Below are 144179 nucleotides of genomic sequence, written 5' to 3'. Positions count from 1 at the left end.
TATTCCAGATATGGCACAGAGGGACACCTGAGGACATACTTGTCTGCACATTTTGCTGTCACACTGACAGAGACAAGAACCATCTTAAAAGCAATTACTGGAAGCTCAGTTTTATTCATTTTATGGCTTTGAGGGTGAGTTGCAAACCAGAATAAGTTTTGTCAACCCAATGTGTTTTGTTTGCTCACTTTGTGAGTCTCTCATGAGAGGATTAAAAACCAAACAAACATATGTAAAACAGCTATGTTTGCATTTAAAGAAACATTAATTGATTGAACTAATGAGTAACCTCAAAAATAGTTTAGGAAGTTCATAGCATCCTTCAAACATTTGTGGATTATAAGAATTCAACTAATTTAATTGTGTATGTAGTCTTTTATCACAATAGCATCTGGAAATGAGGGGAAGGCACGCTGCAGTTGTACATCTAAGTGTAATGGGCAGAAATAAAATGTGACATGTGAGTTAAATACTTGAGAAAGTTTTCTTGATGGTAAATCTGCCTTCAGCTTCAAGCTTCCAGAGGACACAGTTCAGTTAGGCTTCGGCTCTTTCAAGAGGAAATTGAGGAAACCTGAGAGCTGTGTCTCCGGCTTCCTCCAGCACTCCACCTCCAGCAAATCAACTGGTACATCCAATAGATATACGAGCAGATGTTAGTATTTACAGTGTATTCTTTTCAGAGAAACATGACCAATAGGTTAGAGAAGGTATAGGAGCCCCAAGAAACACAGCACCTATATACCATCCCATGGCTGTGTTCAACTGGGGAAAATGAAAAGATGAAAGATAGGAAGAACACATTATGGACATGCATGGTACATCTTTAAAGGAATTTGACATACAGTATATTCCGTAGAACAAGACAAGAATTTCTCACCATATTCTTTATCAAGTGTGATTCCTAGGTTGTCAGAAATCACTGCTTAGACAGATTTTACTAGCAACTTGTTCCATTAAACTCTTTCAATAGTATATATTGTTGCAGTCTGAAAACGGTCATTTTGAAAGAAGAAATGCAACTTTCAGGACTACTTTGTTTTTAATTAATCTACTTTTCTGAACACCTTAGCCAAAAAAGTTACTAGAAAACTGTCTTCTCTGTATTTACCTTTAATTTCATGCCTAGAATTGATTTATATTCCTGATACATTTGACCCGCTTATTTCTGGCTTTCTTCTGTGGAAATTAAAATCAACGCAAAAGGATCCATTAAGCACTCTGTAACTACAATATTCCATAGCAAAGAATCTATTTGCTTTCAGTTTTTTGCCTTGCCTGTAGGTTAAGCCACATCAGCTCAGAGCTGTGTGCTAACAATAGAAATCAGGGAACATTCTGCAATGCGCCAATATGCCTGGAAACCAATGAGCTATACAGCAGGCAAGTCCAAAACATGTATCTCACTAATCAATACCAGGTTTCTGGACAGTACCCTTGCTTGCTGAATAAGTCCCACTGCTATTTAGACAATAAAGCTGGTAATCAGAACCAGATGATAGACACAGAACATTTATGATTTGGTTCATTTTTCTGAAACTCTGGAGCAGACACTGGCTTAAAGGAAAAAAAGAAAAGAAAGGAAGTCTAATCGAATTTAGATTGCCATGATGGTAGTTCAGCAAACTAAATGAAAAATTCCCCCTAAATCAAGCCTTCACAGCGGATACATGAAGCTGTATGTGCAGGGAATGCGCAGCAATAGGCCAAGGGGCAGTTCTAAGTAATTAAATCTAGTCAGGGAAACTGTTCAATTCACCAGACATTTAAAGTTGTTCAATACTAGATGCAGTTCTAGTGTTTGATTTTTACCAATCCAAATAAGATCGAAGTTTCTCAGTCTTTCTCTGTTCAGAATTTAATATCATTAAAGTTACAAAGCGACCCAGTCCTTCCACATGAGTTAGAGCACATGAAGTTAGACTATTGTATTGGGACAATTAAGATGTATTAGAAATTAGTTACATAAAATTTAGCAAAAATTAAAGACTTCTAGAGCCCTTCAGAGAGTGGGAAATGAGGATAGAAGAGGAGGCAGAAATTTCATGTCAGGGAGGTAGGCACCACATATTCTTAATTAGCTTCTGTCAGTCTTGCCTGAATGCTCAGCAAGATCATGGAGCAGATCCACCTGGAAACTAAGCTAAGGCACATGGAAAACAAGGAGGTGACTAATGACAACCAATATGGCTTCATTAAGGGCAAATCGTGCCTGACATTTGGTAGCTTTCTATGATGGGATTACAGCATTAATGGATATGGGAAGAGCAAGTAACACCATCTACTGGGTCTTCTGCAAGGCATTTGACACTGTCCCACATGACATCCTTGTCTCTAAACTTGAGACGCATGGATTTGACGGATGGACAACTCAACGGATAAGGAATGGCCTGGATGGTCACACTCAAAGCGTTGCTTTCAACTGGTTTACATTCAAGTGGAGACCAGTGACAAGTGGTGTTTCTCATGGGTCAGTATTGGGACTGGCACTGTAGATTTAGATTAGATATTAGGAAGAAGTTCTTTACCATGGGGGTGATAAGGCCCTGGCACAGAGTGCCCAGAGAAGCTGTGGCTGCCCCATCCCTGGCAGTGTTCAAGGCCAGGCTGGACATGGCCTGGGAGCAACCTGCTCTAGTGGAAGGTGTCCCTCCCTGTGGGAGGGGGTTGGACCTGGATAAGCTTAAAGGTCCCTTTCAACTCAAACCATTCTGTGATTCTGGTTTTCCAGCACCACGTAAGTTCAAGACGTTCCAAAAGGTTAAGCATGTCTTACAAGTCCATTAAGGTTAATGACATTCTCTATCTCCCCAAAGACCCAAGTTCCTAGATCTACCAAAACAAAAAAAGCAAGCTTACTTGAACAGCAACTCAGGTATTTGTACATACACACATGTTTAAGAGCACAAAGAAACCCCACTGAAGCCTACCTATGAAGTCAATCAGATCAAAAAGTTGGACAGAAAGCAAAAGTCTCAACTGAACAACCACATACATGATCTCTCTCAGTTCCTGCTTGTAATATGTAATAAAGATTCTAGGTAATCAGGCATGTAATTATATTTGTACTTTGTGTCTTTGTTTTCCTAAGGTTGCGTGGCCTAAAAGAATTTACAACTTTGAAATAGCAGTGCATATCTATAGATGCTTTTTCACATTTTCCATTACAAGTGTACCTCTCTATCTCTATGCATATGGAATGAATCCCAGTGTGGTGACATCTCAGAGTCATGAAAAATATAGATTACTTCATGTCCTTAAGCTGCATTGTCTCCAAGTAACACGCATTATCTAACACACTCAGCATAAGCATTTAGCTACTGTAGTAGTTCCTAAACAGAAGCTAAGACCTGTAAATGCAGTGGGGAAACCCAAACCATTTAATTCTAATAGAAGGCTCTTGCTCCGTGGCACTGAAATTGTGTATTTTGATATTAACTTTCTGCATTCTTAGGGAAACTAGAAAAAGATGTCACTAGACTATATTTCAGTAGTCAAGAGACTTCTGAAATCTGTACTTGTGAATGATGAGGAGGAAAACCCCCAACCGAACAACCAAACACACACCAAAAAATCCCCCAACAAAAACCCTATCTGAAAAGCCTCTGGGTCAGGGACTTACTAAAGGCTCATTTCTTGGGATCATTTGGGAAACTATTGGCATTACTGCAGATTTGAGGCTTTTCTGCTAGAGAAGTTAAGGATCCTGCTGAGGAACTTGTTTCATGTGTCATACTGTTGAAAACCTTTTAAAAGTACAGCCTTTTAAGAAAACTGGGGAAAAATTTATAAGGTATTTATGTAAAGGATTAGGGAAATGTGTAATGAAAAAGGCATCTTGTACTGGGTAACAAAGGCCTCCTAGTGCATATCCAATTGGAGGTAACTGTGCTGAAAAGAGCAGCAATGCCTCCAAGTACACTGGTAATATTTCAGTATCTGTAATATAGTGGCAACCTATGCCAGTGTCTCATCACCCTCACAGGGAAGAATTTCTTCCTAATGTCTAACCTAAATCTACCCTTTTTCAGTTTAAAGCCATTCCCCGTTGTCCTGTCACTACATGCCCTGGTAAAAATTCCCTCTCCAGATTTCTTGTAGGCCCCCTTTAGGTATTTGAAGACTGTTTTAAGACCTCCCCTGAGCCTTCTCTTCTCTAGGCTGAACAACCCCAGTATTCTCAGCCTGTGTTCATAGGAGAGGTTTTGAGGCCACAGACCCCCAAGACTAAAGCGAAAAGCATGAATCACAACCATTTAGGCTACCAAGAATGCTGATCTCACATGGGAACAATATTACTGCTGTGGACAGTATACCAAAGCAGTTTAGAGTCTACTTTAATATTCTGTAGTTTTTAATTTCTCACACATGGTTTTTAAATTTGTATTTTGCCATATTTAATATTTTTTCTTTTAGTAAACCAAAGCTGAGAACCATGCCTAGCTTCTCCTTAATCCCAATCTTTTTTTCTCCAGATCAAAATCATATGATGTAAGGGTCATTTTTATTCCTTAAGCATTACTTCAAACATGTCTGGTCATTGAACCAGTCAGAAGTCACAGCACTTCTCTCCAGCTACAAGCACCTAAACCGATGAGAAACCTGACACAGCAAATATGCTGCGGCTTGGATCATTTACAAAAGAGGATCTTTTGTGCTTAGCAATCTTCACAGTGGTGCAGAGAAAGGACAGTTTGACTAACCGCAGAAAACAAAACAACTATTGAGCAATGCGCTGTCTTCATTTTACTGCTCTCATGTCCGGTTTTTAGCGTGTTTTTCCAGGTTTTCCTTTGAGTTTTCCTACACCATTTGCTTTTTTTAATTATTCTGCTGAAAAAAACAAACCGCCCACTAGATTGGTTTTGTAGTTTCATTGGAATATATTCCCACAAAGACCTCCAGGGCCACAGAAAGGACCAAAAGAAGAAACAGAAACAATCCTTAATCATTTACTTCCCACAAAGCACACCTTGTGCTGTGTGGCCTCTTTCTGCTGAAGTGTCTTTCAGACTGTCTCAAAGTGCACTTTTTTTCCTAGAAGAAAAAACCTGTCTAATAGGTAAGATGGAGAAAGCATGAAGTTTGGCCCTCACCGAGTGCTTTTATCTCCAGTTTGTGATCTATGGCCAACTATAGAACTGAAAGAAAAATATACTGGTTTTCCTGTTAAAAAAAGTGCCTATACCAAGGATTTTATATCATGTTTGAATTCCAAAAAGGAAAGATATTCAGAAATTAGCAACATACACATCTCTTTTCGTACCAACAAACTGCAACTTGGTTAGATTAATCACAAAAGTGGCTTTAGAGCCTTCCGGGCTACTATGAAACAGAAAAAGTGTTTCCTTCCTCTAGTTCCTGAGAGCTGACTTCCTTCATGAGACTATATGTATTTCATATGGCCAAGCATGGAAGCAGCTTTCCTGCCCTCAGCTGCACCACATCACCATCCTGACAGAAAATACACTGTGGAGCAATAGAATAACAGAAGCAAAGCAGAGCATGCAAATTGACCCTGTCCACTGCTGAAGGACGAAAAGGGCACAATGACTTCCATTAGGCTCTGTGTTACTCAAAACAGTTTTAATTTTCAAGTTTTTCTGACCCCTATGATGCAAATCAGCCTTTAGACAGGTACAGCCACTAAGGAGTTGGACACGTGGGAGAATCGGACTATGCCTCGGGGTTAATGGAGTTCATGTTATTCCCCTTGGTTTTGACTCCAGCAAGTCTGGCAGTCTGAACAAATAGGCAGCCTGAAGGCAGGCAGGAGATGTCTAAGGGCAACTGTAGAGGTAAGAAGAAAGCACAATGTCTAAATTGGACTCTTTAGACACTTCACTTTTATTTCTTTTCCTAAGACTCCTCTCTTGGGCTGGCCTGGAAGAGAAAAAAACAAACTCTGTCTGAAGAATTTAGGGTCTGTAAGCAGGAAAAGAAAACATGGAGGTTTAGATTAAAAATTATAAAACAGCTCTGCATAACAAGTAGTTGGACACTAAGAAGAGACATTTAGTTGTTACTCCTGACCAGGACTCTACCTGAGAGAGAGGTTTGGGACTGAGGAGTGAGATTTCCCTGTTCCAAGAGGAGTGTTTGCCCATCTAAGTCACACAGTCAGGAAGACAAAGTTATTTATCTGCAGTAACACACGTCTCTGCTGTTACCAGTGTAACGGCTCATGTTCCCAGTGTAATGTACAGACATAATGGCTCGAATGGATAGTTTAGTATGAATGCATTACCAAACTGAAGCCATTTGAACCTTTTCAGGAAACACAAACAACAGTCAGTCCACACAAGTTTTGTCCTCAGTGTGAATTTCAAAAGTAAAACATTCAGAACTGGCTTTCTGCAAGTAACCTGCAGACCAGCAGAAGAAGAACCCCGCAGTACAGGCTGGTCACATAACCACAGTGGCAAATGCTGTACAGTTACACCAAGTGATCACAGACAAGGCTTTGAGTTATTCTTCAATTCAGTCAGCACAAAGGTATTAACATTACTGTCTGGATTTTTTATCAGTGAACGCTGAACTTTGATTTTGAGGATGAAATAAATTCTCTGCTACTTGGATAAAGCAAAAAAAATGGGGTTATCATGGAACTGTGTTCCATGGTTGTCAATATCGATAGATACTTACAGTACAATACGCAGAACATGTAGATTTTTATAGTAAGAGTAATCCCATTCCTGTTTTAAATTGATTTTTCCCCAAGTACTTTAGTTGTATCAAGTGATGTTAAGCAACCTGTTTAGGCAGCAGTTTGATCCATTAATCATAAGACAAGAGGCCTGTTTTGGGATTTTTTTAAACTCTTACCCATAGGAACAATACAAGCAGCAAAAAGGTTATGATGCCAAGAGGGAAATTATACTATACAGGACTAGACCATCCAGATACTTAAACCTGAAACACTTTGAGATGTATCATCTGTAATCACACTACAATCACACAGCAGCTAAGGTGTGGAGATGACTACTTTTACAATTATTTCCAAAAAGCAGAAAGAATTAGCAAGAATTAGCAGTGGTCCTTATTAAAAAAAAAGCAAACCATATTTTCTTTCAGGCAAGCAACTGAATTATTAGTGTTTGTAACGTATAACAAGATCAATAGAAAACATGCTAGGAGTGACAAACACATCACCACCCGTGTGTTACAGAGACCCACATTAATTTTACCCCTTTGAAACCTGGTTTGAATTAAGAACTACATAAAACTTTGATGTAAAGCAAATAATTGTTCTGCTCAAAACACAAGCTGGTTTTGTGCTTTGAAGATGTGTGGCAGTAAAGAGAGGGAAGTCACAAATTATTTCCATGGGAAACACACGACTCCACAGTGCTCCTATCATTGCTCAGACATCTACTCCTGAGTCTCCTGCTTACATTGTGGAAGGATGTGAAACCTCAGAAGTATTATTTCTTGTATATTTTCATATGGCATGAGCACAATGAATGTGACTGCTCCCAGGAGCAAATCACAGAGCATGCTTGTTACTAGAATCAGAATGCACTAAACTCAGGGTTTGATCTATTTAAATAGACTATTTACAGCTAAGATTTCCTTTATGAAGGAACTTCCTCTTCTGAAATTTCCAATTATTTTTTTTTTGGCACATTTACAATTTGACAGTACATGTATGCTTACATGAGGATGCGCCATTATGCATGGTGCACATATTATGAGTTTGGTACTAAACAGCAAAAGCTGATATAGCATAACTCGTTTTCCTTTCAACGTGTATTTCTCCACCAGGGAGAACCACCAAAACTTAGCAGAGAAATCCACCTTCCCTGTTTGTTGAGGCCTGAGTATTTTCAGGACTTTAAAAGAAATTAATTGCATTTCTGATGCCATAGTTAATAAATGGAATGAAAAATAACGTTCATCAACAGGCAGAAACACCCAACTGGCTAACTTTAGCAGATGACATGTAAGAAACTGTATTCTTATAGCTTTATAGGCAGACAGATTATATGATTTTACATACCCTACTAGATTTTATCCTGCTCTAAACAAGTTTCCAATATGTACCTCTCAAAGTGTCCAAATATTGTCACAATTTCTTCCTGCCCAGTGCCTCTTAGCAATGCGCAGCCATTCTGCACTTGCTACCTGTCATCCCTGTGTTTCTGGCAAGTGTCTCTACAATGTGACAAATGACTTTTGGCCCATGATACCAATTCTACAAAACCACTTTTAAGTTACACTGTCATTTGAGAATCCCTTCTTATCCTATCTCCTGAAGTGACTTGAAACTAATATTATAAATGTATTTATAACTCATAAAATATTTATCTTCAGTTGTAAGCCTGTCTTTTTTATTATTATTGTTATTCTTTTTATTTCTAGCTTGTGTTAGAAAAAAATAAGTAACTTCTCTGAAAAAGTGCAAACAGGGTTTAGGGGTTCATGGGTTCATTGGAGAGCATATGCAAGGTAAAAGAGGACGTTAGCTCTTTTCAAGGCAAAAATAAATATCATGTGAGAAATGTGCCAACTCTTCACACATAACCAATAGACAGCAATTTGACTTCCTAATTGCATTTCTGTTTTTCCAAGGGCAGAGGAAAGAGAAGAGATTCAAGGAAATGAAACTCCCCAATTACAAGTATCAGCATAATTACATTTGCTATATCTGTGCTGAGAAACATGAAATTTTCCTTATAAGTAAAGAAATAACTGCAAATATTCTAACAAGTGATCCTAAGGCAAAGGGTACCACATGAATTTTCTGATTCACATAGACATAATGTTTTGGAGTTCACAGATCCTTGTATTAAAAGCCATAGTAAGCCCTCTTGATGTTGAATAGGCACTGGAGCAGGCTTTTCAAGAGTTAGCGCATCCTTGTTATTCACAGCCTCTGAACAAGCAGAAGAATCTGCTCTCCAGCACAACCTTTCTTCCATTTCAATGGCTGCATGGAAGACATATTTCATGGCTGAAGTGAAGTTCATTGTATTAAATTAACCATAAACTTGGTACACTGCAGATGATGTTTTATACATCACTGACCTCATAACCACATCTTTTTGATTTGCATAGAAATGTTTTACTGTATCCTGCATCTCTCTTAATACTTCCTTAAAAGGAAGTATTTCCACTATTTTATTCATAAATTTGTATTTGAACCCTAACAACGTATAATGATGCCTACTAATGCTCCATCAAAAGTAGCTTAAAAATTTCCAGTAATAGATGCACTATGACAGGACTGTAGCATAAGAACTGAGCCCTGCCTCATACTGTGCTTAGCGATGCAGCACTCCAGGGAGGATGAAGGGGAAAATGGTGAAGGTGCAGGCAGGAGCTCTGAGCCATTTCTTAATGAATCCTTTTAAAGTGCTACCACTTATTTGGAAGCTTAGGAGAAGAGCAAGTTAAGGCTAGGATACCAAGCTAAAGATGATCACCAGGTGTGAATGTTGAAGGAATGTTTAGAGTTGGCTAACTGCTAGTTCATAAAGAACTTTTGTGTCCTCTCTGTTAGAGAGCAGGACAGCTGAAATTTCTGCCTTGTTGGGAGTTGTTAAGCAGAAGTCCTCCAGAATCTAACAATTCTTCATTGCTTTTCTGCAATGGGCGACTAATAACAATCTGTTCTCAAAACACGAGAGCTTCTTTTAGATTGCTGGTTACTGCTGATAATTTTTCTTGTGTCCTCAGCCAGTCAACAGAACCCAGGCTGTTTTGGAAAACCTCTATTTTTCAGTTGCAGCCTCTCCACATTAACTGTGTAGTTTTCCTGGCTTCTGGTTAACTCAGGAAACAGAACCAATAATGAGCACTATTACAGGCAAAAGGAAAAATAATTGAGTCGAAGCATCATTAGGTTCCTAAAGCTTAAATCATTCTCATGATTGTTCCCCATCATTCCTTTTCTGTGAAGTCTAACTTCAATTTGCAAAAACTTTAAAAATCCCAACGACCCAATGATTATTACTTTGCCTCAAAGCAATAAATTGTTTCCTATTCAAGGAGATACAAAACAGCTGTTGCAGAACACAGTAATGTGACTTGATAGTTGGAATTCAGGTTTGTGTTTTAATGCAATTCAAGATATGTATTAGTAGTAATAAACCTCTCTTATAGCAGGCAACACACATTTCCTCACCCTGTGAGTAGGACTTCTACTTGTGTCAATAAAGAATCAAAGTCTGTGGAAGGAAAAGTGGGCTGTTACTCTGTGATCAGATGCAATTGTTATTCTAATAATGCTTTAGTAGTAAGACAGGCAATGCTTTTAATTTATTCTCATTCCTCAAGGCAATAGTACATGAAGGGAATTTGTGTGAAGTGCTTGTTGCAATAGTTTAAAATTAAAGTTTACATGATAAATGTTTAGGCCTCAAACCAATAGCCTTATCAGATTTGTGGCATTTAATCTTTATGCTTATAATTCCTCTCATTCTAATAATAAACATTTTCAGAATCTGAAATGAAATATGAGTGGTAAAAGCAGTATTGTTTTATCTTTTAAATGGTGGAAGGTCCTGTACAGACTTCCCTCTGTTTCCATTAAACAATGTTATGCAGGTAAAGGGATTTCAGAGCCTACTTTGAAAGGGTGTTTTCAGTTTTCCAAAATGACTGGCATGTACAGTTTGAATAGCATGATGGTTTACATAGAAGAATAAAGTTAAAGCAGGTAAAAGTCACATCTCCATCCAGAAGCACAATGTGAGCTGCTAAGGGACTTTCTTACATGGAGATAAAAAACCACAAACCAAAAAAACACTGGAAGAGAAGGCTGTTACCACCTAGGAATTTCACAAGAACCTTTGCTACAAGGATCTAAACTAAATGCAAGATACTGTAAAATTGTTACCTTTACCAGTGCTCTGGATTGCCACAGATTTATGTTTAATAGAAGGACCTGTTTGAAGTGTTTGGAACTTTCAAGACTTTCAAGACTTTTTAGCCATTTCTCTAGGAATTAACACAGCAGTTTCAAGAGCCAATTTAAGTTTTCACAAAGAAGATACAGGTATAACGTTAAATGTTCTCTGTCAGCTTCCCAGGGACTGAAATAGGGAGACATTCAAAACAGCCGTGGCAAGGCTCCAGCAGTGGTAGGAGGAAAGCTTTGTCGCGCCTGCCAAGAATCCCAGCGATGGAGAGCAGAGAGCTGAACTTTGCCTCACATAGTGGCTGACAAGCCCTGAGGCCTGTACAGCTTTCATTTGGGGTTACTTGCTTACAAAAATGTAAACACTGTGGGAATCCAGGGAGGAAAATAGCTTTAATTGTAAATTACTAATTCATACTGCATTAAGCCAGTAGTCACAGGTCAGCTACTAGACTTCTTTTAACATACCTTCTCATAAACTCTTTCCTCCCAGTCATATTGACTGACAGGGTGGCTTTACTCATCTCTTGACCTAAAGAGCCCTTCTTTGCCAGAAATAGCCGAGAGAAAACCTCACGTGACATACCTCACATTTGCATTTCACTGTCAAAGTGCTTAATCTTGCCCATGAACAGCTGAGTGAACACAGGAGCCACGAAACTTTCAACAGGCATTTTCTCAAGTTGCCTTCGCCAAAGGACAAGTGATTTATTCTTGGAGGGTTTCATTTCTTAAATCTTTGGTTGCTGTGCTGTGATGTGGCATAACATTCATTCTCACCATTTCATTCTCATACATCTTGTACCCCCCCCCCCCCAAGAAATACAAATCAGCAGTCTGGGACTACAGTGTTAACGAAGTTTTGTTTGAATTTGATTTAAATCACAGAACAGCTACAACCAAAATAAGCAGGTTTTCCTTATCACTTGAGTAAAATGTCAAATAAATTGTTTGGGGGGTTGACATTAGAAGCATTTCAACATTCTACTTTGCAGAGTTACTTTTGTGTAGAGAATGATGCTTTTTAAGTCTTCTTTGGATAAGGCTTAATATTCTGGCTTTCTCAAAATATTTTTTGGAGTGTGGGTTCTTTTGTTGTTAATTTTTTTGTTGGTTTTGCCAAGAACAGTCAAGCGTTTGAGGCTTAGTGAGACCCTTTCCCTCCCTCCTCCCACTTCAGTCACTGAACCAACATCTAGTTTTATAGCCTAGGTGGAAGCCTTACTTTAGCTCTAGATCATGGACTGAATCTGCAAAGGCATTAAGGTGCCTAACTCCCATGTGAAGAGCAGGAATCACTAACCTCCACTGAGAGCTGTGATTATTCTTCATTTTCTCAGTGAGCACTGTGCTATCACACCAGATTCTTTCCACCTCTCATTCTCTGCCCCTCCCTGCAAAGGAAATACCATGAAATCTTTCTCTGGAGGAACATGTTTGATTTCAAGGATACTGGAAGTTGCCCTTTACAATCCCACTAATCTTAATGCCCCACAGAAGACAAATAGTCTGGGCAGTCCCTGGCATGGTCACTTCGGCGGGGAGCTGGCAGGTAATTTGTTGGGCTCAGGCCATCTCACAACGCTGTAGGTTGTAGAGGCTCCCAGGGTCAGCACCCTGCACACAGGCTTTTCCTCTCCGTGCAAGGAATGGGGTGGATGTGCCAAGGGGCATCAGATGTGCTGCATCCTATTTTCTGGCAGAAAATTGAAGGGGAGCTCTGAAAGCTCGAAGTTTATGAGACAAGCGGGCTATTGTAGCAAGGAGGCCAAAGTGCTTTCCCATAGGAAAGCTCCATGTCAGGATTCTTCCCTGGGAAACTGAAAGAGAAGGTGCTCCTGCACATGCTATTAACCAGCTACACAGTGAGATGGCAGGGCAGTGGGGAGAGGAGATCTGTGCAAAGCATTCCTGTGTGAATAAAGAAAGGGGACTTACAAACTGCTGAAGTGTCCATCACATGAGTTTTGTTTCCTTTTCAGCTCCACTAAGATTTTTATGGCAAAGGCATTGTTTGCTGGTAATGATGCTGTATTTCTACCATACAGCATGAGCCCTCAACACGTGACGGTAGTGCACACTGCACTGCAGATTAAAGAGCAACTCACTCACACATCCCACATTTTAAGGCAGTTGAATTCTATCTTTCTCATTACGTTCTGATTTCCTGTCAGTTCAGATTTCCAGCCTTACAGCTGACCTCTCTGATCATTGCATTTTTCTTTCATCAATGTTAAAGGAGTAAAAGCAACAAGAACCCCAATCCAGGAAATACGTAAACGTTGCTTCCTTTCTATTTGTATCCTTAAGAATATTACTAATCCTCCTACCTGCATACAATGTGATATAAGAGTAGTATAGTACAATACAAAAGAGTTGACCTAGCCATGGTTATATTTCATTGCAGGTCTCTTTAGGTCAAACTTAATTTTCTCACAAGAATTAAAGTATCTTAAAGAGTGCCATAAATAGTTTTATTCAATGGGAATACCTTTAATGTTCACTGTATCCATTTGACTGGGCCCTCTCACTATACTGTGTAACTCAGGGTGCTCCCATACTTATTAATGAGTGATACATTAAGAGATTTACCATATAATCACAGATAAAGTAGGATAGGAAAACTAACCAGGAAACACGTGATAGTGAGTCTTAAAATACTCTGGGTTTGAACTACTTGCTGCCTAGGAAACTGCTGAATCATGCCCTTAACCTCATACCAAAAATAGTGTTTCATTTGGCAAAGCACATACAAGGTACTAATGTTCCCTATTGTTGAAAGCCTGCTGAAACTGCTGCTGATCACAAAGGATGAACAAGCATTCTCCTAACCTCTATGCCTTCTTGATAGGAAGAGAATAGCAAGTATGTTTTCTCCTACAGTAGTTCCCCCTTTCTCAACATTAGCTTTTAACAGAACAAGAAAGTGCCCCAAACATTTTCAAAGCATTCTACAAGCTTTCTAAGCTTGAGACACCTTAGAAGAAACTTTAGTTGCCTTTTTACACACACACATCAATGATGAGTAGTACCTATCTCATCTCTCAGTTGTAGTCCTCTCTGGTGAGACTGTGATAAGTTGCATGGCCTGTAAGGTTTTTTTTAGAGCCAAGAGGAGAAAAGAGCCTTTCTTGATCATTTAAATAAGGTTGACTTAATAAGAGGAGAGTGGTTCTCTCTGAGGCTTTAGAAAAGGTGACTGCTTAATGCCTGTAACAAGCAGGAAGACATTTTAAGAAGCTGAGTTCAAAAGCTCTAGCTGGAGTTAATTACATTCTCTAATAGGCTTTGTAATGACTATGTTTCCTGGCCTTTGGCATCCCATAGGTAGAAGAAGAGACAAGAGCTGCTCTCTTGTTACCTTCTCCCTTATTCCTTCTGCCCTGGTGTGACAGAGCCCTAGACTGAAGTCCTGGGTTTATCAGCAGAAAGGGTGCCATGCAGGCTGCTGGTATGAACTTGGCAAAGCCTCAGGTGGCCAAGCACTTGGCACAGCTCAAGTTTCATTCTCTTTCTGGCCTGTTCTTGTTAAAAGCCTGCTGAAAGAGCTGCTGATCACAAAGGATGAACAAGCATTCTAACCTCTCTGCCTGCTTGAGAGACAGAGAGCAACAATTATGGTTTCTCCTACAGTAGTTCTCCCTTACACAACATTAGCTTGCCAGTGTGCTGGGCCTCTTGCATTGGCTCAGACATACCATGGCTGCTGCTGGACTCACCCAGTGAGTGTCAGCTCTGCTGGAGGGATGTCATGCCAAGAAGCCCCTTCGTCAGAGCTGCCAAGGAAAAGGCACTGAGGAATTGTTAAGAGAAGACTAAGAAGGGAAGAAAGATCTTGGCAGTTTTCTCTGCTCGGACTGAGTGTTACTTCCCACCCCTCTGCTTGACTTGACCTCTCCACAAGTGACTGACAGGGATGGAAGTCATTATAAGTCATTTAAATCTGACCATTTAAAAGAACAAAAAGTATATTACCCTTTAACCATCTGCTCTGTAACCTTTATACAAGAGTTTGGGTGTCACAGAATGAAACATTCTCAAGCACTTTTTATTACAGGAGTGGTAAAAAAAAGCCTGCGGTGACGCAGCCACTTGAAGTTGCAGCTCTTGCATTTTGTCTGTAGCTTACATATAATCATGTAATTTTTCTTGCAAATAAAACCTGTCTTTGAAAAGACAAATGATCTCTAGGCAGGAAGCGTGGGCAGCGTGGCTCTCCAGTCTCCATGGAGGGCAGTTTACTCAGAAAGCAGAGGATGATATTTCCAGTTTCCTTTATGGAACTAAGCTGCGGTAGGTTGGACACATGAGGTCTGTTGAAGGGATGTGCTGAGTTAATTTACTGTTTTAGCAAAGCTGCCTGGCACAGGCCATCTGTATCCATACTATATAGGGGTTATAGGTACTTTGTGCTATATATTTCTGCTATACAGAATGAACCCTTAACACATGGTAATTACAGTTACCTTTGTGTTACGTATTTCTCACAAGTTCATGAGTAATTCACTGAACTCTTTAGCACAGCTATAATTAGGTAATTCCTCTTGGTCTCTGCCCAGTAATGTACTCATTTTTTTCCTGAAATCCACAAACACATTTTGCTTCTTGTCCTACTTCTTTAAGATTTCAACTGCAGATGACTGAGACTATCAGAGTCCAGAAATCTGGATGCATTCATCAAGCCCAAGACACAGAGAACCTGTATTAACGAACCTTCAGTCAGTATCCTTAGGATGGCACGAAACTGTTTCACTCCATATGGCTTCAGAGGTAGGGGTAAGCTCTAGATATGGTTTACTGCAGTGTGACAAGTGATGCTTCAGGATAAGAGAGCAGGGAAAGATGGGAAGATCCGCTAAATAAATGAAGCATCTGAAGTTTGCAGGAATTTAAACAATGACTAGGAGAGAGGTTATCACATGGAAACCAATGAATTTCGTTCTGCAGTGTCTGTGTCCTCTGTCACATGCTCCTGGAGGGCTGCCATACCTCCCACTTCATTAACGTTTTATACACTTTCATCATTCCAGTCTGAGCTCTCCAATACGCTCTTCTACAGCCACTGGGCAAATACTCCTTTACAGAAACTGCCTTGTCCCAATCCTCTCTTGCTATCAGCCGTATTTTGCTGCTCTGTAAAACCCACTCAGAACTGCCTTTTCCATTTCTAGCCAATGTTTGTACTTAAGGCCCCCAAGAATTGGTTTACTATTGTTTTGTGAGCATAGCCAAACTCCTTATATAATTTATTTAGCATGATGCAACATAAGAATTGCTGACTTATCCTCAAGCACATCTAATAATGCCTTGTATCACTTCCTCAGGATGGTCTTGTGAAACTGGTCTTTCCCTTTCGTTGAACTGTCTTGTTTGTAGCTGTAAGCAAAGTTAACTGAATACAAATGCACTCTAGATATTGCAGCCAGTACTACTGAGGTGAGCTATTCCTATTTTATTGTTTAAATTTTACTCAGTGACAGTTTTCACAAGCAGCAATATATAATAACTACATTGTTTTTAATGTGTCTAACACCCTTCTATTCTGAAGTGTTAACAAGGAATATTAGAACTGTACTTTTTCATTTGTGATTTTGTCTTTTAATGAAGAGAATTAGAAGACCAAAATGGTAATAGAAAAATCATTCCCTAAATATGTATTTTTATTAATTCATAGAATCATAGAATAGTTAGGGTTGGAAAGGACCTTAAGATCATCCAGTTCCAACCCCCCTGCCATGGGCAGGGACACCCCACACTAAACCATGCCACCCAAGGCTCTGTCCAACCTGGCCTTGAACACTGCCAAAGATGGAGCATTCACAACCTCCCTGGGCAACCCATTCCAGTGCCTCACCACCCTCTCAGTAAAGAATTTCTTCCTTAGATCGAATCTAAACTTCCCCTGTTTAAGTTTGAACCCGTTACCCCTTGTCCTGTCACTACAGTCCCTGATGAAGAGTCCCTCCCCAGCACCCCTATAGCCCCCCTTCAGATACTGGAAGGCTGCTATGAGGTCTCCACGCAGCCTTCTCTTCTCCAGGCTGAACAGCCCCAACTTTCTCAGCCTCTCTTCATACAGGAGGTGCTCCAGTCCCCTGATCATCCTCGTGGCCTCCTCTGGACTTGTTCCAACAGTTCCATGTCCATTTTACGTTGAGGACACCAGAACTGCACACAATGCTCCAAGCAAGGTCTCACAAGAGCAGAGTAGAGGGGCAGGATCACCTCCTTTGACCTGCTGGTCACGCTCCTCTTGATGCAGCCCAGGATACGGTTGGTTTCTGGGCTGCGAGCGCACACTGCAGCCGGCTCATGTTCATTTTCTCATTGACCAACACCCCCAAGTCCTTCTCTGCAGGGCTGCTCTGAATCTCTTCTCTGCCCAACCTGTAGCTGTGCCTGGGATTGCTCTGACCCAGGTGTAGGACCTTGCACTTGGCATGGTTAAACTTCATCAGGTTGGCATCAGCCCACCTCACAAGTGTGTCAAGGTCCCTCTGGATGGCATCCCTTTCCTCTGGCGTATCAACCGAACCACACAGCTTGGTGTCATCGGCAAACTTGCTGAGGGCACACTCTATTCCACTGTCCATGTCACCGACAAAGATGTTGAACAAGACCGGTCCCAACACCGATCCCTGAGGGACACCACTCGTTACCGGTCTCCAGCTGAACATCGAGCCATTGACCACAACTCTTTGCATGCGGCCACCCAGCCAGTTCTTTATCCACCGAGTGGTCCACCCGTCAAATTGATGTCTCTCCAATTTAGAGACAAGGATGTCGTGTGGGACAGTGTTGAACGCTTTGCACAAGTGCAAGTAGATGACGTCAACTGCTCTGCCCCTGTCCATCAGTTCTGCAGCCCCATCATAGAAAGCCACCAAATTGGTCAGGCAGGATTTCCCCTTAGTGAAGCCATGCTGGCTGTCACCAACCACCTCCTTGTTTTTCATGTGCCTTAGCATGCCTTGCAGGAGATTCTGCTCCAAGAGTTTGCCAGGCACAGAGGTGAGACTGACTGGTCTGTAATTCCCTGGGTCATCCATTTTCGCCTTCTTGAAAATGGGGGTTATATTTCCCTTCTTCCAGTCATCGGGAACATCACCTGACTGCCATGATTTTTCAAATATGATGGCCAGTGGCTCAGCAACTTCATTCGCCAGCTCCTTCAGGACCCACGGGTGGATTTCATCAGGTCCCATGGACTTGTGTACGTTCAGGTTCTTAAGATGGTCTCAAACCAGATCCTCTCCTACAGTGGGCCTCGAGTGTTCATTCTCACATTCCCTGTGTCCGCCTTCCAAGACTTGGGTGGTACGGTCAGAGCTTTTGCCAGTGAAGACTGATGCAAAGAAGTCATTCAGAACCTCAGCCTTCTCCAAATCCCTGGTAGCCAGTTCTCCCGATATCTTCCGGAGGGGGCCTACATTTTCCCTAGTCTGTCTTTTATTCACTACGTACCTATAGAATCCCTTCCTGTTATCCTTAACATCCCTAGCCACGTTCATTTCTAACTGGGCCTTCGCTTTCCTAACCTGGTCCCTACCTTCCTGGACAACATCCCTGTATTCTTCCCAGGCTGCCTGTCCCTGCTTCCACCTTCTATAAGCCTCTTTTTCCTTTGAATTTTCCTGAGCAGCTCCTTATCCATCCAAGGAGGTCTCCTGGCCCTCCTGCTGCACTTCCTTCTAGTTGGGATGCAACACTCCTGAGCTTGTAGCAGGTGATCCTTGAATAACAGCCAACAGTCTTGGGCCCCCCTGCCCTCTGGATCTGTATCCCATGGAACCTTACTCAGCAGGTTCCTGAAGAGGCCAAAGTCTGCTCTCTTGAAGTCCAGGGCAGTGAGCTTGCTGCACGCTCTTCTCACTGTCCCGAGGATCTCAAATTCGACCATCTCGTGGTCGCTGCAACCAAGGCTGCCCTGGAGCATCACATTTCCAACCAGCCCTTCCCTGTTGGTGAGCACGAGGTCAAGCATGGCACCTCTCCTTGTCGGCTCCTCTATTACTTGCAGAAGGAAGTTGTCTTCCACACAGTTGAGGAACCTCCTGGATTGCTTGTGCTGGGCCGTACCTTCACTCCAACACAACATTGTCTTGATGTCCTTTCCAAAGGTGAAGGTTCTTGGAATTTACAATAGCAGTGCATGGATGTCTGCATAGGGTGACTTCAAATAACACTGAAGTGTGAACCCAATGCTGCACACATTCAGTAAGCTACAACACTGAAAGTTGTTGCTGCCTTGGTCATCCTGTTCGGGTCCAGGCTACAAGTAAGGCCTGCACCTTGAAGCTTAGTGCATGAAAACCACTAATAACCTGCTAAAGTGACACTGATTGGGTGGCTCCTTTACATGCTCCTTTTCTGATGTCAAATTTGTCAATGAATACAAAATTACCTTCAGCAAATAGGTAATGCACAGGAAATGTACAAACCCAGAAATCAGCACCTATCCTGAAGACACCAGTGCGGCTTCCACGGCTTGGAGCTCTGCGTATGTGGCTAGGATTGAGAACGCCGATGTGTACTTCAATTCCTTTATCACATTTAAGAGGACTTATTATTGCCAGAAAGCACTGAGGTTATTAATATGGTCTTCTGTTTCCATGCTCTGACCTGTGTCCTCTGTGGCCAAGTGGGGAATGCCAACCAGACAGCAGATGCAACATGGGAAAGAAGTACAAAATCAGTCTTAAGCTACAGCTTTCTGCTCAACATTCAGCTATCATCAGCCTTGTTCTCTTCTGTTTGCTCTGTTCTATTTAGATAAGCCAACATTTAGAGTTTAACACAGCTTAGCAGATAAAATGAAACCGTATGTTTCTCTATAGCCCTGAACTTGAACTGGTTCCTATGTTCATAACCCAAGTCAAGTTACCATTTTGTTACTGAAAATCTAGTCTTAGTTAGCAAGGCAGCACTGGATAAGAATTCACTTCTTAGTTAGCAAGGCAGTGCTGCATAAGAATTCATTATCTATCTGTGGAGGGAGGACATTCCTAAGCATTCATCTTAAGAAAAACGTATCTCTGCTATTGTCTAATCAGGCTGTCTTTGCTGTAAATCCAAAGATCAGACATACTCAGGTCTGATTCCCCTATTCAGAAAATCTGTTCCTCCTTGTGTCCAGTCATACAAAATTAAAGAACCAGAGGAAACAACCAGCGGTAGAACAGTTTCTTTTCTCTCTTTTGGCTAAGCATAGGCCAAATGACACAGATTCAGGGGCAGGAATTAAAGGGGGATTAAAGGTATTTTATTTTTTTCTGGAGTTTGTGGATTTTGCACTGAGGTGATATGTGGCAGATTCAGGCACTAAATAGGGCAAGCAAAACAGCAGAAAACAAAAGAACCAAAGCATGACTCTACTTCTTTGACACCTGAAAATCCCGGGAAAGGCTATCCTGGGATACTAAAGGCAGTAAAAAGGATGTAAAGTTAAAGGTCCTTGAACTGTGCATGACAAAAATGGCTGTCGCTTTATAATAAGACATATAATAAGGAAAACACTCTGTCTTGAAAATAATTAAATAAAGGCTTCCTGACACATATAAAGCTTCTTGGTATTTCAGAGGGTGAAGAAACTTCTCAAAGGCATTCAGGGGACTTTCATGTAGAAAACAGTTCTCCTGGGAGAAATATTTAGCTGTTTTTACATGCCTTCCATGGACATATACTACTCCTAGTGATATTTTGTGTGTTTCTCTCCAGGAATTGGTTGTACTCCAACTGCCCCACCGTGTGCAGCGGTTGCGGGACAGTGTGCTCCTGATTCCATCCACTCAATCCACTGGTACCTTGAGATTGTGCTACCGAAATCTGCAGGGGGTTACTGCAAAGCAGCTCTGGCTGTGCTCAGATATCCACCAAGGAAGCGCTGCAGCCCAGATGGGCTGTTCAGTGTTCTTTGGTCCCCAGCTGTGTCAGTTTGCCCTTCCGGGCATGGCTGAACAATGCCAAGGTCAGTACAGGATGACAGTGAACAGTGTATTTATCTCAGCCAAGCAAGTAAATAAAAAAAAAAGCTCATAACATTTCAAGTAATTTTTATCCCTCTGAAACTTATGTCAAAACTGTCCCAAAAGAACGGATCCTTTATCTTGTGTTGTTATCTTTAGCAGATAAATGGACTGCAGCACACTTCACACTGTAAACAGTAACTGGCCTTACTCCAGTAGCAGCTGAACAAACATTTCTAACATGGACAATTCCTCCTCCCTCTTTCTCAGCTGGACAGACCACATATTTTTATAACTCCCTGTCAGTTCTTATGCCTAATGTAGTCGGCCAAGGGAAAGAAGCTCCAAGAAATAAAGAAATTCAAACATTGTGCTTACCTTTTCAGCAGTCTTAGAACCAAAATGTGCCTTTCTAGGAGCAGCCCCAGGAAACACACTGTCCGGGTTAAGGCCTGCAGCTCTTAAATGAGCAGGCTCCAGACAGCTAAAACAGCTCAAAGCAGCAGACTCTGTAGGACATGTATACATACAGTGCAGGTAGGCTCTGCATAGGAGTATTACATATGAGTGTTTTGGAAAGTAGCTTTGGCAAGTCTGCTGAATGAAAACAGGAACTCTTTGTACTGTTGTACCAAAACCCTAATATTCCTCACTGTCATGCTAAATAATTCAGAAGACCGTGTGCAGTTATAGAAGATTCCCTGCTGAAATTATATGAATGTTAATCAAGAAGCATCAGTTTCAGTCCTTTAGGTCAAGATAAAATATCTGAAATGGTTTGAACTGTATTGAAAATGGTAATGTGAAGAATGTGTTTTCTTTACTTTAGGTGTCCTACTCACAAACGTGCTTCATGATGAAAAGGTGCTTCATGAAGCTGTTTACATTTATGGTCTAAGCAAAAGAGGATTTTCACACTGTTTTGCTCTTTCAACCACGTATTTCAGCTCTGCCTTCAGCAGCACCCCTTTGAAGATCTGCTGTATCACTGCTCTACGAAATCTGACTGTGGTAATTGCAGAGTTTTGACAGTACTCAGGAAGAAAAGCTTTCATTCTTACAAAAGATGCCTGAAGTCTTTAATAATCCTGCATAACAGCTTGCAATGGTGAATTCAGAGATTGCTTACAAACTGAAAGCAAACATTAAGACATGAAATTAAAAGATGTATTTATTGATGGACAAACTATCCATTTGACAGATCTCTGGAGGGCAATTAACTGGTTGTAACCTAGTGTGAAAAGTCAGTGTGAAATAGGGTTCTCAGTTCTAGAGGAAATACTGAACTGAAAGAACTGTAGGAACATATTACATAAAACTGGATGAAAAGAGAGCTGGAAAAATGGTAACTGCCCTTCAAGATATTCAGGATGAGAAATTTCACAACTTCCAGAGTTTCAAGCATGCTGTAATCTGAGCAGCCAGCTTGTCCTGCCTAAATGTAGTGCCTTGCACTTCTCTACACTGGATTTCATCTTACATTTTTTTCTGGAACACTTTATCAGTTTGTTAAGAAATTCGTGCTGGCAACAGACATACAGCCATAACACACATCACACTCCAGGCACAACGCGGGTTTACCCATTTTTAATAAGGACACAGGACTCAGGCAATTACACTGCTCTCTGTCACCTCCTTTCTTCCTGACAAACAGCTTTTGAACCACTTGGTTAATTCCATCTAAATATGATGGTATTGGAGCAAGTCCAGAAAAGGGCCATGAAGATGATCAGAGGGCTGGAGCACCTCTGCTATGAAGACAGAGGCTTGTTCAGCCTGGAGAAGGCTCTGGAGAGACCTTAGAGCAGCTTCTGGTGCCTAAACGGGCTACAAGAAATATGGAAAGGGACTTCTTCCAAGAGCATGCAGTGACAGGACAAGGGGGAATGACTTTAAACTGACAGAGGGTAGAATTAGATTAGACATTAGAGGAGAATTCTTCCCTATGTGAGTGCTGAGGCGCTGGCACAGGGTGCCCAGAGAAGCTGTGGCTGCCCCATCCCTGACAGTGTTCAAGGCCAGGCTGGACGGGGCTTGGAGCAACTTGGTCTAGTGAAACATGTCCCTGTCTATGGCAGGGGGTTGGAACCAAATGGGGTTGTTTAGTCTGGAGAAGAAAAGGCTCAGGGGGAACCTTATCACTCTGTACTAATACCTGAAAGGAGGATGGATTAAGGATGTGGCTGGTCTCATTTCTCTAGTAATCAGCGACAGGACAAGAGGAAACAGGGGAGGTTTAGACTGTATATTTGGAAAAGATTCTCCACTGAGAGGGTGGTCAGGCATTGGAACATGCTGCCCAGGGCAGTGGTGGAATCACCTTCCGTGTAAGTGTTCACAAACTGTATAAACAAGGTCCTTAGTGACATGATTTGAAGGTGGTCTTGGCAGTCCTGGGGCTATAGTTGGACTTGATCTTAAAGGTCTTTTTCACCTAGTTGATTCTATGGTTCTGTGATCTTTAAGGTCCCTTCCAACCCCAACCATTCTGTTATATGGTTCTGTGACATGACGAAAGAGAGAGTCTCAAAGATTGCCTTTAACAACTTTATTAGAATCAGTAGCTGAGTAGAAGAGAATTCTGAAGTTGTTTCCGTTCTCTAAGGGAAAAGCCATAAGCATAAGACCCCATATGTGCTGTTTGTCCTGTGAGCTGGCTAATCAGTCCCTGAGCACTCATGGGCCCGTTGCATACACATCTATCTTGAGGATTAGTCAGAGCACATGCTCTACTTTGCTCTGCTGATAAAACAGGGGAGAGGGGAGCACTGTGAGGAGACTTCATGGAGGAGTTAGGATTACACAAGACAGGGGAAGGAGCCACAGTTGTTGCAGCTGTGGGCGTGTAGGGACTGAGGATACAGATAGAGTAACCCGTGTTTCATTAGTTCTGCTGCTCAAGGTAAAACTTACTTTCAGGCTCTGGTATGCTGTCATTGGGATGCAGAAATCTTCTATACTGTCCTTCCCCTGACCGAAGTGGACAATGGGTTACTATGAACAAAGTGGGTGTGTTTTCTGAGCCAATCTGTACAGCTTTAACAAGTGTTTTGCTGACTTGCAGGTTTGCTTTTGGTCTGACTGAGTTATGCTTTGACACCCACTGAAGTTCTAACAGCAGTGTCTACTGTATATTCTTTTTCCCTTATCTGCCAAAGGAGGAGAATCAGATTTTCTAAACATAAGTCAAGTAACTTCCCATGCATTTACATAGGATTAAGAACTCTTAATTCTGCACGTGTGAAAACAGATTGCTCCATCACTCTACGTCTAGAATAAGAGTGGAAAGCACATGTTTGCATGCTTCTCTTGTGACCAAATGCAATAAAGTTTAACTAGAAGGGAATATTGACCCACACAAGGACAGGCTGAAGTATTTGAAAAAGCATTATTGAATAGTGTGCACTTTGTCCATGCACTTTGCAGGCATTTAAGCAAACATCCTTGTTCAGGTTTTTCTGCCCTTCAAAGTTGCAAAATACAGTCTGTTATTTAAACCAGAAGTTACAGACATAGTCTAACTCCAGGAATAAAACTACAATGATTTTTACTCCATGCAGTTAACAGTACTCACAAGCAGGAAAAAGAATGTGTGAGAGGGCAAAACATTAAGGACTATTACTCTAATACTTATTACTAGCTTCTCTAGTACTAAGCACTTGAAAAAGACATGAATGCAGAGTACAGAACAAAATACTCCTTGAGGACTTGAAAACAGGTCAGTCTTGAGGCAGATAAAAAATATTTATCACCCTCACAGTGCTAGATTTAGAAAGGCTAGATCTATTAGTTGTACTCATCTCTAGCAGACACAATCCATATTCTGAATTACTTCAGGTTTGCTTGTAATCTTGTATTGTTTCAGAGTTACAAAGAGCTTATGACTTGTTATTGACACGGAATCATCTGCTAGGTTTTAATACTAAAAAGCATAGAAATTATTATTTTAAATGACTCTGGAATTGCCTCTTCATTTCTATCATAGAATGTTTGATTTCTTTTCTCTGGTGTCCCTGCCCATAGCACGAGGGGTGCAGCTACATGATCTTTAAGGTCCTTTCTAAACCAAACCAGTCTGTGATTTATGAAGCTTTACCTGCAAATTGTGATCCTTTGTAGCCTGTGAGTTTAAATAAATGCTTCGCTAAACTAGTTGTGTAGGAGGCTGTGAAAGAAGCCTCTGTCCAGTGGGAAAGAAGCGTTAACACTGTGACATGAAAAGATGTGATCTTTATCACTGATCACTGAGCAAACACAGCCAACTTAGGCAATGACCTAGCTCTGCTAATGTGGGACATACACACCATGCACTCTGTAGAAGCAAAGGCAACAGTAACTGTAGCATTTTTGAACTACTAGACACGAACTTACTTACCCTTTAGGAATTTCTAAGAGATAGTTTTCTTATTAAAGAAACAGAAGATAGTTTAAATTGAAGGCACCGAGTTCACTATATCTTTTTTCCTTTAACAAGATTCAATTTTCTGTCCCAGTATGATCAGTGCTCAGTTTAAGAAACTCCATTTGAAAATAGAAGCAGTTAAATACTCCAGAACAAAGTAATAAAACATGTAATATGCAATACACATTGCTTTCCATAGGAAGGGTTGGTATCTCAACTACCCAGCGAGTGACCCAGTGCAACAAGCAAGTAATCAGAGCGATAGGTATCTTCAATCATTCTACCTTTGGTTGCTGAGCACTGAATTCCACAGGGTGTTAGAAAACTCAGAACTTTCCATAACGTGAACACCTGAGTACAGGAAAACAGTGAAACCACTGAATAGTAAATTGAAAAGGGCCTTCTTCAGTCAGAAAAAGTGCTCTTTATCCATTAAGTATATTACACAATACTATTGACAAATCTTTTTTGTACCTACAGGGGTGGATCCATGCAACATTTTCAAGTCCGTATTCTAATACTGCTCTTATTTTGTAAGTGACAGTGAAGGAAATTACTGATTCCAAATTTTCAGAACGTTTATCTGTCTTTAACACTAACATTTTGGTAGCTCCTATTAAAGAGGTATACCACTTACCCTAATGCTACTAGGTCTGATACATGCAACAAAGCCCATAGTTTCAACTCACCACATTCCAATTCCCACATGGGAATAAGTAATTATTATTAATAATAATCCTAATTCCCATAGGGGAATATCATGGTAATAATGTAACTGGGCACAACTGATAGAGGTATTTTTCTAGGAAGACCTCTAGTTCAAAAAAGAATCGGTGAAATCCTTGTGAATGAGCACAGCACCCTTCCAAAGATGGATTTATCACACAAGCATATCCTAAATACATATAACAAGAAGCAATGTTGTATAAAATACTCAACTGAAGTACTTTTCAAGACTAAAACCAGATTATTATGCCTGATGGTTTCACTTAAAGGTTGCTGCTACAGAAGGCAGTCATCTCAAATTCAGTATGGCAAAAGATGACTGGGAAGGTAAAATCATTTGTTTTCTGTTGCTCAGCAAGTCAATACACAAAACTGCTGCATCACCAGGGGTGGTCCTGGGTTGTAAGAGCACAACTTCACTTTCAGCTGTTGTGTCTTAAGTTACATCTGTGAGCAGTAAACTAAAAATCAGTTCAATAAAGACAGAGCTATAGGGTCACAGAAAGGCTTTACTATACTTGTTGCTTGATTTCTCCTCAATATTATTTGTGCTTCATGACTGTTTCCATCCCATCACCATGGAAAACCTTCATCTACTGATCCACGCTAAATACTGCAATGCAAGGTACCCACAAACTCAGTAAACAGGACAAATAATTTTTTATGTAAATTTATTCATCAGCTTTAATAATAGTAATACATAAATCAATGCTATGTCCAGCATAAGGTTGTATAATAAAATATGCTATTTTGAAAGATTGATTTCTAGTGCGTACATTTTAAGGGCAGTTTTCATCCAAATTGGACACATTATTTTTTTAAAAAAAATAAATAAATACAAGGCCAAAAATGCTTCCTTAATGAAAGTCCTGCTAAGTAAGACTTCAGGCTCCACATTGCTTCAAAGTACTGATCAGTACAGGTGTCTGTGTACATCAGACTTACACAAATGAGGTGGGCTCAAGCAGCATACATTTTTTGACATCTGACTCAGACCAACAGATTCAAGATTTCAATTTAGACCTTATTATTCCTCTAAAAGTTAGCATTCACCTTTCTTCTTTCTCTTTTAGGATTGTCTTGCCTTCCAGGTGTGTATCTGCTTATATGAATCCTAGCAACATCATGTGTGCAAAACACAAAGGTCCAGTCCCCTCCCAATACTACTTTTCTTGGCTTGAGATCCAGACTGCACTATCTAGTGGAACTGTTTATGAAACAAACTGCTACACAACTCAAATAAGACTACATTGCTCTTGGTGGAAAGAAAAAGACAAACTTTGGAAACAGATGGGAACATAGTGCGCTCCCAGCTCTATTTGTTATGGTTTTGGAGCTCTACAGACTTCAGAAATACAACCTCTCTGGGAGGTCTGGTGCTCAGTCACTGCTACAGCATAAAGCTTTAGGCACACTGGGTTCTGTAGGCTACAAACAGCCCACAAGAAGCTGCATTTTCAGCTTTGTTTACATGATGGCCAGTGAGTCTAACAAGTACAATGGCATTCAGATGCTCAAAGTGCAGTATGGAGGCATTCACTGACATTTGGGCTACCTTTATTTATATTCAGCAATACTAAAATCTGGTCCCAGTTCAGATTAGATACATGTGAGAAAACATATTTGGCAAATCAGAGGTATTTTATTTACTTGTGTACTTATCACATACTGTACAGTCTATTCTTTGGGCATATTTATTCTATAAATCTAGAAAAGTTTGTTTTATTTGTTTTCTGAGTTTTAAATCCTGCTGATGGAGAAATTCCCTTTTCCTTAAGAACTTACACTCAGAACTGAGTCACAAATTTTTAAAACTACTCTAATTTACATATTTTACTTTATTAAAAACCTGAAGCTTGGCCAAAGTATAAACACTTATAAACCTAGTGAAAACATCCCTGAGACACTTTCAGTAACATAGCGGTAACAGCTAGTTTTGGTCCATTATTGTTACATCCAGTTATTGAATACTGAGGGCCACAAGTACATTGGCTGTACATTCACTTCCACTCCTCTTACAAACTACTGTATCCAAGAGAAAAGCCACATTCTATTTAGTTTGATACATAATGTAATCATTAAAAATTTTATGATGAATGGCCTAGATTCAGCCCTGGTGTAATGCCTTTAATCTCAATGGAGCTCACACACTTACATTCCAGGGTTGAAGTCTGGCGACACAGATGACTGTGAAGGACAGTACCTAAAATACAAAATGGCTTAAAAGTTGCAGAGCACACCCTTCACAAGTGGCTGACATATGTTTTTGCATACCAATTATTTTGCAAACAAATGTTTTTACAAAGATTTAAGTTTAGAAGTCATACTCTCATGCCATAGGAAAATTCAGATCACCACCAGGTTCAACTCTACTGCAAGAGCAAAGTGTGCAGTTTCCACAAAAGTGCACATACAGTTACTGACTATGGAAGTACTGTGTTAGTAGACATGCAGGGTAAAAAAAAGAAAATCAATGCAAGAACTTCCTGAAAATCAGAGGGATATATCACTCTTCATTGCTCCGAAGTTGCTTTAGAGGGCCACACGGTCCAACATCTCACCGCCTTAGCGGCATTTGAGAACAAAATGAGTCAAAATTCACATACATGTAAAACAGATACATGCAAGTAATCCACCTTTTGGCTTCTTTTGCCTGGAACACTAATAATATACCAATACATCAGGCTTTAGTAGGGTTTCTGAAAACAACAGCAAAAGTAACTAAAGCTGCTTGCACTCCGAGGCAAAAACTAAGTTAGCCCTAGACTTTACCTTCCTGTACCAGTACTCCTGACCTTAGCACTTTCTTCTACATTAAATCTGAGCAGACCTGTCATTTGCAATTAAAAAAAGCCATGCTTTATAATATTACATCAACAGCTTCTGCTAAGATGAGGCTATGTTTTACTTTATCAAGTGCAACAAAAGTGTAATACAATATCTTGTACCTAGCACTCGTCTAATTTGTAATGAAACATGCAAAAAAACCCTACAAAGGTGTTTCTGTAAAGTTAAACCAAAACAGCACACTAAAAATATATTTTGGGAAAACATCAGAACTTAAGAGTCCACTTCAGGAATCCAAGAATGATGCTTATACCATTGTACATGGTAAGGGGGGAAACAGAGTAAAAACTCCACAAAAATCAAATACTATATACCAAGTTATTCTGAAGCGACTAAATAAACTACCTTGTTTTGCTCAATAGACACAAGAATTGTTCAGAATTCATGAACAAATTGAGCTAGTATAACCACTAAAAGGTATCACTGTAGGGGTCAGCAACAGAAAGTCAACACAACTTTTGAGATCAAACACTAGATGTAGGGATCCTCTGAAACACCAGCTGTCAAGATCCAATTAGGTTGTCCTCTACCAAACATGAAACACTTTCAAAGGGTCACTATAAGATGAATTTTAGCTCTCTTTGAACAGCTTCCTCAAATAGCTAAGTTATGCGTTCGACTCTAGAGAAACACCTTAGGGTCACGAAAAGCAGTATATGTGTTTAACCACTATATTTGTGTAGCAAGTTAGTAAGAGAAGTGGATCCTCTCAGACAGTAGATGTATTACCAGTTGGTGAACTGTCAGACACTTTGGGATCAGGAGTGCGGCATGAAAAAAGTTGTTTTCCCAAGGTTTTCTGTGCAAATCTGAAGTACATTATGTGGCCCATGGCAACAAAAGACACAGAAATAAGCACCAATAAGCCAAAAGCTTCAGGATTTGGGGCCAAGATAACCATGATGAAGTGCAGCAAATCAAGAAGATAATTCATGGAGTTTTGGACACCATTTATGATGCCTCTTTCAGATTCTACCACATTTTCTTGGAGCAACTGTGTGACAGTCAAATCAAAGGACCAAAGGCCTATGGAGAGAAAACACAGTTATCAGTACAACTGGACTTCTTACAGTGAACTTTCATTGCTGGCAAAATTCAATTCATGCTTTCAAACTTTCCACTTTTGCCAAAAAAGCACAGGACAAGGCTAGCTTCCTGTCAGCCTGGAACGGATTTCACACTGACAGTCAAGGGATTTACTTTCCCCTTACTAATATATCCTGAAATAATACATACAGCTTGACACATGAACTTGCCTGTAACATCTTGCTTCAATGTATCTATCAAGTTAACAATGTTTTGTTCATCTACTCCCTATTTAAGCAGCTGGTTTACAGCTATTTACAGTGTATTCATGCTAGCTATAACTGCTAGGTTTTGCGTTAGATGTTTGCAATGGAAAAAAAAAATCTAGCACATTTTAAACTAAGCAGAATACGTAATTTACCCCTAGTCTCTGTTAACACTATCTTCTATACTATTTTAGTCCATTAATGGTTCAGTTTTAAAAGCTTATCTTGCAAGCAAACTTAATACATGTGAATCTATTATTTTATTCCTCAGAATTCTACAGATGAGAACTGCTGTTCATTACATTCATGCGTTGGATTGCCTCTTCTTTCAGGAGATACTAATACAACACTAACCAGCAATGCCTCAAGAAATTAAGCATCACGCAAATAAAAGTTTCTGTTCTAAAACTCCTTCGCTAGTCAAAAGTTTAAAGTTTAGACAATTTATTTAATGAATGGATTAATTTACTGAACTCTTAAGTTTGAAGGTTTTTTTAGCAGATGTGTTTCGTACGGTTTCCAATTAATGGATGGTTTTATATGGTAGTGAAGGAAGATATCTAGAAATGAGCAAAGAAACAAGTTACATTCACCTCCAAATGTTGTAGCTTCTCTGCTATTAGTGATATATGATACGCAAAAAAATCAGTATTGCAGTCTCTGCTGTGGCAATAGTATTGAAAGATCATTTCATTTTTAGGCAAAGTGTAATGTAAAGCCTTAGAAATGTGACACAATGCTTCAACTGTAGCCTACAGGTATAAACTCAAATTTGTACTTAGTTGATAGGCACTGTACTTTTATAATTAAAAGCAGTCCATAGACCACATTTTAATAGAAACATAATACTTACCAACTCTAGCAGCAATGACTCCTGCAAACAGGAGACTAACAGAGAGCAAAGGCACAGGCTCAGGACTCATCTCTGGGTTGCTGTTAGCCGGAGTAGTAGACCCGTTTAACAAGTCGGGCATTTCAGTTGCAAAAAACACTCCAGGCTTATCTTCGGGAGATGCTATAGCAGGTAATGGCTCACTTTCAAACAGCCTAGCACTGATGTCAGCAAATGGGGAGACAGTCAAATCCATAGGACTTCCAGGCATGAACACAGAGACAGCACATAAGACCAGGCAAGCAAATTGAGCACCTCCAGAAATGAGGCCCGTGCGAACCAGGCCACATTTGCGACGAAGCCAAGTGAAAGCTACTGTGCCCATGATTCCAGTGACTGCTGAGGCACCCATCAGGAGACTTAGCACTGAGCCACTCAAACCCTGAGTGTAGGCATAGCCTGTAGTAATACAATCAAAGCCCAGAACGGTCATATATAGAAAGGCAAGACCCATGCCTGCAAGAAACACTGGCTGGTTGTAGTACGCAACCCATCCATCACGGAATGTGATGAAAGGCTCAGCAATCCGGGCACCGCAGCTCATCTCCTTCTCCTGTTCGGGCTCAAAGCCAGTTACATCTTTTTCAACAATTAACTGCACTCCTTCAGCAGGTTTCACGTCACTCTCTGTAAACAGAAATGTAACTGTTAAATACATTCTTGCCTGCAAAGTGCAGAGTGCAAACTAAGACAATTGTTTGTAGTTTGGAAGTTCACTGCTGCAGAAGTGCATCAGTTAAATTTTGCAATCAACCTCTGATTATTTAAATGTTTTAAAGTGTGCTTAAATCCCATCTGTCTAGTAAGATCAAGTAAAGTTTATCCCCATCAACTTAAACTCCTACTTAATTAATTAAACTGTGGTAGGAGAAAGCACGGCTTGCGCCTTCTCAATAGACTTGAGACTGTATGCTCTATCTCCATAAAGAAATTATTTGCTTAATGAATGCTAATGTTAGTTGGCATTTTAGCATAGCTTTCTATTTAAATGCACTGACCACAGAGAGAAGGAAATACTTAAACATCTGTCAATATCTCATGTAATGGTAAAAGACTAAGGCAGAAATCCTTGCTGAAGCCTACCAAAGCCAAAAGCTTTCAAAACTTGTCTTAAAAAAAAAAGTAAATCTCAGATCATGTTTTTCCACAATTCCATTTTCGCTCCAATACAGAAGAATGGCACTTACACTGATGACAAACAATAATCAAAAAACCCCACAGCAGTTTTTAGATTAGCAGAGTAGATAAAAACAATACAAATGTTTGGATGCCTGAGCAGTGATTTTACACTGTCAAGTTTGAAACAAACGCCACATACAGCAAGTGAGACATGAAGCTTTTTGGCAGCTTTTAAAAATGCAAGTCCTCTGCTGAAATCAGAATCCTGCAATGGCAGACTTTCTGTTACATACTGACATTAGCTAAATGCTTCATTTTTCAGGAGCACTCAAGAGCCAGCTCCAAATCTATAGGGCCTTCTATGCTCTTTATCTCGCTTCCCTATCCCAGGCTGAGATCAGCCTAGTCCAATAGCTCACTGGACCAGCTATTACCACAATGGAACTGCTGGTTATACTGGGCAAAGAACAGATTGCTTACTAGCTTTTAAAGAAAAAAAAAAGCCAGCAATTCTTCATAATATTTCTTTCAAAAAAAAAAATAAAACCCACAGCATGCTGTAGCTGGGAGCCCATAGCATGAGCTTTCAGCAGCATTCATGTACTGCTACCTTAAAAATGGGAAAATGCTTGTTTTGTATTCCAGTATCTGATGTTTCCAATTCTTCACAATAAACAGTCTGCTTCTAAAGCGATTTTAATTTCTGACATGAAAACTATTTAAAGAAATGTTAATACCAATTTTAAGATTGCTTATAGCCATAGCTATATAAATTGCAAATCACAGTTGCTCATCTTGGCCAAGGAAGCATAGTGAAAGGCTCAAGTAGATTATTTTTTTTCTCCACCATCTCCTGCAGCATGTGGAACTCACTGAAGCATGCAGGACTAGAAATACTACCTACTCTACAACCTCCTGAAAGCCTGTTACTGCTAAGTAATGAGTTAGCAAGAAAGAGCCCTGCCTACACAGGCTGTTTTGCTTATAGACACTACAGAGCAAAAGGTCCAGTTTATTAGTTATGGTATAGATGGATAAAAGCATTTCTTGCAATCAGCCCTAAGAAATAGGGCAAACTTACTCTAAAAAAATAATTTAAAAAGGACAGAATTCATTCTTTGGCTGCATTTTAAGGGATTCCTCAAATGGTTGTAAATGTTCTGTTACTTAAGAGTCTCTGTATCCACAACCTGAAACCTCCAAGCTACGAGTAAAAAGCTATACAGGCCTCAAAGCAGTGTCTGCAGAAGACAAGAGTCAACACTTTAAGTTTGACTGATTCGGTGAGTATACCGTGAATTTGAACAGTTACTTTTGTGTTTTCAGTACCTTTCTTCACATTCAGCTGTTTCAGTTCTGATTCTTCAACTTTTGCAGATTTGAGAGCCAGAGTAGGGGTTTTCTGATAAACCTTCCAGAGCAGCAGATATTCCACACACATCGACATCAGGTTCCAACCAGAAATGAATCCACAGCCAATCATTGGGGAGCCAAAGGTCATTATCTGACCAACTGCCACTGGGGCCAAGATATTGGTCAACTGATCAATTCTTCTTATTGTGGCATTCATATCTGTCAAAAATCAGTTGATGATATGAAGCAATTGCTGAACACTTACAGTGAAATACTGACAAATGTAATTGAGGATTGCACATGTATACACATCACACTAAGAAGTCTTACTCCAACTGTAAGTGCTTCCAGCAGGAGTTAGACTGCTGACCAGAGATACCTTTAAAGCATCTTAATGCTTAAGTTTACTGTGACCAACCAATATGTTTGTAAGTCAAAACCCTACTCCCACCAGTTCTGCCTGTGTGAGGTCTACCAGGTTTAGCATGCTGGATTCACAGTGGAAGTATGCTAAAGCAGGTAAAACAGTTAGTGATGGGATAAGATCACTCTTACATCCTAGTGACATTATGGACACTTAAGCCCATTTCTGTAACATTCAAACCCTGCAGGTACAACTCCAGACATTAAAAGGTACCTCATATGGCAGAATTCTTTCCTATAAAGATTATTTTAGGAACTACTATCTCCCAATATTTGACCATGTATTTCTTAATCTCCTCCATTTACTTCTAATAAATGGTGACCACAGTTCCCACCACGATAGCAGCAGACCTTTGAAATGGCTTTAAATTTCCTTATCGAGTCACACTGGCTGATGGCGGCTGTAGGCATTTTCAGAACTTAGTGAGCAAAGTCCTCACTCCTTTCTGTTCCACACTTTGATGTTTACAGTCAAAACAAGCAGTCCATTCTTAGCATGAATGCATCTTCCATTTGCTGGTAGGGGATGTCTCACCCTCCCCAGTCTTATCCACTGGAGTGGCATTACACCCTCTGGGCTCCTGTAAGCTTTCAATTAGTGGTGCCATCGTTCTATGCCTAGAAGTTGCCAGATGCTCAATGGTTCTGCATATCAGGGCTTCAGGTTGCTTAAAAGTACATCTCAAACACATTTTAGAATCCTATTATGAAATTGGAGATTTTGAAAGGCAAGTGAAATTGTCTATAAGTATGAAGCTGCTTTTCTGAATCTACAGAGAATTACTCCTTGCTATTCAAAGAAATGTTTAGGTTACTCTATTTAGAATTCAAAGTCAATTCAATGTTAATTATTTGACCAATGGTTAACTAAGACGAGTAAGTTAGATACTTGCATAACATTTGGCTTTAAAAATTCCAAGAACTAAGCTTTTGGGTTCTAAGTTATTTAAGGAAAGCTAATATTTCCACAAAGGAAAGAAACAAAGTATGAGTCAATGGAAAAATCAAATCAAGGACAATGAAGGAGGACAACTTTTTATTTCCCTATTATTTTAGTTACCTTTCCTCAAAGAGCAGCCTTAGTTAACAGTGCCAAAAGGTACAACAGTATTTGCAAACATGTCAATACTGGTGTTTGGTTTTTTACGTTAAGAAATTTCAACAGTCTCCAAATTACATTATGATTAAACACATAACAACCCTATTCAGCCTGGAAAAGATCCTTTAGATTTGTTGAACTAAGGTGCTAGGTTCAAGGGATTTTCTTGTTTTTAAATGAAGTTGCATGAGCATTCAGAGAAACCTCTTGCCTGATTTTTCAGTACAGAGTGTAAGTGGTCATACAATTCTGACATGAAGTAGCACAGAGGCAGGACTGCCTCCCATGCAGGTGTGGTCTGTACCTTATCTCATGTGTAGTAAGTAGTACAGGAACTGAGGAGACAATTTGCTGAGTAAGATCTGACACAAGAAGAAAGGTTAATGAGAACCACTAGAACTTTAAGGCTTTTATGGAGAGATAACTTTTCTACTCATGATTCACACGCATAAAGAAGTTAACCTGCACTGCTGCTCTACAGAAGGCATAACCTAGAAAGGCACTGCAGGGTCAAAAATAAAAAGCTGTGGCCGAATATGTGTATACTGGGAAACAAAAGCAAGACACTTAATGCATCTAATTAAAAACTAGCCTCTCCTGGATGAGATGGGCAAGTAAGATTCCTTCACTGGAGATAAACATCAAGAATAAATCTACAATATAGGATTCAAAACCCTAAAAGGATTCTGGCATGTAAACCGAACTCTGGGCAACTTAGGCAACTTCAAACGAACTTAAGAGTCCAGAAACTGAAATGCTGTCTAGCCCTGGAGGTATCTAAACTCTGCTTAAAGTTTTAAGTCAGGCTTAAAACTTTAGTCACAGAGTTACTTTAGTGAGCTATTAATGACTTGGCAATGTTAGGCTGTTCTGTGCCTTGTCTGCACTTCAGTATCAGTTCCTCTTTCTGAGGAGGCTTAAGTTCCCATATAGGAATGATTCAGAGCCCATATAACCTGTCCAAGTTCACTGCAAAAAAATGCTGCTTCTCATACACTGTTACAATGAAAGCAGCACAGCTAAGATCAATCATACATCCTTGGTTTGAATGGCCTTGGGACCAGCAAAAGTGAGTCAGGTTTAACATGGCCTTGGAGAGGACCCCAAACAGTATCTCGCATTCAAATAGTGTCATAATGCCAAGCTGCAGTAAAATTTGAATGGAAACTCACTCTCTCTCCCAAAAAGAGAAAAGAAAGGGGGGAAAGGAGGAAAAATATTTGCTAGGCAAAAAATAAGATGAAGTCTGTAGTCTAATACCAAAGGTATCAGATGTCAGAGGAACACAGAGCTTTCAGCTCCAACTGAAGAGTGTTCTCAGGTCTGAGTTAAGACATCTAGTGCTACAGAAGTGCAAGATTTTAAATAGATCTGCATGAACAGCATTTCCTCCTGACAGTTTCCCGATCTGCCTCCTTTACAGTTCTGGACTTCATTCTCGTGTACCTCTTTCTTTGATCCCTATGTGAGGAGCCCAGTTACGCAACAGTTTTCTGTTTCATTCCACAGACCTAAAAATAAAGTGTTGCAACACTTGGCTTTAAATGCCTGAAGTTAAATAGCTTTTCTATTAAACACTGGTTATTTGATTTAAGTGTGGTGCATGTTTATTTGTCTGGCAAGAATAAATTTCTCCTGACAAAGCTGCAGCAGGACTAAAAGGAGGACAAAACAAGTTTAGGGATGCCTAACTGAATTATGGTCACAACAGTAATTTCTAATCTCAGCAAGTGTAATCCAAAGCAGGAAAGAGGAAAATAAATGCTGCCCTTTTTATCTGCTGTTTTCTCATAATACATGGAACTCAAAGATGTGCTGACCTCTGTAAAACTCTAATCTAAAGAACAAGCTTGGAAAGTAACACACTGAAGGCATTAAAAAGGCAACGTATTTCACCTGCCAGTTTGCTTCTGTCTTCCCCAGCAATCACAACAATCCAGTCCCTCTGAATTGTGATGGCTGTGGCAGTGCTGGCCAAATTGGCAATATTTGCTATTGTGATAACCAGGATATAGCACATCGTCTAGAGAAACGGGGGGGAAAGAGTTACAATGTGAGAAAATTGATGAAGGGAGATCTCCACTCGTACCCTGTAAAACCAGAAAAGACACTTTTGCATTTGAATTCATACATTTCAGTGTTATTCTTCAGACAAAATAAGACCAAGTCTACTTTACAATTCTTGAAAGGAAACAACCACCTCTGTTTATCCAACTAGCTCAAAGTTCCCTTTTCCAGCTTTAGCTCCCAGGGATGTCTGAACAGACTAGAGGCAAAAAAAATTCATGTCTCCCATGCTCCCCAAAATTTCTTTGTAAGTTAATTCCTTATTAACAAGTTCAAGCACTCACAAGAAGCCATCCATGGTATAAGGTCAAAAGCTGTGTCTTAAACAAGAAGATAATCATCAGGATAATACCACACAGGATGACGGATGCATTCTGTACAACCAGGGATGTCTGGGCCACTGTTTTAAATCAAAACAGAGAGCAATAGTTATGATCATAAGAATGAGCTAACTATAAGCTTAAGGAGGTTATAAGTAAGGAACACGCAAATATTCTTTAAAACTTTTTATTTTCCCATTTCCCCCCTAAAATATAAGTGGTAAAACTACATTTCAGATGTTGAATCTTCCATTGTCTTAGAGAAACAAATACCTGTTGTAACTTCACAGCTCTGAACAATTCTTTGCTCTTAATTTCAGTCCAAGTAGTTCTTTTCTCAATCAAAATCCAAACTGTACCTGTTTAAATGCTGACACTATTTTTAAGCAGGTAAAACCAAGACTTGATGCTCTAAAATTCTTCTTCAGCATACCATGGAATGATATTACAAACTTTTGGAAAACAAAAATGTGTAAGAAGAACTTGATGCCTTGTTATTAATAAATGACTGCAGACTACAGCAACAAGTAATTTGAGTGTATGTTAGTATTAGACGATAAAGGATTTGGTCTGTAGCCCTTCAAGTTTTGTGCTTTTTACCTTTTGCATTTCTATGCATCTCTATATATCATACAGGTTTAGCCTGAGTAGCAGACATAGCATGATGTAAACTGCTTTGCTCCTGTCCTTAACACTACCTCTGTATAATCATTACTACTCTGAAAAACTACCTTTCTGAAAAAAACCCTGTGCAAGCCCCATTCTCGTATTTGACTTGAAGAGTTAACTCTATTAGCCTTATCTTTTGCCATTAATTTGATCCATCCTTAAATAAATAACCTGCTCTGGGCATCTAACCTTTGAGCCTGGAGTTCTTGTCCACCCAGTCTCCAATAATGGCTCCCAGGAGAAGAACTGATCCCGCCACAACCAGTCCATAGACTGCAGTCAGGAGTAAGCTGTTTCCATAGAGTTCAACCAGGAATACAGACACAGCAAAATGCCACATACGATCTCCCTTTAAGAGTAACAGAGAGTACATACACAGCATTACAATTTGTACTTTCCAAGCACATGGGTTGACTACTTCATTAATGCCCTGATGAAAATCTGTATGAAAATAAAGGTTCGTTACACATCCAGTGGTGTGCAGGGGGTTTTGTTTGTTAGGGGAGTTGGGTTTTTGTTGTTGGTTTTTTTTGATGACTGCATCCCACCACCATCGGTTTTATCCCACTATCATCTGCTCTAATCAACTGCAACATAATTGCTTGCAACACCACATTAAAAACCCCAGCTATTTTTCATTATAATATTAAAGGACAAAGCCTGTTAGCAGCCACATGCAACAAATCCCAGAAAGCTTACATAGATTCTTCAGCACAGATCAAGTATTACCAATAGATTTATTGATTACTGTTATTATTTATATAACTTTTCAAGATGAAAGTTTTCTCTTAGATGATCGAAACTTAAATGCTGCTTTAAAACGTAAGAGCAGCACAAGCCAAAGCTTGCTATAATACAATTCAGGATAGCCACGGTAAATCAGGAAAGGTGTTGTACTAAATGTTAGCTAAAGTTTCTAAAGTCAATGACTTAAGCTCTTTTTAATAATGTTAATAGGATATTACTAAGAGAATATCAGAACTCATTTAATCTACTGCAAACTCATGGCTAGTTCAACCTACTTAGCCTATTGCGAGTTAACCTAGTGCTTAGAATGCAAGATTTTCATGTTGTGAGACCACTTACTACAGATAAAAAAGAAGCCCAAAATGCTGAACATATCCAAGCGATTTTCATACTATACACAGTATTTTTAGGTTTGCTACTAAAAGTCCTGTATCTTGCTAATGTAGACACCAAGGTTTTTCTGTTATTACATGATGGGAGTCACATCTCATTTTGCTTTTAAACATATTGCAAGAAATGCCCTACAGAAAATGCTTTATGTATCAATAACAAAAGCAGATTAATAGAAACAACTCATACTATTCTAGGGCACCTATATGTTTACTAAGGGTCCCTAATGTTAGTCTTTTATAAACCAGTCTTTCTTCTGCTGCCTTAAATAAGCAATTGCTATGTGATACAGCAACAGTAAAGATTTCTAAGGACCTCCAGTATTTTACAGGATTGGGGGAGGTGTAACATAAAAGCACTTCTAAAAAGCAAAGTCTGCCAAATCTAACATACCATGTAACACAGCAATCAAGAGATACATAAAAAGCATGCTATTTGGAGGGTCAAAGTAATTGTGAAGTTTGATTAAAGTCTTCAGTGTAGCATAGAAAAAGAGAATTTGGCTTTTAATGTTACTGAAGTTGTCTAAATGAGGTTTCTTCAAACATTGTAATGTGTAAACATTCATATTTGCTTCCTTAACCACTGGCAGAAAAAAACCCTACAACCTAATCATGTGGGGAATAAAAAAATTTACCTGTTCAAGGAAAAACTCTGGGGCTTTTCTGTATTTATTTTTTTTTATTTAAACTGATTAAATAAAAGAAAAAAAAGGAAAATATAAGCATACCCAGAATATTTTGAACAGGCCAATCCACACAGATAACTCTGAAGCTGTACCAAACTGGGAGAATGCGCTTCTTTCAAGAATTCAAAAAGAGGCAAACAAAACCAACGCATAAAGAGCGAGCAGAGATAAATTAGTGTTACAGAAGAATAATATTAGTGAATTGTAGGAGTTTGAAGCAGTATGTAATTTCAAGCTAGGATCTACTGAAATTTAAATAGTAAATACTGCCTTCAGAAATCAGCAAACCGTTGATTATATATCCTTAATCCCACTTTAAGATGTCTCAAATGTGGATATTTCAACACTTCAAAATAAATAACTACAGCTGTTTAGCCTCACCAGCCTTTTAAAGATGGTTCTTGCTCTTCTGTCATTATAATTACCCTTATAATCATCTCGGACTGAATGTAAACACTGTACACTGAGTAGCCAACATGTGAAGCAGCACAGGCTACTACCTACCTACCAACAGGCCTCCCAAGGCCCGAGTAGCACAGATAAGGCTGGGAAGTTGCAGCTGACTTCCTGGAAATCATTAGGCCTGGTACCAACAAGGCAAAACCAGTTTCATTGTTCTTTCTTTACTGACGAGTGATAGACAGCAGTGAACTAAAAAAATATAGGCAACAGCGTAAGGTCTGAGACTGCAGTTCAGCAGTACAGTGCAGCCTATTAAGATCAAGACCAAGGACATATTCAAATGCTTTACTGAACAAGAGCCTAAGACATAGTCTAGACTTTGTCAAAGTCCAAACATATGTGGAGGTGTGACATGTGTAATGATTTACAGCTCTTGGTATTTGGGAATGGCTTAGTAACACAGAAGCCAAATTAGCTCTCAATTCCAGCATAACCACATTTCTAGCAGGTTTTGTGTTGCAGATACAGCCATTTTAGAACAAGATGATCCATTTCTTAGAGTTCTGAAGATTAAGGTGCTTGTTTATTACTCCTGTTAGCAAAACCACTCAGACTACAGGACCACTAGAGCTTAGGAAGTACAAAAAGGTGCAGTCCTGTGCCCAGTTTTGTGAAAGTAAGTTGTATTTCTGTTGCTTCAGCAGGTTTGGTTGATTTGAGTCAAGATATTCAGCACAAAAGAAAGCACACTGAAACAAGGAGTACACTATTAGTACAGCTAAGCAGCTGAACTGACATCTTGCAGCCTAATGTTCATTATGGTGTGTGACATTGTTTTCAAACTCTGCTTTGTCACCTTTACTCATGTGCTCAGAGAGCAGCCCCGCTCCGGAGCTCTGAGGTGCTCATCAGAGAGGAGTAAGCAGGGCTGGCCAAATTGCCAGGTACAGGCACTGTGGGCATGGCTGACAAACTGCTGCAGGGAACAAGCTGGCCTCCAAACAGCAGTGAGACAAACACCACTTCTCAGCTACCATTAATAACAGCTAAAACATTGCACTTGTTTAAACAAGTTTGATGCCACTCTGAGCCTCCTTCCATTAACAGAAACATCAATATGACCTTTCAGGTTAGTGAAAGTGAGGAGCTGCCAGAGTTCGCAGTGCAATGTTGTAACAACTGTACCAGCCATTTGTTCAGTGCTATACAAAGCACACATTAAACCAGTCCAGATCCAGGACTACACATAAAATAGGGAGCATCAGGGAGAAAACTTTCCACTTCTTTTGAATCAAGCCATTGGATGGAGACTTGAGATTGTATTACGAGATACCAATATTCTTCATTGTACTAGATGGAATAGAAGCATGTAATCTATTTTTAGTGAACATTTTCAAGATTTTTAGTATCTTTCAAGTGATTAAAAACTGGTGTAGCAAGTTACTTTAGTAGAGAAGGAAAACATTTCAGAAGGCAAGCATTTTGACAGAAAAAGAGATGACAACTGGCACTCTCAACAGATTTGCTAATGACTAGCTAATGGGTCCATTCAAAACACTGTATTTCCCACGAGTAAGTGCACTTAAGCACACAAGTGCTTCAGATACATGTTGCAATGGACCATCTTTCATTCTGCTATGGACTATGCTTAATCTCTTTCACTTGGAACTTACTTTATAAAGAATCTCACTGGTTCTGTAGTTACATAAACCCATAAAAAGGTACTGAACCAGGCCTTCAGGAAACCTGAATACTGCACTACTGAAAACTGGATCTAGTGCAGCACCATACAATGTAAAGATTACGAAGGTCTTTAACAGCTAGGTGTTGTAACAAGAACTCTGCCTTCGTGGTGGTATCCTACTTCATGAGTATTTTTTTGGAAAGTACCAATAATGTGCATTGGTAGATTAATAAAACCCTACTTCCACCAGGCCAGTGTTTTACTTACCCAAGTGGACAGCGCATGCCCAAGGTAAAGGAGAAACTTTGCCGAGGTAAAATAGGCAACCACAGATCCTAAACGAGAAACAACAAACAAATGCTAAAGGCGACCCGGGCACACGCACCGAACCGCTGGAGGAACCCAACGCCGCTTTCAGCGCCAAGCCGCCCGCGTCGGAGCCCCCCGTGCCGGCCCCACCACCGTCGCCCGACGAGCGGCCCCGGCCGCCGCCTCCCCGGCCGCGCACTGACCGCAGCGCCGCCGCTCGCCCGCCGGCTCCGCTCCCCGCGCCATGCTGGCCCGCTCAGCCGACAGGAGGCGGGGGGACGCGCGGCTTCGCTCCGTGTTGCCTTCCCCGACTTAGCTAGCACTGTAGCTGAAGTCGGAAAGCCTTTGCCTTATGCGGCGCGGGCGGCCGGGGACGCTCCGCCGCGGAGGGGCCGAGCGCCGTGCGACGCTCGGCGCGGTGCGAAAACCCGCAGCCGCCCGATGCGCGGACGCTTTGGCCTCGGGAGAGCGCCGCGCACCGCCCTTTGTAGGCCGTGGAAGGACCGCCCCACACGGACCGCCCCAGGGGCGGCCCCGGCCCGCCGGAGCAGCGCTCGGCAGGGTACGGCCACCGGGCACCACCGGGGATAGCCGGGCCGGATTTGCGTGCCCGGCGGCTTGCTCGGCGATGGACCCCGAGACTAGCTCCGAAAGTGTCACAGTGTGCTTTCTGAAAGCACGGAAGGTCGCCAGTGTTCTTGGCTTGGGTTTGCTCTTTCTTGTTGCCTTTCTCTTTTCTGACGTTTTAAAAGCTGAGAAATTCTTGACTGTTCAAATACACCTAGAAGCTGGGTTGTAAGACAGGCTGCATTTTTATCACAAGGCTGCAGCTGAAATACCTGGAAATGACAGCTCTCCCAATTCATACCTTTCAAAAAGAACCCCCAACAAACTAACAAGCTACCAAAATTTAAGCTGTTTAACTGAAATAACCTGTCCTCAGGAAGATGATGCAGAATTCACTCATTTGATGCTGGCTCAGAGCCTGCTTCAGATGAACTATCCTGGTTCCTACCATAAACACTGGTTTTTGCACCCTATGTGACCTACTTTTAGTCCTGACCACCAGCAAAACCTGCATCTCCACAGAATGTACAAAATCAAAATGTTCAGCAGGCTAGGGTTTTTTCCAGATACTATGAAAACGACTAAGAACTATGTCCTCATGCTTCAGAAAACATGATTGCTCCTGACTGCCAGAGCTAATTTTTTCACTGTGTAAGACTGCAAAGATCCCTCCTATATGTGTAAACTTGCTTTTGGTTTGTTTTGTTTTCTGGTGGATTGTTTTTTTTCCCCCAAGAATATAGGCCATCCCAGAAGCAAATGTCTGATGTAACAGACCAATAAGCTGTTCCGGTTTTGCCACTCCTGTGATCTTGTTCAAAGTATTTCTTGTATTAATTAGATGACTTTCTATGCATGAATCACAGTTTACCCTTTGCGTAAAGAGAACTGGGGAGAAATAATACAGAAATAAAAATCCATATAAACATAGGAAGCCTGAAATTACTATTTGGTTATCCTTAGAAAATGCACAAAATCTTTTCCCAGATTGGCATCAAAAGTAGGGGAAATTTTCTTGATGGCTCATCTTATAAAGCCTCACTGCTTAAACTGTGTTCTTCTTTCCTAACGGACTAAAAGAGAACGATTTTTCCTAAAGCTGAACATTTTTAGTATTATTAGCCCATATTAAATAAATGACCTACAGTTTAGGTTTGGATGGACAAGGAGCTGCTGAGCAAACTCAGAATGAAAAAAGATGCTTCCAAAAGGTGGAAGTGAGGGCAGATGGCCTGGGAGGAATACAAGGACATTGTCTGGGAAGCTAGGGACCAGGTGGGAAAAGCTAAGGCCTAGCTAGAATTGAGTCTGGCCAGAGATGTCAAGGATAACAGGAAGGGCTTATGTTGCCGCCAAAAGAAGCACCAGGGATGTGAGCCCTCTCCAAAAGGAAACAGAAAAACTGGCTACCTCGGATTTGGAGAAGGCTGAGGTTCTCAATGACTTCTTTGCCTCAGTCTTCACTGGCAAAGGCTCTGACCATGCCACTCAAGTCACGAAAGACATATGCAGGGACTGGAAGAATGAAAACCTTTTAAGCCCACTGTAGGAGAGGATCAGGTTCAAGATCATCTTAGGAACCTGAATGTGCACAAGACTATGAAACCCGATGAAATCCATCCGCGGGTCCTGAAGGAGCTGGCGAATGAAGTTGCTGAGCCACTGGCCATCATATTTGAAAAATCGTGGCAGTCAGGTGAAGTCCCCGATGACTGGCAAAAGGGAAATATAACCCCCATTTTCAAGAAGGGAAAAATGCATGACCCGGGGAATTACAGACCAGTCAGTCTCACCTCTGTGCCTGGCAAACTCTTGGAGCAGATTCTCCTGGAAGGCATGCTAAGGCACATGAAAAACAAGGAGGTGGTTGGTGACAGCCAGCATGGCTTCACTAAGGGGAAATCCTGCCTGACCAATTTGGCGGCCTTCTGTGATGGGGCTGCAGAACTGATGGACAGGGGCAGAGCAGTTGACGTCATCTACCTGGACTTGTGCAAAGCGTTCGACACTGTCCCACACGACATCCTTGTCTCTAAATTGGAGAGACATCAATTTGATGGGTGGACCACTCGGTGGATACAGAACTGGCTGGGTGGCCGCACGCAAAGAGTTGTGGTCAATGGCTCGATGTCCGGCTGGAGACCGGTAACGAGTGGTGTCCCTCAGGGATCGGTGTTGGGACCGGTCTTGTTCAACATCTTTGTCGGTGACATGGACAGTGGGATTGAGTGCGCCCTCAGCAAGTTTGCCGATGACACCAAGCGGTGTGGTTCGGTTGATACGCTGGAGGGAAGGGATGCCATCCAGAGGGACCTCGACACGCTTGTGAGGTGGCCAATGCCAACCTCATGAAGTGCATGGTCCTACACCTGGGTCAGGGCAATGCCAGGCACAACTATAGGCTGGGCAGTGAAGTGATTCAGAGCACCCTTGTGGAGAAGGACTTAGGGGTGTTAGTCAATGAGAAACTGAATATGGGCCGGCTTCAGTGCACACTCGCAGCGCAGAAAGCCAACTGTATCCTGGGCTGCATCAAGAGGAGCATGACCAGCAGGTCGAAGGAGGTGATCCTGCCCCTCTACTCTGCTCTCATGAGACCTCACTTGGAGCATTGTGTGCAGTTCTGGTGTCCTCAACATAAAAATGACATGGAACTGTTGGAACAAGTCCAGAGGAGGGCCACGAGGATGATCAGGGGACTGGAGCACCTCCTGTATGGAGACAGGCTGAGAAAGTTGGGGCTGTTCAGCCTGGAGAAGAGAAGGCTGCGTGGAGACCTAATTAATATCTGAAGGGGGCCTACAAGGATGCCGGAGAGCGACTTTTCATCAGGGAATGTAGTGACAGGACAAGGAGAAATTTAGGCTGGATACAAGGAAGAAGTTCTTTATTGTGAGGGTGGTGAAGCACTGGAACAAGTTGCCCAAAGAAGTTGTGAACGTTCCATCCCTGGCAGCGTGCAAGGCCAGGATGCACAAAGCCTTAGGTGACATGGTCCAGTGTGAGGTGTCCCTGCCCGTGGCGGGGGGTGGAACTAGATGATCTTAAGGTCCTTTCCAACCTTAACTATTCTATGATTCTGTATCACAGTCAACTCATGCTTAATTGGTTTAAAATTTATTAACTGTCAGTGCTTTCACCTTCGCTGACAATCTTGCTGTAGTCCACAAATAGATGCACTAAATTAACCCAGGTTTCTTCTGAAATAGGGCCCTCATTGGTGTCTGAGTTACCAGTACCTTAGGCACAAAGGCAACGCACAACCTGGAGGAGCACTGCGGGATACCTGTGGTGGACCCTACAGTCCAACACGTTTGACTTATCTTTTCAAACCCTGTTGCTGCTGGCACTTTGGGCCACTGGCACATTTGTTTACTGGACTAGATGGATCCAGTGCCTGATCTGGTCTGTCAGGTACCATGTGCAATATAGCAGCAGCAGAACTGGATCCTAAAGGGATAGATTCTCCAAACAGTAAGACTAGGTAGGAACACTTGCCAGAAAAGCACTGCTGTTTGGACTGTTTTTGTTACTAGAAAACAATTTGGATGAATTAAGAGTTTAAATAAACATTTCTGGTCGGATGCTCACTGTACTTTATACATGTTCATTGGATTTTATAGGTGAAATTATAGAATAATAGAATAGTTCGGGTTGGAAAGGACCTTAAGATCATCTAGTTCCAACCCCTCTGCCATGGACAGGACACCTCACACTAAACCATGTCACCCAAGGCCTCATCCAACCTGGCCTCGAGCACTGCCAAGGACGGAGCGTTCACAACTTCCTTGGGGAACCCATTCCAGTGCCTCACCACCCTTACAGTAGAGAATGTCCTCCTTATATCCAATCTAAACTTCCCTGTTTAAGTTTTAACCCGTTACCCCTTGTCTTATTATCATCTTCATTATTTTTTCCTACTGGGTAAGGAATCCTTTTTGGTTGGTTGGTTGGTTGGTTGGTTTTTTCCTGATACTTAATGCATGAGAAAAGGCCAAGAAAACATGCCTACCATCCTTTTATGCCTCATCCCTGGCAGTGTTAAAAGCCAGGCTGGATGGAGCCTTGAGCAACCTGGTCTGGTGGAAGGTGTCCCTGCCCATGGCATGGGGGTTGGAGCTAGATGAGCTTTAGGGTCCTTTCCAACCAAAACCATTCTGTGATTCTATAATCCTTTGCAATTTAAAAAGCAATGGCTCCTATACCTCTCTGTGATTTCTCATGCAGAAGTATGTATAGTCTGTTCAGTATGTACCTGGTGAATCCACTGTGCCTATGAAATACTGACTGTACTGGATGTTGGTGAAAGTTTGTATTGTTCCTTGCATACAAGCAACCTAGACTTGATCTGCACACAATGAAGTCAGCCTGTCCACAGTGCACAATGTGTGATGCATAGATTTGCATAGTGCAAATAAACAGTGCAGTTCACACACCAGAGGTCATGCATGTCCCAGACACATCAGAGTCACTGCACATGGGACACAGGGTACCTACCACCAATAGGTCTTGTAGGTATCATCCAGAATTTGTTGAAGCTGAAGGCAGTAACAGCACCTTTTCTAACAATTTGCCTGTCCAGAGGTCCTAGACACATAATACAGCTAAAAGGCCATAGCTGCTTTATGAAGCATGTATCTACTTTCAAAAGCAGTGGATCTGGCAGGTAGGGGAAATCCATAGTTTTTCTCCTGAATTTGCCACCACTTTGCTGCATGATTTTTCCCCAGATGCTTACTGAAAGAAGTCTGTGATCAGGTTTCTTTTCCTGTCAAACAGGGAATAACAGAACATTCCTTACAAGACTGATGTTAATCCTAACACAGTAGCTTGAGCACTTTGATTTTTAAATCTAAGATGCTGCTAGGAAACTCCCAAATGTTTTTATTAATACTCCAGTAAATCCAGATTTTATGAGATTGCTTTGTGAAGCCCTTGTGAATATTTTTAAAGCTGAAGCTCTTGTTTCAGGTTGGCTGCTCACTGGAGTCTTTTCATCACAATATGTACAGATTCCTGATGTACTTAGGGAGGTGTTTAATAGCTGGAAGCTGTATGAGAGGAGTTACCAGTTTTACTTGGTATAGACCTGACCCAGCAGTCTTACGGCAATTATTTACCTAATGAGACAACATGCCAGCTGGGGATTTGAGCCCAGGTCTGACTAATTGTTACTGGCAGAGTGGAAGTGGAGAGAAAAAAGTGGGATTTTGGAGACACAAGGTACTTCTTTTGTCTGAACACAGGTGCAAGAAGATGTCTTTAGACATTCCTTTACAATAAGGGCAATCAGTGTGTGCAGAAGCCTTGGATTATGGTAGCAAGAGTTGAGCAAAGCAGTAAGACAACCTTGCTATGCAGATAATCCTGGCTTTCCACCACTCTTTGGAATATACATGGTTGAGGGCAGTCCTATGGCCTCTTCTATCGCAAGGCAAGACTGGTGATGTTTCCTGCTTTTACCTACATCTCTGCTGTTCCTATAGAAAGGCTTAATAATTTCTTTCATTACTACTTTTCCAGATTATTAGATAGCACAATTTATCTTTGTTTTGTTTTGTTTTGTTTTTTTTTCATGTGAGGAAAACCTTTTCAGACTGTATATTTACTGCTTTTTGTAGCTGTCACAACAGCATTTTCCTCTCAATAATCTTTTAATCCTTTACAGCACATCACTGGAGACGCACACGAATTAACAAAACATGTATTTATGTTACCATCTTCCTAGATTACCAACTTCCTAAAGTTTTTCAGTGGATTAATTCCTTATGCTTTAAGAAAAATGTATGACTGATGTAATTTCTCTAGTTACTGAGTGAAGAGATGTAACTGCTAGATTAATCTTTAGTACTTGTTTCAGATTAATACATAAAAATAATTTCACTCAAAAGCCAGAAACATTCTTCAAACTGTTTCTAATGAGACAGCAGATGAGAACGGAGAAAAGTTACAGTGTATTTAACTTGTCTGGCAACAATACAACTAAAAGATGTAAACACTTTAAAATGTTTTCGTTATTGGTAAGCACGTAACTATGATGCCAAAAATATTCAAAGATACACTTTCAGGAAAGACATGTCTTGAAAAATAAGAGAGGATACATTTTGGCTTTAAACAGCTTCCCACATCAGTGGCAGCCTCTTTATGCACTGTGCTTGTAATAGAGCTCCTGAATCTAGAGCAGGAGCAATTTTACAAAATAATACCCACAAATGTCATCATGGTTTCACCAAAGAGGCATGAATAATAGTGAGAGACCTCATGTACGCTCAGATCTTACCCTTAGCTGAGAGGTTGCATGATGTTTAATTATCATGACCTTACCATCCTTCATTAAGGTGCCCCTCTTGGTGTGCAAAGTGGTTTTTTACTCATTTAGCTTACACAAGGCCCAGCAAAACTTGAAAATATATATACAAGCTGTGTCTTTTGAAGGTGAAGTGCAGAAGCCTTTACTGAAGGCTTTACTGCTGTGATTTAGGCATGGAAAGCTATGGCTCTTTTGCTCATAATCCCACATATTCAACCTCAAACAACTGTTTTTCACTGAGCTTGTAATGCACTTGCAGAAGGAAACACAGGTTTTTCAGGATTCCAGCTTCCTTTCAAAAGAGATACTTTTTACTCCAAAACTGTGAGTTTCACTTACATGTAAAGTAATCTGAATATCTATACTTATTAATCTTTATTAAGTAAATGTCCACTCCCTTCCAATTCCCCTGAGATCCAGAATATGATGCTTCTCTTGGATTTGTTATTCTCAGACTTCGAAGTGGTAGCTGCTGCCTCTCAGGGCTAGGTGACAGACTACCTTCATTTTAACCCAAAACAATCATCATTTCTATGACCAGAGCTAGACTCCTGTGACAGACTCTTGTGGGAAAACCATCCAGAAGCTCTAGCAAATTCAGGATTCAGAAGTTGGTTTGGAGGGGCTAGAATTAATCTAGCTTATAGAAAACTCCAGCTCACAGACTTGAACCATCTCAGTGCTCACATGCTCAAACTAAGATGTTTGTGACTGAAAAGTGATAATCTAACTTGTGATCAAAAGAACTTGCTTAAAATCCTACACTATATGTAATAACTTGTTTCAGTAAGAGGCTTCTTTTGCCCAATCCTTCAGTCATGAGAAAACACTCTACACAAAACACAAAAACGGAGCACAGCTTGTACCAAATGAGAAAAAAGTAATTAAAAGAAAGGAAGACACCACATCTATGAGGAATAAGTGGATGTTTCACATCTAAATGTCAGTAGCAGTATTTTTGCAAGCTCCCAATATCATACTCAACATCCACTGTCAAAGGTGGGAATTAGTGACTCAAATTGGAACACTGTGTCCAGGAAGAGGCTGAAATGAGTCTGGAGGGGAAGATAACAACCTGTCAGTGAGTTAAGCTCATTTTGTTTGTTTTCTTCATTAGAACTTACTGCAGTTTGTCTCCTACAGGGTGTCATTGTTCTGTTAGTAGACAATACAACAACACTTCATAAACACTATTTTATTTCCTGTTTGTGTTTTAGAATGCAGTATGAAAATATTGGGATTTGTTATTTTCCCCACGGCCTTCTAATACCTATAATTTTTGCCTTTATTTATTAATTCAGTGTTCCGGAGTTTTGATACATACAATAAAATCAAATGTGAAAGCAAGTCAGACAGGATTTATATTCCTTATAAAATGAAGCCCTGTTATAAGTAGAGAGCATACTTCTCTTGAACAACTCCCATTGAAGATTATGGTTGACCTCTTTAAGACAGTCAGATTTTTACATCCCTGCTCAGCTTTCTGCAATATTTTATTCTGATTCTATGCCAAGAAAATACTTTAAGACACATTTTTAGCTTCAGGCACATGTTTAGTTTCCATGGATTTCAATAAAATTGAAAAAAAAAGGATCATAAATTTAAGACTTTTAGGAAAAGAAACGAACCAGGAAACTTTCTTGTGACCTGCCATTAGTCAGAGCTGAACAATCTGTAGTATCAGTGATCTCACAGCAGGAGAAAGGAGATCCCTCAGGAGTGCTTCAGTTGCATTATCAACTGGGTGTTCTCCCAGAACAGCCTTTATGAAAACGTTTGTCTTTGGAGACCAATATTACCTTATGTTCAAATTAGCCACAATTTCAAAGTAAATTTCTGGAAGGCAAAGCATGAAGTAGAAGTGCTTAGAATTACATGACAAAGTAACCATATATCAGCAAATAAAATCATTAATTTAACTGTTCTGCAGTTACACAAATAACATCCTCCTCACATCAGTTTTGCAGGTGAGTGAATATGCGTGGAGCCTTTAGCCCATATACGGCACCTTATGTGACCAGGGCTTTGCACTGGGGCATAAGACTGCCAGATAAATCTTTAGCAAAATCCACACAGATCAGTCTAGCATGCATTTATAGGAATGAGAAGAACCTCATACTACCATCTGACTGTACCTGATGCTAGACAGTGATTAACTAAGTTGCCATACCTTACTAAGAATTAATAAGACAGTCTTTTCCCCTTTTGCAACACCATTAATACAATTCTTTGGTGTTCACGCTGTATTGATTATTTATAATAACCCATGTAGTAATTAGCCATCATTCTACAATTACTTAGCCTTCAATTCTCATAAATTCTAGCCTTAGCTTTCAAAGAGTAGTTTACTCATCAGACTCAACCTGATACCTTCTTGTCACTGATGTATGACTTCACTAACACTAGTAAACATCAACTAACTATTGGTTCAGCCAGCTAAAGCTGTTCCCATGGAAAGCTTTGTCCACCTTCAGGCTTTTTTCCTAAAAGGTCTTCAGCATTAATAAACGATTGAAATATCAAAAAGAAAACCTGAAAAAATAAGTTTGCTCTAAAATTTCTTTAAAGTAGCTTTAACAAGACTATTCATATTATTACTTTCATTTTCTCATTTGTCTGAAGTGAAAGTTAACATAATACCAAGGGAAGGACTCCTCTCTGTTCCATTAATGATGCCTGTGTCCCGACTCATACTGCTGAGGTACTGCTGGGTAGACCCCCACCCCAATATCCAATATGGTATGTCCAATCTGCTGGCATCAGTATATTTATGTAGCTGCGCTCAGGGACAAGATACTAACCCCTCTCCCTCAGAGTGTTTTTGAAAGAGATAGTCTTTGGCCACAGTGGTGGTCTTAGTGCTCGCTTTCAGCTTTGTGCACGCACTGCTCAATCAGAGCTGAAAATATGGCTTACAGTATCTGCAGAGCTCTTTTTTTGTTTGTTTGTTTCAATATCTTAAGCACAAATCTACTCCTTAGCTTAAATGAAGCTAACAAGAAAAAACAAATATGACTGATAGCTTGCTGTTATCTTGCTATAATACTTCTCCACCCTATTATTATGGCTAGCACTCCCAAGTGGATGGAATGACCTGTTATTCTATCCCAGGTAATTGGCTAAAGTACAATTTTTCATGGAACATTTATGCCCAATGGCCCAAATTTGATACATTTAATTAAGGGAAATAAAATCTCTATATAAGTGCCCATTGAAAATTTGAAAAACAAGTGTGGTCAACATTTCAATAGAAGGTTCACCAGAAGCAAATGCAAGGTCTTATACATAGGATGGAATAACTCCATTCAACAGTACAGGCCAGGGAACAACTGTATAAGAAGCAGCTTTGAAGAAATGGATGGGGGAGGCCTGGTGGACAAGTGGAACATGAATTGGCTGAACATGAAGCAGAGTGTCTTTTCAGCAAAGAAAGAAGACCAACTGTGTTTTGAGCTGGTTTAACAACAGCGTAGTCAGCAGGAGCAGGGAATTCATCCTTTCCCCTGTTTGGCACTTGTCAGGCTGCATCTGGAGCACTGCAATCAGGTTTTGGTTCCTCTGGACAAGAAAGACATCGACATATTGGAGTGAGTTCAGCAAGAACTGGAGCACGCCACATAAGAGCAGAGGCTGAGGGAGTAGAGTCTGTCACAGTAGAGAAGACTGAAGGCACATCTATTGTCAGAAGATACAGAGAAGATGGAGCGGGACTCTTCTCCAAGGTGCACAGTAATAGTACAAAAGGCAACAGATACAAGTTGGAACATGAGGAATTTCAATAGCTACAATAGTAATTTTTTACCACAGAAGTGGTCAGATACTGGAATGGAGTCCCCAGAAAGGCTAGGGAATTCCCATCCTGGGGGCGTCCAGAACACAAGCGGACAAGTCCTTGAGTAATATGCTCTGGGACCTACTATGAACAGGGTATTGGCTTAGACCTCCAGAGGTCGCTTCCAACCTAAATGATTCTATGACGATGGCAACTTTAGCACCTTTAGGACTCAACTTCTCAAACTGTGGACTGTGGAACTCTCTTTTGGAGGAACTGTAAATAAAGTCCATTACAGATCCACCAAGTAGTCACTGTACGTGAAGAAGAAATAATCAAAATCTGATCCTGCTTGTTTGAAAAGGCAATGCTGATTTGAATTTGGGGGTTATATATAACTAGATATTACAGAAGAACTGATTATGAAAAGAAGTCTGTATTCAATGCTCCTGAGTCAATTCAACTTAAATCAATGTTAAATTAATATAATAAACACAATCAGATCTTTGAGATTTTGCACATCTAACAAACATTATCAAACATTAATAAATGGAAAGTTAGCAATATCATGGGGGTACTGATCATATGAAGCCTAGCATGTAAGTCAAACATGAGTTAGCAAGAATCCTTTCCTGCCATATCAGTGTCAGGAAAAAGAGCAAATATTTTCAAACAACTGTGAGAGAAGAAAAAAAATCTCACCAAGTATATTACTGGTACTGCAAAGAACAGCTGTGTGTTAGCTATATTCTTAAACTACATTGCATGGGTTCACACATGGAAAAAGTAAAGATTTTGGATTGTCTCTCAATACAGTATATTGGTATTTTTTTTCTGACCTCAACCTGGGCTGAGGCAGGGCTCTTGCCTCACTGCAAAGGAGATTGGCTTTAAGTTGCTTTTCAAGGTAAGTTTCAAATAAGTAGGCTTTTAAATCTATGAGCTGCTCACTAATTATGTCTTCAGTCCTATAAAAACACATAATTGCTCATTAAAATATTTAGTAGAAATGGTCAGGTATTTATTATGCACATGCTTCCAGGTGTTTTCAGGATGAGAGTCCATGCCAAAGTCAATTAAGTATAGGGTTCCAAAGTGGCTGGGAAATTATGTAGGATAAACAGGCAGAAGATGTTTCTTAAGTGAAGGTGCAATTGGATGTCTGGATGTCAGACATGGTCAGTGTCCTGCATTGTTGTGATGCATTTAACCTTGCAAACAAACAGAAGAATTGTTGTAACATACAATTATTAAAGAAAACATTGACACGATTAAACCTCTAACTAATGCCTATTTACACAGTACTCCATCCTGAGAAGCACGAGGTTTTCATTTGTGAATTCCTTTATTCTGTAGTCTTTCTGTTTTGACCACATCCTTATTGTCAGCAGTCGATTTTGTACTTCCCATTGCAAAACAGGTATTTTGTTTATGTTGTTGTGCATAACAAGTTTCAAAGTAGTCATTAATTTAGCTGAAAAACTGCACTGTGACCACATGCTACGTAGGGCCAAAATAATCTGCCTAAACATGTGCATCTCGTTTGAGAGACCCCTGTGTATTGGAAACACCCAAACAGCAAATACAATATAGGTCCTGCAAGATTGCTGTGCCCTCCTGGTGTATTAACTGAGTGACAGACAGGATAGACTCTGTCATCTCAGATGATAATAGGTGCCTAAATTTAGAAAACTAGATCAAACTCTTACTCTTTAAAAACCTTACTGAGGCTGCTGGAGAAACACCGTATCTTTAGGACAGCATGTGTTTATTAATATGGCAAGTTTTAGTTTTCTATGTTACACTCGGAGTACTTTGCCAATATTTCTACGTTGTGACACAGCCAGCAGTTCTGCACTAGGTATTACAACTACACTGCAGAAGAACTGAGGTTCAGGGAGATGAAGAGCCACATTCAGTTTTCTCAAATCCTACTTCAGTCTGTGTCCAGCATTTTCCACTGGAAAAGCCTACAGCCAACCATCTGAAACACCATCACTTAGCTGCAATTTGGATGGCATGAGTTGGGCGTTACATAACTTCCTCTGGAATGATCTCTTGGAGCCATCAGAACCCTTGAATGGAATCTTAAGGGGGGACTTGTTCTGACTGATTTTTAGAACACAGCCTGAGAGGAGAAAATGAGGACTGTACATGAGCTTCTGCTGTTGGGTGGAACAGTAGGTTGTAGTAACTGAAGAAGGTAGTCACTAAGAATGTGGGAATCATTCCATATTGTCCGGGGAACATGTCTGTCTTCACATTTATTATTTCTTAGATAACTAAATACCTGGAAATTGTCTGTGAGCATCACTGTTTGGAATAAAATGGTTCACTTCCTTAACATTTTGTATAGGTGTCTAGACTTGGAGATTTAAAGGAAGCTCTCAAAAGAATAATGGAATTGTAGGATAGTAAGGAAGTATTTCATTAACTAATTCAAGACATGAGATTTATTCTTGTGATTCAGCTTTGTTACATACAGCCATTTAATTAGTAAAAATAATTAATAATGCACTGATACATCAAATTAACAATGCAAGATACATTCAATTCAAGGTTTATTACTTTCTCTAAAATGCACAGGCCATAGATGGGACCTAAGAGAACAAAAAGGCTGAACATTTACTTAAACAGGAAGGAGTAGGGGAAGAAAGAAAATTCAGAACTACCTGCCAGTGTGGACATGATCTGATCTCCAATGGGACCTATGGGAAGTAGAAGGCAAATGGGAAGAAAGCAAGGAAATTAAAAAAACCAGCTTTGGCACACAGGAAAAGACACGACTGAGAAAAAGACTAAATCCAGTAACTGACCAACGGGCACTTCTGGGTTCTGATCTTAGATTCATTGCTGACTCACCATGTGGTCGCAAACAAATTACTTCACCTTTCAGTTTCTCATAAGCAGGGTGATATTTACCTATTAGTCTCATGGAATGTTGTAAAGATAATTAATAAATGTTTGGAAAGTACTTTGAAGATGAAAGGCCAAATTAATAGTAATGGAGTAACGGCTAGGAGGGCATAAAACTGACTTGTTCATTTCTTTTCCACAAAAACTGTCTATATGTACAGAAAGCATGCAAAAAGTCACCAACATGATTTGTCACTGCTGTCTACTCTCTTCCCTACATATTTTCACCTCTGCTTGCACTCAGTATTTAGCTAATCTTTGATTCAAGCAAATCATATAGATTGTAGAACTATTCATCAGCTCATCATGTCCCTGATAGTCAGATTAGATTCCAGGACTAAATGGTGTGTAGAGGGCTGTCTTATCGTATATCTACAGAAACAGCTGATAAACACTTTTTCAAATACAACTAATCATAGCTGGTAAGTTATAAAAGGGTGACAAATACATTTAGGATTGGTCATCAGCTCTATGAAGTCAGGACCATTTTTTGTGCACTAGCATTGAAGTATACTATTGATGGCAGGTGTTGATTAGAATTTTGTTATTAAAATAGATTTAAAAAAATCACCACACACTTTAGGGTACATTTATTATTTCATGTAATGTGAAAAGCCTACTACATCTTAGGCAGCACTGTGTTTGGTTCGTTACAATCAGACCAGAAGCAGACTGGCATTCTGGACTGGTAAAATTCTGGTTACTTAATGATTCCTTGGCTCAAGGCTGAGGTCTTTCAGGGAGGCAAAACAGTCTTAGCTGTTAGGCCATTAGTGTCTTATGGGTGCCTTAAGTCAACTGTAATTTCTACCCAACTTAATATGCCTGACCTTACTATGAATCTATTTAAGGTTTTGTGTGTCAGGCTTTATATATGCAACTATCTACGAAATCACAGCGACTTGACCTAATTTGGTAACGTTGAGAAAGTTTGCTAGCCAGGCCTAAATAAAGTTTGTTTATAAACTATTCAAATAAGTATAATTAAATATTTTTAAACTAGATATTTAGGGTTTTGCCAATTATGATTTGCTGTGCTTGGGTCAGGTACTACTGCTGACTTAAGTAAATTATCATGATCTAATATGGCAATAGAAAAGACTGCTATTCAGTGTGAATTAGTACATGAAATACCAGACATGATATAGAATCAAGTGGTTAGTCCACTTCCGCTTCTCCTGTACCTAACCAGTGAGTAAACCCTTTGTTCAATCCAAGGAGAACAAGAAAACCTGCTGGAAGATTGAAGTATTATTAAATGCTGAGGCAAAACTTGCTTTTATTGCCTAATGCATTTTTAGTTTTGGGCAACCCAATGAAAAATAATGTATCTTGGCTGCAACGTAGGAGGCAGGGGTCTGTATTTTATTTGTCAAACAAAAAGGAAACTGGGTTGTTCAGCCCATTTTTAAATGCGAACACAACCAAGCACAAACATAGGTTTTGTAAAAAAAGATAGCAAGTTGTAATTATTTAGCAAACAAATTAGTTTAAAAAACCCCACAGGCTGTATCTCCAAACCATAGCACACAATCACTAGTTTTCAAGAATACCACATAAAACATCACTTGAGAAGTTGCAGAAAGAGACATTACACCTAAATAGTCACATCTGAATATGAAAGAAAAACAGTATTTTTGTGGCTTAAGTGACTTAACTGACAATTGGGTGGAACTTCTGATAACTCACTGCTTGCTTTTTCCCTACTGATACAAAAACAAAACTGTATAGCAGCTTGCTAATCAGTAATCTTGGGTTCATCCCGTCTTGGGCTTTGTCACTGATGCAGGGTGCAGTCTCTAATACCAGTCCAGTTATGGCAGCACTGAGCTGAGCAGAGGCTACTTGGTCTGTCTAGGATATGGGGTATGTGCTCGGACAGTCCATGTCAAGCTTTATGCTGCATACCTATTGGTGCTGATACTGAACTAATACCACACATGTTACTAACTCCAGGAAAAACATATCAATAGTGCGTCACAATTTCCTTTACGCTTTATTAGCAGCTTGATAGCAGTAGAGTGACAATCCACTGGTCAGAGTCTTGATTTGGTTCTGTCACAGCTCCTTTGTGTGTTCCTAAACAAGCGCATAATTTGTTCTAGTTTCCTGTTCTTAAAAAGAGAGATTTTCTAAAGTCTTTCTTTCAAAATTTGTGGATGAATAGTGTCCTGCAGAGTAAATTCAGAGTGCTGTCACATGCAGTCATATCTAGTTTTATATCCTTCAATTCTCTTATCTATAGAATGAGGATTATTTTGTGTGTTAGAATTACTAAGAGGTTAAATTCATGTATGTCAGTCAAGCATTGTGAAAACCTGAAAATGGAAGCAGCATTCAAAGAATATTATTATTAGTTTCACCACATGCATATTACATAAAGCTCTGCAGAGAGGCCAGGGAGCGGGAGACAGGGAACAGTGATGTTATTGTGCCCAGAGTGATATAAGAACAATGACCACTATAAACTGAGGATACTTTGTCAACCAAACAGAACAATGGCCAAGGCTTAGCACCTAGTACTCTATTAGTTGTGACATTATAAATCAGAGAGATCACAAAAATGAGCTCAGTGCTCTGGTCTAATTGTGTCTGGCTATTTGTTGAGAATTGTTTGTATAGAAAAAAATGTGTACTCAAATTTACACACCTACTGTACTAAAAAACCAGGAAATTCCAAAGAGCTAAAATTCAGCTGAGCTCCTTCCCTGGTGGCACCAGTCAGGCTCCTGTGTGGCAAAGATGCCAGTCACTTTTAAAAATCCCAGTGGAAAGTGTACAGTTTGCAGGACTCATAGGTCTTGATTTGTTCTTTTTGAGGAAAAGTCACACTGTTAACACCTAAAACATATGTTTATACACTGTCTACAGTACTGGTGTTCCTCAGGGAACTAAGCAGTTCGAAAAAGCTAAGTGTTGGGGCTACCACTATATTTTTCCTCACCCAGTTGGTTACTAGATACATATATATTTAATACACTAGATGTTTGGTTAATTAAGGTTGGACCAGATGATCCTTGAGAGACAGATGATCCAACCTGTATCCTATGATTCTATGAATTTGACCACTGCTATTTGTATAAATATAGCTAACAACACTGGACTTGTTACACTGAAAACTACTGACCAGCTAATACCAAGTATGTCTAACCATATAGTTCTCCCAAGGAAAGAAAATCCTTATGTAGTCAGTGAAAAGGTATCGAAGTTCAGACAGACATCACCTTCCTTGAAGGTCTTCAGAGCACTCTTAACCATTGCATACCTTCCCACTGTTTGCCATGTGCTTTCTGATATGAAACAGCTTTTTGGTGATCAACCTGCACAGGAATTGTGGGATAAAGTACAGCCATTACAACAGTAACTGTACAGCAGTACAGCAAGGAATGTAGCTGCGGGAGGAAAGGATACTTATCTGTTGAACAGAGGGGACAAGAGGGGATGTGGAATTAGTAAAAGTCAAATCCGAAATGCAAGATGGGGTTCATTTTTCTAGGTGTTACAAAAACCATGGGAATTAAAGAACAGCTGGAAAAAAAGGATGAAAGTGGCTTGACTTGTCAGGTCAAAACATTTATCTTAATGCAAACAATGTGATAAAAGCATGAAAGGTAGGAAACCCAGGGTAATTGTTCATATACAGTACTATTATCAGCATGAAAGCTGTAAGGAATTAACCTCAGTAATTGAGTACTCAAAAGAAAACAAGACTTCCTGCAAATATATTTAATTCGGTACATACTGTCCTTGTCCTCTTCTCTCTCCAGTATAATTTCATGGAAGTTAAACTGAAATTTTGTTGCAGCCTTGGGAACAACTGATTAGTACAATCTTTGCACAGGAGTCTGAGACAGATCAGCGGATACGGGAAATGGGGCATAGGGAGCAGCAGGAGAAGCGAACAGCCTCACTGGAAAGAAGGGGAATCAATTAAAGCAGGATGTTGCAGGTAAACATCAAGCCAGATTGTGGCAGGTTTTGTGGTCCTTGTGAGATGCTGGACATTTTCAAGATTTTCTGGATCTCAAATACTTGAATAATAAGATAGTTCAGGGTGGAAAGGACCTCAGAAGGTCTCTTATCTGATCTCCGGTTCCAAGAAAGATCAGATACGAGATCAGGTTACTCAAAGCTTTACCTAGTTTGGTCTTGAAAACCTCCAAGGTTGGAGACTGAAAAACCTCTTGGGACAACCTGTTCCACTGCTTCACTGTCCTCATCTGCATCTCTTATCTCATCTGAGAAATTAATTAATGCTTCCAGTTGCCAAATATCTCCTGTATCTCTTCCTGCTTCATCCTCATTGGCATTGGCACCCTGGAACTGCTTTTATTCTGCTAAGGGGGCCTAACTACCTGAATTTATGTTTTTATTTTTTACAGAGTTCATGTTGTATGAGCTGTGGCTATGTGATGAGAATAAAATACAAGGGAGATGGTGCTGTGCTACAAACTTAAAACCTTTGTTCAGGCTATTTTAAAGCATTAACAGAGTGCACTGCCATGTTATGAACAGTCTCACAGCTGGTCTAGTTAAATTCTATAAGCTAAAATGCTCTAGTGTAGAGATTTTAGGAGCTCAGTATGAGCTGAAAACATTCTCAACTGTCATGAGAACAAGCATTTCAGTCCCCAGGGATGTCTTATGAAAGAAGAGAAGCAGCTGTGCAATCATTCTGGCCAAAATTATCAACAAAACAGTAACTAACAGTAATTGGAGTAAGTGGCTGTATATTTTGCACCCCGAGAACTGCAGGGAGTAAAAGTGAGAGCAACAGCTGTGGAAGTAATAGTTAAGGAAATAGAAAAAGACAGCAAGATATTCCAAAATACAGGGTTTTATTCATTCCGAGGTATGCATTTGTGCCTTCTGAGATAGGGACCAGGGTGCTCACCACCTCAGAAAATTAAAAAGCAGCAATGTCGTTTGTGTCCCGGACAATGCAATGATAAATGTTTTTCCCACACCTATGCACAGAGGTGTGGCACTCTGGTCTTTCATCAGATCTCTGTTTGCAGGAAAGCAGCTTGCTAGATAAAGTTCCTGCATAGTAAGAGCCTTTCACAATGCACACGCTAAACATGGCTGGTTTCCCCAGGAGATTTCCTCCAATTAATAATCCTTCCTGTTTGAAGATGGCTTTTCTGGATAAATCTGTAGAGACCACAGTGTGCTCAAGGGCAGAGTACTGGCCCAATCACATCACACATCCCCCCCTCAGACATAATGCAGGACTTTGAGCCAGGATGTTGCAGCTGTTTCAGCACAGAGGTGCTATGCAATGATTTCGGCCAGGAAACGGAGATTGCTTCATCGTAATGCAGAGCTCGGGATGATTTTTAAAAATACTCAGAGGTGAAGTTTTATTTCACAATAAAACAATAAGTAAATAAATAGATGAAGCAATGGCACCAAAGTCAAGCAGGAAGCCTGTTTAATAACTTTCGAATATCAAGGACTAAAAGTACAGTAACATAAAATGACAGTAACACATGGAATGAATAAAAATATCCTCAATCTTATCACCTCAGCTGCTGAGTTTACCAAAAATATTGAGCCTGCTATTGGATCATACAGAAGGAAGCTGCTCCATAGGCAGTAAGAACTATTTGATCCAAGCACACACTACTCTGATGAGAAACAAATTATTAAGAATTAAATAATTAAATGCTGCTAAATCATTTTTCTATGCATGAGGTCATTATTACTTGAAAACAACTGCCATCTAGTCTGCTAACCAGAAACTGACAGAGAATGTGATAAACCCTTAGAAAAAGACCTGCTTACTACCTAAAGCTATATTATAGTCTTACTTTTAAAAATGAATTAGAAAAATCATTAAAAGTTAATCATTTTAATGCCTAAGCAGATTCCCCAAAATCTCTCAGTAAAAGCCATAGCAGAAGCAGACTTAAGAGCTTAAACCGATTCCTTTCTGACACCTGCTTAAATACACTGAAGCATGAGATTTGGTTCTCCTTGCTCTAACATACACTATGACTAAAAATACCATTAGTTCCAATAAAATTAATCTACTTAAAACAAAAAGCATTTTAAACTAGGAATTTCTGTGGCATTACCTTTTACTGACAAACTGTGTGCAACAGGAGCATTTTCAGTTCTAAATATAGTAGAACCCCACCACCTATCAGTGCTTGTCTGTTATAAAATTAAATTAAAAAGAGGCAACAATCCCTACTATTTGGATACATAATTCAACCATTTTTCCAGTTCTACCTAATACAATTATAAATAAATTCTCCCACATGTCAACCATATAGTACCAGTGAAATGTCAGATCATAAAGAGAGTTAATGTCACCACTGTTAGCAATCATGCTGCCAATCATCTAGCAAGTATTTCCTGCAGGGCCAGATACAGAGGCAGAATAGATGGCACAACCTCTCTTTGGACGCTCTGATGGGAAGAGGGTGAATACTACAACACTTCTCTTTCCCCACACCCCCAAATCACTTCCTCATCTACACATTAGAACAGAAAATCTTTACCATCAATATCCTCAGCTTTGACCTCAGCATCAGAATGAGACACACTCACAATTTTGCAATGGCTAGAAACTGAATTGTCTGGTAACTACAGTCAAATCTTCAGCTTTCTTCATCAGCCCTGTGCTTGATGCAGCCTTGTCAAGCAAAAATACCTTCAGTTTTGAAAATGTAAAAGCAGCTTGAATAAGATTAAATATATTATCAAGATAAGGTGTTGCGTTATATATTGAAACCCAGATATGTTTATCAAAATAAATACTAAAACATTCTGTATAGTTTTGGAAGAGAGCAGGGTCTGAAACAAAACACTAAACTGCAGTGGTCTTAGATACATATTAGGTCTGATTCATTACATGGTTTTTATGTCTGATTCATTACATGCTCCCTTTGCTGCATTTTAATTCACTCGAGTTTAGGTTTTAATGACTTCTCTAAACTTGAAAAATATTAGTTTAGTTACCCATGGTGATTTATGAATTCTTTTCAAAACAGCATCTGGCACTCTTCATCAGGGACTGTAGCGATAGGACAAGGGGCAATGGATTTAAACTTACACAGGGAAAGTTCAGTTTAGGTAGAAGGAAGAAGTCCTTTACTGTGAGAGTGGTGAGGCACTGGAAAAGGTTACCCAGAGAAGCAGTAAACATTGCATCCCTGGCAATGTTCAAGGCCAGATTGGACAGAGCTTTGGGCAACATGGTCTAGTGTGAAACTCCCTGCCCATGGCAGGGAGTTGGAACCAGGTGGTCTTAAGCCCCTTTCCAATGCAAACCATTCTATGATTCTATGATTCTCAGAGGTCATCAAACCTACAAAAAGTTTTATTGGTAGACTGCTATTCTTGTCCTTTAGGGCGAGTTTATGCTCTAGGATAAGTCTGGCCTTGCCCACTACACAGAGCACCAATGGTTCTCATATATTCCAGTACCCATAAAACATTTTCCAAATAGTTTACAGTAGTCTGGCTTTTTATACATAATGTAGCAACAGAATCTGATCAAATCCAAACTTAATTCAGAAACTAGCATGGGTTTCAAAACAAGAGCTTGCTGAAACTTGTGGGCACTTTTCTACAGATTCCTTGTGATTTATATCTGGACCTAATAGAAAATTCACAAAAGCCTAGAACTATTTAAGTAGGGAAGCTGGTTTACAAACCAAATCAGCGTCTTATTGCATCATCATCTCTGCTTTGCTATCTAAAGAGTCTCATCATCTCTTCTTAGTGTATTAATTTTAATACACAGTTCTCAACTTCCAAACTCTTTACTCTAAGATACTTTAGCCCTTGCTAATTTTTCCACATCCTTATTTTCTGACTTTCACTAACAATTTCTTAAGCTTCTCAGTCTACACTTCCAATGACACTAACTTGGAAATTTATTTTTTTTTAGAGTTTATCTACAAACTCCTTGTTTCATACCATGCATACATATGAACTATAGATTTCTGCAATTTAAAGAAATGCTACTAACAATAATTATATTGGAAGAATATTTAATACAGCATGCTTATGTACATATACATACATTTTCATTTCTGTACTCACACATAAACTTGCACACACTTAAATTTATACAAATGAGACACGAAGTTCCATTAAAGCTAATTAATGGAATAGCAGCATTTTCAAGACTGTATTGCGTACTTTCCCTACAGAAAGAATGCAGTCACTTAAATAGTTCTTTATCAGCTAAATCTTGCTCATCTTGCTTTGTAATCAACATTCATTCAATTCAAACTACCTAAAAGAGGAAGGCAGCAGAATTTGGCTTTGCAGACTGCTATTCATTCAAACAAGTAAGATGAAGATCCTATGTTCATGTTCTTATATAATGAGATAATGGCTTTTACTTCAGCTAAAAATACTAAATGTGATTGCAAACTAAAAACAAATCAATTTTCTAATTATTACTTAGAACAAGAGACGCTTTTTATTTCCCAATATCATGTATGAACAAAATTTTCCAATTTTTCAGTCATACAAACATGTATTTTATTCTCCAAGTTGTTAGCTGTTAGCTCTTTCATGAAAAAAATATGGGTACAGCACTAAAGGAGGAAGATTACAGTCTGCAGAAGTCTATTTTAGTGCATGATTGAAAATAAGCATGGCAAAGTCTCCTGGCAACACTTTATGTAAAGACACAGTAAGCAACCAAGTCTAAGTTACATGCACAGTAACTGAATGCTCAGGCTTTCATTTCTTATCCAACAATATTTTCCATGGTGCTATGTACTCTTAAGGAGCTGTTGCACTCCTTTCAGTAGCAGACAATCCATGTAAGACTGTAATTAGTGAACTTATTTAATAGAAGATTAGAAGTAAATTAAATACTTCAGATAAAAAGTAAAATGCAAAAAGAAGGACTAATAATCATCTTCCAGTCATCTTCCTCTGATCTTTGACAAGATCATGACCTCCTAGTTAATATAATTTTTAATCAGAGATCTTAATGTAATTTCTGCAGTAGCTGTTTAACTACTAGAGTAAATCTGATAGTTGCAAGGGCTGGTCACGAGCAAGTATTTGCCAAATCTGTCTCTACGGCTTTAATTGTGCTGAATATTGTATAAATACTCCAACAGTTGTGACAAAGTTATCACAAACTCTGCTCACTCTGCCAGGCACAGCCTGTGACGCTACTGTTCAAGGGCTTGGGAGTGGGTTTATCTTTCCCCACTGTGACAGATACCTCAAGAAGCCTTGCAGTCCAACTGACAGCATCTTAACTATACTCTTTATGCCTAAGGATTGCTTTAAATTTTGAATTGCCTTTTGAGTTTTGAACACCATTCACAAGAGGATTTTGACCACAGTTACAGACCACAAAATACGAAGTCTGAACACTTTCTCAAGAAGAAGCAGCAGTCTTGTGCATTCTACATAGCAATAAACCAGGGACTAAATTATAATCCTGACATTGACATAAACAGCAAGAACTGAGCAGATCAATTTACCACCGTCCCCTATTTAACCTACGTATGGTTCCAACAGCCAGTTTGGGGATTAATTACTTATGATTTACTACCTTCTGCATACTATAACCACACATTATTACTGTAATGAAACTTCTTTTGCAGATTGTTACTGTAAGAAAATGTGGCTTGCTTTTCCTTCTTAACCATGCAGTAGTGCTAGAAAACTCTAGTTCTCCTAGTCTAGAAAGTGAAAAAGCAAAGAAACACTTACTCCACCTGTAACAACTAAGAAACAAGTTCCAAAGAGATATTGTTACACACTGCACTTTCTCTACTCTGAAGGAGTACACACCCAACTCCTTTACCAGCAAACAGCAGGAGACCAATCCACCTCATTGTGTTACATACAAGAGCACGATTTCATAAGAACAAAAGAAGTTCTTCCACATACTCACCTTTCTTAATGTAACAAGCATTTGAAATAAATTGTTTTTTCTTGTGTCTACTTCTTTGCATGTTCTTTCCTGGGCTTATACAGATGGAGACAGCTCACAGAGCTAGAGGGACCTTTGATCTGACTTCATGCAGCCACTTCTGTTATCTTATATTCTAACCTACTTTTTACATACACACACAGAGTGCCACGTATCAGAACAGAATATTCATTGTACCAATTTGGTCCTGTAATTCAGATATAAGTATACTGACATAGTTTTGCGACTGAGATAACATTATTGACCCATTTTTGGTGCATTACAAGGAAGAGCCATATCCATATAACATACGCATAGACCACACTAGAAAAATCTACCATATTCCTCAAGTACCTATTCTCAGCTTCCATATCAATGGCTGAAATTCATCATCTCCCTGATAATCACTTTTCAACATTTCCTTGAGGATGGAAATCAGCTAAGAAGGCTAAGATGACACAAAAAGTGGAAAAACAGTTGCCAGAGAGAACTTTCGTCCTTTTGTACTAGAACAATTCTAGATACGTATGTTCCTTCATTACAATTCATTGCCATGCCTCTTTTTTTCATTCTGCTCTGGATACAATCAAATGTAGTCACATCTTGCTCACATTACTTGCAATTCTACCGAGAAAGGGTAGCTCCACAGTTTAATTTCCTATGCTACTACTGCTAGGCCACTCTAAATTTTCCTCCTTTATGCCCATGTAAACTGATACTGACATCACTGTCACCTTCCACCTATTGAGACTGTAAGCAAAATTTGGCAAAGATATACTCTAAATTCACTCTTCTTATTTCTGACTCCCACTGCTAACCAAGATTACTACTACTTCCATCTGCCAAGTTCCGCTGATACTTTCTTATACTTTTTACAAGGTTTTAAAAGTTTGGTGTACCAGCATTAACTGAAATTAAAATGTGTGTATGCTGACATTTTAACTTACAGGTATCAGGTTTTGGATACAGGTATACAGGTTTTGGATTGTGGGTTTTTCTCTAGACAGCTACCTTACTGTCTTGATTTCAGAAATGCTAAATACCAGTATCTTTCATTAAGGAAATGCTGGAATATTTATAAAAATGATATGTTACTCAAATGTTCAATGTTGCAAAATGATATGATTTAGCTACGCTACCTCTGACACATATGTCAATGTATGTCACTGGCACTAAGACCTCTTTTAAGCTTTCGATTTCCTTCACTACTGTTAAATTCTGAGCCATGGCCAATATTTTGCTAAATATCCATCACCTGAAATCCAGGAATTATGTAATGATGCCTCTCCCTTGTGATTATTCTTGCTCCAAATGGTGAGCTATTATATTAAAAAATCAGTACTGTGAATACTAGGAAGTCAGTCAATATTATTGCATTTCAAGTAACTGTATCAGCTACAAATAATGCTATTATCATTCGAAGCTTACAAACATTTAAATTGCTGTTTTCTTAGCTTCTAGTGGTTCTACCTTGGAAGAGAAAACCTGTATTTTCTCTCCTCACTGTCCCAGCAGCTAAATTTGCCCACTAGCAAGCAGTAAGCCCAAATGTCTGTAACAATGAGAAAGAAGGGACAAAAAAGCACTTGAGAGCAACACACTTAGAAAGCAATTTAGGTAAGATCCTAATCCACTTGGGCATCTTAGGACAAACAGCCTTACCTTCACTATTGCCTCAGAATGCTCCAAAGGCTTCAGACATTTCCCCCTTTCTCCAGCCTACTCAGACATGTTCTGGTCTGCACAAGCTCACACTTGGGCAGGTCCATTTTGTGCCGATGGGAACATGCTTTATGGGACTGTAACCTATCTCAGCTGAAATGACCAAGTCTCTGATTCTAGGAGACTTGTATTAGAGTAACACAAGCAGGCTACTACTTCCATATCTGCAGCCCATCCTGCTCAGGCCTGCCTAATCCTTCAAAGCAATCTGATCTCTGTGTTTTATCTTCAAGAAAATATCAGTTGTATATAATCTTAAACACAGTACTTACTGTCAGAGGCACTCCCAACAAGAAATAGAAGCAAGCACCTAATTATCCCTCTTCTCCAGGTTTCCCAGCTCAGCTCTCAAAAAGCAGCCTTGCTGGGTAGGCTGACTCTGAGTGTATTTGGTGCAGTTCTCTTCTACTTTTCTCATCAGACAGAAATATTAGCAGTGATTTTGCATCAAGGTGCCCTGATCCAAGGTAACACAAATAAGGCATAGGTCCATATGTGTTCACAAGCAGTTCTAAGCCACGCATAGTTCAGCTCCTTAGCGGCATCAACAGAACAGCTTCCAGTATCTGGCCACCAGGTTTCCAGCTTCATACTACAAACAAAACATTTGTGGCTGTACGACAAAGCACTTGATTTTTAAGATCCCTGAATGTTCACTGCTGAAAATGTATATCTGGAAATCCGACTCCCTATTCAAACTAGACTGTTACTATAGTAAACCTGTGTGTTGGTTATTCAAAGCATATAAGGAACTGTTGTGCCTGGTTATGAACTCTCTATAAAAAAGAAACTACATAAACAAGAGACAAAACCAAATCTTTTAGTTCTAGCTTTCTAAGTCAAACTGCCATTCGCATGAACTTCTCAACTCTCTTTAAACTCCAGCAAAGTGCATAACAAGGTATTCTGCATGAAGAAGGAAAGATTATGAGAATTAAAGGTCAGACTGTGTAACAGTCTGGAGAAACAGACTGTAGCAACAGAACACCTGGAGAAAGGCCCTTGTATTCATTGGAGTTACTTTAGTTTTACACTAAAGAGCACAGGTTGGACTTGTAAAAGTCAATTTTTAAATCCTTTTTTATTTAAATCATCAGACTTAAGAGTACACTGGGTGTATTTTACAAACAAGCTGCTTGGTTCAGCACTTTTAGAGGCTTTAAGGAAAGAAATCAAAATGTAAAAACTAATGACAGAGTGATGCGATGCACATTCTCAGCTATTTATTTTCACAACAGCCTTAAAATCTGAAAGTAATAAAATTGTTTTTAATTAGAAAATTAAGGGGTTTTTTATGCATCTGACCTATGCAAAAGTTTTGTGTAAAGGAGTTCTCAGATTGCTTTAACAGTGTATCAAAAGTAAATACTGAAAAAACTGACTGTCCTTCAAGCCCATAAAGGCACTCACAGACTTCTTGTTTTGTTTGTAGTAATGGGACTTTTAAAGTAGAATGATTAGAGGGTTTTCAAGGTTTCTTGTGCAATTGATAATCTAGATACTTAACCTAAGAAAACAAACCATTACTTTACCTAGATTCTGGTACATAGATCCAGATCCCTGGTTGTGTAAACTTGCTTTACTTTGTTCAAATCCTAATGTCTCAATCAAATTAGCAGAAGAATTACCATAAAAACCCCAACTAAAACCAACAAAAAACCAACTAACTTCAACAACTCAAATTTTCTTAGACCAGTATAAGTTACTAAAATAAAGGTTCAACTGAGAAGTTCATGTAGAGATCAATGTTACACCTCAGAATTTACTCACATGGATTCTGATGTTATATCTGAATACAAAATAACTCAGAATCAGAATTGAGATGTTCCAAAAAAACCCCACCAAAACCAAAAAGCTTTTGACCATGTTCTGCCCTTCTAGAGACCTCATCTACCTGTCTTATACCCCAGGCTCCATTCTTCTTTAACTGTCTCTGGATTCACCTAACAGCCAGCACAGTTTCAGCTCGCTCTCTTGTGGCCAACATGAGAGCTACAATTCTCCCAGCACTGATGTTCCACGGACCATCACGAGTGGTTCTTCTAAAGCATTACAAGCTTCCTCAGCTAACAGACACTTACAGCTGAACCTAGTAAATGACTCAAGTTTGAACTCATAATCAAGTTATCGTGGCTTACCAACCACGATGTTACCAAGCATCAGCTTAGCTACAGAACTGAGGACATGCAGATTTCTAGCCTCCAGCAAAGCATGGTAATTTGGCACAGTTGAGCCATAAACACATTATCAATGTACTTCTCACATCTGTAAAATGACACATTCTACAAATGTAAAATGTATTGCCAACATCTTGAAAAGAGGTTTTCAGAAGGACGGCCTAACACTTCCAGCATGCTTTCAACAATAGTCTGTCAGATCTTGGGCTTGGTTATTGAGGATACTGGCTTGGTCTTGTGTCTGCAAACAGCTGATGGCAACTTCAAATATTTTCCAGCATCAGTATCTACTTGCCTGATTTGTAACTGTTTACATTGTTTGTTGGATATTGTGTTATTTTGTATATTTTTAAAGATCACAGATGCTGAAAAGGTGAGGACTTCAAAAAATGCTGAAATATTCCTTGCTACTTTATTAACATTGTGTCAGGCATTATAAACCTCCTATAGTGTTACCCTAGAAGCAGTTCAGGTTGACCAGAGATGTACCACTAAACTACATCGCCTACTCAGTTGTCAGCCAGATCAGCTCCTGAGTCACCTCACCACCTCTCATGAAGAACAGTGCAAGCACATGGCAAATGACAGAACTACAGAAGCCCTGAAATAAGGTTGAATTAAGATGTCACAGCTCTGCCCAGGGAGATAAAAGGTGCCAACCTTTTCCTTTGTAGAGTTTTAAACACAGGAATGAAGATAATTTCAGCAATAATCACATTCCAGGAATTCATTTAATTTTAAAAACAACTTATCAAAAAGCACATTCTGTACCAGTAGAATCGGCAATTTGTGGTAAGACCAGAAGTTGAACACATTCCGCATTTGCTATTATGCCTCAAGATCATTATCATAACTCTTATGAATCAACAGATGAAACATTCTCAGGAGCAGACTGATGAATTAAACATTAACTGCATTTATTACTGAACATTGAAAGGATCATCAGTACAGAAATTATACTTTGACTACTGGGTTACTCAGTCGGCAACCTTTGTAACACAGCGGCAGCAGATAAAACACTCAGGCAGCAGAAAGTTGGGAGGTACTCAGATTAAACAAATTACTCTGCAGAACAAGAGTGTGAAACTAGAAAGCACCCTGAGCTATCAGAACTGTTGTATGTGACCCTGGCATGTCTATTTCTGACAGAATTGGAAGGACAATTTCCAGAGCCTTTCCAGCCCTTACAGTTGATCAACTTCAGTTCATCTGCTTTGGGACTGCCAGAAGCACATCTGGAAGTGAAGCACATTGGTATACTGGAAAAAGCTGGGTCAACCACCTAACCAGTCCCACCACACAATTCCACAGGCAGCCATGGTGATGCAAGGGTACAAGTAGCAGTGTGTGGTCAAAGGTGAAGGGAAGAACAAGACTGACCTTTTATGAAACTGGAGCCTCAGTTTCTCTTTGTTTTATCTTCTAAAGGCAAATAAGCATAATATCTGCAGGTTATCTGTATTGTTAAATATCCTTATAGCCAAATTGTCTTTTTTTTTTAATGTTTCTACTAAGAGCCAAATCCCTCATTCTCCCTATACCCTATGCCAAAAATTCCCATCAACATCATGGAGATTCCAAGCAAGCTCACAAATACCACAAAAATAAGGTGCAATCTTACAAGCTCTGTGTACATAACACGTATGATGATGCGAGCCACAAATCACAAAGCATCAAAGGACAACACACCCACCTCACTTATTAAAGCAGAAATACTTGAAACAATTCATGAAGATTTGCACAATATTTGCAGTGCAGTCAGTAGCACATGGACCTGTAGGATTTTGAGATTTCTATCCCAACTGAGCTACTGGTAGCAGCCTATAAGTTTGGAATGACTCTCGAGTCTTTAAAGTATTATACAATATTTAAAGACCTCACTTGGGAGTATTGTGTGCAGTTCTGGTGTCCTCAACATAAAAAGGACATGGAACTGTTGGAACAAGTCCAGAGGAGGCCACGAGGATGATCAGGAGACTGGAGCACCTCCTGTATGAAGACAGGCTGAGAAAGTTGGGGCTGTTCAGCCTGGAGAAGAGAAGGCTGCGTGGAGACCTCATAGCAGCCTTCCAGTATCTGAAGGGGGCCTATAAGGATGCTGGGGAGGGACTATTCATTAAGGACTGTAGTGACAGGACAAGGGGTAACGGGTTCAAACTGAAACAGGGGAAGTTTAGCTTGGATATAAGGAAGAAATTCTTTACTGAGAGGGTGGTGAGGCACTGGAATGGGTTGCCCAGGGAGGTTGTGAATGCTCCATCCTTGGTGGTGTTCAAGGCCAGGTTGGATGAGGCCTTGGGTGCCATGGTTTAGTGTGGGGTGTCCCTGCCCATGGCAGGGGGGTTGGAACCTGATGAACTTAAGGTCCTTTCCAACCCTATTTTATGATTCTAAAAGAGGGACTCCTACATCAATCTTACTCAAACTCCCCACTCATACTCACTAATAAATATCTGATATCTTATCCATGAATATCGGCAAGCTTCCATAGATACACAATCCATTCACCCATTAACTCAGTGAACAGAGAATGCAACTCCTTTCATGAGTAAACTAAACTCTTAATATTTTGTTCTTCATTGGTGCTACTGGGAAACATCTTCAAAACCTTCTTGTCACAGTAACTGGCTCTACCATTTATCAGCCTAAATTCATATATGATACCAAATGAGGGTAATGTCATTTGTCCTTGCGCTATCATCATCCCCCTGACACTTAGCCAACTTCTCCCCTTATGTATTTATGAAGGCAGGCGCATTGCTGCAATTACTTATAGTAGAATGAAAGACATGGCAATATTAAGACCATCCTACCAAAGAGGAAAACCTATCACCTGTAAATATTATATAACTCATATCTCCTCCAGATTACCACTAAGGAAACTGCTTCGACCTATTTCAGAACAAGCTGACTCTAGCCCATGGCCTCCCCCACACCAAGCAGCTGCAAAGTAAAACCCTTTCTTTTTTCTTTAGACTTTTTTTCCCTTCACGCCCCACAAGGCCCAGTTTCCAGCCCTCATTCCGAACAGCTTTTTCACCTTGGCCTTGCCAAGGCCCCCTCACAGGCCATACGACAGCTCGCTGTGCGCGTTGGACTTCCCAAGAACCCTTTGATAGGACCAGTTCAGCGGCTACCACCCGTGCGGACGCCAGCCCGGAGCCGGCACCAGAGATCGCTTCCACCCCTTACCGCCAAGATATGCACTGAGGCACCGGCCCCGCCCCGCCAGCGCATGCGTGCTCAGTGGCTCCCGCTGATTGGAGCTCCGCCTGGGCAGGCCGCACGCATGCGCGCCGCTGTCTGCGCATGCTCTGTGGCTGCTGGAGGGTGGCTCGGGAGGTGCTCTGTGTGTGTGAGGGGTATGGCGGGCCGCGAGCTGCGGCATGAGGAGAGGGAGGAGGGGGCGAGGCTGCGCCACAAGGAGGAGCTGAGCCGGAAGGTGAGCCGGGGCGGGGGGGAGTGAGCCGGGCGGGCTGAGCCACGGCTAACATCGGCGCCTCTTAGGCCGCGGCCCCTCGTCCTCCCCGCGGTGCTGTGGGCAGCGTGTGGCGAGCTGAGGCACGTCCAGGGCTGTGCTGCCGAGCGGAGAGAGAAGGGAGCGGCGGCCCAGTGAAGCCTGTAACTTCAGGCGTGATCAGTGAAGATGAGGGCGAGTGCTGAGAGGAATCTGGGGTCCTGTGGCGCTGAGTTTTCATTGTAGGGCTCATTGTTCTTGTCGGCGTCGGTGTTGGCTCTTTGGTCAGATTTGGAGGTTTTTTGTTTGTTACCGCTCCAAGTGGAGCTTGAGATGTCAGTGAGGCTTTTCTTTGCAGTATCTAATTGAGCTGTATTTATTCAAAAATTGCCAAGGGTTTTGAGATACAGAGGGTGGCACTCCTCATAAATCTGCTCTATTTCCCGTGGTTCCAATAGGTTTGTTTAGTATGAAATCTGTCAAGTCCTATGGAACTGCTTTCCCACAGAAAAATACTTCCTTTCCATGTGGCCATGTTTTATAAAGTCAATGGTAGCTTTGATTGCCTGGGAGGCTGTAAAGCTACAGCATGTATTTCTTCTTGTCATTCGTGCTATGCTTAAATGGCTGGTTTAGGCTGTAGCCAAAGATGACACTGCTGTTCTGTCTGTTGGAATTATAAGATATTGATACAGCTGCTGGAAAATTTGTCTTTTCTGTATGCCATGGTCAGTTTGGCTAACCTAGCAACTTTCCGTGGTTGCACCCATTCCAGGAGACACAAAGGAAGAACAAATTAAAACTTGTTGCTTGTTTCTGGCGGGGGAAAAAAAAAAGGCATTAAGTGCCCTTGTAATTTTAATGGCTTTTATGACAGTCCTCCTGATTGCTCTTTACCTTTCACAGCTGTCATTGTAAAAGAAAATGGGAATACCTGCCACCTCTGCCAGTGCGGTTGAACAGTGGTAAATCCTTCTAACGAAGTTTGTGCAAAACTCCAGAGCAATAGAAAGGCTTCTGTTGCTATTAATACCATTTTAAGAGTTTTGACTGTTTGCTGGTTGCATTTTGAGTCTGGAGGATACCTGTGATTATAGAGCAATTGTAGATATTATGCTAAATTTTGGGTTAAAATTATTTGATGTTTAATTAGTTTTTTGCATGTTTTCTTTACTTCTGGGGGAAAACTGTGATCTGTGATTATAAATAGCTAGAGGTACTCTAGCTTCTCAATAGTGATTGCTTTTGAGGATAGGAGAAATATTAATCCCTGCAAGATAACCCGTTTCTACACTTTTTGAATCTACTTCTACTTTGTCTTCAGTGGTCCATTTGAAGAGCAGCAATTATATATGCATGTAGCTGTCTTAAAAGAAATCAGTAAGTGTGTTTACCAGCAGTAATAATACAGTAATAATATAGTGATTTACTTTTAATAATTACATTGAAGTGCATCTTTTGCCTTTCAGATTAAAGAGCAGAAGGTTGTAGTTGATGAGCTGTCGAATTTGAAGAAGAACCGGGTAAGTATTTACAAATTTGCTTTTGACTGTTTCATTTTAGCATCAGAGAAATAAATAAAGAGACAAGAGGGGAAACAAAATTGGAGCACACTGCCTTTAAAATTGTTTTAATACAGATGTGGTCTGATGTTGTCAGAATAATTTGTCCTTCGCTTGTACCATAACACAGTATGTTGTTGGATTTTTTTGCCTGTCTTATCTGAGTTCTTTAATTCAGATGTTTGAGTTGATCAAAAGAACTCATGAAGTATTTTTACTTTTCATGTGCATGTGTTTTAAAATAGAATGGTAGCCCTCATGTATGAGGAAAAGCAAAATGCAGACTAGTCATGGGTTGATCATGAAATGTTTTTGATGATATAACATTAGAACGCTGGTGTTCTCAAGGCAGAAATTGTCCTTCTGGAATAAAAATGAAGGGGTATATCAGTGGATCTGCATCAGTTTCTCTTACAGGATGGTTGCCAGAGTTTCTTGCTCTGATCTAATGCAGTGTTGGTTTTGTTTTACAGAAAGTTTATAAGCAGCAACCCAATAGCAACATATTCTTCCTTGTAGACCGAACAGAAACGCTATCTCAATGCAAAAGTAAGTTTGCAGTCTAAACGTTGCTCAAATAGTTAACTATTTAAAAGCTGTATTTATAGCTGTTAATGATTGCAAAAGTGTGTTACAATGAAAAGATGGCAACTGTGTATCAAATACAAAGTAGACTTCGGACATGCTTGTTTTTCTGGAGTGGATAAATGTGGAAGTGTTGTTATATGGATGCAAAAAAAAGAGCAAGTGCTGCAGATGTAGGAAGAGGGAGAATGTGTATCCCACAGAGCAGCTGCTATTCTCAGTGCCCTTTGGGAAGCTGTATACTGGCTTGTCCCGTAAATAAAAAAGCCTAAAAATTGCATGGGATGAGTAGGAAGAAAATAATATTAGTTTAACTGGAGATTAAGTTAGAAATCTTTAAGTATTTGAAAGAATGGATCTGTGAAATTACGAAGATAGTAGAATGGATGATAAAGAGAGTTGATGGTTGAACAAATATTAGAAATGTGTAACTTTAGATGTATGAGTTTGTTTTCTGGAATGCGCAATTTCTACTTTCATTTTCTTTCCCTGTCAACTCACTACTCATCAGTTTATGAAACTGATTATTCATGTATTTCTTACACAGATACATTAGATGAATTAAAGAAGGCACATCAGGAGATGGAAAATTCAGAAAAGACTAAAATCAAGAAATAGTTCATCTGAATTCGAAGTCACCATGTGTGGTATTTGTTGCGTTGTTACCTTGTGTAGGCAGCATGCTATTCATGATTTCTTTAACAAAGACATACTCTGCCATCTTAGAAGAAGAGGACCAGACAGTAGCCAGCAGTTGATAAAAACTGTGCCTGATCTCCCTTACAAGTGTCTGTTTTCTGGCCACGTACTTCACTTGAGAGGACTGGTGACTCCTCAGCCTCTGCAAAATGCCAATAGCAATATTTTTCTTTGGAATGGAGAAATTTTCAGTGGAGTGCGTGTAGGAGATCTAGAGAATGACACTGAAGTTATGTTTCATCATCTTGCATTATGCAGTAGTGAAGAGGACATATTATCACTATTTTCATCAGTTCGGGGTCCATGGTCTTTTATTTATTATCAAGCATCTAAACACAGTTTATGGTTTGGTAGAGATTATTTTGGTCGCCGTAGTTTGCTTTGGCAATGCAGTAATGAGGTCAACAGTGCTTTCTGTCTTACATCTGTAAGTGCTTATTCTGAATCAGGTCACCAATGGCAAGAAGTCCCAGCATCTGGAATTTTCAAAATCGATCTCAAAGCCTGCACAGCAACTAAATCTTGGTCTTTAACATTGTTTCCATGGAAGTACAGCTGCACAGAGAAAGCAGTAGAAGAAATATTCATTAATGTTCTGGACCAAGTTTCAAAAGACTTACCAACCCACATGCGTGTTGTGATGAATGAATCAAAACTATGTCTCAGAGCACCAGTTATCCCTTTAAATAAAACAATTTCTGAAGCTTCAGGTCAATGTCCAGGCACTAATATTAGCAACATTACTCATACGGTTTCTGTAGAAACCCTTCAAGGATTTCTTGCAGAGGAGCACAAGAAAAAGTTAATTTGTCAGTTTATTGATGTTTTAAATGAAGCAGTAAAGAGACGGGTTTTATCTCTCTTTAGAGCTGAAGATCAGGAAACAAGAGAAGTTCCAAGCATGTCTAACAGGAAAGCACATATTGCAGTGCTCTTTTCTGGTGGCATTGATTCCATGGTTATTGCAGCCCTTGCTGATAAACATGTACCTTTGGAGGAACCAATAGATCTTCTTAATGTAGCTTTCATGCTGAAAGAACAACCTAAGCAAAAGGGTACCTCTAAAAACCATACCAGCAGGAAAGTACAGCTTGATCTGCTTTGTCCTCAAAGAAGTTGTCAAGATCTTGATGCTAAAACTCGTGCTTGTTTCTCTTGCTTTGATGTACCTGACAGAATTACTGGTAGGGCAGGAGTGAAAGAATTAGAGGCCATTAACCCTTCAAGAACCTGGAACTTTGTGGAGATCAATGTTACACCAGAAGAGTTGGAAAAAATGCGACAACAACGCATTAATCACTTAATTTATCCACTGAATACAGTCTTGGATGACAGCATTGGCTGTGCAATTTGGTTTGCTTCCAGAGGGGAGGGTTTTGTTAGTAACCAAGGAGAACTGAAACCATATAGAAGTCCTGCAAAGGTACTGATTTTGTTATTGTTTTCTGCCTTGTGCTTGATCTGTGAATGTAAAACCAGTTCTGTTGTTTCAGAAGTCAGCAAGGGTCTTTAATATTCATAAGGCTTCTGAAATTCAGTGGCAGAATGTACAGTAGTTCAGTAATGACAATATTTGTGTAATTCTGGAGTTAAAAACTGCATGCAGTTATTTTATGATGTAATGTGAATGGCTTTTAATTGAGCTTGAATAAATAGCAATGTGATTAGGAAAAAATAATAACTATCATCTTTGGCGTTTCAGCCCCAGTAGTGGGTAAGAGTTGTTCAGTCCAAATCAAGCAGCTTAACAAATTTAGTTATATGTTAATGGATTATTAAATAATTTTTTTTGTGCCAGCATTCTAGCCCTTGTAAAAATTATTACCTTCTTTAGACATGCTATTTACGTGACAAAATAGCAAAGAGTAATGGCAGAGAAGATGACTATTTGGAAGTGTTTGTAATTAGTGTCTGATTGAATGACAGAACTACAAAAAAGTAGCTCTTTCCCATTGTAACTTATTTTCATGTGTTTAGTATTAAGTAAAATCTTTTTAGCTACTAGATGATTTTATTGGGAATTTGACTCCTGTTTCTCACTTCCTAATTTCCTGATGTTTGCATAGGGAAGAATAAAGTGATTAATTTCAGGAATTTGCGGTCCACTGCTGAGACTCCTGTTACTTTCCTACTAATTGCTAGATTCTAAAACCACAAAAAACCCCACAACCAACAGCAGTAAGTCCCCCAACAAATGCAGTAGTTTGCTTAAAAACTGCTATAGAACACAGTTGATTTAGTTCACTGATCTACTTCAGGATGTGTGTTCATCTCAGATTTGCAAAACATACAAATTCTTGTTAGGTTCAGGATATGTTGAAATAGGTCATGAGTTAATAAAACATAAAGCAAAAATGTCATTTTCCCCATCAGGTACCTACTGCTACATACAGGTAAAAAAGCAGTTGACCACTGGCTGGTGTCAGATGAGTAAAACACACTTGGCGTCCACTGTTATAGTTAAGTGCTACTGAAAGCATAGCAGTGGACCAGCTATAGTAGTGTTTTTTCTCTTTGTAACATTTTATGTACGTGCTGAGTAGACAACGATTATAAGACATTTTTACATTGTGTAATGCAGTTACTAACCCAGTATTGTAAATTAGTAATCCGAGTGTAACTATTTAGAACATATGATATACTACATAATCTTCAGCAGCATTTTTTTATAAAGGCTGGTGTTTAGCAAATGCTCTTCATTGTAATAGAAACTAACAAAGACATTCTTCAAAGATAACTGGTGTATTGTGATGCATAGAACATTATTTTGTGGGTTTTTCCTTGCATCAGTAGAAATATGTTTGTGTACTTTTAGGCCTGATTGTAAACCTATTTCAAGTTCCAGTGACTTTGTTTGGAACTTTTTCAGGCTCTGTAAATGTGTAAGGCACGTCCCATCAGGATAGGTGATATTTAGATGAAGTGTATTGAAGTTACTCTCTTTAAGATATAGTTAAACATTTAAGATGCTACATATTATTTGCTTGCATAGATCCTAAGAAATACTTCTTTTATTCTGGTTACTTAGGTTGTGCTTACAGGCATTGGAGCAGATGAACAGCTTGCTGGCTATTCTCGACACCGTGTTTGCTTCAAAAAATATGGCTTCAAGGGTCTGAATGAAGAACTTGAAATGGAGTTAGATCGCATTTCTTCCAGAAATCTTGGTAGAGATGATAGGATTATTGGTGACCATGGAAAAGAAGCCAGGTATTACTGTTGTAACTTGAAGCAAAACTGGTTTTGCTGGTTAGATTCTGCTTTTAACACTAGCAACAGAGAGCTTAATTGAAACTTCTCTACATTTTGTCGTCTCAAATTATGTTGCAGTTTTGTTAATGTATTGTGTTGTGGGTGTTTGGTTTTGGTTTTTAAAAGAAGTGGTCTCCAGTACTATGGAAGAGTTACCTAAGGAAATGCAGCAATGTGGGTTTCCAACTAGAACTTTTAAAAAGCACCAACACACGCTGAAATAGGCAAAATGAAGTTGATTTTATTATTTTAGGTGGAACAGTCTTTCTGCACACCTTTGAAGTGTCCTGGAGTGGTCATTTGGGGAGTGACTCTGGAGACTGACAACATAATGTGGAAGCCACATATTCCTGTCCATGCAGTAAAGGCATCATCAGTATCTACTGTATTTCCTGGTTGCTAAGTCAGAATAGTTAAAGCAGTATTTTTTTTTTTGTGGTTACTTACTTCACTTGCTACTTGCAAAAAATTCCTTAGGTGTTGTCCAGTAGCATAGGCCACTTAGGTGCATGAAAGGTCTTTTTGCGTGATCCTTGTGCCAGTGTTTTTCCAAATCTGTTCTTGGTTGCACATTTTCAGTTTAGCAAAACAAAACCTGGTGGAGTGGAGAACAGGCAGTGCTGGTAATCATATACGTGGTTAGATCTGAATGCCTGGATTTCAGGATGTTGTCAGAATTTGTTGTGTAAATATTTTTGTGTCAAAGTTACAGTGTAGCTTCCTACAATATATGGTAATACTTAGAAATGACCTTGAAGTGTTACACTAATATTTGTCTTGCTCTTCCATTGGTTTTTTTTCTGATTTTTTCCCATAGTTTTTGTTTTGTATACACCCGGTATTTCTGATGCTTGTTCTTACTCTTTTCTTTGCTTCACTTTTGAAAACTTCCAGACTTCTGAATTTAAACATGATATATATTACATTTTCTTTCTCTAAGACAGTCTAACTGCTTTGGAGATGTGCCTCATTACTGGGACACTAACATTAATAGTACATCTATAGTTAAGAATTGACACAGATTCTGAAGTCTTTGCATGTGGTAAAGGGGAAAACCGAAACTGTTAGACATATTTAAAAGGTCTTTCCCCATGTGTATCTTTCCTTCAGGTTTCCCTTTCTTGATGAAGATGTTGTTTCATTCCTCAATTCTCTGCCCATCTTGGAAAAAGCTGACTTGACTTTACCTCGAGGAATTGGTGAGAAGTTGCTTCTGCGTCTTGCAGCCAAGGAGTTTGGCCTCACAGCCTCAGCCATTTTGCCAAAAAGAGCTGTACAGTTTGGATCTCGGATTGCAAAGCTAGAAAGCAACAGTGAGAAAGCATCTGACACATGCAGCAGACTGAAGTCATTTTCAGTAGATGAACTATAAAGCTGCATATTGAGATGTTGCATTTATTCTGTATGCAATTTCAGTAAATCTTTTGGAGTTTTCTTAAAATGTTTGGTCTATTTTTTTACACACTTAGGCATTATTAATAAGCATCAAAGAAATGCACATAGATGTGAACTTGTACTAGAGACTTACTTTGAACGCATTCATGGAGGGGAAGAGAGTATAGCCAGAGGCTGGCTTTCCCACCCTTCCCGACTGATGTCAGTGGTGCAAAAAGCATGGATCTGTCCAGTCTGTCATGTATATTGAATTCAGTAAAGGACATCTTCTGTTGTAGAACAGGGCTGGTCCTGCAGCTGTGCTTTAGGAGAGGGTTTAGGCTGTGGTTTTAGAAGGGAAGGTGCAGTAAGGAGCTGGCCTGGGATGCCAGAGCCAAAAAGAGCTGAGTGTCTTAAGCCTTGTTGCCTCTTAGGAGATCTGCGCTTTAAGCATCACGCTTGGCCACATACACCCTGGGTGCTTTGGTTGCATCCTGTACAGCTTTGCAATCCTTGGCCAGTTCTGCAGGGCTGCCTTGGTTGGTGGTCCACAGCAGAGGGCTCCCTCTGCTCCTGAAGAAACTGGAAGTTCCCTCCAAACTGTTCTTTGTCCCTCCTTGGCTCCCTAGCTTGCTACGTCTTCTTTGAACTTTAGCTTGGCTACTTTTACTTCTAAAGTTGCAAAGCATCCATTGTGTACTTCAATTGATATATGAATGGACTTCCTCTGACGAAAAGCATGAGTCAGCTTGTCTTCTTAAATGTGTATGGAAGGATTGCGAAGTTAATGTAAGGAAGACTGGATATGAGCTCTCCAGTGTTTTTCGTAAGTTTGGAGTTTAGTACTCTACATGCTACCTTACAGTTCTAGTTTTTGTGTTTGTGCAATCAAATAGAGAAAGGAAAAATACCAGGGGGAAAAAAAAAAAAAGCCTAGGATCATTACTTGTAAAACATACAGATCATTGGATCTCATGCAAAATTGTAAGATGACAGGAAATACTGTAGATGAACACATTTCCAAAAGAGCTCATCTTCCACTGTGGTATTGAAGTGATGGGTCAGATTCTCAAAAGTCCACTGTACTTGTAAGCTCCCTCTAAAGATAACAAGAGCTGCATCGTTTTAGCCAACCTCTTCCTGCAGCAAAGAAAGCCAACCCCTTTTTTCTTACGTGTTATGCCTATAATAAAGACCAAATGTAGGCCTCTCTTAGCACTACGTTATTGATTCATACTAGATTTGATTCCATTACAGTTCTACAAATCTATCTCATTGAGTAAAATTTTCAGGCAACTGTGTGATCTGTTTCATGTGATGTAGTGCGATAGGCCAGGAAACTGGCATGACAGCATTTCTAAATCCTCGCTACAAGACATCTCCACTTCAATATTTAAAGTCGTCTTTAATTACTTGGGGCATTGTTCCCATGTATGCGTTTTGGAACAGCTTTAAGTATTTTTTTAATTCAAAAAATTTTTGCTGTGTAAACTCTGAGTTGAGATACACGTAACAGTGATCTAGTAACTGTATTTACAGTATCACACAAGAAAGTGTGGTGTTAGAATCAAGCTCTCTGGTTCCAACAACAGTAGTTTTGGTAGGTTTGAGACACACTGGAATCACTCCACCTCTGGAAGGCTGTGTCCTTCATGGGAAACCTGAATTGCATTTTATCAGTATTTATTGTCTCACAAAACAGCTTTCTAGGGATTTCTTCCTCCTCATTGTTCAGAAAATCTGGAAGCAGTGAGACTTCTGAGCAGCAAGACTGAATGGCTTGTTGAGCCGAAGGAAGGTACAACCAGCACTAAAAGCTGAGCTAACAGAGATTATGTGTAATATGGAGGGGAAAAGGGTTTGCTCACTGGTTGTTTCACAAATTCCTGTCTGTCATCTATGTTGAAATCAGTGAGCCACATGTATAAACATACTGCTGGAGAGGGCCTATGGAATGTGGCAGCGTTGAAGGGCAGGTTGGACGGAGTCTTGGGTAGCATGGTTTAGTGTGTGGTGTCCCTGCTCATGGCAGGGGATTGGAACTACATGATCTTAAGGTCCTTTCCAACTCTAACTATTCTATGAGTCTATGATTAAATGATATATTGCTGTGCCAAGAAGATAAACTACTTAACACTACAGATAAAATACTTTACCAAAAGCTAAATTACTTATATTGGAATCCCATGAAAACACCACTCCAGAAATGCTACATAACAAAATGTGGATACTACATACTCTTCCAATGCTTTTTTTCTCCCAAAAATTAAGTATTGGAGGAAAAATAATGCATGTTCTTGATTTGTTACATCTTGCCCTCAAATTAAAAATAATTAAAAAAAAAGAAATAAAAATACAAAAACTAGGCAAGTCTGGCTGTTCATAACTCTCCCACAAATCCCAGTTACTTGTCTGTATTTAAATGAAGGCAGTTTTCAACAAATGCATTATTAGAAAACTCTTAATGAAGAGGTACTTACTTGAAGTATTTATTCCAGTAAATACCACTGCCATGAATAAATCTCCTGATTATCAAAAGGCAAGGTCAAATAACCCGTTACTCACATCAAAACTGAGAACTTGCATCTTAACAGCTGACCTACACTGTGATTGGCTTTACTGAGCAATTTATAAAAAAAGGAGAAAATTAAAAGGCACAGATCCCATACCCCAAAATGATTATTTTGTATAAAGAAAAATAGTCTTCTGAGAAGACCAACAGAAAATGAGGTACTGTTGAAATTCAGTTGTACTGGCACAGCTAATACAGACTGAGATCTTGAAAATCTGTGCTCTCTCATGTTGACTTTCTGTAACTTTTCAGTTGTGGGAGGTATGATTTTTTAATATGTAGTGTAAATTACAAACCTTACATAAACTATATATTATATTGTTAAATTACAAACCTCACGTGAATTATATATTACATTATTAAATTAGACTATAGTAGGTATTCTAAATATATAAAGCTTATTAATCAGTTACAAAGTGTAAACAATGGAGATTTTTTCATTTGTGTTAAGTTTATATTTATTAGAAAGTACACTTAATTTTTAGTTGTGTTAATCCCTAGAACTCTTAGACATCTATGGAACAGTAACTGGAATCATTCTGGTGATACCACACAGCATTTATTTCTCTGATAGGTGATTTTCAACACTTGTAAACCAAGTGCTGTCAATAAATGTAACATCATTGAAAAAGATTTTAGTGAACAATTTATAGTTGCATTTACTTTACCAAGCTACTTTTTAAGATGCCAACCGCAGTATCTTTTCTAGTCTTGGCACCTTGATGGAATCTTCTGCAACTCTTTTTGAAATATCAATTCCAAGGGGAGCTCTGGAAAACAACAGAATTACTTGCTAAAAATAAATAACATTATTGCTGCATCCCACAGATGTGCACAGACACAGACTTTTATACAATGAGCATGGGAATCACAGTATTTTTGCAGACTGCCTGCACTGTAAGACTGTGTGACCATTACAATGGTCAATCTGAAGCTGCACCTAGAAACATCTTTACATTGAGGACACGTTTGCATCTGTAGTCATTCCAAACTCAGGAGAAGAGACAGTTGTGATTTCAAAGCTATTTTTGGGGAATGATTTTTTTAGACTCTGATTTTAGTTGATAATTCAGTTTGCATCTCACTGATGAATGCAAGATACACTAGACATTCACAAGTATCTTCTGTTATAATCTTAAACAATGTACATAGCAAATAAAACTTAGTATTTTATTCACCGAGGTAGATAAAAGCGAGTTACTTTTCAGGAAGAGTATTTTATCAATTTTTCATCTGAAAATTATAAAACAAGCGATTTTTTAAAAACAGATCCGAGGCTGTTTTCTTGGAAATGAAAAGGAGGGGAAAAAGTGTCAAATTTAAGACCAGCCGGTACTTTGAAATGCTAGTGTTTTGTTTGGCCTTAAGCCTAGGATCTACTTCAATCCATAGAACAAGCCTTAACTAACAAGTTATCAAAATAATCAGTATTATCGGTAAAAAAAAAAAAGTATGACCAGATGCTATATGTTAATTTTATTTTTTTTAATTGATTCCTCATTATGAATACACAGTTTGACTTGGAGCACCTTGATTTATGTCTACAGTGACTGAAAAGCTTAACTTTCTCCAGTTTTCCCAGCCCACAATAGTAATGGGAAGATACATGGAACTGATACAATGGTAACTGATATTTTTGAGCCAAACCACACAAATGACAGACACCATCATTTGCATTTCATACATTGAAGAGGGAGTGCTGGTAACTTTTAAAGCTTACCTGCACTGCAAAGATACTCCTCATCAACTTCTGCACCTCCTTCCACTTTCATTGGCCATAGTAAGCAAACAAACAACTGCTGAACAAATTGAGTCACTTACTTTGGTTCATAGCGGATGCCTTCAGTACTGTGTAAAACACCAATTCCTGCACGTAACCTTTCAATGCCATTCCTAAGCAAGAAAACAATTATGTAAAAATGTTATGTCATAAATACGCATACATTGTTCAGTCACCATGAACACAAGTTCTTGCCTCTGTCAGCTTTTAAAGAGCACTAGAGAAATATACATAAACAAATCTTACCATGCAATCATAACACCGTTATCAGTGCACAGCCTTGGAGGAGGACATAGAAAAGCAAAATCATTTACATCTGCCAAAGTCTGTAGACCTTTTCGGATATACTGGTTACTTGCAACTCCTCCTGATACAACCTGAGAGCAGTTGCAAAAAGAAAGAAGCCATTAACTCTAAAGTACTGACTGGTCACTCTCAACATCCTATTTAAAAAAAAGGTTATCAGATGAAGTTCTGAAGACAGCAATAAATAACACGTTTGAAGATTAAAACATATCTTTGGAGATGAAAACATATCAGAAAAGGGTATGATAACTGAGCTTTACTAAGATTAATAGAATCATAGAATAGTCAGGGTTTTAAAGGGCCTTAACATCATCTAGTTCCAACCCCCCTGGCTTGGGCAGGGACACCTCACACTAGACCATGTTGCCCAAGACTCTGTCCAGCCTGGCCTTGAATACTGCCAGGGATGGAGCATTTATCACTTCTTTGGGCAACCTGTGCCAGTGCCTCACCACCCTCACATTAAAGAACTTCTTGCTTATATCTAACTTGAACTTTCCCCTGTCTAAGTTTGAAACCATTACCTCTTGTCCTATCACTACAATAATATGAATAAAAAGAATAAATGAATAAAAACATAACTAGAACAGCTATCAAGTACTGGAGGGGACTAGGTCAAATTACATAGCCTGAATTATTATGAAAGGTTAAATTAGAGATTTTTTTTACCATCTATCTCAAAACCAAACCATGAAAGACTTTAAATATTTATATGACTATTACTTTAACCCTGGTATTTTGTCAATACATACTGACACCTTCCCCACTTGTCAAGGGAGAAAGTACACAAGGCATCTCCATCTTCAAATGATGTTATAGAGCCAACTATAAAAAAGGGGAAAAAAAAAAATGTATACCCACCAAAGTTGCATTTTTTGATGACAATATGCTATTTTTCATGCAGAACAGCATGGCTCGGTACGTCCGCTGCATAATATGCACAGTCACTGTGTGCTGCACAGCAGCAGCAATATCCTTAACACAGGAAAGGATCTCACCTTCTTGAATACCTATGGAAATGCATGATCAAATGGGTTTTCCTGAGTATGTATCATTGAAAACATGGTTTACATCCGACTGTTTAAAAATACCTTCTTCTTTTTCTTTTTGTGTAATGGTGTTATTGACAATGTTCTGAAGTCCAGAGAAAGAAAAGTCACAGTTACGATACTGTTGCATGGGAAGTCTTAACATGATCTGCTGTCGGTTTCCAGTCTGAGCCAAGTGCTCTATCGCCTTACCCCCAGCCATGCTGTGGCACTCGGGGTGCTTTCTTAAGGAGAGTCTTCTCGCTACCTAGGGAGATAATAAACAACAGACTTGGAACAGAGCACTGCATTAACTCCTCCTGTAACTGCATCACTGTACTGTAGTCCATGGAGTAAAATTCGAAACCACAAAACCCAATCAACATGCAATTACAAACAGGGCGTGATAAGAATGAGGCATACACCAGCTGGATTTTAATCAGAAATGCAATTCTAGAACAATTTGGGCAGACATAAGGTCAATAAATTTTACATTAATTACCTAATTCTCATGCTACAGGAAACACACACGGACTGTAATACTGTGTTACCAGATAAACAGGAACAAAGTTGCTTTCAGCCTTCAACAACCCCCTCTCTGATCTACTCGCTCCCCCACTTTTTCAATTAATACAGACAACTACTGTTTAACAACTCTGCTTCTGTTGGGTCCCTTGCAGTTTTGTTCTCAGTTTTACAGATCATACCCAAGACCCAGAAACCTTTGATTCTGAAAGCCAAAACAGGCTTTTCAAACTGTACAAGAAACCTGGTAAGAATTATTTAATATGTATTGTTTTCCACCTGACAGCATCCTTTAAAACACCTCTATCCATCTTCTCAAATTCATACTAATCCTTCGTATAATGGGTATCCATGAAACCTCCAACACCAGTTTTGATTACATTGTCTATTTGCTAAAAATCAATTTGCATATGTTACAACTGATGTTGTATGTAGATTTTTAAGAGCTTGTTGTGTATTAAATGTATGGCATTTCAAAATACAAAAAAGAAAACCCAAAAAAACGGTAAAGCAAAGCTTATACTGCACTGTATTCCTATGCATGCGCTGATGACAATACTACTATATTCTAGTGTAAAGGCAATAAAAAAGAAAAAGCTAGATTTGCTTACATAAATAAGTACTACCTTATCCAGCATGTCCCCTGGTGCTATATCTATGGACTGTCCAAGCAGAAGGAAATCTGAAACTCCCTGTGCTACTGCCAAGAGACAGTGGCCTCCGGAGAGCAAAAGCACCAGGAAGGGAAACTCCAGACGACAGGTCAGCCTGACGGTCAGGGCATGAGCCTCCATGTGATGGATGGGTATGAACGGCTTCTGGTACTTGTTCACTAAGCCCAGGCTGTACTGCAGCCCCACACCAAGGCTCAGTGCAAGTCCTGGCTTGACTGTGGTGGCGACAGCGGTGAGGTCAGGTATGGAAATGCCACTGGTAAGAAGTGCCTCTTTTACCACTCGCTCAATGTTTTCTCTGTGAAGCTGCTGTGCCACCACAGGAATTATTCCACCTGCTCTGGTAAAAACAGAACTACCATATATTAGTATTTCGTAACAGACAGAATGGCACAAAACCAGATTTCAAACACCTCTAAACCTCGCCAAACCTTGCCTGTCTCCTCAGTACATTCTCAATTGCCTTGTTTAGTGTCAAGGGCATCTCTGCACTGAAGAGAGCGTAGTTATCTCTGGGAGATCAGAAAAGGCTGTAACTTGCCCTTTTTGGGCACACAGAACTCTTAAGCGGATCTCAATACTGTTTTAAAACAATGTCTGCTTAATATTCACAACCCCTCACTTGTCAGTCCAAGTACTTAGCCACCAAAGCCTACACTGGATTCATTTTCCCTTTAGAAAATTGAGACATTTGGTGGTTCTACCAGTAATAATGATTTTGCCTTTAATTCAAGCTACATCAGCCTCTTCGTGAAAGAAAATACTGGAGCAAACTTGTAAATGCACTGCATTTCTTTCCTTACCCACAGCAGTATCTCTGGCAGGATGCGTTTTGGCCCAAGACAGTCTTTACACCTACTCATGTACTGGTTTTACTGGAGGAGACTTTTACATGGAAGATACTACAAGTAAGAATGACAACAAAATCATCAATAAGGCAAAAGCCCAATGAGAAGTACGTTCTTACTGTAAATGGACTTCCTTCTGACAGTGCAGCGCCTCCCCCAGGACGCAGCCGGCATCGTCCACCACGGCAGCGCCGGTGTCATCGCAGCTCGTCTCGACTCCCAAAACCAGCTTCCGAGGATGCCGTTTCCCAGAGGAATCAGATCTGCTTCTCAACCACGCAGCTCGGCCGTGTTTAGCTGACTTCAGAAGGCCTTTGGCAATGCTGTTCATTGGTGGTGGTTATGTCTAAAAAAGAACTGAACAGTTTATTATCGCTGGAGGGTTTTCAAGCATGCGCTCCAATTTCCTGAAGAGGTGGTACTGCTTTTCAAGTTGTGAATGATCGCACATGATATTTAAGACCGCACAAAAAGTTACGCGCTACCGTCTTTGTTTTATCTCAACCATGCTTCTGGAGGAGCTTTTCGCCCACATCTGCTGTGCACGGTGCTTCTGCAGCCCTGGGGCACGGCACCAACCACAGCGTTAACCCCAGCCCCGCGGTCCTCGCTGCCCAGCTCTCTGCAGATTTACCTCCAGGGCCCCTCTTTCCTTCCCCGCCTTCAAGCGCTCATTTCCACCCGCAGCGGGCCGGAGCACAGGTAGCGGGTACAGGCGGAAGGTGCGGCACGGCTCGGACCCCGTTCCGCCAGGACAGCGCAAACCTCGTACCCTTGTGTCGCGATAAATCGCCACCTCGCGCCCTCCCCTCTTCCCAGAGGCACGTTTCCGGTGCACCGGCGGGTCACGCGGCGCTGCACCTCCCCGCGGGGCCGAGCGGCACGGCAGCCTGCGCGGCCGGGCGCGTCATCTCCGCACGTCGAGAGCTTCCGACAGCCGTCAAATGGCAGGGCCCTGCCCCATAGCCGGGGCCCCGGCGCTGCTCAACGCCCGTCATCACCGCCCGCTGGCGGCAAACCTCCGTCAGTGCCTCAGAGCCCTGGCACTGGTACACTGCACAGGGACTGTCAACGGGCTGGCACTGCCTCGCCAGGGTCAGTATGCAAAAATCAAGACAGGTATCACTGTACATACAAACACCACACAGAATTAATTACTTCCAACTTATCACCTTTTTTTTCCAACAGCATCTTTATCAAGAAAATAAACAGCCAGCAAATTATCCTTGCAAGAACAGAAGTATGCCACTGTGGGCTTTATTTTTATTTTAACTTTTTTCCAGCTCACTGGCTGTCACTGCAACCCAAATGCAAATGAAGTCTTAAATAGAGCCCTCTGTCAAACCTGAGCTGGTTTTGGTCGGCAGATTTCAATATTCATCTTTTTCCAAGACAGAGAAATTAACTGCTCAGAGCTCTACACGTACCTCCTTTCATTCTAATTCCAGAGTTGATTAAACACAAGATTACTCCATACCCTAACACAGCATACCCCACATTTCCAAGACATGCAAATCACCTATAACTTTTCCTGCAAAATCATAGTTAGTCCATGTGATTTGCCTGTTCACCTACTTCTAGTTTGGCTTCTATTCTAACTAAGGACCTACACAGAGTTTCTCTTCTGTGTTCCTATTTGGTTGCTCTATAATGGAGCCGCTTCTCCTCCACCAGCAGCAGCAACCCTTTCCCCCACCATCACACATCTCTCAGCTACTGAAAAATAACCAATCAGTCAGAAAAGAGTCAAAAACCCACACCATGAAAGAAATTTCGGTCTCAGAATGTGCCACTTAAGTCAGTATCCTGGCAAGCAAATGAGATCAACACAACAGTGGCAACTTCTAAAAGCATACATAAACTGAGCTATTGAGTTGATGTAGAAATCCCCTGAGCTGACATTTAAGGACTTCGGTCATTGTGACAAAAGAATAATCACAAGAACAGGTAAGGCATGACTGATCCCATCAGCTTATGCTGGCTGCCACAGTATGCACTGCAAGACAAACCTTTACAATGCAGGAACAAGTACAACCACCTACAATCCACACAGCAGAAACTAGGTACTCTCACTCAAAGACTACAGCCTCACCAGTCCTTGTGTGGAGGATCCTGGATTTACATGTAAAGTTACCATTTGCATTATGGTTGACTGGGTGTTTGCGAAACACTGCTCTCTATTTCCAGCTGATACTCGTTGTTACTTCCTTACAGGTCACTTGCATCATGCGCCATACATACAGTCTCAGTGGGGATTTCACTTTAGAGCTGGGCCTGCCCAGCTCTTCATGGAAATCTTTCTTCTACAGGTTTCCGATTCATGTTTAGGTGTTTGAAGGCATCTTCTTACAAACTCAACTTTCATCCCAGACAAAGCTGCAGGACATAGGAACTGTATCTCAGCTGTAAAAGCATCTTTCATTGAATACAATTAGACACTAGGCACAGGAGATTACTCCATTCCTTCCCCCAGGGAGCAGCAGCAGCTGTGTCACAGGCGATCAGTATCAAACCTTCTGCTTAGTATTTATTGATGCCAAAGATTCGAACGCCATGCAACTGTGGCAGCTTGGGGATGAGCACGGTCAGGAGGGAAGTCGTGTTGAGAATAAAGTGTGTTGAATCATACTTTGTGTAGAAACTTGCCAGGAAGTACCTGTAGCAGAAAAGGGAGCAAACTTAGCTGATGACACCCTTGTCTGAAAAACAAACAAACAAAGCTACGTAGAAGAAAGTGCTTTAGTAATCAGTACTAATTTACTAGTTAATTGCCTTTCTATTCCTATATTCAGTATCTCACCTGGGGCTCTAGAGTATCTACAGCACAATTATGGACCTCTGCTTCCCACCATTCTCACAGCAGTGAAAAGCAACTCCCAGGTAGTGTCTTCCTCCAGTACTTCTTCCCACCACTCAAGCTGGAGTCTGACTTCTGCAGCTACAAGCCTCATTTATGATATGGGTTTTAAGCACTTACACCAAAATCATTGCAGTTCTGCTACCCTAGCAAGCCGAGTGAGGAAACATTTGACATTTTCCAGTGCAAAAATCTCTTACGCTGAGCACATCTGTGATAGGTACAACTTTAAAAGGCTTCTGATCTGGCGGATGTTTCCAGAACTATTTTTAAGCTAGTCCACAGCCTGTTCAACTGCAAGAATAAGAAAATGTGCCTCAGAAAGTCAAACTCGCTACCAACTTCTTTACACTTTGAGATAATAATTCCATCTCGCTCTTTGCAAAAGCTAGTCACAGAAATGAGGCTATCACATTGTTGGGGTTTTGGTTTTTCCCCAGCAAAACGGAGATGTTGATTCAGCTACTTATGCATTATTAGTGCATGAAGAGAACCATACACAAGTGTTACGAATACAAAACCAACTTCCTAAGCACGATGCAGGATCTTCCCCCCCGCCTCCCTGCCATGCAAGTGGACAACTTCCTTCAGGGAAAAATAGAAAGACTTTTTAAAGTTGGATATTAAATAGGTGGTGTTACACACCACGCCTTTGTCAACAGAGATAGGGTAGGACTTCTCATCTATTTACACAACTAATTTAAACAGAAGGCAATCTGTACAAAGCAGAATGGACATGCAAAATCCTGGACCCCATTCACTGAAGGCTGCCACACTCCTTAGCACTCACAAGTCACTAAAGTGTTAATAAATGCTGTCACGTGCCAAAGACACAGTTTGGATTTTCAATATTTATGACTTCATGATCTCTTAACTTCAAGAGTTAACAGTAAGTTTTCCTCATTTCTTATCTTTAAAACCTGCCCCACTAATGACTGTACAAACTCTGACTTCAGTATGTGAACTGGAGTGTCAAAAGCTGCAGGCAGAAAGATTGTTGATAACCTGTAAACATGTGCTCCCTACCCCGTGATGCAGAAACACACAAACAACTAAAAAAAAAAAAACAAAATGCTTTTACAATGTAAATTGCGACCCATTTGCAGCTTTTGAAATCATAATTTTATGATTCAGTTAATCCAGAATAGTTTTGAACTCACAGAATTATAGGAGAGATTGTGAAGAATTTTCTTGAAGATGTAAATTGTACTCCATAATCCAGTTGTTCCCAGTGTGTTAGTAGCCTAGCTTTCCCCTGATCCGGTGTTTCAAAAGGAGTTCCCTTTACTGCATGCAAAAACACATACATTCCCTGCGGAAAATGAAAAGGGAACACAGTGGCACTTTCAGCTATGTTTTGGGTTTTTTTTTTAAGTAATTTCTACACTGTTCAATGCATTGTAAAAAACAGAGTAAAAGCATTCTCAGCCTGGTCTCAGCATTCTCAAAGCTGCTGGTCTGTAATGACAACTTATCACAGAGGAGGGAAGAGAGAAGATGCAGTTTGCCCCAGACTGTGCAGTCAGTGGCAGTCAGAATTAAAGCCAAAGTCTGTGTGACATCCAATCCACTGCCTTGTCTTCGACATGAGATGACAAAAAAATTGCATGAAATGAAGACAATTCTAACCAGTACTGCCACAAGCTCAGGGCTGCTGCTGTGTATTACCACTTACCTAACACAGTGTTAACTGAGTTAGGAGGTAGAGTCTGCACAAAGCAAAATCTAGCTACAAATAATGCCAACATTACAAGAACTTTAAAGCTTTCTTAGCCCTAAACTAGCTTCAAACACTTGTAAGCTGACTACCAGCAAGCTGTTGAGTATCATCTGTCCATCTCTTTGCTGTTTCTTCTTTATTACACTGGACTTCACTTGTGATTGTTTCTATCTGATGGAAACATGCCATGTGTGCCCTGTTCCAAGAGATCAATGTGGGCCTACTGATTTCAGACAGGGGAGTCTGTCCTCTTCCAGATTTAACAAACGTCTGTTTTCTATCAAAGCGAGCACACTAACTCCGAGCAAGAGCATCTATCAGAAAATATCAAAGACTTCCTTTTCTTTCTTTCAGGTACTTTCTTATGCACATACAGAAATAGTTATAGAAAGCTTTATAGAGAAAAAATATGTTTCCTTTGAATTCTTATAAATGAAGTGAAATCTGACCAAGTCACTTCAAATCATTTTCCCTTTTTCTTTTTTGGACCCCGCTGCCTGTTAAACTAAGAAAATTCATTAATTTTCTTAATGATGTTTGCAGCGTCTAATTTTTAATAACTAAACCAAGAAGGCACTTTTAGAACAGATCCACATGCTTACTTCATATTTTATTTTGCACTGGTAGTTGCAGAAAGGAGCACCAGAAATGCTTTCAACATCAGCTAAGAGTTTTCCAGTAGTGGAAGTCCAAGATTTTGCTGTTTGTCGAACCATTCAAAGATTTGTTTCCCAAAAAGTACCATTTAAATGCTGAAATATGCAAAAGTGCAGTTTACACTTATCTTCTAGGGTTCCACTAGTACTTGCCAGTGCATGCTCTCATCCCTGTTGTCATTATAGCTACTTGCTATAATGAATTCGGTAAGGCATTTGGGAAATATTTAGTAATATTCATCTATGCCAAGCATCATCTTCCCAAGACAGGCATGTCTGATGCTGACAATGCTACCGTACACAATGCTCTACTGATGCTTACAATTAGTTTTAAACCTATCTACAAAAATAAAAAGCTTGAATAAAAATCACTTTATTTTTCACAGGATTCAAGAGGATATTATTCCACCTCAGCCTTTAAAGTGAATGATCATCTTCCTAAACACGGAAGAAACTATCATTTTGTTAAGAAATCTTTGCTGTTAATCTTCGAAAGCTGCATTAGCAAACCTCAAGTATGACATAAAATGCTGGATTATGGCCCTCTTTTCATACATCACTCGTCCTCCCCAAACCAGCCAGCTCATCTGCGGACAAGCCAAGCAGAGATGGGATTTCATTATCCATACAACTTGGTTATTTTTCTCTTCTCCTGCCCCTAAAAATAAGTATGCATGAACAACTTCTCAATCTGTGTTACAAGAGAGGATACTTACCAGGTTGTGAATCACATTTGTTAAAGTCCAGGCGACAGGCACACTAAAGAAAGGAATGCTGAGCAAGACAATGTGCAGCAGGCCAACTCCGAGCGCATACGTCAGCCACATTCCACGACTGTTCATCACCCGGGTGTTTGGATTTACCTCGCTGTGGGCAACGCCTACGTTCATTTTTACCCTAGGGAAAATCTGTCTGAAGATTGAGACTACTGTTATAGACAGTACTCAACATGTACAGGTTTCAGATTTGATAATGGCTGTTTTAAATCAGCAGGTCTGGCAGCAAAACAGTGCGTAGGCCAAGATGTACCTCAGAATCTTCAAAGTACGGTTTATAAAGAAGTCATAACAAAAAAGGCTGTTAGGAACCATTTGTTTAAAAAAAGCCCAACAAACAAACCCCACAAGCTTGCTACAGAATGGACATTTTAAAAAGAATAGGAAGCTCTGCTCTTGTTAGCTAAGGTTGCAAACCTGTAAGAAATCAAGCTTTGTAACTCTTGTCCTCTAAATTCTTTTCTCCATCCACAATGATATCTGCAGTTCTTACCTGCCTCCCATATCAATTTTCCTCCTGTTTTTTGCTCATGTAACGGCTAGTGAAGAATTTTGCTTATATCAATTACCCTGCTTCCTACTGCTATAAAGAACAAGGACTGATTGATGCTTTTCTTGCAAGCAGTGTGCAGATTTCCTCCTCTCCCCACCTGTTAGTTTTCAGATAGACATTTCCATCTTTCAAATCTGGATGAAATTAGCCAATGGGTTTTCTAACTGACAGCCAAACACAGAGACATAGAGAACAATTTCATAACACTGATTTCACCAGGAGATTGACAACTTACAGTGGATAACCTTCTATTAAACTCTGTAATGATAACTATAAAAAATAACTGCATATTTAATACTCATGTGACCTGTAAGACTATTTATATTGTTATGGTCCTGGGACGGCGACTTTTTAACTTCCTTCTAAATCAGTCTACAAAGCGCTGTTCAACCAACAAAATTAGGTTGCTTTCGGTAGGAAATTTGTTTCTTACACTGGCTCAGTGCCACAAGGTGCTGGTATTACAGCAGTATTTTGCAATATTAACAGTGGACTGTAAAAATAGATGCGATGAACCTGAAACTGAACCGTGACAGTGCTGACTTTAATCAATACTTATCGCAAAGTATTTCAAACCGTGCACTCGCAGAGAACACATTACCTGAGATGGATGAAGCGAGGCTGTTCCTCCCTCCCTAGGATACAGCACCGCCGCTGAGCGAGTACCTGCACGCACACTTTCACATTACCTTCCACCTTTCCTTATCTTTCCTCTTTTCTTATTTAACCAGACGGACCCACCGCCTCATCCAGTCCACCAGACCCGTGTTTTCCCTCACAGCCGTACGGTCGAAGAGGGACCCTCAGCCTCCCCTCACAAACACCTCCCTTCCGGCCACGCACCATGCGGACTCCCAGCAACCCATCCTCCCGCCGCCCCAGCCCACCGGGCCCCGACGCGCGCCTGGGGGCCGGGCCCGGCTGCAGCCGCCGAGCGCCCCGGGGCCTGTTCGTAAGCACAAGCAGCGACCCGGCCCATCTTCCCGCCCTCTGCCTCCCGAGCGCAGCCCCACCTTTCTGGGCACCTGCGGGCCACGCTGTGACCGCAGCCGCCGAGAAACAGGAGCGGAATGCTAGCCGCGGGCCGCAGGTAGAGCCCGCCGGCCGCCCCGTGGGCAGGGCTGCCGCTGAGGGGAGGGGCCCGGCCACCCGCCCGCACCGCCCACCGAAGCGGCGGCGGCGGCGGCGGCGGCGGCAGCGGCAGCTGTAGCTGTAGGGAGTGGGGCGGTGCGGTGCGGTGCGGACGGGGAGGTAGCGCAGCCGCGGAGCCTGCAGGGGGGCGAGCGTTTGGGAAAGGCCGAAGGGCGCGGGGTTGCTGCTTCCCCTTGGGTCCTGGCTGGGCGAGGACGCTTTTCGCCTCTGGCAGCTGGCTTCACCTCAGCGGGAACCGCTGCCGCCCAGGGACGGGCTGGGGCCTAGGGCTAGGCCTGGGCCTGGCTGGGCGCGGCGTCCAGCTCCTCTCTCCGTGCGGGGCCAGGCCCCTTGAGGACCGAAGCCCGCACGCCGGGCCCTCCCCTCAGCTCTCCTCATCTCGCCGCCGGGCGGCGGCGCGGGCTTAGTCCCCCGTGCTTTTCGTAATGAAAAGCGGAACCGGGAGCTGGGGACTGTTGGTGTGGTTTTAGGTAAACTCAAGGGTGACCGCCGCGGGTTTTATCTGCAGCTTCTGTCCCTTTCGTTTCCGTCATAAACTGAAGGATTACCCGAGCCGGTGGACTCCTGAGGAAGGTGACTGTGGGAGTGGGGTTGGGGTGCTGCCCTACAAATCTGGGAGGCTGCGACTGTGAAGTTTTAAGGAGGTTTTGTCTGCAGTTGATCTGTTCTTGTGTAGTATTACAGCTGTCTAGAGAGCCCCTGTTGCCGGGTTGTCTGACTTTGCTTAGAAGGGTATACGGATTGCATTCAGTGATGATGCTTAAGGACAGAAACCACTTGCTTCCCACCGAGCACAGATTATAGTATGTCTGCCTAGTGAAGAGTTATAATAGTAACATGGCTTGAGCTGAAAGATGTATCTTTTATATTAGATATAAGGCAGAAGTTCTTCTCTGTGAGGGTGCTGCGGCGCTGGCACAGGGTGCCAGAGAAGCTGTGGCTGCCGCATCCCTGGCAGTGTACAAGGCCACGCTGGACAGGGCTTGGAGCAACCTGCTCTAGTGGAAGGTGTTCCTTTGGAACTGGGTGGGCTTTAAGGCCCCTTCTAACTCAAGCTATTCTATGTTCTTTTAGCTGAAAGTAGTCAAGGGTTGGATGTATTTGCATACGTAGCAAGTACCAGCAGGTGCCCCCGAGATGTGGCCAGCATGGCTTTATGTCCTCCCTTTGCCATCCAGTGAGCAGTTGGTGCAGGGCCCTGCACAGAGTGATTTAGGTCCAGGGGAGGGGAGGGCACTCCAGAAGCTGGTTTCCTTCCCAAACCATCTGCATCAGTAACACCTCATAGAAAATTTGTCTTTGGGATCTGTAACGTTTCTATTGTAAGACCCTCCCTTGTCTTAGTGTCTTTTGATAAAGATATCCAGCTCCAATCTGGTACTTGTCATTACTAAATCATGAAGCATTTGACACAGGATTCCTGTATAAGGTGTGACTGTGTGGGGAAACCTGCCTCACTGAATGTGTGTACATGATTAATATTGGTCTGTCTTCAATAGCCCTATTCTGTGCTCCTTTTCCAGTTTGTTTGCTGGAACACTTGATTTGTCAGATGTTTTTACCACCTCTGAAAGCCAAACTCCCTTTGGAATATAAATAACAAGTATAAAGAGAAAATATCTTTGTAGCAGTTCTTAAAAAGCTTTAATGCTGCTTCCTCTTCAAAACACTGTACCTTTTTTTTTTTCCCAAGTAACAATGTTTTTGCTTTTGTCTTTTATGTTTAAAGAGTTGAAGCCTTTAGAAGGACATCAAGGCAGAGAGAAGTGTCCTACAATTGTTGTATCAGCTGCATACCCCCTGCAGGATAGTGGTGCTCTGGGGTGTTGGTTGCAGTCCCCCACTGTGACCTGATTGTGTTGAGAGGAAATCTGGGTTTGTTCCATTCCTCCACACATGCTCATATCCTTGGGATGGGTGCTGAGTGTGCTATTTTGTCCAGCAGATAGCTTGGACTGAATCAATGGGAAAGCTGGGATTGTTTCCCCCTCAATGTAAATAACACAACCTAGTAAAGAGTGCTGCTGTGGAGAGAAGAAACCTAAGTCTGAACTGTTCTTGGGGTGCAGAGAGCTGTCTAGCAATGCTCTTTGTCCCTCCTTCCTCACACGCATGATAAACTGTGGTTGAGTTCTTTGTGTCAGTCTAGAAAGGTCACCAGAGATTTTTCCTGTGTCTACTTGGGTACTTAAACAGAAATGCACGTAAAAATTTGCAGATCCATTTACAATCTTTTCATAATAGAGTATCTGTGTAATGACACAGGAATTTTACAAACCTTTGTAAGTGTTTTCGATGGTAAAACCTAGGTATCTCCGCTGGCTTTTGATACGAGGCATCTTCATTTTCAAGTAAAAGATACAGAGGCACAGAAATACACTGAACTGTCTCGGGATGCAGAGTAAGTCAGATCAGAAAGGCAAGGCTATAATTCAGAAGGTTTTTTTGTTCCTTTCTTCATTATTGCTAGTAGATCTCATTGCCATAAATATGACTTCTGCATCAGCACCTCTGTGCTTCCTCCCTGCTTCTTTCCCAGCTCTGAAACAGTTACCTTCAGGTCGTATTTCTTCCATGATTTTTTATATACTGGGAATTTTATTTATCAGTGCTGAAATCGGACCTGGTGCTGGGTAAATATCCTAGCTGAAGACATTTCTGACTAGCACTCTGCATTACCATCTGGTCTGTCTACTTTTGGAATTGCAGGATCTCAGGCATGTTACAGTAGTTTAGTAGAGATGAGTACATAAATGAGAGATAATACACTGTTTTGCTCAGTATTTCTCTGAATTCTTAGAAGTTTTTCATTAGAAGTTTAATCTACTTAAAATAGTGGGTTTTAGTCTAGACCTGTGTTCTGTTTCTTCTACGAGTCAAACTTCTATTGACTGCTCCTACTAACTACTGCTACTATGTATTGAAAATTGTACTCTTCAGCTGTTTATGCTTCACCCACATTTAAAAGATGCTGTGAAACAATTAGAAGTGTGTATTTGTAATGTGGCTTATATTCTCTTACCTTTCTATATAGTGTCTCTGAATCTTATTCCACGATGAAACAGCTTTCAGCAGAGACTGTTCGTCTCCTCTCAAGTTCTCAGGTGATTACATCAGTTGTCAGTGTGGTGAAGGAGCTGATAGAAAATTCCTTGGATGCTGGTGCCACAAATATTGATATTAAACTGGTAAGTCCCCTTTCTTTCTCTTACAAAGAATTGAATGTAAAATAAGAGGCAAGGGAAGTTGTTCCACTGCAAATGTATTTTTTAGGCTATGAAAGTGTGGGGAATGGAAGGGTATTAATAGTATTTATACATACGTATTTTAACCTCAACTACAAATGGTCCAAAACCAGTTTCCATTAATGTTTTTGAGGCCCCACTGAAACAGTAAGGCACATTTGTGCTCCTGAGTGGATCTTGGGGTAAACCCAGAAACTTCTTTAGTACTTCTTTTTCTACTTGCAAATTACCTTTCCTGACTAATAGCTTGTTCTAAAAGGTGTTGGGCTTAAGTTTCACTGCTAGATTGACATGTTCAATGCTCACTACAAAAGATTGTCAGGAAGATGAAAATGGAAACAATAGAAAATACTCGTGGCCATGTTAGATGTTTTTATAATATAAATTACCACATGGTGAACTTTGGCTACTGCTAACATTTTTATAAGATGTTAAAAAAAGTTGGCATATTACTCAAGGATAGTTTGGGGGATGGGGGGGGTGGAGGGGGAATATTGCTTGTAATAAAGAACTTGTGCTTTTTTCCCCAGATTGGATTAAATGGCAAACTGATCAGTTTCTCTTGCTGCCATGAGTATTTCTGGTTTTGTGGTGTTTTGTCAACAGCTGCTTAGTATCAGCATCTCCTACTTTGTAAGAAAGTGTGTTGTTACAAACTGTATAAATGGATGTATCCAGAATTGCATTCAGTTTCCTTTCCTGCAAATAACTGTGAATGTATAAGCTATTCTTGAATTAAGTGTTAGACTTGCTCTTAATTAGGAGGGAAATCAATTTTCTGCTTGTTTCTCTGTCCATGTCACTGCTTTCTTTTCTGAATGAGTCTCAAGTGCTTTCTGTCCGAGTCTCCTGCAGATGTTAAAGAACATGCTTATTTGCTACTTGCCTTAAGTGAGTTGAAGGTACTTCTGTGATCTTTGATGACCTGTATCATCTCAATATGTAGGCTGAATAGTATCTTGTTTCATGAGTAACTCCAAAGTGAGCAGTCTGTGCACAGTTCTGGGGATAAGATATTAGAATCAGATCCTATGACCTGATCAGTAACTGCAGGAAGTCAACAGAAGGTTTTAGAGCCTTCAAAAATTGTTAGAACAAACCTTATCTCTTCTACTGAAGTGCCAATATAGAGCCATGCAGATAGTGGGGGGAAAAGCCCTCTAGTTGCAGTGGGTTTCATGCTGCAATCACCAGCTGTTTCCATCATGAGAAGTCCCAAACCAATTAAAAAGAGTATTTTCAACCATTTATAGTGCATGAGTCATCTCTAGTACTCTTAGATTCTTTGTCAGTCCAGGCTAATCCAAATCGCTGTATTTCTACACCAAACAAACCTGGCTTTACAGAGTTTGTCAGTTTTCAGTGAGTAAATGAGATCTGTTGATTGTTCTTCTGTGGGTTCTAGGGGAGAAGAAGAAACCTGTGCTTTGCACAACTATAGAACAGTAATACTGAAAAATAGTGGATTTTTTTTCTGTAATTTTTTGTAATATTTTTATGTCAAAGTGCTATTTTAATTGCATGAAATTTAAATAAGGTCAACCACATAATGACACCCACTCAACGACCACCTAACTCTGGATTAGTTCAAAAGCATCAGGGAGAATGGGAACTTTGAAATTTAATTTTACAGCTTGATTTTTTTAAATTTTTTTTTTTCCCTCAAACTTGTAGAATTTTCATTGTTTTGACTCTTCTGGGTGGATTAGGAAGGCTAGCTGATTCATGCACACTGATTCCATGTGCCTGAACAAAGACAGGAATGGCTTTTTTGGAGACAGACAGACAAGAGTTAGCCTGCAGGTGCAATGGTTCTCGGGTAGAAACCATGGAATGGTCTGTTGTGGTGGGAAGCTTTGGCTAGTGCTTTATTTTGTTAACTCGTTTGACCAAACTGCAATAGGTGATGTTACTGAGCATCTTTGCACTGTGTATCAATCAGCTTTTACACAACACTGGGAAAACATCAGCTTGTGTTGTAGTTTTAGATAATGTGATATTTAATTTCAATTAAAAGCCAATCATTTGACTAGAAACTGAACTGTGGCCTTCCTATAAGGTGTTGAGTGACATCTATTTATTAATTTGAACTTCAGCTTTGTTACTTTTAGGAATATGAACGTGGTGGAGCTTGCCGTGTTGTAAGCAGCACAGTCAACCGCCTCTGTAGTATGACTGTGCATTAAGCATGTATAGAATGATGTTTTTATTCTTGATATGATGTCCTGGCTTCAGGTTAAATAATGCCAAAAAAACATTGATGCAATAATGTAATTGCTTGTGTATGGATAAAGAGACTTCATGGACATCAGGCTGTCAGTTTTCCTGACTGACATCTAACAGCAGCAATTTATGAGGATAATCTGCACATTCTGACTGAGACCTGCATACTTTAATAGAGACAATGAGCAATAGCCTGTGTTAATAGCTGGAACGAAGTTGGATTTGGGAACTGTGAATCTTAGCTACAGGTTTTCTACTGTTGTCTGAAATGGCCATTGTAAAAAAGGCAGACACCTGTTTCTGCACCTTTTTTTCCAATGCATGAATGGGAGCTTTAAGCCTTAGAACATTCTCAGAGGAAATTTAGCTCAGGGTTAGGTTCTGCTATACACCTGATCGATCCCATCACCTGAAAAACAAAGTCCTACATACATCTACTCGGCATTACTAAACATTTCTGTTTCTTGTAATCCATTCATCTTGCTAATGCAAAAGAAAAGTAACCCAGCAAGAGAAGTGGATTATTTGTGCCAGTTTAATAAGCTGAATTGACCTTAGAGCTCTCATGAGTTACAGAACTGTAGCTGAAACAAAGATGGGACCATGTAGCCGTGAATAAAAGAGAAGGGAGCTGAATCATATGGCGATCTCGTAGAGCAACTTTAAACATACCATGGGATCACGATCTCAGTAGTATTTAGGTCATCTAACATGATGGAGGGTGTTATGAAAAATGCAAAGTTTAAGCACTGTAATATTTTGAGTGAGATGTGCAGGTAAAAATAGGTAATATTAGAAAAGAAATAGACTCATTATTTTAACATTCTGATGAAAGCTGGATAGGATAAATCTTATTTTTCCTAAGCAGTTAAGTGGTGTGGAAGTTAAAATTAGAATGGAAACAGGGATTTCTTATAAAATGCTCGAAGCCTTCAATAGTGCACACAGCAGCAGGATAGAAGGTTTCATGTTTATATCTCCTAATGTGTTTTTATGTTCAGCTGAGATATATTATGTTAAGCTGAGTTGTGACAGCTTCAGGTTCTGTTTTGCTTTCCAGTGAGAGGATTGTTTTTCACCTGGAGATAGCTTTAGCACCATTCATAAATGTGGAAAGTGAAAGGTACCCATGTTTCTATTTTGTATCAATTAAATATATGTAGTTTTATGCCTACCTTAGAGAATTGTGATGCTTCCTAATGCAGATCATGTTTGCACACAGATAATGCCTTTAGATACCTTCCTTTTGTTTTTGTGTTATTTTCTTACTTCAAGAAATAACCCTGGGAGCACACTATATTTTTTTCAGAACTGTTTTCAGTATATGTCCAGATGGGACAACAAGGTTAGCTGTGTTTAATCAATCAGCTTTCTGTGAGCAGCCATCATGTGCTCTGCACAGCATCAGTGGTGGCAGCCACTCATTCAAGATATTCTTTCTAAGCAAAACCAGTTTTGGGGTCTCCTGGATGTATTACGCACTACAGCACATTTTTCTGTGTTGCATCATAATCTTTCAAAGAGCCAGGCATGCTTCTGTGAAAGAAGTTTAGTGATCCTGCAGGTCTAATTACTTTCTCTTCTTGGCCTGTGGTTCTTTCGGGTGTGATTTACATGTGTAAGTTCTAATGTAGCTGGAAGGAAGCATTTGTTTGTTGCACCTTTTTGAGATGTTACAGAACCTGGATTTCATCTTCCATTTAGCTCTCATTATCTGGCTTTTCAGAGGTTGGCCCTACTTATGCTGGTACTTATTGAAATGACTCGTTTAAATTAGAATTCAGGAAAATATGTATTGCATGTATGTAAAGGTAAATCACAAAGACTGAACTTTGCTTCCTTGAAAGCTTCTTTTTAAAACAGCCTCTAGGAATCTTTACTTCTTTCTGTAAAGTATTGTAGCTCTTCACAAGTTTTTGTTTCTGCCCCCATTAGAATTTCAGCTTCTGTATACTGAGACATGGTAGAGAGACCAGAAAACTACTGAAGTCACATAAATCAACACTGAAATTGAAAACAGTTGTAAGTGAGGACCCACTGATGGATGTGGGTCTGTTTGTGGTGATTTAAAAACAAAAAAGATACCAAGGAGGTAAGAGAGGTGAAAAGAGGTCAGAAAGTCCTTAGCTTTCCAGCTATAGGTCTCTTTCTGAGCTTAGGGTTTGCAGATTTTATCAGATTTTTTTTTTTTAATTGCTCAATTACTGTTTTGATTTTAGTGTATTTATGTTAGTGTGGTGTTTCCAAACTGTAGGGTATGAATGGCATCAATTAGAGAAACCATAAAAAGGGGAAGTTCAGGTTAGATATAAAGAAGTTCTTTACTGTGAAGGTGGTAAAAGAAGTGGTAAATGCTCCATCCCTGGCAGTGTTCAAGGCCAGGTTGGCCAGAACCTTGGGCAACATGTTCTAGTGTGAGGTGTCCCTGCCTATGGCAGGGGATTGGAACTAGCTGATCTTAAGGTCCTTTCCAACCCGAACTATTCTATGATTCCATGGTCATAACATGTAGTAGGTTGTTTTTTAACATTTATTTATTTATTCATTCATTTATTTATTTTTAAGCAGAGACATTTAATGGTTGCTCAGTTTCTACAAATAAGCAGGCTAGAAGCTATAACCTTAACTGCTTCAAACTTGTCTTTCTATTCATTGAGTTGTTCTAGTGCTCAGTTATGCTTTATTCTTTTTCTAGGAGAATTACGGGTTTAACAAAATAGAAGTAAGAGACAACGGCAATGGAATCAAGGTTGCTGATGTTCCAGTTATGGCAATTAAACACTACACCTCAAAAATAAGCTCTTCTGAGGATCTTGAAAGATTGACAACATACGGTTTCCGTGGGGAAGCTTTGGGGTCAATTTGCAGCATATCAGAGGTAAGCAGTTGCTATAAATGTGTTGAGTCTCTTGTTTCATGATTATTTTTGTGTGTGTGTGTGTGTGTGTGTGATTGTTAAAATATCAGTGCAAAGACTTTGAATTTGTTCCAGCAGCCTGCCAGTGGTATGTTTTCTGAATAGTTTGGCTTGCGTATGCTGTGTTTTCCCTGCTCATGGAAGTCATGATACAGTTAAGAAGCAGAATGGATTTCTTGTTGCTGTCAGTTCTACCTTTCTGTCATACTCCAGCACTCCATTTATTTTGCTCAGTCAGAAAAGGCTGGAGATAGGTTGCTTAGTTTTTTTCAGGGTAGAGATAATGATTCCTTATGTATACACATATAGATACATGATTCCTTAAAACCCTGGCTTATCCTTCTTAGTGTTTGGTAGCAACTATAATGTCAAAGGGTATGGCTGAGTTTGCTCCTTGAATTAGGGTAAATCAAAATGAGGTGGTGGCCAGGAGAAATGATTTTAGGGAACTGATGGCCCACATAGCTACCATTCCAGTAATGATTTCTGCCTTGATGCTATCTAGGTGATTGGCAGTCATGGGATGTTGCTGGGCTCCATATTGCTCGTTGACATGTGTATGACTGCAGTTGCACAAACTTTGTTGTCTGTATGAGTAAACAGGAACCTGTACCCTGACCTGAGTCTGATCCATATGTTTGTGTTAAGAGGACTGACAGTGTACTGATATTTGGGATTTAACTTGTTGGCTGAAAGTAAGTACATTTGTTCAAAACCATCTGAAAAACGTTCATTGTTAAGGGCACAGCATCTACCTGTTCCATTGTGCTCTGCCTTTCTGTATTCACGTTGTGCAAAGGTCAAGGTTCCGATTCTTCTGTCTGCCAGGCTTTAGATCCTGTATGACAATACTGATAACCGTGTCTGATTAGAACCACCAGCTGTCAAGGTCAGGAGAGATGTTGCAGCTTGACTCCTTGCTACCTTGGGCTACATTCATTTTGCAGTAAGCAGAAGAGGGTTGTGTTTTGGATGGAGATTTCCAAAGATGCTTTCAAAAGTGTTGGTGTTTTGACAGATGATGATGGACCTCAATCATTGGCTCTTTCTAATGAGTCATCAGAGCAGAATGCCATCTGTTCTGTCTTTATAATCAGCTCTATGGTACGTTTCATAAGAGATGGGAGGCGACCTGAGTGTATCAAGTACTTTAATAGGTATTACTTTAAACTTTGAATCAGTAATTATGTTTATTAAATGCTCCTGGCATTAATTGCATTCTGCCTACCCAAACTGCCCTCTGAAGTTTCAGTTAAGAGGTAATTTACTATTGGCCCTTAAGTAGGTCTGTAATACTGTCAGTTCCATGTAATCAAGTACTGTTTTTTCTCTCTCTGAGAGGTATGGCTGAACTCAGAATGATTCATAGGAGACACTAAAGTAAACCATAATATCCTGAAGCTCTGTGTGCATGATAACCTCTACATCTTTCAGGTGGTTAAAGTGCACTGATTCTGTTGTTCAAAATGTTGATACCTCAACTCGGGGAACTGTAGTTTTATTTAACTTCTGGTTTATGACTGGCCTTGCTAAAGCTGATCTGTTTATTACCTTAATAGCTTACAAAACATGCTACCACTGATTGCTAGATATGTTTGGGTGCAGAAAGATAATGTACTGTTTGTTTGATATTAGTTGTGTTTGTGAAATCTCACATGAATTTAAGAAGCTGTCATAGTGTGCCTTCTCTCATAAATGATGAAAAGGCAAAATTATCAATAGATTTAGTTGTTTGTTTAACCTGTCTTTGAATAGAGTATATAGGAGTGTGTGTTGCAGGTAGTAGGAATTGCTATGTGTGGTAGAAATGCATGGCTTTTAGTTAAATGGATGGGAAAATGAGTAATAGTGCAGGATATGACTAAGAAACACCCATAGAAAAAATTTTATAAACTAACTAAATGTAACTGTGGTGACCAAGCTAACGCAATGATAAGCGTGGCAGTAAAGCTTATCTGAGCTCCTGCTGAACTTTGTGAATTCTTCATTAACATATTTTTCTTAAAATTACTCTTTTCAGGTTTTGATCACAACAAAGACAGATGCTGATGATATCAGCACTCAGTATGCTTTGGATAGCAATGGGCATGTAGCTTCTAAAAAGCCTTCTCACCTTGGACAAGGTAGGATGTTCTGATATTGCACATGACAGAAATATTTTATGTTTCTCTGAGGCTCTATTCGATGTTGAAATACCTGTTCTGTACTTGAAAGCTGAGTATGAAATCTTTGCAGCTGCAAACGTGTCTTGCCTTATCTCTGTCAACTGAGGATGTGTTATCGTAAGAAATAATATGTCTTGTAAATTACTTCAGATAGTAATTATAAACTAGCCTCTCCTTCTCTGACTCACTTCTTCGAGTTGTCAGCAAAAATAAAAGCTGTAAAAATTCAATGCCCCAGGTCCAGGCAGACTTACTATATAAGTATGTGAAGGATTTGCTCAGGACTAAAATAACGTTTCTGTATTTAGCAAAATCCTCGCTCAAAAGGAGGAAGAGTTGCCCTGCTGCTATGTGAATGAGTTGCAGGAAGCAGCATGGCTACAGGGCTAGGCAAAGTCCCAGTTCTTTCTAACCTGCAGGATGTGTATGGTGCTGGCAATCTTCCTGCGTGTTTGTGTGAAAGATTAAAGGTTGCCCTGACCTCAGAGGCAGCCTTGGTGGTTCAGGCCCAGGTTTGGGGCAGCATGTCCTCTACCTTATGTTCTGCTCAGCCACTTGTTGCTCAGCAAGGACTGTTAAGGTCATGCTGTGTCCTCACATTCACAGTGTGTATGCATAAAAGAGGTGTGCACCTTTCTTGTGACAAGGGTGTGCTCCTAGGGAAGCACTTGCAGCTTTTCCCAGCTGAGCTGCAGTGACTGCTTGTCAATATTGTGCCCACAACCTGCCCCCAGCTGTTTGCAGTGCTCGTACTCCAACAAGGTCCTGACTACAGTCTGGCACCTCTCCTCACCACGAATTGGCCACAGGGGGCCATTAAGCCAGAAGAAGCTGCCGAGGTCCAGTACACAGGCAAATACTGAAGAAAGCTGAGAACTCTAATTTTAGCTAATATCAATCATTTTTAGGATTTAGATTGTAGTATTTTCCATGGCTGGAAAGCCTTTGGGTTGCATTGTCTTTGTCAAAATTGTTGAAGGATTAACTGAATTCTGTGACATATTTTATACTTTGAAATATCGTTACGGGCAAGGATTTTGTGATAGTGTTGGTAGATGACTATTCCACCCCTTACTGTGTGCGTTGAGCAGAGGTATCTGGCTCTTCAGGTACTACCCTAAATCAAATGCTTGTGAAAGGCCTTAATAGAGCACAGTGTTCTTTTGCCTCCAGATATGTCTGATTAGATTCTAGTGTGTTAACCGTTTTACTAAATGAAAGTTAACTTAATATGCACTGAAAGTGTCTTCAGCTTTATTTAGTGCTGATTCTCACCATTGTCAGTGTGTATGACAGAAAGATTAATGCTGCAGTCATAACTCTGAATAAAGGAGGGGAATCACAGCGCTTGAAGTGCTTTTTTGGAGGAGGATGACTGCTAATTTGGTATATTTCTTCTCATGCTAATGTACTCTAATTTAGTGTTACTAGGGTTTATTTTGTATGTAGCAGCATACAGATAGGTCTCTGCAATATCCAGTCAGTGGTATCCTTTCATAGTAATTTCTACTTTTCTTTGGTCGCCTGCTTGCAGGTACGACAGTTACAGTTCTAAAGTTGTTTAAGAATCTTCCTGTAAGAAAGCAGTTTTATTCAACAAATAGAAAATGTAAGGAAGAACTGAAGAAAGTCCAAGATCTATTGACAGCGTATGGTATCATAAAACCAGACCTGAGGATAACCTTAACACATAATAAGGTAATAAAGAGTTTTTCTGTCAGCTGTCTTAAGGATCAGTTTCTGATGACTTTATGCAGTTCATCTAATACTTGCATAAAATCTTCCCTCCTTAGGAATTTTCTTTCATCATAGGCTTGTTTCACTTCTTTTTTTGTCTTTAGAGAGGTGTATTTATGCTGGTTACAGATTTAGATGATAAACTTCTAAAACTCAGGTTCAGATGGTTTTGATCTCCTCCAACAGATACCTGGTTAGATATACTACTAGCATGTAAAATAATTTTTATATATAAGAATGACTTTACATGGTAGTGGTTAGTAACAGTGGTGGTGGTGGTGATCTGAAGAATACAGAAGTGAGACCTTACTAGACCATGGGGCCTGATCAAGTGTTAACCTAAGCCAACTGAAAAAACTCTCAAAACTGAATTGGTCAGCATTATCTTGCTGTATGCTTGAGTCGTGAAAGCTCAGTACATAATGATGGTTCTATTTAAAAAAGCTGAAAAATTCAAAACAATTTGCCAAATGGATGTAAGTAAGAGTAATGTATTTTGTAACAGACTTTAGTTGAGATAGTTGTTCTTTGTTTAGACTTGAAACAGATTCAGAGGCTACTTGGAGGCTATTTTGTCTTCACAGCATATTGAACATAGCTAATTTTATTGGCCGTACTTCTGCTTGTTTTCCTTTTTTTGAGGAAACCTCTGCTATTGAATTTCCAAGTTGCCACAAAGTGGAGAGGGACATCTTGTGGCAAGATCCCTCAGCAATTCTTTTTCTGTTCTAAAACAATTTTGTGTGTGTTTGATCTTGCTACTGGGCCTGTTCATTGAGCAATTTTGATCAGTTACTCTTATCAACCAAACATTCACACTTCAGTTCCTTTTCAATGGGAATGACGGATGACACTGCTTTCTTGAAATGGCAACAGATTGCCCATCCTTTTCTGGAGTTATGAAACATGCTCTGACTACATTTATGTATGTATTTCTAAATAGCAAAGAGTAGAAACTGTGAAAAACAAAAGCCATCCTTGTTGCTATAGAATTAGTATTGCAAAGCTGAGAGTGTAGCTACTTTCAGTCTTACTTCATTGGGACTGCAGAAGGTTCAAAACCAGAGGTTTCAGGGGTGTGCACTTAACACAGGGTTGTGTTAAGCTCCTTGATATACCTAGCAGTGGTTCACAGTACTGTTCTTAAGTGTTGGTTAATAAAACTAGTTTTGTCTTCTATTGATGGTTTGGTTTTGCTCCCTCTGAAATGTTGCAATTTTTTTTTTTTAATGATATTTTGATTTCATCCCCTTTGATTAGACTGTTGCATATCTTGGTTTTCTTTGTTTTCTCTGCTTATCTTAGTACAATAATATGTAATAAGTTGATCACATCTCTTTGTCACAATACTTACTGCAAAAATGGTGTGGAGAGCGGCACAATAGCCATCACATGTTGGTTTTGACAAACTACCCTATTAGCTTCAGAGATAAATTCTTCAGTACACAGTTTGATTAGGTAAAATAAATCAGTACAGATGCTATCTGCAGGCAGTATCATTCATTGTTATGACAGAGATGATGCTGATGTTTTGGGCTCTTCATTTTTCACTGCCGGCCTTAGGTTCGTTTTGATTTGTTCAGGAAAAGAAGAAAGTAAGAAACTGCTCAAACGTTTTAACACAAGAGGTCGCTCGGTAGCTGTTGCTGAGGAGGGAAAATGAAATCATACAAAAAGTGTAGTCAGTCTCTCTGCATGTGTAAATTCTTTACAATTTTTTGAAAATGCTAATCTTTGAATGCAGATTCCTGTCTTTCTACTGCTGTTGTCATTCCTTGCGAAATAAAACATTACCTACTGCATCATGCCTTTTAAGATATTTGAAATTGTTAAATTCTGCTGAATTGGGTTCTCTGGGGTTGGGTTGTTGGGTTTTTTTTGGTGTGGGGGAGGGTTGAGGGGTTGGTTTTGTTCTTGGTTTGTGGGGGGTTTTGTGCTGGTGGCTGTTATTTCTGTTTGAAATGTATTCAGAGAAAGAATCAACTTCTTAGAATGGCTTTATCTTTCAGGTAGCTCATAGATTATGTATTAGTTTAAGGAAAATGTATATGCATTTATTCAGAGGAGTTCCTAGAATCCCAAATTCTTGAGGCTGAGCCAATACTTTCTGTTGCAATGGAAGAAGATACGTGTCAGGAGTAAGATCAGGTTCCGAGGTTGAAGAGAGTATGAAGGTAGCAGAGATGAGGTATTACAGAAGGAGATGAGGAAAGATGGGTTGAAAGAGAAGAGGTAGTAAGTGAAAAAAAGTGTAAATGAAAGTGTATTTCAGAGAAATCTTCAAAATAAGTGACAACACCAGGACATAAAAAGCCCCAACAACCAAACAGTCTTTGAAGTTCTGTATTTTGTAAGAAGCTAAAGGAGGATGGAAGAAAGCATAGCCCTAGCTTTGCTAAGGAAGAATGTAATGAGGTTGAAGCTTTCATAGAGGTGTCTGAAGCTGGGTGTATGAAATGGCTGCCTAATAGATTCTAAAAGAAACTTATTTTGGCAAGTCAAGCACGTACGGAGATGTTGAATATATTTTATATATATATATATATATATATACACACACACACATGTTTTTAGGGTGCACAATATGTTGCATGTTTTATTTCCACCATGGTTTTTTTGTAAAGGTGTGCCTTCTGCTTCTGAATGAGATTTCCAGAGCTTTTTTCTTCTTCTTGTTGTGCCACATTTTATCTCTGTATTGGTTAGGAAAATATCACAATTAAGTGTCTGATCTCTTTTCTGTGAAGAACCACAATGCTTTTCCTGCCTTTGGGGTTTTTTTTTAGTAAGAAAGAAAATAGATATCCTTTTATTAGTCGTTCTGAGGTTCGTTTATTGTGTATTCTCTGTCAGTGGATTTTCAAGATAGAAAATCCTCGTTTCCTCTTTCTGCTCAGAATGTTTTGTTTACATTAGCAATAAATAATGAATCACTTTGCAGATCAACCTTTGAAGTACTATTGCTATTTTGACAACTTGGATTAGCTAGTGCTCCTTCTTTTTATGAAGGTTTATCCTGCCAAGACATTCTTTGAATACTGATAATGTTGATCCTCTTGCCAGTATGGTTATGTTAGAAAGAGGTATTTTTCTTCTTTCATCACCATGTTCCTTGAAAGCATATTGAATAATGAGACCGCCAAATGGAAATAATTTACATGAGTATTCGGCAAGTATATTTAAAGTTAGTGTTATCTGAAGGCATGCTAAGAACATTACGAAGTCAGCTACCACTTAAACTGCATCAAACTCTTCAGCCCCCAAATGCTATGTTCTCGCCACCTATGAGCTCTGGCTATAATTTACCCAAGGTGGTTAAGTTACCCTTAACTCAGTCTTGCAAGCCACTTACAAGTTCAGGAAATGCCTTTGTGTGTTGAAAAGCTGATGAGATGGAATACTTTAATTCTGGTCTAGTTGCCTATATTCCACAAATGCTGAAACAAGAGAGGACACCCAATAACTATACCTGATTTAACAATTTCAGATATGATAGGGCTGAACAAATTATGGCAACAGGTGGTTGAGATGGTGCCTATCAGCAGGTCATACCATACGCAAGTGGTCCCATGTCTTGTGCAACGCACAGGTGGGCCATAAGGAGACTCAATAAATTTTGCAGCTCCTGTTGAGGAAAAACATGCATAAGGCAGTATTTTTTATCTGGTGTTTTTCATGCATAATATTTTGAAGCCTTGCTCACACACAGTTCTGCCTCCAACTAGGTCTTGTTTGTTTCTTAAGAGAATCATGGGTCAGAACTTCTGGATGCAAAAGGTCCATTTTAAATCTGTTATTATAACTGTGGATGGTATTCTTCCCCAAACCCCTTTTGTGGTTGGTGTTGACCTAAAGGATACCATCTTCATTTTTTTTTTTTTGCAGTAAGTCTCTTATTTCCAAAGTTGGATAATCTCAACCTACAGTCTGTATCCAATAGTCCAAAACCAGTTTGTTTTCTGTGTCTGAGTTCTCTGTAATAAGTGTGGAGGTTTTGAAACAGAGTAAGTGCATTAGGGTAAATTTACCATTTTTAACAATGCCATTATACTTTGCATTCATTCATTGTGCTTCCAAACTCTACTGTAGTTGTATGTTGAAAAGAAGTCTGCATTGAGCAGAAACAGAAGCATGTAAGCTCTTTCGTGAGTTAGAAAGGCCACTCTGTTTAATGTAATAGTGATAAATTGAGTCCCTCCCTAATCTGTGTGTCTTAAAATATAAAGAGGAATTATGATTAAGAATCTGCAGTGCTGTGCTTTCATGCTACCTGGAATACAGCTCAGTCTTTACTTCCATTCGTTGTTCAGTGGCTTTACTGAGAAAGCCAAACAGAGAGTTAATTATGATGTTTTTTGTGCTGAGGACACCTGTCCACTAGGAAATGCGCTGAGACCCTCAACTCGATTTACATTAGGCAGAGAACAGCTGCCAGATGGTAACTACTTTTGGTCACCACCAACCTGGTTGAATTTGAACTGGTGACCCAGAGGTGAAATGCTTTATATCCTATTACTAATTCCTTGAGGTTTCCAGTTTCTCATCCATCACTTTTTTCAAATGGCAGCACAGTATATGTCTGAAATCTCAAAACAATCACTGTTTCACATACGTGGGGATTGTTGCAGAATCTGGGAGGTGCCCTTAGCTGTTGCAAGGCTTTCACACTCACTTTGTAACTGAAAAAAGGTTAGCAGAAAAAGGGTGTTTCCAAAGCTGCCTGGAGTTTTCCCTCTTCCTTACCAACATACTTTTATTTTTAACTGCTATTTTACAAAAGGCTTTTAAACCTCCCTTTATCTAATGGAATTTACAGTGATGATGTACATCCTCTGAATGACAGTTTAGGATTAGAAACTGGGGGGTTTTGACAGTAGTTTAATTGTTTGTGAGGTTTTACTTTTTTTTTTCCCCCCCTTCTGCTATGGAAGTCAATTTCTGTAAACACTCATAGCTGAACATGTGTTGTTAAAGCAGCCAAAAACCTTACAGCTCTCTATAGTCTTTGTAATTCTTGAAGGGCTCTGAAGATGTCTTACCAGATAAAGGTCTTGGTTCCTTGTAATAATGTTAGCTCTTCTCCTAATTTATCTCCCAGCTCCCAAATCCAAGCAGTTCTCCACTGTATGATGCTCAAGAAAGCCTTTTCATTTGAGCAGTATCACAAAAGGGAAATCTAGGCAGGAAACACATGGGAATTTGTAGCATGAACAGTGCTGTGGAACATCACTGTCTTTCAACAAGTCTCCTTGATAGCTGTAATGCTGATGCCCATGGGATAATGAGGTGTGTCAGCTGCATCTGATGAGGGGAAAAATGGTGCCTTGAGTTTCTCTTTTGCATACCTCTACTGGTAGTTGTCCCACCATCACTTCTGAAATGGATGGGACACCTGATTCCTCACGGCAAGTATAAAATATATGGGGAAATAATTATGATTGTGTAAAGAGCGTGTTACTTTTCTTTAAGCTAAATTGAAATGCTGCTGTGATCTCTGTGTTCAAGGAAAGATCACGTAAGAGCTCTCTTTTAGTCAGATAATTTACCATTGGTTTTAAAACAAGACATCAGTTATGGCATGGAGCTGATAAACAACATCAATGCTCTTCAAAGCTGGGATTTTAAAGAACGTGGTTAGGACTTTATCCTGATCTTTTCTTGGTTTTAGCTGATAGGCTTTCTTCCACTGCTGAGAGTGTTCCAGCCCTTCCGGCTAGATATAAGGTGATGTCTTGTTGTTTTGGATATTGCTGCCTGGCTTCGTTCCTGTTCATTAAAAACAGATAGGCAGTGATGTTTTTAGTTATGTTGGAGCCTAATAAACTACCAGGTTTTAAGTCAAGAAAGCAAGTAAAAGACAATTAGACTGTGAAATACAGTTCTCTTTTACAGAGCTAACTCATGTTACGTTACCAACCTACTGTTCATGTACCATGAACATAGAGGTGCATAGAGTTACTGTTCATGTACTATGAACAGTACCTCTACTAGACTTTTACACCCTTGAGCATTATTACAAAATAAATAACACAAGGATCATCACAAAACAAATGAAGAAATTAGGGGGGTTCTGGGCAGGAAAAGTCCATTTCATTACATTACTGTCATTATGTAGTAATAACTTGTAGCATCATGGTTGCACTGAAGTAGTCACAGCCGATCCCAGCATCCAATCCCGGGCTCTAATTAAGGTTTTTCTTTTGTCTGTGATTACAAATCATTGTGGCTGCTGATAGAAGTTCTGAAAGATAAATGATAGTTAAGGGTGAGGAGTGGCCGCATTTTTTCCTCTGTCCTTCCTTAGTATCTGAGGAGGCAAATATGATCAGCTCTTACCTACTGCCATATCCCAGGGACCCCAGTGGAAAGAGGTTGCATACTCTTTCTCCGCTCTTTATCAAGAAATCCTTTCAAGCTATGTCTGTGTGTCCCTAAATAAGGGATGTCTTTATGTGTGCGTGTATATTGTCATCCTCCACAAAAGTATGCATATGTCCTAGGGCTGGATGGAGTGGAGAAATACATACACATGCACACACATACTTATCTTCTGTATATGTGCAATAGGTTTTATATACGTTATGACATTTTGAGGACCTAGATCAAGTAATCCCTCTCAATGAAGCAAGGAGGGAGGTGGGATATATTTGGCTAGCTCTAGCAAAACCTAAGACGGGCCATATGTAATAATATATCTTTGAGTAGGCTGTTTCTGCAGTGTCATCATACTGACTAGAGTCAGATTCTTCCTTGGCTCATCCTGGACACCCGCTTTATATGACCTAGAAAAAAATATAGAGGGGAGTGGGGGGGTGTGTATTTTTAGCTAAACTAAAGGGTATCAGCAAGGTTAAAAAAATAGGGTATTGCAGGAACCTCATGGAAACAGGCACTTGCTAAAATAATTTAAAGGAATGGGCATTGTTTCTTTGTGGATTTGCTAATGCCTGTTGATACATCTGGAGAGGGTAGACAAATAATTTTCTTTAAATTATTAGCTATTTCTATGTTACTGCTTCATAACATGCAGTCAGGGCTAAAAATTAACATACCATCTAATTGCACTTACAGTATAGTAGTATATAAATTTATCTATATAAAATACTACTGTACATATTTATAGTAGTATAGAAATTTAGGAGTTGTCTGGTCTTTTTGGTAAGTAGACTTTAATTTAATTTGCAGTGGCAACCAGTTCCTAAAACTTTGTCTGTAGTTCTGAGCATTAGTATCTGATAAATATATGAATAATTAAAAAAAATACCCTGTGAACTTATTAACAGCATCTACTTCTAGCAAGCTTGCATTTAATAAGTTCTTGTTCTCCAGAGCTTTCTTACAACCACCTTACTGAAGTGATCTTTTCATAGCCCTGAGTATCAGCAGTTCAACAGGTCAAAAGCAGTGTAATAACCTTGCATTAATCAGCAGCTAAGATTTATATCTGTACCTGCCGCATCACACTAGTATAACCTAAAATAAACAGCATGATGTTTATGTTAGTCATGTAACAAGTGTCTTTCTCAATTTGGTCACATGCATTTAATTTAAAGTATATCCAGTAAAGAAAAAAAAGGCTTGGCACTCTGTGTTTCCATTTTAAGTAATCAATTTTAAAATAGAAGCAGTACAGGATATGTTTTATAAGAGGAGCTCTAAAGAAGAGGACAAATTCTTTCATCACTCCAAAATGTCTTTGAGGAGATTTAAAGCAGGTGTTAAGGAGAGAGGCTGAGAGGCAGCGTGCTTTGGGCAGCCCAGGGCTGTCCTTAGCTGCTGCCTGCTGCAGAAGCACAGCGGGGACTCCCTGCCAGAGCTGTGAACACCCGGCCCGTGGCTGTGCGTGCTTGCTTCAGCTTCTTTTCTGCCCTCCCTGAAGTAAATTGTCCTTTATGTTTGAGGGGTTCATGCTCCCTGTAGGATGGCTGAGCTGTGATCCAGGATGTGGCAGGCTTGTGTCTAGGAGGTTTGTTAGATTCAGGCAGACTGAAAAGCCCCACTTTGCAAATGCTGCAGAATGTAAGTAGAAATGGAAAATTAAAGATTTGGGGAATAGTTTTAGGATTGACAGTCTCAAAGCTTTACAATTCCACCTGTCCTGTAAGAAGGGAATATCATTTTACAGGAGCATCGTGTGCTTCTGTGGAATTCACCCCTGAAGGGCGGCAAATATCCCACTGGACAGGTGGAATTTTAAGGCTGTGTATTGCATTTCTTGAGATGGGTGCATGTGTATTCTTTGCTCACTCACCATGCTTTCGCATAACATCCTATACCAGTATACTGTGAACTCATTTTGAATTTGGTGGACACCTAGCACCTAGTGAAAGCATCCATTTTAAACGGCACTAATAATTACTAAACAGTAATATCAGGCTTAAATTGCAACTTGCTGCAGGTTTTTTGTGTGTGTGTTTTAATGTTGCAGATTGAAATGCACTCGGTCAGCTAATAGTGGCAAGCATAAGTGGATCTGAATTGAGCAGTGTCAGTTGCCTAGAAGCAGAAAGGCAACTAAGGAATTTTTCTTAACAGTTGATACACACCAATAAAAGTCAGCAGATTTGGAGTTAAATTCATGGCTATTTAGTATAGGACTTCTCATTAGTGAGAGATAAAATTTCAAGCCCCAATGTAGCTAGTATTTACTGTATATGTAAGAGGACCTGACAGGTAACTTCTGATCCAAGCTGCAGTTCATACTGCCTTACTGTATTTAGTAAATCTTTGCATTAGTATTGCAACATGTGTAGCTAATAGAGGAGATATCCTTTTATCCTTTTAATATTTATAAAGTTTTCATTAGACAACCGCTTTCCTTATGCTTCCTTAGATACTGCCTCCCTTTCTAAATAGCAGGTTTGTCATAGAGTATCCAGATGAGAGCTATGAATGGGCATCCAATAGCCAGGTTTCTACCAAAACAGCCTATATCTTGAGTATTGGTACCATAAGCATTGCAGTCACCTTCAAATGCTGACCACTGGTGACAGAGACGTGTCATAAACCCTCAATGTATATGCTTGGTGAAAACACAAAGCCTACTGCTGTACATCTAAGAGAAGTAGTATTTTTATTGATTTGTTTCTAATAATTGTTTCCTGTGCAGAAGACCAAATAAGCCATGTAGCATCCATAAATAAAAGCTTGTTTAATTTTCCAATCACTATGAGTCTAAATAAGTAATACAATATGAGAAGACATGCCAAAAAGTGCCATATCGTATGTTAACACTGAAAGCTGTGATTGTAAGAGGGTCAAAGTACAGAATGTTACATATACAGTATGTGTGCAGTTGCATATGCATGTTCGTAGACATGACTTGAGTTCAACAAATATAATGTCAAAAATTTGACTCTGTGCCATTTGTTTCAGGCAGTTATTTGGCAGAAGACCAGGGTGTCAGATCACAAAATGGCCTGTATGTCAGTTCTGGGAACAGCCGTTATGGGCAGTATGGTACCTTTTCAACACTGCTGTGAAGATCCTGAGGTGAGTTTAAACTTCCTTATCCCAAATCCACTTAAAGCGTCAATAAAGACACCTCAATCAGTATTCAAAAAGAAGGTAACTTTGGAAAAGAGACTGTTATCGTCAGATTGACACGTGATTAATGCATTTGATTTTATTACTGTCCTCTCTGTAAAATTTATTGGTTTGGTGATTGAAAATCCACTCCCAAGAATTATCTAGTCAGGACTCATGTGGCACTGATCAAATGGCAGTAAAAACAGTTGCGATGACAAATGCAGAATTGCTGATTGCTCAGAGATGTCTAAGTGGGTGCATTCAGCATGTTAAGTTGTATTTAGTGGCATTATTCAGACTTTAATATACATATGTATTACAATTTAATAGTATTATTTAGACTTAAATCTTGAGTTTGTCAGGATGCTTGTAGTATACGTATACAGGGTAATGAGGGAAAAAAGTAAAGTTGCTTCTTCTAGTTTACAGTGTTTTAGTTGTTCATGTCTGAGCAGAACATCCAGAGTCATTCTTACCTGAATGCAGGTTGGATGTGTCCCACAGGGCAAGTGCAGGGAGTTCCAAAGGGAAGACATGTGGGTATTTAGAAGGGCTTGAAGGAGTCACTCAGGTTCTCATATTACCTCTCTGCTATATCATGAGGCATCCATATTCCTTGAATAGAAGTGGGGGAACATTCCATCTCTCCCTCTCTCTCTAAATAGTGTGTAGAATGCCATGTGCATCATTTATAGGTATATAAGTGATCCATGCATATTGCTTATGCACTAATCGACATTCAGGAACCACCAGCATTTCTAAATTAAGCATCCAAACACTGTGAAATGACAGAATTAAGGTTGCCTGCGTAACTCTTTCTCTGCTGTGTGTAGGTATTGGGATAGGTATTTAATGACAAGGCATGTGCTGCTTTTTTCCTTCCCATTAGTCCATGCCTCATTCAGTACACAACCAGAGAGCAGCTTTTTTCTTTTTTTTCCTTTCCTACTTATTCACTGTATAGTTTCATACTCCTTTGCTGCGAAATTTACTCCAAAGACAAAATTAATCTTGCTATAAACAACTTTCTGTAAGCTGTACCTTACTAACTGCAGAGTTAAAACTTCTGTGATCCAGGGGTTTCAAAGACTGGCCTTCTTCAAAACATCTCCATGAAACAAGAACACATTTCAAGCTGATTCCAAAGCATGCACATGAAAACTTGGGAGCTACTTGTAAAATAAAAAAGAAAACTAAGCAAATAAAAAATTGACACAATTTTTTACATGTATAAAACAGCATCTGTGCTTTTCACATCCCCAGCCTTGTAAATGGATGGATCTATTTTGGCTGAAAACTCACACAGGAAAATTTTCCTTGTCCCTCCTTCTGTGGAGGTTAAGTTTAGCAAATACAAGTGAAACTGGGACAAAGATAAGTACTTAAGAAAGACAGTGTATTGTCAACACAGATATATTTAATACTTGTATAAATTGATTTTTATTAAAGTTATTTTGAAAAGTTAAAGGCAAAAATTCTGTGATATGTCCTAGTCTGTGATTTTGTCTCTATGCTTCATATCTTTTTAATGTGAAAATTCTAATAATTAAGCACTAGTTGTAGAAATTGTTGCTGACTTCAATGAGCACACTGATATTCTGTGTGGCTGTAAATAGTAACAGCAGTCAGCCACTTCTAAATCTGGCAACTTCTTAAATGAGTTATTTAGAGACTTTCAGTTTTGCTTTAGTGTTGTCTGTATATAAAAAATGTTGTTTGGGGTGAAAGCCTTTTTGCACAAATATTTGGGAATTAGAAAAGGAGCTTGAAGCATAGAGGAGGAACATTCAGGGAGGATGTGATAACGTTGCTGAATAAAATCTAGAAGTGCTGCATGTTGTTTTCTGATAATCATCCAACAGATATTTGACACCTCTTTAACTTGACCACTGGTGTTTGGTTATGTGCGACCGTTGCTGACCAGAACACTCCAGCTTTAGCACAGAATGCTTATTACAAGGTCAAGAGGGAATAGGGGACTACATGAGCAGATAGCTGGTGTGACGTAGATGAATGGGAAGAACAGGCCAGGGATTTTCAATTCCGTTTCAAATGTATGATAATTTGGATTTTAGGAAATACAAGTGGTTCTGCCAAAAGCAAAGCTAACAAGGTCTGATTTTTTGTGTTCAATGATCCACCCTGCTACCAGAACATTCTACAGTCTTTCCCATATCTCCAAAATCTCCATCCTTACCATGCCCCAGTGTTCCTTCACCTATTAGTTGGTGCCAGTGGCAGTGGGGTGATGCATGGGGCAATATGTGGGTTGATTGAATCATCAATTCTTACATGCTGATGGGTCCTGGCTTCTGAAAAGTTACAATTGCCTTTCCCTCAGTAAGGTCATTATCTTGAGGCTGTCCTCTCCAAGCAGCTGTCAGTTATCACAGAAATTCTGGAAATCTGATATCTTTGGGATTTCTGCTTCTTCATCAGATTGAATTGAAATCGATCCAGCAGTTTCAAAGTTGCTTGGTAGGGGAGAGGGGGAGGTGATGGGAGAGGCAGCAGAAGTCATCGGCTTCATTTTGACCTGAAAAAACTGAGCTGAAGAATCTCAACAGAAAAATCTTAAAACTTGGAGCTTGTTAGGGACTCAAATTGTGTAAGTTTTTGAGGTTCCTTGGCAGTGCTGTGTGCTCACAGGTTCTGCTGGGGTCGTGGGTGCTCAGCACTCTGGAGAGTCAGCTGATTTGGATACAGGTGGCATAGGTAAATTTAGGTGCCCTGAATAAATGCCCTGTGACGAGCTATTTAAAGTGCCCTGCACAGGAAAGGACTGTGTGTTTTGGGCTTTCCCCACAGGGGTAATTCACTTACTGCCTTCACCAGGTTGGGCAGCAGTGCATGCCTTTAGCTTGTACAGGGGTTAAGTTGGAAATCCCACAGTCAGCAAGCCTAAAGCTGGCCAGGGTTGTTCTCTGCAGTCTTTGGCTGCAGACAGCAATGTCATGCAAGTGGTAGCCCAAATGGGGAAATTTCTCAATAATTTCACCAAGAAAAATAGATACAAACACATCCTTCTCAACCTCTTTCTTTTTTTAATTGCTTTTACTTTTATTTTTTTTATCATAACTTTCAAGAAGCAATGCATGTGTTTTTGACTTGGACTCCTGTACAACTTCATCTTAATATCTCACCTCTAAAAAGAACTCCAAAACTGTTTAAAATACTTTTTTGCTGTATTTGTTTTATCATTGCAGATAAATCTCTCTGGATTTCTCCCAAAAGCTGAGTCAGACAGTTCTTTAACAAGCCTTTCAAGTTCAGAAAGGAGTTTTATTTTTATAAACAATCGTCCAGTTCATCAGAAGGAAATACTGAAGGTAACATCCTTTAGCTTTAAGTAAAAACATAACTTGTTTGAGGACAGAGACACCTATGTAATCTACCACCTTTTTCCCACATAATATAGCTAGAGTATTGCAGGCAAAGATACTAGCATTGTAGTTTCTTGTAAGAGAGTTCTTCTAAAAGTAGTTCTGATTTTGTCTACTTCTTGCTATGGGCTTGTCAAGCAAATACACACACTTTCCCTTTAAATTTCTGTATGCATTGGATAAAAATGAAAGTGATAGTGCAGCAGCATTGGCTGCAGCTAGGCATTGTACAGGCAGAATTTGATACTCTTGGGTTTCTCACACTACTGAACCTTACAACACTTCATTTGGAGCAGCCTTGCTGTCCTGATCCTTGCCCTCCCCAGAAAAGAAAATCATATTCATGCCAAAGTGTGTGTGTAAAAAAAGATAGAGTCAGTGAGGAGTTTTCAGCTGCAGGCAAGGCTTTATAGATGTAAACCCTGAACCTGTCTTGGTATGTTAAGTGCTAAATAATGCTATCCATCTCCATGCAGTATTTGATATGCCTGATTCTTCAGGGAGTTTAAAGCTCAGCTTGAGTCCCACAATAGAATCAACTGTTAACCACAACACAGAAGCCTAGATTCTAAGTGAGATTCTCATGTAGGGTTGTTCTTGTAGCAGTGCAAATAATAGTGTTCCACTGACTCTTTGTGTGCGTGTCCAGACTTTTAATAATTTGTTTTTTTGGAGTAGGGTGGTTGGGGTTTTATTCAGCCAGGTGAGGATAACTACACATCTGTAAGAACACGTTTTGGTGGGTTTGGAAAACAAGCTATAGATCACTTTTATCTCCGTGAAGTGTATGGGGAAGAAGTGCTGGTGGACCTCTTATTACTACAGTTCAGTGCCAGCTGAGGACAGACTGTGGGAAGATTAAGGTTAAAATAACTTGAAAATATTTAAAGAATTTTAATGTAATTTAAAAAATATTTAAGAATTAAAAAAAAAACCCAAACAATTAAAAAAATTAAAATTTAATCTGCTGTGGTTCTTAGGTTTTTACAATCAATTTATGATTTCTTTGTCTTGTTAATGTATTCTTTTCTCCAGGATGTACATCTGTGGAAGGATCCCTGATACTAGAAGGAGATTCAGGGATCTTTATTTGACCCTTCTAGTTAACAAGACCAAAATTCTGAAACAACTAAGTAATTCTGTAGTTTTTTGGAGGAGTTTTTGGGATGATTATAGAGAAAAATAGTAAGGGCAAGTAGAGCTTGAGGAAAGCTGTACTTATATAATTGGGTTTAAAAAAAGGACAAAATCCTGTTCTGGAAAAAGGGCAGATGTGTAGTGCAAGTGGTACCTTCTCAAGCAGACTTTGTTTTGGATGAAAGAGACAGCAGTGAAGTTACTTGCTATATAGTTAGATTTTCTTTAAAAAGCAAACAACCAAATAATTGTATTTGTCTTGATGAGGAAGTAAATAACTGGAGTTGCAGTGCAATTTGGACATACCATCTTTTCTTCAAAGTGTGATCAGTACATTCATTCAGAAAGTCGAAATAGCAACTATTAGTATCTTGAAATTGGTTCCAACCAAAACTCCAACAAATCTTTCGTGCTTTTATAATGTCAAATTTTGTTTCTGTGCCTTTGTGTCCATTTTATTGCCTTTACTGACATTTCTTTATTAAATCAATCTGTAGTTAATTCGACAGTACTACAGTCTGGTTACACACAAGGACTGTACTCGTTTATATCCTGTCTTCTTTTTGAATATTACTGTACCTGCCTCTACTGTGGATGTGAATTTAACACCTGATAAAACTCAAGTTTTACTGCATCATAAGGTAACTAAGGTTTTAATCTGGTTTTGAGTTGTCAGCCTTTTACTTATATAAGCAGAACAAGGGCTTCTGGGATTATGGAAATGTCTGAATATAAGCAGTGCCACTTTTTTTTGTTGTTTTATTGGTGTTTTTTTGTTTGCTTTAGTTACGTGATAGCTTGCCTTTATCACAGGACTGTTTTGTTTGAGAAGTATTGAATAGGTTAAGTAGAGTATTATTCCAAATTCATTTCCCAGTTGATGTCAAGGATTTTTACACTGTCAGATATATGCATGTATCACTTGGTTTTCAGATGGCTTTATAGTGAGAGAAGCTAAATGGAACTATGATGTGTCCCTACATAAAACTCATGCTTAACTTGATAACTGCACAAAGTAATCAGTTCTTAAACACCACATACGTGAAGGGAGAATGTGGGGGTGAATTGATTTCTGGTCAAAGCAATATTTTGCCATTATGTGTATAAATTGTTGACATCACTGAAGTTTCAGGACATCCTTTTCATGCTATCAAGACCTGAAATTTAGACCATATGTACCTTTGTTTTAGAGGCTGTGTAGTGATATGCCCATAAAGTTGCTTTCACTTATGAGTGCTTCATATGAAAAACAGTGCCACAGAAATTAAGAAGGCAAATAGGTAAGGTTATTCAAAGTAAATACAGATAGTCACACCAGTATGTTGATGATCTTCTTCACTGAAAGCTTTTGTATTTGTGTTAATCTTTTAAAAGTACTACCTGTCAAATGTCACTTACATGAAAATTAACTCTGCATTCTTGCATTTGATCCAGTTAAAATCTTTCCTTTGGTGTTAGAAAAAAGGTTGGGATTTTTTGGTTTGGGGTTGTTTCTTTTTCTCTTTCATTTCCATCATTCGGTGCAAAGCTGTCTTGGAAGCAGGCACCATAATAAACCGCCTACACAAACATGCTTACATGAAAAGGGTTGATGCATCTGTCTTGACTGCAAGTTTCTAACTCCGTGTTAGGTGGGAATAGCTTTATGTGATACTGGTTTAAGCAGTCAGTACCCTGTAATAAAGAAAGCAGTTAATTGTTTTTGTGATGTGCTAGATATTCTGCTTCCCTGGTTTACTCTGACAAAATATTTGAGGTATCCAGTTCAAAGTCTTTTTGAGCGTGTGTGAACAACTGCACTGCAATAATCTGCTTGAAAAATATTCTGGATAAGATTACTTTGCTTATTCTTCTATATCCTTAATATCTGTCAGTTAGATTTTCAGGTGTGCTTGAGTGTGTGGCTTTTCTGTTTTGTTTTTTTATTTCTTTCCTTTTTTTTTTTTTTTGTTTCCCAGGAATCTGTCTTACTTGCTGTTGAAAATGTGTTGAAATCACTGTATGGGCCACTACCTGCTACAGTCCCTGGTGAAATTGATAAAACAGATGTTAACTCAGAAGACATGTTTGTTCATAGAACAGAACAAACAGATGTGGTTGTTAATGAGATGGGACCATCTGGAAACGATGATCGACATGCTCATACTTCATTCCTTTCATTCAGCAGTGATGTGCAAAACTGTCAAGCAGGAAAAAACATGGAGATCTGCTTAAATCATCAGACGTTTTGTGGTGATGATGTACATAGTTGCCTGAACAAAAAAGAGGTTTCTAAGAGTGACGCCTTTCCAGACAGTTCCTTTAATTTATTGTGTGAGGATGAACAGAATGGACAGAATATGACTGATATTCAAAGTAACAGTGTTCCTGTGGACCCCAGTTCTAAAAAAGCTGATGAGTGTCTTTTGAGTTCTGGTAGTATTGATGAAATAGAAAAAAATGGGGAAGCTTTAGTATCTGAAGACTTACCTGAAATTTCTGCTGATAGTTGGAGTATGGGAAGTGGATTTAAAAACTTTCTAGGAGACAACCTGGAACCTGTTAAGATTTTGATTCCTGAAGTTGGAGGAACAATTAATAAGCAAAATGCACATCCTAGTGAACAAAGAAGTGATCCACAAATCTCAAATCAAAGCATAGACAAAAGAAATCTCATAAGTGATAAGTTTGGACATGTGACAGCTTATGACTTAATTAGTAGTAGAATAATAAAGAAACCAAAGTCTGCTATTGGATTTTTCACTCAAGAATGTCGTCCAAAATTGATAACTGATAACCCAAAGGCCAGCATGGAGGATATTCTGCTGCAAATTGAAGAGCAGTGGGATAATTTGAATGAAGAGGAAAAAAAGAAGTAAGTTTTCAGGCTTTGACTTGCTTCTGTAGCTGGCAGTTACCAGTAAGTCACATGTAGTGAAATAACAAAAAAAAAAAATGACTTCCCAGTTATTTATGAAAAAATAGAACAGAAAATGGGTTTTGACTTTTTAAGATCAGCGTCAGTATTGTGAGTTGTCACATTTTGCTCTGTGAGGATGTGCTCTGCTGATTTGAGTTACTCGTTTTGCCACTGGGTCATGCAGCAGTTAGGTAGGGATGGTTTTGCTGAATTGTTATTTACAGATAACAGGCAAGTAAATGTACTGTTTGAATCCTGCAGACTTCTGTTAAATAAGGGGTGCCTGTATGTTGTCACTCCCGATGCACTGTCAGTGAAAACCAGCGGGGTGATGGATGAGCACTGTATAGTTCCTCCAGAGTTTTTCCAATGCACAGTTCTTTTTTATTGTTACGAAGTGAGGATTCTTTTTCAGGATCTTTAGTACTTGAACATTTGGTAAATTCCTTTCCTATAAATTCAGGAAGTGTCCCAACCCAGGGTACCTCAGAATTATATTTGTAAAACCCAATCAGATGACACAAGGAATTTTTTTTTCCCTAAACAGCTATTCCAGTGCCATTCACACTATACTGCAATTTGAATTTTAATCTCTTTCATTCAGAACCAAACCTCTTCTTAGATTACAGTCTGAAACAAATTGTCACTGTTTTTTTTTAAATCCAACTGCAAGTTAGGGAAATATTTTAGCCTAATTTGGGGTGGAGGTTCAAGGAGTTAAAATATTAGGTGTATTTTGTACTTTATGTAGAACTTACAGTAAAAGATGAATTAGAATAACAGATTTTGAGACATTCTAAGACAGGTAAAAGAAAAGAAACACCAAACCTTTGACATCTTATTTGTAATTTTATAAAATGTAAAACACTGTAGGGCATCACACAAATGAGGAGAATAGTTCTTTAGTAGTTTTACATGTGATGATTTGAATGCATATTGTGATTTGTAGCAGAAAGTTTGGGAAATGAAATTTGGGTTCTGAAAAACAAAACTCATTGGAAGTGTTATGAAAATGTGTTTTCTTAATGTGATGGAAGCTAGGAGAGGCAATTAAGAAAGACTACTGAAGAGGAAATTATACTGGCAGTGTAATTTTAACAGTAATGAAAGAGAAGATTAGCAGTGTGATAAGAGAAACTACACCTATTGAATTATTGTTAATATATATGTTTTGCTTGACATTTTACTTTGTTTGAAAACATCTGCCTTGTTCTGAATACCAGCTGTATCAGAGTTAAGTAAAACCTTTTTTTATCTAGGTTCTGATTTACCTCATTTAAAGCTCTCTAAGCAAGCAGCATGCTATGATCACAAAACCGTACATGTGAGAAAGTGTTTTGTCCATCTCTGCATTAGCAGAAATATTAATGTAATAGTAGAAATCTACTCCAATTATATTCACGCTTTTAATGAAATGAAACAAAAGGTTCTGCCAGCTGTTTCAGAAAATTTTAATTTGCTCTGCTTTAGCTTTTCAGATTTCATGGTTGCTTTCCTGGTGCAACTGTTATGTTAAAGAGTGTGCCTACAGATTAACTTTGTATTAGTTCAGGAAGAAGACCTCTCTGGTAATTAAGTTTTCCTTATATGTAGGGTTGAATGCAGCATATTATATATACTATATGCATTTTCCATATACATAGGATTGAATCAAATGGATGCTGAAGTGAACCAGTAGTTTTATCCATACATTTCAGCTTCAGTGTACCTCTTTTCTGGTTTAAATCTTGTAAAATTGCCTCAGAAAATAACAAACATGAAGAGATGCATGGACATCTTTCCCTCCAGGGCATCAGTGCACAAGAGCTGTGGTTCATCTGGCAAAGAACATAGTCTTGCCTATCAGATACTCTGGATAAATTGGGCCACCTAGAGGTAACAACAAATGTATATGCAACAGGGCAGCCAAAGTGCCACAGTTCTACTGAGCACACTATACCCCCAGCTTCATGGCAAGCCTTGCTGGAAATACACGACTTTTCCTAGTTCTCCATCCTTCTCTGACAAAGTCACACGTTTATTACAATGGGTGTGCTTGGCTTCAGCATCTCTGTTTCTCTCTGTGGTTCCATCAGCAGGTCTGAATGAGTTTAAATCCCTTTTTGGAGCGGTACAACCAACAGGTGTCTCGTAGTGACATAGGATGGCCTTTTCAAAACAAGCCAGCATTTATTACTCAACCGGAATGTAAAATGTTACGGTCTTTAGGTTATAATAGAAGAGGAAAGCTTCCATGCATGTCTCTGTTGGCAGCATCACATATCCCCCTGCTTTGCAAAGCCAGGATTTAATTTATTGCACTCACTCTGCTCTTACTTAATACAGCTTGCATGTTTCTGGCCTTAACATTTCTTGCATATCAGGCTCAGGTAGGAGTGGGAGAAATCCCTCCAAGTGCCATGGCAGTGGCAGCAGTAGTTATCCTGAAGACATAAGAAAGGTTCAGAACTACATGCGCACTATTGTGGGACTAACAAATTACCTTGTCAGCACTCTAAGGTTATTCTTCATGAGTATATTTGTACCTTGGGAGAAACATCATTTCAGGTAGTATGATGGCCTTTGCTTTCTGTTGACAGGTAAGAGCATGCATGTAGTCACTAGTGGCAAGTAGTAACCCTGTCATGTGTGGTAGTTTTTTATTGACTGAAAACTTTCCATGTATCACATAGTGTGTGTGTATATGCATTATTTGCAACTGTTCCACACTGGGGTAAATATACTTGCTTAGGAATTCCAGAAAAATTCTTTATTTACTGTATTTTGACCTTTTAGTTAACATGTTCTCTTTCCTTCAGATGGAGATAATTTTGTGGTACCATCTAGTCATTGGCCATCCATTGTATCTCTAGCCATCTCCATTTATTTACTGCCAGGTATTAATAACAAATAATGGTATTAGTAATTGCTATCAGGCCTTCCACACTGTTGCCTGTCCCCAGCATCTGTTCAGTCATAATAGTAGGTCCATATTGGTTGGGTTCATTATGTGAAGAGGCTGATGCTGAGATGTGTTACATTCAGCATGGAGTGCCTCTTTATTCTGGGCACATACGAATCTACACAAGGGACTCTTTCTAGTCAGAGTTTACTCCAAATAGTCAAATTCAGATTATTTGACTTACAAGGTCTTTATATTAAAAGGTTTATGTTATATGCTAAATATTTCATTTGGGTTTAAGATGCAAGGGGAAATAATAAATTGTGGATCCATTTTTCTAGTTAAACCAAAGCTGCCTTAGAAACTAGACTTCATTCTAGTTTTCCACTCCCTCCTTACACCCAGTTTTGAAATTTCCTTGTCTTTAGGTTTCGAAGCTTCAGGAAAGGATCCTGTCTTGATTCACCAAGCAAAAGAGAAACTGGTCTTGTAGCACTTGTTGATTATACTTGCCCTTGTGAAAGGATTTTTGAAAAGGCAAAGGTGTTTCCTTGTAGTTTGTACACCTGCTGTTTTCTTTAATGCTGAGCAAATTATGATGTTTATGAATTTGCAAAACTCACAATAAAAGCTTGTAAGGCTAGAATTTTTCTGGTGGTAGTCTTAAGATGTCAGGCAAGTTCGACTTTCTTTGGAGGTGCTTTTGTTTGCATTATCGATGTATCACTCAAAGCTCAGTTCTCATAGAGTTTTCTCCTGCATTACAATTGATTCTATTCAAAACAAAGTATTTATTGATCTGGTCAAAGCTACAAATGTATTTGGATAGGAAAAAAAAATCTGTTCAAGTGATTTCATCCATTCACTTTAAAGGGAGCAGATGTTTTTTATCTTAACGTTCACTCCATATTTTCTAGGACATGATTTATTGCAAGAAACTATTTAAGCTGACTTTTTTAGTTAACCAAATATTGGTACCATATGTGAATGCTAGCACATCATAATTAATTGCAAATGGTGACCCTTTTGTTGACCTTAATTTTCCAGCATGCATACACATAATTGAATCAAACTGTTCCAGCAAGTAGCAATAAATAAATATGACCAGCTAAAATTACTTATTTCTAATACTTACATATGATAGTACTGCTTTTTTTTTTTCTTCTTATTATTGAAGTTTGTACTTGCTTGAATTACCTACTAGAATTCAGAATATCAAATAAAAGCAAAAAGAGGGAGTTCAGGAAATCATCTTTTTGGCCTTCAAAAAAGAAAGATTCATATGCAGTAGGCAAGCATAAACCTGGCATCTATAGAAGTTTAGCTCTCTGACATTTGTAAACTCATTAAGAATCCATTCAGGTTGCAGAAATTTAGTATGTAGTAATGTTTTAACCATTTAGACAGAATTTAGGAGTAGTTCATTCTTGAGTACTTTTTGAAAAATCTAAGTCTGCTACTTACAGGATTCTGTGACAGTCGTATCTGTTCTGTATTCTCACACTTTTTATTTCTGTGGGTAATCTTAAGCCATTTGAAATCAAACGTATTTCTTTGTATTAAGTAAAGCCTGAGGCTTATGAAATTAGGCTCCAGACTCCTACCTAACCACATGGACTCCCCTTGAAGTCTGTAGAGCTCTAGAAGCTTATATGACTTTGTGACAAAACTACTTTCAAAACTATTTGTATGAGCATGTATTAGGGTTAAACACAGTCTTTGGAACTGAGATCAAAAGCAACTTGCTGTAGCTCTTTATATGAAGCACTCTACTCCTTCCCCTTCTGTAATTCAGGTTTTGCTGGCTGTCACGATGAAGGAAAATCATCATCTTCAGAGGGTAATGTAATATGGGCACAGTCCCCTCTGTCCTTCTCTCTTCCATCATAGTGGAAAGCATATTGATGTGCCTACGTGAATAAACCATGGACATTACTCTTATCTGTTGAAATAGTTACCTCGCCTTTTGTTTTAGTTTGTTAGGAGCTGGAGTTTGGGATTTTTAATCTGATTATGCTACTGGTTTGTTTTCTCTTTTAAGTTATGAAATAAAAGCTGATAAAGACCTGGAACGATACAACAGAGAGGTCAAGAAAGCTATGGGACAGAAAGTACACCGGCCAACAAAGGAGTCAGGAAAACAGAAACCCAAGCTGAAGACTTCCCTCTCTGACCAGCAGAAGCTTGACAAGATATTTCATGCTCAAATTGAAAAGAAGCGGCAACCTGAACAGTCTATGAAAATTGTGACAGTGCCGTTTTCTTTGAGTTCCTGTAGACATCACCATCAGAGACATGAGAAAAATTCTTCAGATCAACATGAGCTTTTCCTGATCCGTCACCGAAGTTTTCCTGATGTCTGGATATTTGCTGCTGAAAAAAAGCTAAGGTTACTCAATCCATACAGATTGGAAGAAGCCCTGCTATGTAAAAGATTACTTATGAATCATAAGCTTCCAGTAGAGAAACTGGACAAGCCAATTATGTTAACAGACAGGTATAGTACAACTGAGCAAAAATTTGTGCGTTATTTCAAGTATTGTTTGGTAATTATTTACAGTAAATTCTGGTAAGGTCCTTTTTGCTAATTCTGTGATTATTTGTACATTCCTTTATCTGTAAGAAAATACTTTTATGTTTAGTATAGTTTTACCTTACAGTAGTGAGCAGGCCTGGTCATACTCCAGTTGAAATAAGTTTTGACCAGTTTTATCAGTAATGCAGTGAAGACAAACTTCTTCCCCCAGAGGAGAATCTAATGTTCCACATTTTAACAACTTCAGTGTCACTAACTTTCCCTCATGGATTAGGGAATAACTGATGTAATTCTTATTATATGCCTGAACTTGGTCACTCTTTAAGATACGTGAATACTTGTGATTTTGTTCCTTTAAACAAATTGCTTTCTCAGAATACTTTTAAAAGTCTTTATCACTCCTCACCACTTACTACTTTTTTTCTGTGTTTTTCTCACAGTTTTAATTTTCATATTTTGGTTTGTAACACTTTGGGGATATTTTTTTTCCTAGTCTGATTGGTGGATCTCAGTATATGGCTGCTCTTCATAAAATGCAGAAGGATTACCCCAATTTCAATGGACCAGGTTATTTGACAGATCCAAGGCTTGTAGCAAATGGATTTCAGATAAAAGTGGTAGAAGGTATGATGCTTTTGAAATCTTTCAGTTATATTGGGGCTTCTTTCTTCTGATCTAAGGATTTAAATGATTGTTAAATGTAGATCATGTTATTCTACATCACCTTATCATTTAAAGCACTAACATCCTGGTTTTATTAACATTGAGATTTTATTACTTGGCAAAGAATGTAATCTTCTTCATAGAACATTGAGTAATGGAACTGATAACTGAACAGAAAATTTCAGTAGTATTTCAAAGAACGCTCCATGTATTTCAAAGAAATACATGTTTTCTTGACTTTTATGTTTTCTTCTTTTCTCAAAATGCTGGGTGCTGATATCCTTAATTGCCATTCTCACAGAGTTTAGATTAAACTGAATTCTTCAGTCTTGACAGCTGCTTCCAAGGTAATACTCACAGAAGCTTCTGCAAGTATGTGCTTTATGGGACAACTACTCTGCTTTGAGAATTTGAGGAGGTCTGGTAAGGAGCTGGATCTGGTTATTGACTTACTTTCATATCAGACATGAAATCCAGAGCCCGAAAGGGATGGTAAAGACAAGATCACCACACCTTTTGTTAGGGTTCAACTTGAACTTTATTTTGAGACAGCCTTTTTCTCAGTGCCTCTATGTTCATCACAGAATAAACGTTCCATATACCTTTAGCAAGAGAGAGCAAATGTGTATACATTTTCCTGAAGAATGGTTCATAGGGATGCTGTTGGAAACCCAGGGGCAACCTACCCAGTGTCAGTTCTGTAGATAAGGATTTCTCTAGCAGAATTTCAAGAAAAGCAGAAGTCTTTGGGGGTAGTACCTAGCTGACAGCTCAGAGGAAAGATTCACTATAAGAGCTGTTAGAAATGCTATAGCCTCATGTGTTACAGATCCCCACATATGTACAGTGATGACAGATGTACTGTAACATATGGGATCTTTTAAGGGTAGGTACAAAAATGGGATATAGAGCAACTTCGTCACTTGGTGGCTGGCTCTTGGGAAGAACAGCCTAAGCTGTTTTCTTTGCTAATCATGCACAGCAAAAAAAAAAAGGCAGCTTTTTTCTGACTGGCTAAATCCCTACATAAATAACAGACTTTGTAGGAGAGGTGTTCATGGTAAACTTGGATTGAATGATTAGAGGAATAAAACATGTATTATAAGGGGCAGCTCTTGAAAGTTTTATTCAGCCTAGCAAATCAAAAGCTGAGGAGGTCTATGGTATGTCTCTAAGACAAACATGGGAGAAAGGAGTTGTTTGCTCACATACTGGGTTTTTCCTATCTCCTAATGTTGTAAGTTTGCTCAAAATATAATTAGTGTAAACTGAGTGTGAATAAATTGAATGTGAAAATTTGAAGAGAATTTCTAGGCAACAATGGAGGAGAGTTGTTGATTGATCTTGTGGTACTGGAGATGTGTTGTGGTTTAACCCCAGCCAACAACTAAGTTCCACACAGCAGCTCACTCTTCCCTTTGGGTGGGATGGGACAGAGGATATGAAGAGTAAAAGTGAGAAAACTCATGGGTTTAAGTTTTAAAGGCAGTTTAATATGTAAAACAAGAGCCATGCTCACAAGCAAAGCAGAACAAGGAATTCATTCCCCACTTCTCATGGTCAGAAGGTGTTCAGCCATCCCCAGGCAAACAGGGCTCCATCACGTGTAATGGTTACTTGGGAAGATAAATGCCATCAGTCCGAACATCGCCCCCTTCCGTCTTCCTGCAGCTCTATAGGCTGAGCATGACCTCATATGGTCTGGAACATCCCTTTGGTCAGTTGGGCTCAGCTGTGCTGCCTGTGTCCCCTCCCAGCTCCTTGTGCCCCCCATCCTGCTCGCTGCTGGGGTGGGATGAGGAGCCGAAAATGCCTTGACTCTGTAAGCTCTGCTCAACAATAACTAAAACATCTCTGTGTTATCAACACTGTTTCCAGCACAAACCCAAAACACAGCCCCATTCTAGCTACTACGAAGAAAATTATTTCAGCCAATACCAGCACAAGATGGGGAAATGAGTTTTAAGATAACTTGATTAGTTCAAGAGCTGAATTACACAATGTAACACCAAGAAACTCAATCAGTAGCTGGGAATTATAACCATCTTCCAAACCTCTGTTCCTAAGTACATAAAATTAGGGAAATGAAATCTTATGAGGAAAGTGTTCTCATTTGGTTTACAATTAGTGGAAATTAAAGTGCTTTATATGCACTATACAGTTCAACAAACCATGGTCGTGGACTTGATCCATACGGATAACGCAGATGAAGAATGGGAATCTAATTCAGTTCTTTGTTCCAGTCTCATATTTTACCTACTTGAATGAAACGTTAATAACATCTGAGGCTTGTCAGTCATGTTTATAAGCTTCTGCTGATGACATTATAGGAGTTACAGCCTCTCTTATTAAAAGAGCATACCATTGCAGATGAATTTAGAAATACCAGCAAACAAATGGAATTTCTCACAGCCTTTTTTCCAGCTGACCCGAGGATTTTTACTCAATACTTCATCAGTCCCTCTTTTTTTTTTTTTCCCTTAAACTCATCCCTGAAATATACTATCTTCTACAGATATGCTACTGTCTGCCACAAATACTTATTAAAACTGAGTTTTAGAAGCACAGGTATTAATTACAAACACTTGTTATGTGTTCTTCTCTAGGAATTTCACTGTGCAGTCAAGTACTTTTTAGATTCTTGTTATATAATATTTATGTAAAGTGACCAGGAGTGATTTGTCCCACTTAGACCTAAGTATTCAATAGGATTACTCTACTTTGAGAAAACAGGTTTGTCTCATAAAACATTTTTCACTGTCCTCATAGAAACATTTTGTTGTTGTTTGCTGTCTGAATTCAGTGTCTATTTTTGTGGCTCATTTGAAACTCAGGCAAAGCCGAAAAGGGAGGCATTCCAATGTTGAACTAGAGGTTGCCTCAGAAAAGTTTTGTTTCTTCAGGAATATTGTTAACTTTTGGGGACAGGGGTTGCCAGTTTGCATGGCTTGCTGCAGAGAGGTTTCAAGAATACAGACGTGCACTTAACCCATGGTAGCTGGAGAGTTTCACCTTAGCAGCATCCATAGGTCTCTGTGCGTGTACCTGTATAAGTAATCATTCCCATTTTTGGGTGTGAATTGGATCAGTCCTAGTATTTGCTGTTTCTCAACTGAACTGTCAATTCTTTCTTGCTGTTAGCTTCCACTGTAGAATATTTAAAGGTCTATACTTTATTTCGGGACTTCAGCCTTGACACGATCATATTAGATGTCCCTTTCTGACTGCTGGTTGATTAATAGCTGCTAGTGCATGGCTTCCTCTTTCATCCTGAGTTAAGAGTTCTACTTTCTGTAGTAGTAGAATATTTCTCTTTTATGTCACAAGCAAAGGTTCCATTTCTTTAGCTTTGACTTTGAATGTGAAAGTGTTATTTTAGTAATTTCTTCTTGCAAAACTGTCAATTGATCCATGTGGGTAAGTCTGTTATGACATCAGTGGCTCTAAGATACCTTCCAAAATAAGAACAAAAGAAATTTAGCTGCTCCAGTTTGATACTTAGCAGCTTTGGCTGCAGAATAAAGGACTTTCCTTGACCCATAGTGATCTCTGAAGAGGACTGTCAGTCTGCTAGGTTGCATTGGTTATTTGTTTAAGTCTCAAAACATATTCTGCCAAAAAGAAGGACCTTGAGTTTTACTGCCCATTAACATGTATTGAGTTTCAAATATTAATTTGGAATGCAAGACCTCTTGCTTTGGTATTGAGCACCTCACTAGGGCTGTTTCCTAGATAAGTGTAATGAGTATAGGACTCTAGATTCATTCCTTACTTCCTCTTGGTTTGGGGAATGTTTTACAGGACTGATTTAATTAATAACAAGAAAATCTGAACAGCTGCCTTAATTTGGAAGGTGTCTTTGGTAATTCCCTTGTTGCATTGGGCTTGCACCTCAACTGGTCTTTTTGTTAAAGATGGTTCTTCTTAGGTTAAATCCCTACCTTTTGGCAACTTACGGCACAGAGGATCCTGATTCTTATTCTTCCTCAATGAAAAAAAAAAAACCCAGACCCAAAACTAACCATCACATAAAACTGGTTTTTCCTTATTTGGATGACTTGTCTGTAAGGGACAACTTCTGTCACAGGATTAAAAAAAAAATAATTAATTAGTCTTGCATTAAATTTGGCGCAACTTGGGCTTAATACTTGGAAATTGAATCTTACTCCCTCACAGTGCTTGGCATTTGTAGAAGTACAACTATACTCTTTAATGGCAAAGACCTTTTAGCTAGTGGAGTGGTTCTGACCTTTAGTCACTCTAATAACCTATCAGGTGCATTTCTCACAGGCACAGCACGGAACATGCCTCGCTCTGAACAGCATGGTACCATGTGACACCAGATACACTACTCCTAGTAGGCTTCTGAAAAGTCTGATTAGATCTTTTCTTCCTAACAGGGACTCAATTTCAAATGGAGTTTTGTTCTTGTTCTGTCATTTAGTGGTAAAACTTTGAACTTTTGGCAGTGTTTTCCTTTTTCACAAATAACTTTGGATAGTTACTTTTACTTCTTACTGTTTCATTTGAGGATAAGTTCATCCTTTGAATGCTCTCTCGTCGTAAGACAGAAGTGTAGTTCACCTTTGCTCCATACTGTTCAAAGACTCTGTATGACTGCAGCCAAAGCTGTTCCAGTTGATCCTGGATCTTGGGTGTGCCCTATCTTCTTGTTTTGGTAGACTAAGATCTTTTGTAATGTCTCCTTTTTTCTCCTTACATTGATTCCTCAGCAGTCTAAGGAGTTTTCAGCTAGATATTTCTCTGGATAGCTGACAGTGAAAAACATGTTGTGAAACAGCTCAGAAAATGCTTCTTACTGTAAGTATGTCTGGCAAAATCAATGGTTTCTTTGTGGAACGTGCCAGTTGTTGTGATTTGCAAAGCTGTGACGCTGAGCTCCAGTCTGTCTTTGCTGCCCTCCCACCCCCTCATGTTCTGGCATTACTGAGGCTTCAAGTGATGCTACGTTTGGGAAAGCAGTCTGTTTGCTTTTACTTAACTCAGTGTTCTTGGATCTGCTAGGCATTTGTTTGCTGGGTATAGCTTGCAATGACCCCTACATACAGAGAGCATTTCAAGAATTAAAATGGATTACTTTCTGTCCAGTTCTTCTTAAGATGTGTTTGTTATATGAACCTTCACTGCACATCTGTTTGCCTTTGTGAAAGTCCTAGAGAGAGATGTGAATTCTGGCTGGAAAGGAACTGAGAGCAAGGAACACATCTTACCTGGTTTTGTAACAATGGTGGGCCTTGGGCCATGCTCCGAGGCAGGCTTTTAGGATAGAATTGTCTACCTGATACGTGTATCCAACATACGTATATGCAAAGAATGTGCTTAGGCCTTAAGGAACTGTAATAGGTAAATAACCCATCTTCCTTGGTAGTGTAACCTGCTTCGGCTCTTGTAACCAACAGTGGAAAGTCATGCTGCTACTTGATTTCAGTTTGATTTTGACTATAGACTGGAAGGTAGTCTTATAGTGTCACCTAATCTAGGTGGCAGCTGGAAGAGAATAGTTTTTCCTGGCCATCAAGAAGGAATTATCCAAAGATGATTGCAAATGCTTTGTTTGGAAAGAGAAAGGGGAAATTTGTAGCAATGAGAAATCCACATTTTTATTCGATTGAAAGATAGTGTATTTGTTCACAGAGATATTTTCCTTGGAAGTTGCAAAGCATTTCATAGACACTACCATGGAAACTGCTTGAAGACTGCTGTTTGAATACTCAAAAATCTTAAAAGTATATTTTATCAAAAATTTACAAGTACACTGAGGCTTGGACATCTGCTTATTTCATCAAATGTTGCCAATATCAGAATTCCTGCAAAGACTTGCAGAGATAAATATATGTTCATCAGCTTGCAATGGGCTAATTTGCGGTCGAAAAAAATCTAAGCAGAAAAGGAGAATTACGCACAAACAGAAATACCAAAGAAGAAAACTTCTCTTAGCCAGGATTTTTATGATTTGTTCTTAGCTTAGACTCTTTAAATCCGCCTTTGTCTTTCAAATTAGTGGTGAAATGTGGCTGTCAAAATTTGTAGACAGGAAAATTGCTGTTGGTAAATCTGAAAAGTATCAAGCAGTAAACATCTTGGTAGCAAGCTGTACCCAGGTATGCGTGGTTTACTGAATTGGGGAGGGGGGGGGAAAGGGGAAAGTTTTGCAAATCCAGAACCTCACTGTCATGAAATTTTCATAGGATGCACTGGAAATACAGGTTTTTAAACTGAAAATCTTAGTGCTTGAAACATAACGAAATTTTGTTTCCCATCTTTGCTAGCACACAGAGAGGTAATTATTGAAAGCTTGTCAAGTAGACTGAGTTCTCATTTTAGAGAGAAGGCAGCATAATCAACTGCCCCAGAACTGTTACTCAAACCTAGTCTTTCATTAAAGCGAAATTGGGATAAAAATGAAGCGAAAGAAATGAAGATTAAAACCAGACTTTATCTTTCGCTCCTGTCTCTTTACTGGCAGCGTTTCCCATGGGGAAATACTGGCATAGCTCATCATCTTATCTCACCTTTAATAACTGGCAAACTTTCACATAGTTTAACATTTTGCTTTAAGCTGAATCTGATCACAGGCTTACAACAGTACATAAAAATTGTCTGGGTTTGCTGGCCACGATTAGGGAAAGACAGCTTGAAAAAGAGAACGAAGACAATGCTGGGTGAAAAGGAAATAAAGTTTCAAATCTAAAGCAGTGTTAAATATATAACTGGAAGGAGGTTATGTGATTTGGGGGTTGGGGTGGAGGTGTTCCCTATATCAAATTCCTACTCTGCTCAAAGTATTTCTTGCCATGAAGCATAAAAAGGCCCAGGAGTGTTATTTACCTGGAGACACCCCCATATATAAAACATTTTCAACCTGCACAGTCTTTGTAACATTTATTTAATGACTGTCAAATAAGCAGTGCCTGGTCATGGATAACAACCTCCTTCTACTGGCTAATGGAAGTACATTGTGGTGACTTACATTGCATATGTTATTTCTCTCACTTCTGAAATCTGTCACGTTGTTTGGATTAGGAACCTGAATGATCCCTTATCACAGTTTCTTAGTTTAATCCACTTTGTAGCCATCTATTTGTCTCCAGCTCTTTTGACTATGCCAAAACCATTCATGACTCAGGCTGAATGTAATTTGTCCTACCTGAAACCATTAAACAAGAGTGGATTTGTTTGCATTATGAATTGTATTCTTCCATGCTCACCTTGTGAAGCTCTTTACTACTTAGACTTGTAGTGGAAGAAAAGGGAAGTTCGCTGTGTGGGTTGGGTTGAGGTTTCTGTGCACCCAGCAGGAATGAGAGCAGCAGCTCTGAAGGACTGTACAAGAATATGTGAGCCTGACCCCTACAGAAATTGCTTCTGACTGGGAGTGGAAGGAAAACTAACTGTAGAGTAGCAACTACGTTCAAATTCTTTGCAGGTAGTGTGAATAAGAACTGAAATCTCTTACACCTCAAAGATTTAACAGATACTTTGTTGAGAAGGTTGTTTAAATGTTTTATTCATCATTTGTATTCAGAGTGATACCTGCTGCAGCAGATATCATATGAATGATAATATGAACCCTGTCACAGAGCCTCCAGTTATATGGCTTGCGTTCTTCCTTTGCTATGGTAGGAGAGAAAAATGCTTTTTGTTTCAGTGGAAGCTGAATTTGTTATTGTAACATTTGAACTCTACAGATGTTAAAACCAATTACATAGGAAATAGTGCCCAAACTCTGTTTTATTTTTTTTTTTCAAATTAAATTGTATTTTATTACTAGCTTCTACTTCAATTTCATAAGTTTCCTAATTGTATTTGATTTGTGAGACTAATTTACTAAGTGATTTTACATCATTTAGTTTTCTCTGAATTACTCCAGAATAGAAATGAAAGCAGCATATAAATTACTGTTTTGGTTTTGTATTTTCAGGTGCTTCAGCTACAGAAAGTCATCTGGAAATAGAAGGGATGGCAAATTGTCTGCCATATTATGGTATTTCTGATTTGAAAGAAATTCTGAATGCAGTAGTTAATGGAAATGCAAAGGAAGTGTATGAATGTAGACCCCTCAAAGTGATGAATTACTTGGAGGTAAGACAGAAGTTTGCTTCTAAGTACTGGCCAGCTAATACTAAATCCTTAAGTAGCCTGAAAATCTTTCTGCAGCTTTCTGTTTTAATTAATGTAGTTCTGTTCTAAACAGAAGTTACTTCTGAAAAGAAGAATATCCTATCCTCTCTGAGGTGTATGGGTTCTGCACTGCTTACCAGAATGCTTCCATCAGATACTTCTAGAAGCAGTTGTCCAATGTGATACAATCATAGAATCATAGAATACGTGCTAAAGGCTCATGTTCACAAAGTGTTTCTACGTAGGCAGTTTTCAGACTAGAAAGACATTTCTCATGTTAGAATACAGAACTACCATAAAATTGCTTTGCAAAGTCTAGAAGGTAGTTGAATCCAGAACAGCTGTAAGGATTTAACGCCTTTGTAAGTAAATCTATGAAGAAGTTATAGGTAATTTAAAGTAATAGTTTGAAAAGTAGGTGCAAATTGAAGCTTAATTTTCATGTAAACCTCAATGAGATGCACATCATGAAAATCACAGTACCCAGTTCTCACTTAAAGAAGAAAAATTCCTGATTCTTTCAAGGAAATGGAAACTTTTCTTTTTTTTTTTTGCTAGAAAAGCAAACTATCACTTGTGTTAAGACATTGAACTAAAAATGAAGTCTCATGTATCATGAAGCCCATATGCCTCTGCAAATGCTTGTGTTTAGTTAACACCAATAACTTCTGCAGTTAAAGGAAGCAACCAGCTGACAGCCAACAGTTTTGTAAGTCCACTCTCTTTGATGCAGTAGTGACTAAGTTCTGCAGTGCACTGACAGAGAGGATGCCATGTGTTTGTTCTACACAAGCAGCCAGCATTATTAGTTACCAGAAATACGGTGCTTGAGTAAAAGAATCTTTAATCTGTTTTCTTGCAGAAGTTACTATGCAACAGCTGGAACTGGAATGACTTTTGTTAATATTTGATATGCAAATAGATAAAATCACCCATCCAGAGACAATAATGAACATGAAGTTTCAGAAAACTAATATATGTGGTACTGGTTAACACTGGAGTAACTAACAGTAGTAGTTTTTTATCACTTCTTGTCTAGATGTTTCACTGATGCTATCTTTAATCCCAGTATTTAAGATCTCAGTTCAAAAATGTTACCAAAATATATCTTAAGTCTGTTCTTACACATTTGCTGACATGCTTTCCTTCAAAATGGGGACTAGGCATTTACACAAAATATGTGTTTTATCTTTTAAATACGTATTACACAAATCTTTCCCTGTGTTTTTGGGTCAGTAAGTTTACAGCTGCCTTTGGAGCAAGTGATTCTGTTGTGTACGACTGAACCATTCTTGTGCATTCATGAAAGAAGCTTAAGGAAGGGATAAGTTAAGTGTTGAGACAGGAATGGTTTGTAACTCAGTGATCAACTTACAAACTTGGTTATAAAGTTGGAAAATCACAGACAAACAAGATTCAGATTAAAATGTTATGAACACTGCTTCAGGTTTGTACTACATGAGGTGAGATTCTATGTCACATCCATTTCTGTCTAGGCAACATTACTAAAGTACAGAAGAGAAGGCAAACAGCAGGAAGGCCTATCTTGGAGAGGGAAACAAATAACCTGACAACTTCAAAAAGAAGTTGCTAGATTCTTTGAGAATGGATACTTCAGTAATTGTGTTTAGCAGTCACTTCTGCTTTCTAGTATTGAGAGATAGCTGGATGCAATAGACTGTAGTCTATTAATACAACATTAATCTACAATTTCACTATAGTGTTTTTAAAACTTTATTTAGCTGACTGATTTCATGTTAGTTCTAAAATGTGTCTTGTGAAGTGGTAAACACTTCAGCTAATACTGGTGCCAACAGGAAGTAAGATACTCAGAAACACAAAGCATCTTGCTAAAGTGGACCCTAAAAGAAAGAGTGCAAGCATGACCAGGAGACTGACTGCTTGTGACTGCGTTGCGGAACTGTCATGAAATGACCAATAAGATATGTTAATAGTTACATTTGGGTTGCTGGGAGTCAAAATATGTATCGGCAGAAAAGAGTGACCTTTAACAGTGAGTGCTTAATTCCTGCTTTCTGGTAGCTCCAGGTTAATGTGTTAAAAAGTAGTACTTTAAAACCATTGGGATTTTGTTTTTGTTTTTCCTTTCCACAGGGAGAAGCAGTACGCTTAGCTCGGCAGCTGCCCTTACATTTGTCAAAAGAAGATGTACAAAACACAATTTACAGGATGAAGCAACAGCTTGGAAAGGAAAATAAAGGCTGTGTTCATGGCCGTCCTTTCTTTCATCACTTAACAGATATTCCAGAAGTTGACAAGCACAGCTCCACGGAAATTATTTAGTAAATGGAACATTTTGTTTGGGATCATATTTCTCTTGCTTAATCCTCATCATTACTCTGTAATTTCAGTATGTTTTGTACAAGGCTTTTGTATAATGACTTTTCATTATATATGTTCCTCTTCTAGAGACTTATTTAAATTCGAATGCTACTTGAAAACTGGAAATAAATACTGTAGATAAACAACTCATCACTATTTTTGAAAAGAAGTGTTCTCAAATGGTTTGATTCTTATCTTTTTGCTGCAGGTTTAGAAAATGCCAGTATGTCACAATTTTTTAGATGTGAAGTGGTTAGAAATTGCTTTCGACAGTGCCTGGCAAAGTTCATTGTACTGAGGACATGAGATGTTAATTTTCAAAGGAATGCCAGATAGCTGTAGGTAATGTGACAGGACATGGGGGAATGGCTTTAAACTGAAAGAGAGGGTAGATTTAGTTCAGCTACTGAGTAGAAGTTCTTCCCTGTGCGGGTTGTGAGGCAGTGGCACAGGGTGCCCAGAGAAGCTGTGGCTGCCCCATCCCTGGCAGTGTTCAGTGCCAGGTTGGACACAGGGGCTTGGAGCAGCCTGGTCTAGTGGAAGGTGTCCCTGCCTGTGAAAGGGGGTTGGAACTGGATGAGCTTTGAGGTCTCTTCCAACCCAAATCATTCTAGGATTCTATGATTTAAATGTAGTGTTGCGATATGCAGTTATAGTTAGGGCTTCTGTGGTGGTGTACTTCTATTTGGAAACTGTTAGCTTGTGTAAATGAGCATTGAAGTCCCAGTGTCCAATCTCTAGAAACCTTTTCTACACACAAAAGTGTTGTTCTTAAAAGTACCCTCTTAAAATTGTAGATCAACAAAAACTGGCCAATGTCTTGAAAGGTAAAAGAATCAGAGTCACAGGAGCACAGGTCAGCACTGGAAACAGATAATACCTGTGTATTGGTGAAGTGCTATACACAAACTGTTTGGGGGATGGAAAACATAACCTGCCCTCACTCAAGGAGAATATGGCATAACTAGAGCAAGGTCTGCTATATGGAGAGCAACTTCCTCTGTTTCTACCAGAATGGAATGTTTATTCCTCAAATAGTAACCTACTTCTATAAAACTACCAAATTGTGCCTCCTGTGCATAGCAGATGTAATGTCTCTGGGAGAATATGTTTTAAAAATTTCAAGAAAGATCACATGGAAGATCCTGTCCATCCCTAGCAAATCTTAGCACTATGAAAATGTGGTGGCAAGACCTAGATTTGTAGTGTTGCTGCAGCTGTTAGGTAAATGGTTGAAGGTTGCTGGAAAACCTGAAGTGCAGGCGAGTTTGTGGACAGGAGTATTTGACCAAACAAGCAGACGTTCAATCTGAAAATGTAAATTACTGATCTATTGCTCTGTACCAATGCTGAGCTGGTGAACTAAGTTAAGAAACCACAGCATAGCAATACATGACAACATCTACGTTCGAAACAGAAAGGTTTTATGCTGTTAAAGTAAATTTTTCCTTTGAATAAGTAGCAGGGATGATCAGAGGACACAAGCAGGATGTCTTTCCAAACTTAACCGGTGAGCAGGGCACAAGATGAGAATGTCACAGCAAAACTGGACACTTGTTGGCTGTAAATGTCACTTGGTGCAGAAGATGTGAATTTTTAGAATGGAAGTGAGAAGGTGGATGGAGACACAGGAAGGAGACTTGGCTCTTGGCTCTGAGGGGGAAATAGGATCCCAGCCTTGTGGTGGATGCAGAAGGTTATAGTTTGTTTATTTTTATTCTCGTTTGGATACAAACTGTGAGAGTTTAGAGAGTAGCCATTGCAGTGAGAAAAACCAAATGCAAGCTGGAGAATCTCCAAACTAACTTTGTTGAAACTTAAATGAATATGTGCACCAATTTCACTCAGTTGGGAATATAATATGTAGTGTTTAATGAGATGAATAATTGCTAGGTTTTTTTTGAAAAGGTTAAATAGGTGTATCCCAATTATACTGGAGCAAATATTGATATGTTTGATAAGACCAGAATCAACATCAAGTGCTTAATAGGTATTCAGGCCCCAGGTTGAGGATGAAAAGTGACCGGTGAATTGGTATTCACAGAAGCCATGGAAGCAAATCAGTGTCAGGTGTTCCTGTGGGTGCAGATATACCAGGTTAGGCAATTTGAAGCTGGGCCTTCCCTCCTTCCCTAGTTCCTTCCCTACTTTCTGGTTGGGTTTGCCTTTACCTCAGAGGGCTGCTGTGGATTTCTTCCTTAGGTTACATGTATGTACAGCTTATTTTCTGTCTTGGTGGAATATTGGTGGATTTTTGGGTGGCTGGGTACCAGCAAGAAGTGTAGCACAGATTCAGAGCTGTAAGTCTGGGTGTCTCCGCCCTGTGTACCCATGGTTGGGGGTGAAGATTGAATTTGTGAGTTGATCTGGTACTGCACTGA

The 144179-nt window shown here is 39.5% G+C and overlaps 6 protein-coding genes across 12 annotated transcripts; 3 read left to right on the top strand and 3 right to left on the bottom strand.

The window, feature by feature from the left end:
• Positions 1–27713: 27713 nt before the first annotated feature.
• On the bottom strand, positions 27714–42704 carry SLC40A1 (solute carrier family 40 member 1). Of its 3 annotated transcripts, XM_080621020.1 has the most exons (9): positions 42459–42704; positions 42214–42281; positions 39903–39969; positions 38225–38384; positions 37331–37446; positions 36876–37002; positions 33434–33676; positions 30947–31612; positions 27714–29827 (listed from the first exon to the last, which is right to left on the bottom strand). In XM_080621020.1, exons 2-9 carry the CDS (start codon positions 42228–42230, stop codon positions 29511–29513), a joined length of 1713 nt encoding a protein of 570 aa, XP_080477146.1. In that variant the 5' UTR covers positions 42231–42281; positions 42459–42704; the 3' UTR covers positions 27714–29510. The 3 variants fall into 3 exon arrangements, with proteins under 3 accessions (XP_080477146.1, XP_080477147.1, XP_080477145.1); XM_080621021.1 differs by lacking the exon at positions 39903–39969 and adding an exon at positions 40365–40511 and having other exon boundaries at positions 42214–42704; XM_080621019.1 differs by lacking the exon at positions 39903–39969.
• Positions 42705–72934: 30230 nt separating this feature from the next.
• On the top strand, positions 72935–80417 carry ASDURF (ASNSD1 upstream open reading frame). Of its 3 annotated transcripts, none has more exons than XM_080621331.1 (5): positions 72935–73065; positions 74550–74603; positions 75116–75191; positions 75775–75874; positions 80289–80417. In XM_080621331.1, exons 1-4 carry the CDS (start codon positions 72988–72990, stop codon positions 75843–75845), a joined length of 279 nt encoding a protein of 92 aa, XP_080477457.1. In that variant the 5' UTR covers positions 72935–72987; the 3' UTR covers positions 75846–75874; positions 80289–80417. The 3 variants fall into 3 exon arrangements, with proteins under 3 accessions (XP_080477457.1, XP_080477458.1, XP_080477456.1); XM_080621332.1 differs by lacking the exon at positions 80289–80417 and adding an exon at positions 78955–79085; XM_080621330.1 differs by lacking the exon at positions 80289–80417 and having other exon boundaries at positions 75775–75913.
• Positions 75868–80635, top strand: ASNSD1 (asparagine synthetase domain containing 1; the record flags this gene model as incomplete). The annotated part of the gene is made up of 3 exons (XM_080621329.1): positions 75868–77349; positions 78955–79136; positions 80289–80635. The coding sequence occupies 3 exons, from the start codon at positions 75868–75870 to the stop codon at positions 80548–80550; spliced, it is 1926 nt and encodes a 641-aa protein (XP_080477455.1). The 3' UTR covers positions 80551–80635.
• A 3152-nt stretch (positions 80636–83787) lies between these two features.
• On the bottom strand, positions 83788–89076 carry OSGEPL1 (O-sialoglycoprotein endopeptidase like 1). Its single transcript, XM_080621066.1, has 8 exons — positions 88920–89076; positions 88405–88631; positions 87390–87777; positions 86302–86506; positions 86072–86220; positions 85151–85281; positions 84946–85017; positions 83788–83894 (listed from the first exon to the last, which is right to left on the bottom strand). Exons 2-8 carry the CDS (start codon positions 88614–88616, stop codon positions 83804–83806), a joined length of 1248 nt encoding a protein of 415 aa, XP_080477192.1. The 5' UTR covers positions 88617–88631; positions 88920–89076; the 3' UTR covers positions 83788–83803.
• A 488-nt stretch (positions 89077–89564) lies between these two features.
• On the bottom strand, positions 89565–95973 carry ORMDL1 (ORMDL sphingolipid biosynthesis regulator 1). Of its 2 annotated transcripts, XM_080620923.1 has the most exons (5): positions 95861–95973; positions 95449–95513; positions 94235–94430; positions 92303–92454; positions 89565–90941 (listed from the first exon to the last, which is right to left on the bottom strand). In XM_080620923.1, the coding sequence occupies exons 3-5, from the start codon at positions 94406–94408 to the stop codon at positions 90806–90808; spliced, it is 462 nt and encodes a 153-aa protein (XP_080477049.1). In that variant the 5' UTR covers positions 94409–94430; positions 95449–95513; positions 95861–95973; the 3' UTR covers positions 89565–90805. The 2 variants fall into 2 exon arrangements, with proteins under 2 accessions (XP_080477049.1, XP_080477050.1); XM_080620924.1 differs by lacking the exons at positions 95449–95513; positions 95861–95973 and having other exon boundaries at positions 94235–94624.
• A 124-nt stretch (positions 95974–96097) lies between these two features.
• PMS1 (PMS1 homolog 1, mismatch repair system component) lies at positions 96098–142106 on the top strand. 2 transcript variants are annotated; one of them, XM_080620880.1, is made up of 13 exons: positions 96098–96572; positions 99034–99187; positions 104163–104345; positions 106405–106507; positions 108084–108247; positions 117662–117778; positions 121021–121143; positions 122832–122975; positions 124293–125188; positions 130156–130611; positions 131144–131274; positions 139256–139416; positions 141571–142106. In XM_080620880.1, the coding sequence occupies exons 2-13, from the start codon at positions 99056–99058 to the stop codon at positions 141757–141759; spliced, it is 2799 nt and encodes a 932-aa protein (XP_080477006.1). In that variant the 5' UTR covers positions 96098–96572; positions 99034–99055; the 3' UTR covers positions 141760–142106. The 2 variants fall into 2 exon arrangements, with proteins under 2 accessions (XP_080477006.1, XP_080477007.1); XM_080620881.1 differs by lacking the exons at positions 121021–121143; positions 122832–122975.
• Positions 142107–144179: the final 2073 nt, after the last annotated feature.

Source organism: Psittacula echo (assembly GCF_963264785.1).
Source record: "Psittacula echo genome assembly, chromosome: 6".
In the NCBI taxonomy this organism is placed as follows: Eukaryota; Metazoa; Chordata; class Aves; order Psittaciformes; family Psittacidae; genus Psittacula; species Psittacula echo.
The sequence above is the reverse complement of the archived record's forward strand: the minus strand, read 5'-3'. Positions and strand labels throughout refer to the sequence as shown.

Coding starts and splice junctions, on each gene's coding strand:
- ASDURF (XM_080621331.1), top strand. CDS start 72,988: ATGGCGGGCCGCGAGCTGCGGCATGAGGAGAGGGAGGAGGGGGCGAGG. Junction 74,604..75,115: donor CGAATTTGAAGAAGAACCGG/GTAAGTATTTAC, acceptor TTTGTTTTACAG/AAAGTTTATAAGCAGCAACC. Junction 75,192..75,774: donor AACGCTATCTCAATGCAAAA/GTAAGTTTGCAG, acceptor TTTCTTACACAG/ATACATTAGATGAATTAAAG.
- SLC40A1 (XM_080621019.1), bottom strand. CDS start 42,501: ATGGCGCGGGGAGCGGAGCCGGCGGGCGAGCGGCGGCGCTGCG. Junction 37,447..38,224: donor CAAGAACTCCAGGCTCAAAG/GTTAGATGCCCA, acceptor GATTTAAAACAG/TGGCCCAGACATCCCTGGTT. Junction 37,003..37,330: donor TATACCATGGATGGCTTCTT/GTGAGTGCTTGA, acceptor CCGTTTCTCTAG/ACGATGTGCTATATCCTGGT.
- ORMDL1 (XM_080620923.1), bottom strand. CDS start 94,408: ATGAACGTAGGCGTTGCCCACAGCGAGGTAAATCCAAACACCCGGGTG. Junction 92,455..94,234: donor CAAATGTGATTCACAACCTG/GTAAGTATCCTC, acceptor CATTTTCCGCAG/GGAATGTATGTGTTTTTGCA. Junction 90,942..92,302: donor ACAATCTCTCCTATAATTCT/GTGAGTTCAAAA, acceptor TTTCTGCTACAG/GTACTTCCTGGCAAGTTTCT.
- OSGEPL1 (XM_080621066.1), bottom strand. CDS start 88,616: ATGAACAGCATTGCCAAAGGCCTTCTGAAGTCAGCTAAACACGGCCGA. Junction 87,778..88,404: donor CAGAAGGAAGTCCATTTACA/GTAAGAACGTAC, acceptor TGTTTTTACCAG/AGCAGGTGGAATAATTCCTG. Junction 86,507..87,389: donor CAGGGGACATGCTGGATAAG/GTAGTACTTATT, acceptor TTATCTCCCTAG/GTAGCGAGAAGACTCTCCTT.
- PMS1 (XM_080620880.1), top strand. CDS start 99,056: ATGAAACAGCTTTCAGCAGAGACTGTTCGTCTCCTCTCAAGTTCTCAG. Junction 117,779..121,020: donor ACTGCTGTGAAGATCCTGAG/GTGAGTTTAAAC, acceptor TTATCATTGCAG/ATAAATCTCTCTGGATTTCT. Junction 122,976..124,292: donor AAGTTTTACTGCATCATAAG/GTAACTAAGGTT, acceptor TTTGTTTCCCAG/GAATCTGTCTTACTTGCTGT.